The 144,179-nt window shown below is 28.2% G+C and overlaps 6 protein-coding genes across 13 annotated transcripts; 1 reads left to right on the top strand and 5 right to left on the bottom strand.

Moving 5' to 3' along the window:
- Nucleotides 1–597: 597 nt before the first annotated feature.
- On the bottom strand, nucleotides 598–5,238 carry LOC107453479 (uncharacterized). Its single transcript, XM_016070335.4, has 2 exons — nucleotides 4,791–5,238; nucleotides 598–1,177 (listed from the first exon to the last, which is right to left on the bottom strand). The coding sequence occupies exons 1-2, from the start codon at nucleotides 5,133–5,135 to the stop codon at nucleotides 740–742; spliced, it is 783 nt and encodes a 260-aa protein (XP_015925821.2). The 5' UTR covers nucleotides 5,136–5,238; the 3' UTR covers nucleotides 598–739.
- Nucleotides 5,239–17,979: 12,741 nt separating this feature from the next.
- LOC122270197 (uncharacterized) lies at nucleotides 17,980–29,292 on the bottom strand. Its single transcript, XM_043046708.2, has 2 exons — nucleotides 29,142–29,292; nucleotides 17,980–20,797 (listed from the first exon to the last, which is right to left on the bottom strand). Exons 1-2 carry the CDS (start codon nucleotides 29,143–29,145, stop codon nucleotides 18,537–18,539), a joined length of 2,265 nt encoding a protein of 754 aa, XP_042902642.1. The 5' UTR covers nucleotides 29,146–29,292; the 3' UTR covers nucleotides 17,980–18,536.
- A 5,122-nt stretch (nucleotides 29,293–34,414) lies between these two features.
- Nucleotides 34,415–36,575, bottom strand: LOC147813936 (uncharacterized). Its single transcript, XM_087159750.1, has 2 exons — nucleotides 36,419–36,575; nucleotides 34,415–35,377 (listed from the first exon to the last, which is right to left on the bottom strand). Exons 1-2 carry the CDS (start codon nucleotides 36,456–36,458, stop codon nucleotides 34,761–34,763), a joined length of 657 nt encoding a protein of 218 aa, XP_087015876.1. The 5' UTR covers nucleotides 36,459–36,575; the 3' UTR covers nucleotides 34,415–34,760.
- A 4,271-nt stretch (nucleotides 36,576–40,846) lies between these two features.
- LOC107453475 (uncharacterized) lies at nucleotides 40,847–47,040 on the bottom strand. Its single transcript, XM_016070327.3, has 2 exons — nucleotides 46,814–47,040; nucleotides 40,847–43,315 (listed from the first exon to the last, which is right to left on the bottom strand). Exons 1-2 carry the CDS (start codon nucleotides 46,815–46,817, stop codon nucleotides 41,064–41,066), a joined length of 2,256 nt encoding a protein of 751 aa, XP_015925813.1. The 5' UTR covers nucleotides 46,818–47,040; the 3' UTR covers nucleotides 40,847–41,063.
- Nucleotides 47,041–50,660: 3,620 nt separating this feature from the next.
- LOC107453476 (mitochondrial import inner membrane translocase subunit Tim29) lies at nucleotides 50,661–61,339 on the bottom strand. Its single transcript, XM_016070329.4, has 3 exons — nucleotides 60,813–61,339; nucleotides 57,193–57,294; nucleotides 50,661–51,072 (listed from the first exon to the last, which is right to left on the bottom strand). The coding sequence occupies exons 1-3, from the start codon at nucleotides 60,925–60,927 to the stop codon at nucleotides 50,687–50,689; spliced, it is 603 nt and encodes a 200-aa protein (XP_015925815.1). The 5' UTR covers nucleotides 60,928–61,339; the 3' UTR covers nucleotides 50,661–50,686.
- A 36-nt stretch (nucleotides 61,340–61,375) lies between these two features.
- On the top strand, nucleotides 61,376–142,588 carry LOC107453463 (single-stranded DNA-binding protein 3). 8 transcript variants are annotated; one of them, XM_016070304.4, is made up of 20 exons: nucleotides 61,412–62,000; nucleotides 64,047–64,119; nucleotides 68,523–68,584; nucleotides 69,963–70,047; nucleotides 71,818–71,859; nucleotides 73,356–73,439; nucleotides 75,103–75,198; nucleotides 76,041–76,127; nucleotides 120,118–120,195; nucleotides 123,486–123,546; nucleotides 126,895–126,924; nucleotides 128,515–128,591; nucleotides 130,727–130,797; nucleotides 131,970–132,012; nucleotides 133,799–133,837; nucleotides 135,582–135,645; nucleotides 138,879–138,940; nucleotides 139,773–139,857; nucleotides 141,281–141,390; nucleotides 142,536–142,588. In XM_016070304.4, exons 1-20 carry the CDS (start codon nucleotides 61,930–61,932, stop codon nucleotides 142,563–142,565), a joined length of 1,350 nt encoding a protein of 449 aa, XP_015925790.1. In that variant the 5' UTR covers nucleotides 61,412–61,929; the 3' UTR covers nucleotides 142,566–142,588. The 8 variants fall into 8 exon arrangements, with proteins under 8 accessions (XP_071038859.1, XP_015925790.1, XP_015925789.1 ...); XM_016070303.4 differs by having other exon boundaries at nucleotides 138,870–138,940; XM_071182757.2 differs by lacking the exon at nucleotides 76,041–76,127.
- The last annotated feature ends 1,591 nt before the right edge of the window (nucleotides 142,589–144,179 follow it).

Raw genomic sequence — 144,179 nt, 5'->3', positions numbered from 1 at the left:
TTTTTTGCAACCACGTCACACGAATAACTGCAACATATATGAAAAGCAATAGAGAAGAACGATTTTTGCTCATTTTTCACAAAACCCTAAGCGATTGGATCGCCATCTGTTGCATTTTGTGAAAAACTGATTTTGGAGAAAAACTAATATCTGAGAAATCAGTAACATAGTAAATTGGTTCTCCTCGAGACCTATTATACAATGCAGATGGGCTATGCTGTGTAAAAATGACTCCCGACTTCTTTCTCAAAATCTACTTTAATGGGCATAAACCATTTTTTCCCTTTCATTTGTTAAAAATTTGTTTAATATTGTGTTTAAGTATTGTATAAATAGAAAATCAAAACTGTTGGCAGTTACTGAGAGTGAACAAAATAAACAGTGCTATTATCAATTTTATAAATAAAATAGTATAAAATATTGCATTTCTTTAAAGCAATTATTTCAGAGTTCGAACTATTAGGTGGTATTCCTCACCTTTCTAACAGAAAAATGAGACCAAACATGGTAGAAATTAAAACATGCCTTAAGCGTTGTTTAGATGTTGATTTTTATATGCATTCATATACGATGTTGAGAATAAATACTCATATGTACCAAATGTGATTAACTAAGTGTGAGAAAAGTCATTGCACTTTATTTAACTTTAAAAGCTTATAACAAAGCTTTTTTTTTCTACACTCATGTGAAAGAAATACTTGAAGAATTGTTTGTTTCTTCCAAAAAGTTTGTTTTTGACTTACGATCTTAATCCCATGGTGGGATAAACCATAAAGTGCATAAGACTATTAAAAATGTCTTGATTTGTAAATGGAGGTAGCTGAAGAGCGTAACTAGGCACAACAAATATATATGCGTTAGGAGATATATCCAAATTGTATGGAACATAGTCATTTTCGGCTGACTGGTTACAATAAGCATTTTCTTTGTTTTCAACTTCATTCGGAAATCCTGATTTCGACTTCTCAGAATTATAAAATGCCGCATCAGCAGGTAGCCAGCCATTTTGAACGTAAGAATGATAAGGTGCCGAAACTTCTAAGAAATGGTTTGATGAAGAGTGTTTAGACTTTTCGTTGTCGTTCCTACTTAAATCTAGAGTCGAAATTTTGCAGTTCTTTGGCGTCGAATTTGCAAGTCCACAAAGAGTAGAATTATGTTTGTCTTCGAGTGGAACCTAAAAGATAAGAAATATTAGATCCGTACCTAAACCTCATCATAAATGTGTGTGCATAAAGCAAACGGGTTAAATTAAAATTATTTGCAAGCATACTTACAGATATCAGAGTATTTTGCTTAAGCAACAAAAATATTCTAATTCAATTATAGTTTGTTCACTAGGAGTTGGCCCTTGGTTCCACCTCCTCAGACGCAGAGCTCATTTCAGAGCGGGAGTAAGAGGAGAAACATCTCCGCTCTTGAAAATGAGACAACCCTTAATGCACGCCAAGCGCAAACAGTGGATTCTTTTACACTCTCTTACTTCGTTTTATCATCCTCATTATACCTTTCGTTACTCTAGCTAATTAAATATATTTTAAGTTTAAAAACTGTTTTCCCAGCAAAATGTCTCAAAAAGGATAAACTAATCACCATAGATGGCAACGTTACTTTTAAAAAGTAACGAGTAAAAGTACAAGTATTTTTAAAAAAAGTAACGAGTAAAAAGTAAAAAGTTCGTATTTTAAAAAGTAACGAGTAAAAAGTACAAGTAAGAGTACAAGTACTAAACAAAAAAAGTAACGATTTAAAAGTACATTTCTAGGAAATCGAAAATTCAAAGTAACCTAAAATTTTATTGAATAATATTCTTATGTTCTTTAATGTTTTTGCCAAAATTGTTGCTATTTATTTATTTATTTTTAATTTTGAAAGTTATGGACATTAATTTATTTTTAAATTCGGAAGAATATTATGATATAATTTTATAATATAATCGTATAATATAATTCTAAAATCAAATATAATTTTAATATCATCAAACTTTTTATGGATTTGCACGAAAAAGAAATTTTTTCGATTGATTTTAATTTTTAGTTTATTATTTTTATTTATTTAAATTACCATTGATTTAAAATTGTTTTACTCTATAGAAACGCGTTTTAAAAGCACAAACATAAACAAAGCAAACACGGGGTTTCAGATAGCTTTGTGATCTTCGAGCTAGTAAAAAATAATTGAAGGAGCAGTATAAGTTGAAACAGAACAGTCTTCAGTTTTATTTGTAACAATGGCTAATGCTGAAGTCATGCGAGAACATCCTTTTCCGAACATTTCTGCGTAACGGAATTTTAGTATCAGCGGCTAAATTAATACCTTCGAGTTTTCAAGAGTTAAAATAGTAATTATAATAGTTTTCAATAGCACAAATAGTTCTGAAGTTCTTAGAAATTTGACTGCGCGTTGTTTGACAAGGTCGGGCATAAATATAATTTTAGTAAGAAATGTACTAGGTAAAAATGTATTTAGCTAAAAATGTATTAAGACAAAAATGTATTATTAGTGAATTTAAAAAGAAAATTGAAATACTTAATAACAAAATCCAACATTTTTGATTTAAAATGTATTAAATTCAAAATTGATTAAAAAAAGATTTAAAACTTATATGCTTTCCGTTTCGACATTTGAGCTCATGTATGCCATAAATTCTTCTGTGGCTGGTAATTGGCATAATGTTTTCAGCTTTAGAAAATTTAAAATCCCTGGGTTTTTTTCTGTTACGTTATTATTTATAGCAGGGTGTTCAGCTTGGACAATTCTTTCCAATTTTTTTGTAGCCTCCTCCCTAGCTTTTTCTTCCAACCAATTAAATTTGATGCAAGGTACAATTAAAATGCAAGGTACAAGATGCAATTAAAAAAAACGTAAGCATTTTTTTAAGCTTACCGAGTGTTAGAAAAAAGTAACGATTTCATTCGACATTTCCGTTACAAATACTTGTACTTTTTCCCTAAAAAAGTAACGAAAGTACAAGTAAAAGTACTAAATTTAAAAAGTAACGAAGTACAAGTAAAAGTACGTACTTTTTACTTGTACCGGCGGTATAAGTAACGAAAGTAAAAGTACTGCCATATATGCTAATCACTCGAAAGAGAGAAATATCATCAAATTTATGAAATATTTAATGTTAAAAAAATACACATAAAGATTGCGAAATAAATATTTTTGTCATATGATCGCCAAATAGCAACCTTGTTCAGGATTGTTCCCATCCTTCTCCTAAAAATAGCGAATTAGTAGCGTCGGATACCACGTGATGAAGGCGGAGTCAAGTGCCAACTCCTGGTAAACAAACTATAATGTCAAAGTTGTTTTGACTTCAGACAAATTATTACATTTTAAAAATTAAGCAGACTATAGTTAGCGAGACTTTGTACTAAGGTAGTACTTAATTTGCATTGCACTAGAACTGCACAATGAGGTATTCGCGAGCGCAACACTCGAATATGCCATCAGGGCAGAATACAGGTTCCATATCTTGAATCTCCTTCCTTTCCCTCTTCTCCACGACTCCGTTGTATACAAATGAACTACAATGTACTTCATAATAAAGACTTCAAATGAGTATTTTTTATATATTCTTAAATTATCGCCAAGTTAACGATGTTTGAATGTCCTTTCAAATCTGAGTACACCATACACAGAGACTTTTTCAGAAAGAATTGGTTGCATTATTTGCTATATAAACTTGTATTAAAAATAGCACGTTCCCGTTATTTGTATCGCAATATTAAATTAGCAGTTTTACTTATGCGGAATACACAAACTTTGATGACAAATATATTCAGAACTAAAATTAAAAAAGTTAATTAAATTCGATATATATATATATATATATTTTAATAAAATTATTTTATGTTGGAAAATATTTATATACAATACAAAATTTTAATATGGATTTCGAGGCTATTATCAATTTTCCTTGTTAGCACATCAAAAAAGTACAGCTGCAATTAAATAACAATAGTTGAAAAAGAATTGAAGCGAAGAAAGTGAAAACGATTCCAGAAACTCGCCATTATTAAGATCGTTCGGCAAAAAGTGTTTTTTTTTTTTTTTTTTTCGAAGTATTATTTTCGAGAAAATAAGATATCAAGAAAAAATTTTCCAAGAAATAGTTCTTTGGTGATTGTTTGAAGGATAAAATTTCTCACAGTTGCTTTTGGAATGAAATTAATTCCGAATTTTGTAAAATTTTACAATGTTTCGTAAAAAATTATGTTGAGTTTTTTCTGTACTGTTCAGTTTATATTAGAAGACAATGGCCTCAAATGCAGAAAAAATAATAATAAATGAATAAATATGCAGACAATAACCTCCAAAACTAATGAAAACTACGTAAATTTTGAATAAAAAGAAAAGTCTTTGAACAAAATATTTGCCTTTCAATCAAAATACGAATTCTTGGTAACTACGTCAAAATCTTATTTTTGACCGATAGATGTTTAAAAAACGCATTACCGTTTGTTAAACACACTTTTAGATAAAACCAACTTAAGATTAGCTGAAAGCGCAAATTTTTATTTTATTATTATCCACTTAGAATGTTAAAAAAAATTTTATGGATTATAATTTCCAGTAACAAAATAAAAATTTTAAGAAGTAACGAATATTGAACTATCTTATCGGGAAATAATTGTTTCTTGATTTAGTCAATTTCTTATAAAAAGAATTGACCTTAAAACTATAAGAAATAGTAACTTTACCGCCAAAACATTAAACGTATATTTAAATCTTTGATTGATACAAAGTTACAATAACATACAATGGATGATTACTTAAAAACTTACTTTGCTCTTTGAAACGGTTGAAAAATTGTCTGGTTTTGCGTCATAGGGAGATCCAGGTTTTCTGTGAATTTTGTACAATAAATCTTTTCGATTCCTGATAAAGAAGGGTTGCTTAAACTCGTGTAGCTCTTCATTAAATCTATTGCATTTCTTAAAACCATATAAATTTAGCTGCCGAACAAAACTATTGATATTGTTAGTTTTGAAAGCAGCATTTTCTCCACTCAAAAATTCTTGTTTAAATATTTCATAGACTAAAAATATTGAATCGCCATTATTAGTCCATCCGATGGCTCCACTTTTACAGTTATTAACTATGCACCATAATTTTTCAGGAAACTTCATGTTTAACGAAATATTTTTGTCGTTTTGAGATGTTAAATGCAGATTCTAAAATAGAACGACTTCGAATTAGAACGTGCAAACGAAAAAGAACGTGAGAAAACGAACAAACGTTGCCATTCGAAATGGAAATTATTTATATAACGATTTTAAACTTTAAAAATATTAATGCAAATAACAATTACGTTCTAACCGCTAGCTTCTTATTTTTTTGAAATTTAATTTTATGCTTATTATAATTAATAGTATTTCATGACAATATATATTTAATCGCTTAGTGTCATTCAGACTTTTAATCAATGCATTTTAAATTTCATGTAGAAACATTTTTTTCTTCTAATTTAAGTCAGTATAATTTAAATTTAATTAGCATTCTGTGGTTATTACACATGTTTCTAAGATAGTATAATTACTACTTGCAATGTTTGAACGCAGAGAAATAAAAGTAATTGTAAGAAACTTACTATTTTTATCCATTAAAAGAAAAGTCTTTTTTTTTAAATTGAATTTATTTATAAAATCAATTAATCATTGAAATATTATGTTTAAAAATTTCTACTTAAGTTTTCTTGGCGCTAAAATTTGGTACTGTGAATCACTTATGTTTTTAAAAAAAAATTTATAACTTTATATACTGCAATATTTCCAGAATATTTCTCAGGAATTTGAAGTATTTAGCATTTGAATAATATTTATTTAAAATATATTTATCTTTTTCCTCTCTGTAACTATATTCCACATTAGTTCAGTAATAATAAATTTTTTTTGTGTTAGAGTCTTTTAATATACAGATTTATACGTTTTAAAAGTTGTTTAAAAAAGTCGTACTTTTAAAATTCGATTTCTTTGGAACTGTTGGACCAATTTTGCTCAAATTTCGTATTTTGCCGAGTAAAATTATGTTCCTTAAAATGGTACGAAAAATATACCTTACAATTCAAAATTTTTTCGACTAATATTAATTAAAATTATGGAAAATAACAAGTATTTAATATAAGTTTCTTTTTTCTCAATGGAGTTGTTTTTAGATAAACGAATTTTATAATTATGTACAAAAAAATTTCTAATTCTCCTTAAAAGTTTTCAAGGTATGGTGAAATGCATAAAAAGTAAAAATTAGCATTAAGGGTCTCAAACTATGGACAGCTCTAATGATCAAACTATTGGAGCCGAATTTCAAAGATTACGGCTACCCCCTATATTCTGAGGTCAGAAATCCGAATCAGTCAAAAAAAGTATATTTTTTAAAGAAAAAGTATATTTTTGTGTATGATTCCCTAACTTAATTTATCTTCTGCACTAATTAATTAGCATATTTGAAGTCACACACCCCCTCAAACCATTAAGTTTTGGAACATTATGATCCGGTCAATAGATCAAAAGTTATTCAGAGGTGTTCTTTTTGCGCACAGTATAAATTTTTATTCAAAGATTTATCAACTATTAAGCTTAAAATAAGAAATATATATGTATGTAACAGAGCAATAAAATGTCATTTGATTATATTTTTAAAATCTTAATGTTTTACTGTTAATAAATTTCAAAGAACTAACTGTTTTTAAAACTATGTCTTTCTCTTACCTCGTGCACTCAACGAACGTAAAGAGAAATCTAGTTTCCACGACAACGGTAGCGTTACACGTTTAACGCAATCTTGTTGGAAGTCGCATTAGAAGTTTCACTTCAAAAAGAAAGAAAAGACCATCGATAACTTTTTTATTTTTATTATCGATGTTTATCACTTGATGTGGCATTTTTCTTGCTAAACGAGTACCAATATTTAAACAAAGTAGAAAAATTTTGGAATTAAATGATCTATGGTTCCGTCAGGTATTGAGGTTATGTGAGTTGTCTGAGCTTTTCTAAAACTACTAATTTATTAAGAAGAAGAAAAAACCTATTTCATAATTTTTATTATCATTATTGACAGAAAAGGCGTCTGACAAAATATAAAAATGAGTACTAAGTAGAAAAGTGTTCATATTTTAAAAAGAGTAATTACCCAAGAAGTTATGATAATGCTTTTGTTTTAAATGAAACTTCCATTTTTAATTAATTTACATTTATGTAATAAAACATAAATTGCTATAGAAATCTTATCCTCTAATATCTTTTTCAAGGTAGAAACACGAATGGATCGTATTATATGTGTAGTCTTGAAACAAGTGGCTATTTTCCAAAGAACCGAACAAAAGATTCTACTGTATTCAGAATACCAGAACATCCATTTGGCTTTTCCTTTTCCTAGGCAATTGTCCCCTTTGATCTAGAATACATACATTAACAAAATTATAATTCTTCTGTAATTTTTCATCTTAGGCTTTTTGATCTTCGGGAATAATATCGATTACTAATATTTTTGAATTATGCACATCATTTATTGTGTGGTCTTTAAAAATTAGAATTATTTTTGAAAGTAGAATCAACATTGTAGGATGAGCATACTAAAAAATCGTTTAAAGATTTTCATGAAATATAAAAGAAAACAGTAAAATAATGCAATCAGCATTTTTAAATAGACGTTATAATACTGCATCTGTAGTTCTTTTTCTTTTTAAATGTATTAAATTAAACTTATTTTCAGTTAAATTGGCAAAACGAAGGATTTGAATTATTTTATGTTAATTATAACATTTATTTTATTCTATTTTACTTCCTTTCCCTCTATACCTAGGATAGCTGAGAAATTTGGCATGTTATCCTCATCAAGTACTACTGTCTACTCAGCAAATGGCAAAATTAACGGTTGCCCCCAGTCGGAGGACGACTATATATAACATATGGCGATTAAAAAATTGTCTGCAAGTTGCCACCCGAGCGCCACTTTTTTCGACGAAAATGAATCCTATGTGCATTTTATCATTATTATTGATAAATATAAAATCATTATGAATATTATGTAGTATTCTAAAATGTGTATTGTTTTACATATTTTGAGAAATTCTTCAAAAGAATGAGTTACATTTTTAGTGTCAAAAGATTTTTGATCGCTTAAAAGTTTCAATTTTCGAGAAAAGGGGGCACTTAATTTAAAAAGTGGTCGATGCTTAAAAATGCTACAAGTAGCCAATAGCAATATTTCTTAATTTTGCCTAATACTGTCCTAATTCCTCCCCCATCAAAGCCATTCTTATAAATTAGAATAGTCTGTAAGTCAATTTGGATCCATATCTCTTTCTTTCACCGTCTGGTGCCCATGATAAAGCAATAAACAATGTATGATGGGCGAGGCTTTTTAACAGTGTATATTTCAGTTAAGATGCTATTCTCATATTCACTTGATAGCCAAATCACTTGATAGCCATATTCACTTGATAGCCAAAAAAGAGGTTCATCCAATTCCACTCCTCTAAAGATAGATTTGGCTAATAAGATGACCCAGGTTCAAATTCCGGCGATTCCTGTTCAATTCATATACTCGCACTATGAATTATATACTATTCAAATACTTACAAAGTCGGCTCGCACCGACTGATGAAAAATATACCTACTGGTAGATGAATCATGGGTTATAATTTTCTTGCCAAATAGCAAATCGTGGGAGATTTTCGTGGTTTTACTGTTTATGTAACGTAAATGCCGGTTAGTTCGACTCAAAAACTCCGTTTACGCGAGTTTGCCCTAGTGCTTGATTGAGAAGTTCCTTGTCTTCTAGATTGAATTTAAAATTGAAAGAGTACATAGTTGAATTTAAGTATAGCCAAAATCTGACACGGGTTGACTGTTCAATGCTGATGGTAAAATAAACTAAAAAAACTCCCTTTAGGAATATCCCGATTCTGTGGGTTTGTGAAAAGTTATAGTTTTGATGCAGTTTGAGATATACAGCACAAAACCATAATATCGATTGACAATATGTACTTTAATATGTCACAAAATAATACTGATAAAGGAATATAATAAGATTTTAAATCTTCAAAAATAATATCAAAAATCACATAAACAATTACATAATATTACAACCTTTTATGGGGACTATTAAATTTCAAATGTTGACATTTCTGCTGAGAAAATTTTCAAACACAAAAATACATAATCAAATAAATAAATTATAAGCTCTTTATTTGGGGCAATTTTTTTAAAAGAAACTCACGTATCTTTTTCATTTCAAACAATTAGAATAAAATGGAAACCAGGTAACAAGTATTTTATTGAATATCCACTAAATGAAAATTATCATCGTTAATATCTAAATAATCTTTTACACTGTAAATAAAGTATTATTATTTTTTCGTACAGAATTTTTTTTTCGTTTTTTTTACAGAATATAAAGTATTACATTTTTGTTTTCATAAAAGAGCAGAAAAATTAGGTCGTTGAAAGTTAAAGTTAATAGATCTATAATAAATGAACAGTGAAAAAACTCTATTCATTTATTCGTTGCTAAATACTTAGTTACATATTTATCTGAAAGCACGAAGGGAAATTAAATGCTCTAACGTTCAACTTAACTCCAACATTTAAATAAAAAAAAAAAAATACAAATAGGAAAGTTAAAAAAAATTCGTCAAATGAAAAAACTGCAATAATGAATTATTTAAAAAATCTCTTTATCTTGAAATAAATAAAAAAATAAATAAACAAAAATAAATAAATAAACAAAATAAATAAATAAAAAATCAATATAGAGATGTCCAAGCTAAAAGCTGAACTATATCACTGAGTTAAATAAATAAATCAATTGTCGTTAGCATCATTCCTATTGAACGATTTATATTCATATCCTAGTAAAAACGTATTCCTATTGGTTTCTATCCGTAACTCATTGATGTTTGACGGATTGCCACTGGACATACAGAAGGGACATCAGCTTCTCTACTTTTCTTAGAATTTCTTCGGTTGCTCAGGATCATTAAATTCAAACAATTTTTCTTAACCAATTTAGTTTTATTTTCAGAACTAAATTTTGCATAAGCAATATCTGTATTAATATGTTACTACTAAAATTACAAATTTAATTTAAAACTATTATACTAACCATTTTTCCTATAGTTTGTCTATATAAAGAACTCCCCTTCCCACAAAGGCTAAGGTCATCTACTGCTATGGAAACAAAAATTGAGGAATTTCAAAGAAGTGAGATTCTGTCGAACCTGATTCGCTTTTTCTCGCTGAGCGAGCCTTAAATCACGCATGTCTTAAATATTGACTTAACACCCCTATTTGAAATAGTAAATCTTGTAATTATAGTCATCACCACTGCTCCAGACAAATGGCGAGGGGAGTTCCTTACATAGACAAATTATAAAGCATTTTGCTTATGTTACGAACTTCTGTTTATTGCCACTATGGCTGTTCCTCGAAGGCTCTATTGTCATGTTTAACGATTTCTATATAATAATTTTTGACCATTTAAATTTCTTGTCCCTTTTAAAGCTTAGAGCATGAGAATAAAAATACTTAAAATTTAAAGGTTTACTTCGAGTTTAAAACAGTCAAACAGTGTTTCTTTTTTATTTTCCATGAAATTCTCTCTCAATCAATAAAAATTGAGCTTACACCTGACTCCAAAAATAAAAAAATAAAATAAAATAATAAGTCCTACTCGGCAAAAAACTTAGTACCTTCTTCTTTATAAGTAATAATAATTTGCTCAGCCTTACGTTGCAAGTTTTGGAGGGAGTGGAAAATGGGAGAAAAATGTAAATATTTTCAATCTGAATCTTAATGTTCTATCACAAATATTTTATTCCATTGACTCATGTTTGTTCTCATTCATTTCTGCGAAAAGAAAAATACGTAAGAAACAACGCTTCACTTGCCTAAATAGCAATTTCAAACATGTAAATTGTACTAGTCAAACAGTTTGATAGTCATAAAACCATGAAATTTTCCAGACAGTAAGGTCGTTCCTGTCTGGATATTGGTTTAATTTATCGTAAAAATACACCAGAAATAATACCCTATTTGTCTATTTAGGAATATTTAAGTTTCGCCCTCGTCATTACCAAGACCAATTTTTACCATTTACTAAGAGGAAGGTACTTACAGTTGGCCAATGAGTAGAACTTCATTCTGGATGTCGGATTTTGGAAATTTTTTTAGCTGTTTTCATTATACTAACAGCATTTTGACTTAAAGCAAATATCTATCTGTTGTTATTAAAGTCGACACAACCCTTTTCTAAACATCAAAACATTTCTTTTAGTTAAAAATTCCTCTTTAAAAGTTCTTATGTCTTTCCCGTCAATATATCTTCAATATTGATATCTCTGCTAAAATTTCCTCCAGAATGATGAGAACTATATTTAATTGCGATTCTATTTAATATGTAAAAGAAAGCTCTTCTTTTATTTTCAGGAGTATATTCGTCACAAAAACTAATAAAATAGTCGATCTCTCTGTAAGTCTGTAATTTTTCAATTGTTGCACTTGAAAGAGGAAAGAACCATTCCAGTAAGCCTTTAAGATTTTTCCAGCTCCAATCTCCGGTATTCAGATGGACAAGAATTGTATCAATTCCTTTTTCAAAAAACAAATGTTTGTTTTTAATCCTGAAGACATCGTCCGGTGATTTTTCACTCCTATTAAAAAAATTCGTCGCGAATAATAAATGATCCCCTTCAACGAAACTAGCAATATTTCTGATATCAAAAGTCTCAAACACAATTGCTTCTTCAGAAAGAGAAGCATCATCAAGTATCATAGAGACAACTGTCTCTACTTTATCCCCATCAAACAATTTGCTGAAAGTGAATCTGATGCCTTTAGAACTGGAAAGAAAATGCCTTTTCAATTTTATTGGACTTCGATGCCAAAATTCTTGTAACAGATGAACTGTGGTTCTTCCAGCTTCAATTTCTCGAGAAATGTGTGACATTGTTTTAACATAAATATCCTCTGGTATATAGTCCCACATTACATTGATTGTTCGGAGAAAATATCGACGCCAAGGCCAGCCGAAAAATAAAGTATAGAGTATCATCTCAGAATGTTTACGAAAGATCTGACTTTGTTGATCCATTAACTTCGATAATAAAAAATACATAATATCTGAGAATGCATTGCATTTTAAGTCTTCAAACCTGTAATATCTATTGCACCTTTCTATCGCTTGATCCAGCCATTTCTCTTTGCTTTCATTCTTTTCTTGCTCTGTCAATTTATGCCAAAAATATTTGAAAGCAAATGTATTACCTATTAAAATGGATAACGAAACCATGTTTTGGTTGATACTATAGTTAGAAACATATATTTTACAAACATCATTACACTCTATCTTGTTAAGTAGAGATGGTAATTCGTTTTTAGAAAAGCAGTCCAATAGGCTATGATGTGATGATCATATTTTCGATAGACATAGTCCAATGTTTCTTTTTTGTTGGTAGATATTTTCTCCCACAATTTTGGAATATTTTCTTCCATACAATACTTGCAGGCCAATAGGTACAGATGCAGGAAATCTTTTTCTTTATCTTCGCTATTAATCAGTACATCTAGTGATTTAAATTTGTCAAAGATACCTTCAGCTGTCCAGTAGACCGAACCACCAGAGAAAAATATTTCATAAATATTGCAGTATTCCTTTTCTTCATTTTTGAAACATTTCAATAACTGCAAACCTATAGACCAAATAACGTTGAAGAGTTCTATCTTTAATGAACGTGGTAACTTCAGCCGACTAATTTCGGAACAGAACAACTTCAACTTCTTAACCACCTTTTCTTCTAGTTTTAGAAAGTTTCGTTCTAAGAGTCTTTTTCTGTTTTTTTCTCCTTTCATTATGCAAGAATCTTCCCATAGACTACGTGATATAGACAAGAGAGCTATAGTCTTTAGACACGGAGGCGATACAAAATCAACGAAACCGTCTCCTCTTTCAAACTCACAATTGCAAGATTCATATTTGGCACTGTCTGAGCCTGAAATATAAAATTTTAAGAATTACTAACGGTAGATAATTTTATTACAAATGTAAATGAAGAAAAAAAATCTACTAGTACAAGCTGTTTTGCGGAGAAATTGTTATTTAAATAAAAATGTTGCTGCTGTTGTTTCTAATGTCACTTGTCACACTAGCAAGCCGCTTGGTGAAACCGAACAAATTTAAGGCAGAGGATGCGTTTCTTGTTTTTCAGTGGCGCCATCTATGGCCAAGAATTCGTCTTCAGCCACAAATAAAAATGTAGGATATATGAATAATTATAATAATAAGAGAAATCAAAAATCGTGTAAAAAACAGCTAAAAACTACAAGTTCAAAGAAAAGTTGCGCAATGCAGCAGATATTAGATTAATATTGATTAATATATTTAATTTTTTTCATATTTTTCATTAATATCTTCTTTGTTTACAATTTGCTATAGGATATTTGAACTTTTTAGAGGGGGTTAGAGGTGGATGGTTTCTCTATCAGCACAGAAGGGTGGGGTTTCTTCCAGGCATGAAACTAGTGTCAGTGCTGCCCTACCTCGTAGCAAAGATAATCATCACCATTATCAAATAACAAATCATTATGGTGTAAAAAAAATTTAAACTTGATTCACACGTCCTAAATACACGTTCAAAATATATAAAACTTTATTTCAGAGCAATAAAAGACGACCTGAAAATGAAGCTTATATTTACTTAGAAAATAATGACTATTTAATGTTTTGAATTTCAAAATGAAGAACTGTTAAAGAAATGATCCAAAATTTGGGAATATTTTGCCCAGTCGTAATTTTGAATATTTCGTCAAATATGATTTTGCTTGTAACATCTTATGGAGATTAGGGTAGAAACTCGTGAAAGAGAACATTTTCGTTCGAATTTGATTTTCACCCGGCAAGCTTGAACTTGTTTTTAATCACACTTGTGAAGAAAAAAAAGTTACTAAAAAGATTAAATGTAATCGTACAAGTTATGTTGACTTACTCATCTTGATGCTTTCCCTCTCCAATATTTACCCTACCGGACTTTTAGAATAAAAATCTATTCAAGTTTTTTTTTCTGCTTTAAGTCGCAAGTAAACCAGTAGAACTTTTAATTAGCCTAGAAAATCTCTGTTTAATATATACTGAAACTTAAGTATCGTTTTCTCTTGATTACGAGCAATACGTATAAACTTAATCAATTAAGTGATGAATTTTAGATAAGAATTGTTAAGGAAATTGCAGTTTCACTATTCATATCAAACAAGAGCTAACGCATATACATTTAGTCATGCAAAACATTTTAAATTTCTGATTAAAAAGGAAAGAAGAAAAAAAACTTAGAAAGATTTTGAAAGGCTAAATTCTAAGATTCTATACTCAGTTGAAAGATAATTAAAACAAGTTTGTAGTTCTTTTCAAATTATTTGAATAATTACTCTAAAAATGTGAACTAAAAATTTATTAGAGTGAATTTTTTTTTCTTTCTCTTTACTTTAATCTAATAAAGAGGTTTATAGAGCAATTAACCATTTTAGTATTGTGTTTTCAGGTATAAGTTATATCATCTTAAAAATTTCGATGTACTTGTACTTTGTGATTTAGCTCAAATTATTATAACAGCTCATTAGAAAATAATTTCTTAATAATAATAGTAATCAGCCTGCACTGAAAAGAAATAGTTATTAAATGATTGTTAAAGACAGAGTAATAATTATTTTCATAGGTAATGTCTAAAAAGCAAATCCTTATGTTTATTACTTAATCATTACCCAAATTTTGAGTTTGTTCAATTAAATTTTTCTAAACTGAATGAAATAAATAATATAAAAAAGAGCAGTTTTTGGGACTACTTTTGTAACTTTTCTAATAGTAAGCACTAACTTGTGCGTTCGTCCATTGAACTTTAAAATACGTAATTTATAAATAAAAACTAATTTTCGTATAAGTCAATCAGATTCTCTACGCAAAATTATTAGTGTTATATTTTTAAATTATTTTATTTAAATATACGTTGAGACATTTTAAAAATTGGTTTAAATACAATATTAACAGTTTCTTTTATGACAATTGCTGAAACTCTTCAGGAAATTTATTGACCATATTAGTCTAAACTAATATTTCTTAAAACATGATTTTGTTACATTTTTCGGCTGAAACTCGCAAAAGAGAATATTTTCGTTCGAATTTGATTTTTGCCCGACAGAGTTGAACTTCAATCATTTTTTATCACACCTGTGTAGAAAAAGAAAGTTGCATGAAAGATTTAACATAATCGTACAAGTTATGTGACCTTCTCATATTGATACTATTTCACTTTCTTTTTCCAATATTTGCCCTTCAGTAATTTTAGAATAAAAATCTATCCAAATTTTCTTTCTACTTAAGTCGCAATAGAGTATTTAATTAGCCTGGACAATATCTGTAAAATATGTACTGAAATTTAAGTATTGTTTTTTCTTTAATGCGAGCAATACGTACGAACTTAATCGATGTGATAAATTTAAAGTGATAAATTTTGGTTAAGAATTTTTAAGAGAATTGTAGTTTCACTATTCATGCCAAACAAGATCTAACTCATATACACTTATTCATGCGAAATATTTTAAATTTCTGATTAAAAAGCGATGAAGAAACAAAACAAAAATATTTGAATGAATTCAAATTCAAAGATCCTATCCTAAATAAAAGGATAATTCTCATAAAATATTATAATTATATGTATACTTACGTTGAATGAGAATATCGTAATTATTCGTTGTAGCGAAAAATCTTTGTATTGGAGTTGTTTTGTCTTTATTTATATTTAATGAAGAGGGTATAGTTCATTAAAGAAAAATAAATTTATATTATTTTGGTTTTGTGCTTTCGGTAATATGTTATATTTATCTTAAAAATCAAGAATTTAGAAGAGAAAAATAATAATTAATTTTTAATTAAAACTTCGATGTGCTTTTACTTTGTGATTTTGCTGAAATTGTTATAACAGCTTATTAAATTGATTTCGCCATAAAGTAAAAATATAATGGTATTAAGTCTGTATCGAAAAGAAATAATTATTAAATTATTGTTAAGGACAGAGTATCAATTATTTTCATAGTAATATCTAAAAGGCAAATCCTTAATTTATTATTTTATTATCACCCAAATTTTGAGTTTGCTCAACTAAATTTTTCTAAACTGAATGAAATAAATAAGTAATGTCTACTTTCGTAATAGTAAGTACCAACTAGTGCATTCGTCCATTGAACTTTAAAGTGCAATATTTGTAAATAGAAACTGATTTTCATCAGATTATTATCGATCAGATTCTCCAGTAAAAATTATGAACGCTTTATTTTAAAATTATTTTATTTAAATATTTGTTAATATATTTTACCAATATGTTTAAACACAATATTTTTATTCTCTTATATGAAAAGTGCAAACAATTTCTAACAAAGTGAACCTAGTAAATTTGGCGAAGAGACGTCTGAGAAATCTACATATATGACAAATTTTTTTCATTAAAAAATAAATACTTTCAATGATAAAATAGTCAAAGAATTAGTTGTTAAAAGTTTATTAGACAAGCTTAACATTTTTACAGAATGAGTTATCTCTACAACCAGAGAATTCAAGCCAAAGGACCAATCGGGAAAATATTTTAACATCATTAATCTGTTCTAAAAGCACACAGCTTAATTATGATCTGGAAAGATCTTTTTAGTTAACTCTCTATCTTACCAAGTTCCATCGTTTGTGAATCATGTATGTAATATTCTATTTAAAATTGCAGTTTGTACTAGGATCGTTGTGATAATATATATCATATTTTGGAATTAAATTCAGAATTTTGAATGATAGGGCCAAGGTATAATTAATAGCAATTTTATAAAGTAATTAAGGAAATCCACACTCTGCTCGCTGCACTCTCCAACTCACGAAACTGCTTTCGCAGCTTTTTTTCTTCTTTTTTTCGGATTACTATCCAATCCGATTTTGCTTTGATCTCTCATTGGATACTGATGAATTTCAGTTGAACTTTGTATGAATGCTGATACTCTTTTTAAAATAAAGCTCTGAAAATATGAAACATATTCAGTGTGCTAAACCCTTGATTTGCCTTATAAAACCAATTACCCTGTACTTAAATTAGAATATTAGGTCCTAATTCAACTACTTTAAAAATAGTAACTTTTATAACAGTTAAATAAGTATCGATGGAGTCAGTAATGGTTTCACAACCACCCCCTCTAAAACGGAATAGAACGTTCATTTCTGTTTTAGAAACCAAAGAATAATGGTTAAAAAACAAACAAACAAAAATTTAAATTTAGGTAAGATATCAATAATTGATCAACGTCATTCGACATAATTACCATTAAAAGGGCTATTCGAAAAATTGACGGACACAAATTGTAAGTTTGAAGATACATAAATAAAATTTAACATCTGAAGCTTCACTTATGATAAATAGCATTGAAATTATTAATTTTTGATTTTTTTTTTCGTTTAAAAATATGGTATTTAACTATGTGCGAAAACAAAATTGAGATCGAGAAATTGCTTTATGTCACTCCAAAAAAGCTTGAAACATTTTGGATAAATTACTTTTTTTTATTTTTTTAATGTTTTTTTTTTCTAATGACGGCGTTGACCAAAATCTTCCTATCATAATGACCAAAAGCAAAAAATGCCCATAATTTACATTGTTAAGCATACTTTTTAAAAATATGAGATAATTATTATTGCCAAGGCTATTGTAATCGAAAAAATGTTTCATATTAATTAAAAATTAATATATTGCAAGTGCGCCTTTCAACTTTTACTGATTTTGTCGTTTATACATTGTTTTATTATCACAATTTTTTCCAAAGTTTAAAGAGAGGTATCGAAATTTACCGAATCACTGCATGAAAAGGCGGTACTGAAAAAAAATCAAAATATTATACAGAAAAATCGATATCATACAGCTACCAAAACTTTTAGTGGAATGTGTGAAACAAGAAAGTAAGGCTCTTCTAAAGATTTTAATTGTTTTAAATTATTTTACAAATATTTGAAGCTAAAGTGATATTCATTTTTTATGTAACATTTTCTAGAGATCCCATTGGACTATCCGTTTACTGTACAAAAAATGTATCTCTCATAACATTTTTTTATTTCCAATGCAGCAGGCGATACGGACATTATCCTAACGCCGAACAAAGATCAAAATAAAACAAAAATACAAATACAGAAGGCGATGAAATATACAAAATACAAAAACAAAACATCAAACACAAAAATTAATTCAAGAACTTAAATTGAACAAAAGTTCTATGGCCTCCCAGTATCGGGAGTAGATGCAGTTCTTTGTGAGAACTGAACAGTTGAGAAGATGTCCAGCATTCATCGTCGCACCACTGCGGCAGAGGGGGCAGGCAGGATTATCCACTATTTTAAGACGGAAAAGATGGTCGTATAAGCAATCGTGCTTGGTAGCAAGATCTCTCATAACATGCAGTGATACATAAAAGACACTATTAATGAAAGCATTCATATAATCTAGAATGCATTTTGCATCTCAACTAATAATACAACAAATCATAAATATCATCATCTTCACATGAAATAAAATTATTTCCATCGCTATCGTAGTTGTAAGAAGAATCACTGGTGTCCTCCCCATTAATATCCTTTCCCATCAATATACGATTTATAATCTTTGCATCAGTACTATCGAGAATTTCGCCTTCACCTCTTGAATTCGATTTCCACTCTAAACAGTCCAGTAAATAAATGAAGGCTTGTTGCCTTTCTGGAGCATAGCTGTCACAGAATCCAATGAATTTGCAAACTTCTAACGACTTGAGTTTATCAATAGTTTCAGTTGAGAGAGGATAGAACCATTTTAATCTGCTACGAAAGCTATCCAAGCCGAAATGCAATGTATGATGCCAGCGATATAAAAGCATTCCGATTCCCTTTTTAGAGAACAATAAATTATTTTTGTACCGATTGACCTCGTCCAGTGAGTTACAGCACCAGTTTAAGTAATGTGTTGCAAATGTCAAATTACCCCGTTTTAAGAAAGTAGGTACACTTTTCAAATACAATTTCTTGAACTGGGAAATTTCTTCAGAACAAGTTAAGCTATGATTTATAAATCTTTCAAATCTATCCCATCCAGTCTCGTAGTCATTGCTCATTTCGATCAACAGATTGAAACATCGAAGAAAGTTACCTTTTTGAACGAAAGTTTTTTTGAATGAAGTGATATCTTCCTCCGTCTCAAAACGCCATTTTAAAAATGTGTTTACGCATTCGTAATCATTTAATCGAATCAAAGAAATGTAAATTTTCATTGGATTAAGTATTTCTTTCTTATAATGTTTGATTTCATTTTCGGACGGAAAAATCCAATTTAACCATGCATCGACAATTGGAATATCATTGCTGATGATTAAAAAAGAAATTTCACGCTTATATTCCAATATACGCATCTTGATCATACGTGTGATATCATCATGCATTGGTAAAAGCTTTGTAATTAAAGTGTCCAGAAAAGTAACCTTACCGGATAAAATTACGTGACTGAAGTCATTATAATTTATTATATTCAGGGCAATGTCTCTTCTTTCTTCAGGTGGAATATTGCTTATTATCACATCGATTGTTTTAGTGTCATTTACTTCAAGTAAATTCCATAATAAGACTTCCATATCTAGGCTGAGTGAGTTTTTTAATCTTATTGGACTTAGATGCCAGATTTCCCTGACCAGATCGCCCGTGGTTCTACCATTTCTAATTACCACGGTAATGTCAGACATTATTCCAACATAAACATCTTTATTAAGATAATCAAACATCATCCTGATTGTGGGCAGGAAAAATCGTTGCCAAGGCCAACAGAAAAATAAAGTTTTTAATATTATCTCAGAATGAGTGTGAAAAATACAATACTTTTTCTGTTGATCATTCGTTTTAGATAACAAAAAGAACAAAATATCTGCAAATGGGTTGTATTGTTGATATACATTGCTGTTAACATTTGAAATATTATGTCTGAGTTCCTTTAATACCAAATTTATCCAGTACTCCATATTGATATTCTTTTCTTGCTCCGTTAATAACTTCCAGAAGTATTTGAGAGCAAATATGTTACCAACAAACACGGACATCGAAGTCATATTTTGATAAATACTCTGATTAGAATCATATACATCGTAGCCAAAACTCGTAATCTTATTTAAAAATCTTTGCAATTCGTTTTCAAGATAAGCAGTCCAATAATCTACTATATGATCCCTATATGCGCCGTAATAGGCATTATAAAACTTTTTCTTTTTCTCAGAACTCATATTCTGCCATAAATATGAAATATTTTCTTCTAAGCAGTACTTACAAGCTAACTCATACAAAGAACTGATGTCTTTAACTTGGTCTTCATTATTAATCACCTCTTTGAGAGATTTAACGGTATCGATAACTCCTTCCATTGTGTAATAAACAGATCCTCCAATTTTATGAATATCACGGAAATCACTGTACATTTCGGGTAAATAATAATTAGTTTCGCATAATTGTAGCCCTATAGGCTCAATAACATTGGATATTTTGATTTTTAGTAAATCTGGCAAGATGAGACTTTTTAGTTTGTTTAACACTCTTTCCTTTAATTCACTAAAACTATGAAGATTATTTAAAGTATCAAAATGCACATTTTCAGGATCTGACCACAATCTTACTGCTGTGCACACGATTGCTATACTCTCTAGTGAAGGCGGCTCCGTATAATCTACGAAGTTGTCATGTTCGGTGAATTCTTTTCCATCTTCTTGTTGCTTGCCTGCAATGTACAATATTTATATTTAGTTCTGGGATGCCACTTCTTTATCGTGATGAAGTACAAAAACAATAGCAAATTCAAGAACTGAATAAAAGGCGGATTGAGAGGATTCTCTCTTTTAATTTATTCAGTTTTTAGTATTTTAAAATGGTATTTGCGAAGCGGGACGAACAAAATTAGAACAAGAATATTGTTCAAAATTTTAAATTTACATCAGCTTCCCTTAATAATTGAGGGAGAAGAAATTTTCCTCTAAAAAACAAATCGGTAAAAAAAAATTATTTTAAAAAGTAAAATAGCACATTTACAAACCAATTGTTTCAGTGATTTTTTGTTACTGGATGATTTACTGATTAAACACAATCAAAACAGTAGAGATGCATTGTTCTTGGTGATATATTTGAAACAGATTTGGCTTTATAGATCCCAGTAAGTTTGACAAAGAGACGTCTAAAAAATTCTACAACTATACTCATTTTTTTTCATTAAAAAATAAATAATTTTCACTGATAAAAAATAAAAGGATCAAAGTTTTCATGTCAGGAAAAATGTACAGTCCGCAAAAAAAAAAACGAATCACCCTGAATAACTTTCGTTCTAATGATCGGATTTTCACGAACTAAGTGTCAATCTTAATGGTTCCTGGGGGTGACCTCAAATATGCTTATTAATTAGTGCTAACTATTAATTAAGTTACGAAATCAGACACAAAAACGTACTTTCTCTGAATAAACATGCATTTTTTTTTACATATTTGGATTTCTTATCTTCAAAATATAGGGGGTAGCCGCAATCTGGGAAATGTGGTCCCCATAGTTTGGTCAGGAGAGCGATTCAAAGTTCGTACCCCTTAATGTTAATTTCGCTTTTTGCGTTTTCAGTCATATTTTCAAAACTAATGAAGCAATTCAAAAAAAATTGCACCCACTCATAAAACTCATTTACCCAAAGATAATTTCATGCAAAAAATAATTTTTAATAATTATTTATTATCTTTTATTATTTAATTAAAGTGAGGATGAAAAAATATTGAATTATAAGGTATGAATTTTTTTATACCATATTAATCTACATATTTTTCAATTGAAAAATCTAAAGTTTCAACTGTTTTTATTTGTTAGAAGCTAAGAAAAATTAAAATTAATTATTTTTAAAAAATTAATTTGGCGAAAATTAAGAAATAACTAATTGGGGCGATTAATATTAAAATGTGATAAACTTGGGAGGAACTTGACTTCGCGCGCGTAGCGTAAAATTTCATTCATATTTTTTTCGCTAATACTCGTTTGCTAATCTTTTTATTTTTATTTCTTTCACACTATAAAATACGATGTTTCTTTTTTAGTCATTTAATAATTTATTTGCAATTTAGTAAAGAATTTTGAATCAAAAACACTTTATTCAACAAATGTCTAGTTTTAAAAAAGCGTGCTTCTGATAGAATACACCAGATTGTGCTTATTTAATGTGATTATTTTTTATTTTTTTTATTTTGTTTTTCAATAACTGATACAATTTCAATAATATACTTACGTATGCATAGATTTGGAATAATATATTTATCAATTTCTTGAATATATATTTTATAAATATTAATAAAAATACGTAGTCAACATTTTCAAACATCTCTCACAACATCGCAAATTTCTCAACATCTTATAGGGTAAACTAAACAATGAAGGAACACTTAAGCTTAGCTTGCCTTTAAAAAAAATTCATAAAAATTTCAAAATTTGTAATTTTAGCTAAATGATGGTGTCAACATATTTGTTATTAAATGCAAATTATGTAAAAAAAGTTAGATAACTTACATAATATTGTTTTAAGTTTTTGGTGATTTAAATAATAAGTAGTAAGATGACCAAGTGAAGGAACAGTTCTTACCAGTGAATAAACACTAAATTTTCCAGAGAATGAACACTTAATTTTGATAATGTTTGATGCTCGTTAGGAATCCATAGGCCACACAAATGTCTAAAAACAAGATTTTTCTTGGAATTACGACATATAACCATAGTTAATGTGGAAAATGTTACTTTTTTTTCAGTCATGGAATGGAAAGTAAAATATGTTTGAATACATAATTTTAAAAAAATGTTTTTAATTTTTTTCTCACAGTTTAATAGTCCGTTCTAAATTATGAATGTTTATCATTTTGTAATCTGATGATGTTTTTATTATTATTATAATTCGATCATTTTTTTGTTTAATCTTTTCCTCATATTTTTTTAAGCTTTTTTTTAAATCTTTTTAAGTATTTTTCTTCTCTTAGTCATGAGTAATTTATTTCTTTTTCTTTTGATTTAACCTTCCTCTTTTTTCCAAATTTTTGGCCAATGTAAATGTATCTTCGAAATTTCTTTTGATTTTCCAAGTCCATTTCCAGAATTTCCTCACTGGATAATAAATGAGAAAAAGGAGTTTCGAAGTTTGAGTAAAACCCATCGCTCATTGACTTATATCTAGTAGTTACTTATGAAACCAATCGTTTTTGCAACTAACAATGCCTCAAGAGGACTTATCTCAAAATCAGTTTTCAAGATACTTTCATTATTAATGTTAGTTGTCTCAGCTTCAGAGCCAAAATTTGATTATACAATTGCTCTTTTTGAAATAAATTCTTCAATATTGAGAAAAGCGCAGGCTATTGGATATTTGGGAGATTAAACTTTTCTGTCAATGTTCCTTTAAAAATTTGCAACATAACTTGTGAGATTTCCTTCTCAAGCTTCTGAAGAAATAGCGCATCGTTACTCTCGAAGCATGTGTTTTGTTGATAAGTTGTCTTGCTCATTAACTCTTGGTGTCTGTTTTGCATGCATTTGTTACAGTCAAGGTTTTCTACATCGAATGAAAAAATATCGCATTTCATAAAAGCATTTTAACTTTATCAGTTGATGCCTCAAATCTTATTTTAAAATGGATGTAAAATTTTCTAGACATATTGTTTTACAATTCTTTTGTTTTCAAGATCTAACGAGATTTCCAAGAATTACGTAGAAAACAAACCAGAAAATTTGTTTTGAGGAACAAAACTTGCTCAGTTTCAAATTGATATGAGATTTATACCTATCCAGAAGAAGCAAAATTAGGAATTTGATTGCATTTTTAATTAGCCATGGGTAGAAACATTTGCAATATATTTGTAAAATGTTGCTGCGGTCATCGTTTCATTTCATGAATAGCTTTTTCCAATGAAATATGTAGCAGGGACTGATTCTGTAATGTCTCTACGAATTCTTCTGTAAGGAAAAACTACCAATGGAGGTACTTTTTCTTTCCTAGGTACTTTAGAATATAAATCCTTATAATTTTTAAGGCCGCAGATTTTTCCCGTTTAAGGGCAGTATTCAACTCTTGTTTCATTCACATTGTAAATGCAATCACTTTATAAAAGGATGCCAGGGCTACTTCCCTCCTAAAGATTCTCTGAAGTTCTTAAAACCAGTATTTCGAATATTATTCTCTAAGGGAAGTTTTGCCTTTTGAAATTATCTACGCATTGCACTGAGTTATCGGTGGATGCCACCTTAAAAAAACTTCACCCATTTTTCACCTAGATAATTGTCTTTAAATGGATTTTTCCTACCAGTTCCCGTTAGGACATTAAAGACGGCAATAGGATAATAATTTAGCTAATTATTGGCACAAAATCCTGCAAAGATTCCATTCAAGCTTTTATTATTATATTTAGTTGTTATATTTAGTTAATGAACATAGTTTATTAAGGAGTCTAAGGTATGATGTAATAACTAATCACTACATTTATAAAGATAAATAATAAATTAATTATTAATAATATAATAAATTTAGCAATTAAATTTGCATATTTAAATAAAATAGTTATAGGAACTATCCATACAACATTTAACTGAATTTTAGGAGTCCTCTATGTCGCTGAACTACTAATTATCCAAGTAAAATCATATTTCACACATACTATTCATTCACTGGGAAATCTATTCTCAGTGAAGGAACATGCCTGTTCCTTCACTGGTTAAGTTGTTGTTTTTTTATTTTTAACATAATTTTGATTTATAATATGACAAAAGGTACAAGAAAATTAAAAATTTTCTTTCATTTTCATTAACTTGAAAAAATCCCAGTAAAGGAACACTTGTTTATACATTGGTTTTTCATCGTTCTGTAATCCAGTTAATAAACACCCCCTAATCTCAGTACTTGCTTATGTTATGATGCTTAAAATAAATAAAACGTAACTTCAATGACCATATTTTGAATTATTTTTTTCACAATGAAAAGAAAAAGCATTATTATATGCAATTAATTGTAGCTTAAACGGATAACAACAAACACTGACCTTATAATTTTGTCAAAGAAACAAGGCGTTGAACAGATACTAACAAATTCAAAACTTTTTCCAGAGAAGACTCAAAGACCATATAACTAAATGCATTGTTAAAGGACTTCCTATTGTTAGGTAGTAAGCTACTCTTACCAATCAATCTAAATTAAAACGTTTAAAATCTTATTTCTAAGAAATATCTATGAAATGCTCCTTCATTTGTTGGTTTACCCTATATCATCCTAATCTTAAAAGAAATTTCCGGAAGTGTATCGCAGAACTATTTTACCAACTATTTAATAAAATTTTAACATTTTAAAATTCTTATTCTTCTCCATTTTACGTTTATTATTTCTTCATTAATATACTAATAATTTTTTTAGAACTGTAATTTAGATTTTCTTTAATTTAGGTTTCCTTTTCAAATTATAGTCAAGTTTTTTTTAAAGAATTATTGTCTGCTAGCTAAGAATAAAACCTTGTTAAGAAATTAAAAACATTCAGCTGTTTAAAATTATTTAATGCAAAACAGCTGATTATTTACTTAGCATACTATTTTTTTTGAAAAAAGAATATAAATTATTGATTGTCTTTTCTTTTTGTTTCTTGTGACTTCAAATTAGATTATCTAAAATAGTGTTGATGTTTTATAAGTCACTACAAAGAGGATAAAGATACCGAACATAAAAAGCTGTGGAATACGTAGCCAATTTTTTTAGTGTCTTAAAATATCTCAGTATCTTAAATGTCGTCCTACTATCTTAGTTGTGAAATTAAATTTTTAATTATCTGACCACGTGTGATTCACTAATTATTTCATTATATCTTTTACTCAAGTAGATTTTTTTTCTGATAATATACTAAACTATTTAGTTTAATTTTTTACTTTAGCATGATTTCCAAGATATTATTGTAGTATAATTTGTTATCAGGAAAATGCCTTATTTTGTTAATCAGGAAATACTAAAAATTGAAATTTGTAAGGATTCCGAAGCTGTGCACACAATACACAATTTCCGACCTTATTTTAATAAAAAAAAAATTTAAAAAAAACGTGGCAAGTAGGCTAACATACTTTTTACAGAAACTGTGAAAACTAATTTTTCCTATATTTCGTCAAAAGAGGATAAGAATGATATTGCTCCAAGGGACCTACTCAATAATTTCGCTATTTCCAGAATGAAATCTGTTTGATCGAAACATATTATTCCTGGAAAATTACACGAGGGAAAAATTAACTTTTATTATTTATCTAAGCTTATTCCATTTATTTAATGATAGCGGTATTAAGGTTAAGGATATGCGTCGGAAGCTCCGTTTATTATTATACTATAAATGCATTAAATCATGTAGCTTGAATAATTTATTTTAAGTAAATTATTTAATAATTTTAAGCAAAGAAGGGTGTAAAAATAAACTCGATCGAAATACTCCGAAAGTATACCCTGAAATATATGTAGAATAAACTTTGGAATCGATATATAAAAAATACCTTTTCAAACAACTTCGAGTAGGACGGAAACGCTAACTTGTTTAAAAAAGTTGTCCTTGTTACTATTTAATTTCGATTCCTGGTACTAGGGGATATTCCATTTTCACATTCGACTTTTGAAATTTCAATTGTAAACGGAATTTTTTTATGACCTTAAACTGAAATGTTAAGGCTTGCAGCCAATGCAGCAAAAAAGATTTTTTTTTGCTGCATTAATTTTTTTTTCAAAGTAGTGAATTATTATTTTTTCAATCTAAGAACCTGTGCCTATAACATATGTAAAACTTATTTTAATATCGAGTGAAATAATTTAATATGTTGTGTAACTAAATTGGATAATCCCAAGAAACTGAATCGAAAATATAAAAACTTCATTGATTTAAAAAAATAATAGATGATAATAAAAATAGACATGTTTTGAGCGTCCAATAATAAAAGTCACAAGTTATCCAAGCCTGACAAGTCTTGAGAATGGGCGATTACATTTGAAAACTCGAAACATGTCGACTTTTATTTCCCTCTTCATATGTTTTGAAGCCAGTTGAGTTTTTATCGTCAATTATACTGTTTTACATTTGGGTCTTGATCATTATTTTAATAAGGATTTTACACTAGTTAAAGTAAACATATGCATTTTAATATTTTATCAGGATTCATATGGTCTTTAAAAATGTAAGAACATCAATATTGTAAAAGTTATATTTAACTTAAAAATTAACATTTTGACACCAGATATTTTGAGTTAATGAAATTAAATATTTTATCTCTTAAGCTTTTGTGCCCCCATTTCAGTACCTTAAGGATTTTACGAGCTCTGTTTAAAAAAGAGATCATCAGATATATATAAGAAAGCAAAAATAACCATAGTAGCAGTATTTGGTGGTAAATGTAGCTTATCGTAATTGAAGAATATGCTGTGCGACATTTTATGGTGAATTTGCGAACGTATAAGTTTCAGAATGTATCGAAACATGAGGATGCTATTTGCTAATCATCTTTATCCAAAGGAAACGATGTAACCTAAATATCTAGTAGAATGAAGCGATTTTTTAAGCAATGAATCCTACAATTTTCAACATATTATTTTAATATCTTATTCTTAAACATAACATATTTCAATCCTTTTAAAATGCCACTAAACATTCAGCAATTCCTTGAGTTATAGAAAAAAGAAATATCGTAAATTATAGAAAGCCTTGTGAATGTGCATTAGAATTATTATACAATCTACATTTTATTTTTCAAGCACTTTTTTTTTCTTCAAACTTTCTTGCCTAGAAGACTCGATTAAAACTGTAAAAATGATTATCCCTAAAATTTTGTATATAGCTATAATAAGTTATGCTCATTTTATTTTAGTATAAAATCCTCGAATAAATATAGTAAAAACAGTGTAATCTAAATAATATCAGATAAAAAGTTCATGTATTTAAATTCTAAAAACTATCATAAATAATTTATAAATCGATTCAAATTTACTTTTCAAAGGAGATTAAAATAATATTTTTTTTTGCTTTTTGGAAAGAAATCCCCTAAAAAAATTGTTTATGGCCTGGAAACTTCGAGATATTTCCTATTAACAATAAATTAAGCCCCTCTGAGCAATCACTGAACATTATTTCAATTTTTTTACAATCAGAGTTTGGTTGCGTAGCAACCTAGTAAAATTAAGCACTCCTCCTTTGAATTAGTCAATGGGTTATCTTAAAATATTTATTTGCGCAGGCGACTTTTTTTGGCGGTTTTCTGGACTATCGCCAAATATATAAACCTTTATTGCGGCCCAATTTACCACCCAATTTTTTTAAAATTTTGTCTACCCCCACTAATTCAAGGGTCTAGATTCCAAATATGTAAAAAAAATTATATGTTTATTCAGAGAAAGTACGTTTTTGTGTCTGATTTCGTAACTTAATTAATAGTTAGCGCTAATTAATTAACATATTTGAGGTCCCCCCCAGGAACCATTAAGATTGACACTTAGTTCGTGAAAATCCGATCATTAGAACGTAAGTTATTCAGGGTGATTCGTTTTTTTTTTTGCGGACTGTACAAAAATTCCATAATTGTACTTTTCCAATGATTATTATCTGTAACAAAAATAGTAATAATCTGAATAACTTACCAGCTATTACTATACTCAAATTAGTTGCTCAACAGTTGCCACTTTACATATTAATTATTTTTTTATTGATTAGCTATCTTTAAATGGATACGCTTCTGCCTTAAACCTGTCAACATTACAAACAATAGCCCTGATTTTTTACACAGCTTTCAAAGGCAAACAGTTAGTAACAGTTATTTACCATCCAAACTTTTGAGAGAATGGGTAAAGTGACTAGCTAACGGTATATTATGTCAATTAAAATTTTGTTATGATGAAAACTGTCATAAACCGGTTCTTCATAAATATACATTAAAATTAACACTATTTTTACCTCGATTGATAAATTTCTGAAAATATATCTATATCTGTCGAAAAAATACAACAATAAGGAGCACTAGCTGAGGAAATATAAAACAGTAATAATAATAAGACGACTTACTCATTGCAGAATTCGGAATATATCTTGTCCTTTTATAGATTCAAATTTGTATTTTGGTTTTCGTTGGAGCAATAGTCTTTTAACTTCGAATAGCATTAAATCATGGTAATAGTTTTTACAATAGATATTTAAACAATTGAACTGATTTTTCTGATTACGCATCTGATAAATAATAAATTTAAAGTTAAGCATAAGACAAGAGATTTCTGATAGCAGACATAAAGATAATTCTGGTGACCTTTAAATATGACCTCGTGGATGTTTTGAAACTCAAGTGCAAAGTGCTGGAAACAAAAGGTAGATAATTCTTTATTTAAAGAAAAATTAATTAGGAAAATTAAAAAACACATAAATCGCAAAAAAGAGGCTGTTTAGAGAAGAAAAAAAATTGTGATGCGGGATTTTACTAAAAAATTAATTTAAATCCTTTTTATATAAAAAAGTAGTGATAAAATTTAGCTAACTTTATCCTAGTTTGCATGAGAATGACAAGTGACAACCTAGTATAATTTCATGTCAATTGGCCCACTGGATTATTTCGCCCTCTCAGAAAGTAGGCAGTATCTCTATAAAAGATTTTGTATTCGCCAAAATAAAACATTTTGTTTAGGATGGCAGAATTGGATATCGCAACAGTTTGAAAAACTAAGCTTTAAGACATTTGCATATAAAATTTTCAATGTTATTTATTCCAGCATCATTCTAGTCATAATATTTTGGAATTTTTTTTTTTAAATTAGAAAAAAAAAGGAAAAAGAATAATGAAAAATAGAAAAATATTTGTATTTTTGTCCTTTCACTGTTATTGAGAAAAAGTCACTCAAAATTTTAAAAATTTATTTAACCTAACAAAATGAATTGTCAAGCGCTATTATCTCAGATTTTATAGTCTTGAAACATAACTAGCTATTTACTATCTTTGACAGACTAATTTTTTATTAGTACCATCTCCCTACACTTAATTGGACGTCGAATAAATCGCTTATATGAATAAAATTTAATGAAACCAAATCATTTTATATTAAACTAATATTGTTGTTGTAATTCATTTACGTCGCACTAAAGCTGCACAATGGGCTATTGGCGACGGTCTGGGAAACTTCCCTGAGGATGATCCGAAGACATGCCTTCACAATTTTGATCCTCTGCAGAGGGGGAAACTAATGCTGAATTTCCCCGTTTAAACGGTTATTTGTTGTTTCTAGTCCTTGTTTAATTGCTTAAAAAAGAGATACTGAAATGAAAAAAAAAAATGCATATATATTTTTTGTAAATTTTTAACCAGGTAGAATGGGAATTTCCGTTTTTCAGTTAAGAACAATATAGATTGTAGCTTCAATAGGGACTTCCCGTTCATTAGTTTTCCGAAACAGGTGTTAGGGGTATAGTTCAAGAATTAATAAAATCTTGCTGGCATATTTTAGAAAAAGATAATAACTAATATAAATAAAAACTAATTTTCGTATAAGTCAATCAGATTCTCCTCTCAAAATTATCAGTGTTATATTTTTAAATTATTTTATTTAAATATATGTTGACACATTTTAAAATTTGGTTTAAATACAATATTTACAGTTTCTTTTATGACAAGTGCTAAAACTTTTCAACAAAGTTATTGACCATATTAGTCTAAACTAATATTTCTTAAAATATAATTTTGTTACATTTTTCGGAAGTAGATGCTGAAACTCGCAAAAGAGAATATTTTCGTTCGAATTTGATTTTCGCCTGACAAGGTTGAATCGTTTTTTATCACACTTATGTAGAAAAAAAAGTTGCATGAAATATTAAACATAATCATACAAGTTATGTGATTTACTCATATTAATACTATGTCACTTTCTCTTTCCAATATTTGCCCTACAGAAATTTTAGAATAAAAATCTATCCAAATTTTCTTTCTACTTGAGTATGTAATTAGCCTGGAAAATTTCGGTAAAATATATACTGAAATTTAAGTATTATTTTTTCTTTAATTCAAGCAATACGTATGAACTTAATCGATGCGATAAATTTAGAGTGATAAATTTTGGTTAAGAATTTTTAAGAAAGTTGTAGTTTCGCTATTCATGCCAAACAAAATCTAACGCATATACACTTATTCTTATGAAACATTTTAAATTTCTGTTCGAAAAGCGATAAAGAAAAAAAACAAAAACCTTAGAATGAGTTTAAATTCAAAGATCCTATCCTCAATTAAAGAATAATTCTCATAAATTATAATTATAGGTATACTTACTTTTAATAAGAATGCCGTAATCATTCGTTGTCGCGAAAAATCTTTGTATTAGAATTGTTTTGTCTTTATTTATATTTAATGAAGAGGGTTCAATAAAGAAAAATAAATTTATACTATTTTGGTTTTGTGTTTTCGGTAATATGTTATATTACCTTAAAAATTAAGAATTTAGAAAAAAATAATAATAATAAATTTTTAATTAAAACTTTAATGTGCTTTTACTTTGTTATTTTGCTGAAATTGTTATAACAGCTTATTAAATTGATTTCGTCATAAAGTAAAATAATAATAGTATTAAGTCAGCATTGAAAAGAAATAACTATTAAATGATTGTTAAACAGGGCAGAGTATCAATTATTTTCATAGTAATATCGAAAAAGCAAATCCTTAATTTATTATCACCCAAATTTTGAGTTTGCGTAACTAAATTTTTCTAAACTGAATGAAATAAATAAGTAATGTCTACTTTCGTTTTAGTAAGTACAAACTGGTGCGTTCGTCCATTGCACTTTAAAGTATGTCATTTGTAAATAAAAACTAATTTTCATCAGATTATTATCGATCAGATTCTCCAGTCAAGATTATTAACGTTTTATTTTAAAATTATTTTATTTAAATATTTATTAGCATATTTTACCAATTTGTTTAATTACAATATTTTTATTCTCTTATATGAAAAGTGTAAAAAATTTCTAACCAAGTGGCCAAATTTACTAGATCTTCCCGAATCTAGTAAATTTGGCGAAGAGACGTCTGAGAAATCTATACTTATGCCAAATTTTTTTTCATTAAAAAATAAATACTTTCACTGATAAAATAATCAAAGAATTACTTGTTAAAAGTTTATTAGACAAGCCTACAATTTTTACAGAATGAGTTATCTCTATAATCAGAGAATTCAAGCCGAAGGCGCAATCGGGAAAATATTTTAACATCATTAATCTGTTCCAATAATACACAGCTTAGGAAAGATCTTTTCAGTTAACTCTGTATCTTACCAAGTTCCATCGTCTGTGAATCATGTATGTAATATTCTATTTAAAATTGTAGTTTGTACTAGGATCGTTGTGATAATATATATCATATTTTGGAATTAAATTCAGAACTTTGAATGATAGCGCCAAGGTATAATTAATAGCAATTTTATAAAATAACTAGGGAAGTCCACACCCTACTAGCTGCACTCTCAAACCCACGAAACTGCTTTCGCAGTCTTTTTTTTTTTCGGATCACTATCCAATCAGATTTCGCTTTGATCCCTCATTGGATAATGATGAATTTTAGTCAAATTTCGTATGAATGGTGGCACTCTTTTTAAAATGAAGCTCTAAAAATATTAAACATAAGGGCTCTCCAGCATGAATATGCTACACATTGTTTTATTATCAGAAAGTTTTCCAGAGAGGTATCGAAATTTACCGAATCACTGCATAAAAAGGTGGTACTGAAAAAAAAAATCTAAATATTATACGGAAAAATCAATATCATGCAGGTACCAAAATTTTTAGTGGAATGTGTGAAACAAGAAAATAAGTTTTTTCTTAAGATTTTAATTGTTTTAAATTATTTTACAAATATTTGAAGCTAAAGAGATATTTATTCTTTATGCACCATTTCCTAGACATCGCATTGAACAATCCGTTTACTGTACAAAAAATATATCTCTCATAACATGCAGTGGTATATAAAAGAGACTATTAATGAAAGCATTCATATAATCTTGAATGCATTTTGCATCTCAACTAAGAATACCACAAATCATAAATATCATCATCTTCACATGAAATAAAATTATTTTCATCACTATCGTAGTTGTAAGAAGAATCACTGGTGTCATCCCCATTAATATCCTTTCCTTTCAATATACGATTTATAATCTTTGCATCAGTATTATCGAGAATTTCGCCTTCACCTGCTGAATTCGATTTCCATTCTAAGCAGTCCAGTAAATAAATGAAGGCTCGTTGCCTTTGTGGAGCAGAGCTGTCACAGAATCCAATGAATTTGCAAACTTCTAACGACTTGAGTTTACCAATAGTTTCACTTGAGAGAGGATAGAACCATTTTAATCTGCTACGAAAGCTATCCAAGCCGAATTGGCATGTATGATGCCAGCTATATAAAAGCATTCCGATTCCCTTTTTAGAGAGCAATAAATCATTCTTGTACCGATTGACCTCGCACAGTGAGTTACAGCACCAGTTTAAGAAATGTGTTGCAAATTTCAAATTACCGAGTTTTAAGAAAGTGGGTACACTCTTCAAATACAATTTTTTGAACTGGGAAATTTCTTCAGAACAACTTAAGCTATGATTTATAAATCTTTCAAATCTATCCCATCCAGTCTCGTAGTCATTGCTCATTTCGATCAACAGGTTGAAACATCGAGGAAAGTTGCCTTTTTGAATAAAAGTTTTTTTGAAGGAAGTAATATCTTCTTCCGTCTCAAAGCGCTATTTTAAAAATGTGTTTACGCATTCGTAATCATTTAATCGAATCAAAGAAATGTAAATTTTCATTAGATTAAGTATTTCTTTCTTATAATGTTTGATTTCATTTTCGGATGGAAAAATCCAATTTAACCATGCATCGACAATTGGAATATCATTGCTGATGATTAAAAAAGAAATTACACGCTTATATTCTAATATAAGCATCTTGATCATACGTATGATATCATCATGCATTGGTAAAAGCTTTTTTATTAACGTGTCCAGAAAAGTAACTTTACCGGATAAAATTACGTGACTTAAGTCATTATAATTTATTATATTCAGGGCAATGTCTCTTCTTTCTTCAGGTGGAATATTGCTTATTATCACATCGATTGTTCTAGTGTCATTTACTTCAAGTAAATTCCATAATAAGCCTTCCATATTTAGGCTAAGTGAGTTTTTTAATCTTATTGGACTAAGATGCCAGATTTCTCTGATCAGATCGCCAGTGGTTCTGCCACCTTTTATTTCCTCGGTAATGTCGGATATTATTCCGAAATAAACATCTTCCTTAAGATAATCGAACATCAGTCCGATTGTGGGCAGGAAAAATCTTTGCCAAGGCCAACAAAAAAATAAAGTTTTTAATATTATCTCAGAATGAGTTTGAAAAATACAATACTTTTTCTGTTGATCATTCATTTTAGATAACAAAAAGAACAAAATATCTGCAAACGGGTTGTATTGTTGATATTTAATGACTGTAGCATTCAAAATTTTATCTCTGAGTTCCATTAATACCAAATTGATCCAGTACTCCATATTGATATTCTTTTCTTGCTCCGTTAATAACTTCCAGAAGTATTTGAGAGCAAATATGTTCCCAACACGCACGGACATCGAAGTCATATTTTGATAAATACTCCGATTAGAATCATATTCATATTAGACCAAACTCGTAATCTTATTAAAAAATCTGGGCAATTCGTTTTCAAGATAAGCAGTCCAATAGTCTACTATATGATCCCTATATGCGTTATAATAGGCATTATAAAACTTTTTCTTTTTCTCAGAACTCATATTCTGCCATAAATATGAAATATTTTCCTCTAAGCAGTACTTACAAGCTAACTCATACAAAGAACTGATGTCTTTTACTTGGTCTTCATTATTAATCACCTCTTTGAGAGATTTAACGTTATCGATAACTCCTTCCATTGTGTAATAAATAGATCCTCCAATTTTATGAATATCACGGAAATCACAATTCATTTCATCGAAATAATAATTAGTTTCGCATAATTGTAGCCCTACAGGCTCAATAACATTAGATATTTTGATTTTTAGTAAATCTGGCAAGATGTGTCTTTTTAATTTGTTTAACACTCTTTCTTTTAATTCACTAAAACTATAAAGATTATTTAAAGTATCAAAATGCACATTTTCAGGTTCTGACCACAATCTTACTGCTGTGCACACGAGTGCTATACTCTCTAGTGAAGGCGGCTCGGTATAGTCTACGAAGTTGTCATGTTCTTTTCCATCTCTTTCTTGTTGCTCGCCTGCAATGAACAATTTTTATATTTAGTTCTGAGATGCCATTTCTTTATCGTGATGAACTACAAAAACGATAGCAAATTCAAGAGCTGAGTAAAAGGCGGGTTGAGAGGATTCTCTTTTTATTTATTCAGTTTTTAGTATTTTAAAATGCTATTTGCGATAAAAATTTTAAAATTACATTAGCTTGCCTTAATAATTGAGGGAGAAGAAATTTTCCTCTAAAAAACATAGCGGTAAAAAAAAATTATTTTAAAAAATAAAATAACACATTCACAAACACATTGTTTGAGTGATTTTTTGTTACTGGATGATTTACTGCTTAAACACAATCAAAACAGTAGAGATGCATTGTTCTTGGTGATATATTTGAAACAGATTTGGCTTTATAGATCCCAGTAAGTTTGACAAAGAGACGTCTAAAAAATTCTACAACTATACTCATTTTTTTTCATTAAAAAATAAATAATTTTCACTGATAAAAAATAAAAGGATCAAAGGTTGCATGTCAGGAAAAATGTACAAAAATTCCATAATTGTACTTTTCCAATGATTATATTATCTGTAACAAAAATAGTAATAATCTGAATAACTTACCAGCTATTACTATACTCAAATTAGTTGCTCAACAGTTGCCACTTTACATATTAATTATTTTCTTATTGATTAGCTATCTTTAAATGGATACGCTTCTGCCTTTAACCTGTAAACATTACAACAATAGCCCTGATTTTTTACACAGCTTTCAAAGGCAAACAGTTAGTAACAGTTATTTAACATCCAAACTTTTGAGAGAATGGGTAAAGTGATAAGCTAACGGTATATTATGTCAATTAAAATTTTGTTTTTATGATAACTGTCATGAACCGGTTCTTCATAAAAATCTATACTAAAATATACATTAAAATGAAACACAATTTTTACCTCGGTTGATAAATTTCTGAAAATATATTGAGCTGATTTTCGAACCTGATGTCGAAAAAATACAACAATAAGAAGCACTAGCTGAGGAAATATTAAACAGTAATAATAATAAGACAACTTACTCATTGCAGAATTCGGAATATATCTTGTCCTTTTATACATTAAAATTTGTGTTTTCGTTTGAACATTAGTCTTTTAACTTCGAATAGCATTAAATCATGGTAATAGTTTTTACGATATATACTTAAACAATTGGACGGATTTTTCTGATTACACATCTGATAAATAATTAATTTAAATACAAGCGTAAGACAAGAGATTTCTGATAGCAGACATAAAGATAATTCTGGTGACTTTTAAATATGACCTAGCGGATGTTGTGAAGCTCAAGTGCAATGTGCTGGAAACAAAAAGGAGATAATTCTTTATTTACAGAAAAATTAATTGGGAAAATTAAAAAACACATAAATCGCAAAAAAGAGGCTGTTTAGAGAGGAACAAAAATTGTGATGCGGAATTTAACTATAAAATTAATTTAAATCCTTTTTATGTAAAAAAAATAATAATAAATTTTAGCTAACTTTATCCTAGTTTGCATGAGAATGACAAGTGACAACATAGTATAATTTTATGTCAATTGGCCCACTGGTTTATTTCGCCCTCTCAGAAAGTAGGCAGTATCTCTATAAAAGATTTTGTATTCACCAAAATAAAATATTTTGTTTAGGGCGGCAGAATTGGATATCGCAACATTTTGAAAAATTATGCTTTAAGACATTTGCATATAAAACTTTCAATGTTATTTATTCCAGCATCATTCTAGTCATAATATTTTGGAATTTTTTTTTAAATTTAAAAAAAAAGAAGAATAAAAATTAGAAAAATATTTGTATTTTTGTCCTTTCACTGTTATTGAGAAAAAGTCACTCAAAATTTTAAAAATTTATTTAACCTAACAAAATGAATTGTCAAGCGCTATTATCTCAGATTTTATAGTCTTGAAACATAACTAGCTATTTACTATCTTTGACAGACTAATTTTTAATTAGTAAAATCGCCCCACACTTAATTGGACGTCGAATAAATCGCTTATAAAAATAAAATTTTGTGAAACCAAATCATTTTATATGAAACTAATATTGTTGTTGTAATTCATTTACGTCGCACTAAAGCTGCACAATGGCGACGGGCTGGGACACATCCCTGAAGATGATCCGAAGACAGGCCATCACAATTTTGATCCTCTGCAGAGGGGGAAACTAATGCTGAATTTCCTCGTTTAAACGGTTATTTGTTGTTTCTAGTCCTCGCTTAATTGCATAAAAAAGAGATACTGACATGGAAAAAAAAATATACCTATATATTTTTAGTAAATTTTTAACCAGGTAGAATGGGAATTTCCGTTTTTCAGTAAAAAACAATATAGGTTGTAGCTTCAATAGGGACTTCCCGTTCATTAGTTTTCCGAAACAGGTGTTAGGGGTATAGTTCGAGGATTAATTTAATCTTGCTGGCATATTTTAGAAATAAATAATTACTAATATAAATAAAAACTAATTTTCATATAAGTCAATCAGATTCTCCACTCAAAATTATTAGTGTTATATTTTAAAATTATTTTATTTAAATATTTGTTAACAAATTTTAAAAATTTGTTTAAATACAATATTTATAGTTTCTTTTATGACAAGTGCTGAAACTTTTCAACAAAGTTATTGACCATATTAGTCTAAACTAATATTTCTTAAAATATGATTTTGTTACATTTTTTGGAAGTAGGGGCTGAAACTCGCAAAAGAGAATATTTTCGTTCGAATTTGATTTTTGACCGACAAGGTTGAATCGTTTTTTATCACACTTGTGCAGAAAAAAAAGTTGCATGAAAGATTAAACATAGCGGTACAAGTTATGACTTACTCATCTTGATACTATTTCACTTTCTCTTTCCAATACTTGCCCCACAGTAATTTTAGAATAAAAATCTATCCAAATTTTCTCTCTACTTGCGTCGCAATAAAGTATTTAATTAGCCTGGAAAATATCGGTAAAATATAAACTGAAATTTAAGTATTATTTTTTCTTAAATTCGAGCAATACGTATGAACTTAATCGATGTGATAAATTTTGGTTAAGAATTTTTAAGAAAGTTGTAATTTCACTATTCATGCCAAACAAGATCTAACACATATACACTTATTCATACGAAACATTTTAAATTTCTGATCAAAAAGCGATGAAGAAACAAAACAAAAACCTTAGAATGAATTTAAATTCAAAGATCCTATCCTCAATTAAAGAATAATTCTCATAAATTATAATTATAGGTATACTTACTTTTAATAAGAATGCCGTAATCATTCGTAGTAGCTGAAAATCTTTGCATTGGAATTGTTTTGTCTTTATTTAATGAAAAGGGTATTGTTCATTAAAGAAAAATAAATTTATATTATTTTGTTTTTGTGTTTTCGGTAATATGTTATATTATCGTAAAAATTAAAAAAAATATATTAAATGTTTAATTAAAACTTTAATGTGCTTTTACTTTGTGATTTTGCTGAAATTGTTATAACAGCCTATTAAATTTATTTCGTCATTAAGTAAAATAATAATAGTATTAAGTCTGCATTGAAAAGAAATAACTATTAAATGATTGTTAAGGGCAGAGTATCAATTATTTTCATAGTAATATCGAAAAAGCAAATCCTTAATTTATTATTTTATTATCACCCAAATTTTGAGTTTGCTTAACTAAATTTTTCGAAACTGAATGAAATAAATAAGTAATGTCTACTTTCGTAATAGTAAGTACAAGCTAGTGCGTTCGTCCATTGAACTTTTAAGTATGATGATATTTGTAAATAAAAACTAATTTTCAGCAGATTATTATCAATCAGATTCTCCAGTCAAAATTATTAACGTTTTATTTTAAAATTATTTTATTTATATATTTGTTAACATATTTTACCAATTTGTTTAATTACAATATTTTTATTCTCTTATATGAAAAGTGTAAAAAATTTCTAACCAAGTGGCCAAATTTACTAGATCTTCCCGGATCTAGTAAATTTGGCGAAGAGACGTCTGAGAAATCTATACTTATGCCAAATTTTTTTTCATTAAAAAATAAATACTTTCAATGATAAAATAATCAAAGAATTACTTGTTAAAAGTTTATTAGACAAGCTTAGAATTTTTACGGAATGAGTTATCTCTATAATCAGAGAATTCAAGCCGAAGGCGCAATCGGGAAAATATTTTAACATCATTAATCTGTTCCAATAATACACAGCTTAGGAAGGATCTTTTTAGTTAACTCTGTATCTTACCAAGTTCCATCGTCTGTGAATCATGTATGTAATATTCTATTTAAAATTGTAGTTTGTACTAGGATCGTTGTGATAATATATATCATATTTTGGAATTAAATTCAGAACTTTGAATGATAGCGGCAAGGTATAATTAATAGCAATTTTATTAAATAACTGAGGAAATCCACACCCTGCTCGCTGCACTCTCAAACCCTCAAAACTGCTTTCGCAGTTTTTTCTTTTCTTTTTCTGATCACTATCCAATCAGAGATCGCTCTGATCTCTCATTGGATACTGATGAATTTTATATGAGCGGTGGTACTCTTTTTAAAATGAAACTCTAAAAATATTATTGCAGCATGATATTAAATATAATCATGCTGTGAAACCCTTGATTTGCCTTAAGAAAGCAATTACTTCTGTACTTAAATTAGAATATTAGGTTCTAATCCTACTACTTTAAAAATAGTAACTTTTATAACAGTTAAATAAGTAGCAATGGCGTCAGTAATGGTTTCACAACCACTCCCTCTAGACTAGACAGAATAGAATGCTCATTTCTGTTTAAGAATCCAAAGAATAATGGTTAGAAAACAAACAAACAAAAAAAATTTTTTTGAATTTAGGTAAGATATCAATAATTGAGCAACGTCATTCGACATAATTACCATTAAAAGAGCTATTCGAAAAATTGACAGACACAATTGTAAGTTTGAAGATACAGAAATAAAATTTAAACATCTGAAGCTTCACTTAGTATAAATAACATTGAAATTATTTTTGACTTTTTTTGTTTGTTTGAAAATATAGTATCTAACTATGTGTGAAAACAAAATTGAGATCGAGAGACTGTTTTATTTCACTACGAAAAAGCTTGAAACATTTTGCATAAATTACTCTTTCTATTTCTTTAATGGCCAAAAGCAAAAAATACTCATTCTTTACAATGTTAAGCATACTATTTAAAATTTTGAGACAATAATTGTGGCCAAGGATATTGTACTCGAAAAAATGTTCAATGTTAATTAAAACATTGCAAGCGCGCCTTTCAACTTTTACTGATTTTGTCGTTTATACATTGCTTTAGTATCACAATTTTTTCCAAAGTTTAAAGAAAGGTATCAAAATTTACCGAATCACTGCATAAAAAGGTGGTACTGTAAAAAAAATCAAAATATTATACAGAAAAATCGATATCATGTAGGTACCAAAAATTTTAGTGGAATGTGTGAAACAAGAAAGTAAGGCTTTTCTAAAGATTTTAATTGTTTTAAATTATTTTACAAATATTTGAATCTAAAGTGATATTTATTTTTTATGTAACATTTCCTAGAGATTCCATAGGACTATCCATTTACTGTACAAAAAAAGTATCTCTCAGGGATATATAAAAGACATTATTAATGAAAGCATTCATATAATCTTTCGCATTTTGCATCTCAACTAAGAATACAACAAATCATAAAAAATCATCATCTTCACATAAAATAAAATTATTTTCATCACTATCGTAGTTGTAAGAAGAATCACTGGTGTCATCCCCATTAATATCCTTTCCTTTCAATATACGATTTATAATCTTTGCATCAGTATTATCGAGAATTTCGCCTTCACCTGTTGAATTCGATTTCCACTCTAAACAGTCCAGTAAATAAATGAAGGCTTGTTGCCTTTCTGGAGCATAGCTGTCACAGAATCCAATGAATTTGCGAACTTCTAACGACTTGAGTTTATCAATAGTTTCAGTTGAGAGAGGATAGAACCATTTTAATCTGCTACGAAAGCTATCCAAGCCGAAATACAATGTATGATGCCAGCGATATAAAAGCATTCCGATTCCTTTTTTAGAGAACAATAAATCATTTTTGTACCGATTGACCTCGTCCAGTGAGTTACAACACCATTTTAAGTAATGTGTTGCAAATTTCAAATTACCGCGTTTTAAGAAAGTTGGTACACTTTTCAAATACAATTTCTTGAACTGGGAAATTTCTTCGGAACAAGTTAAGCTATGATATATAAATCTTTCAAATCTATTCCATCCAGTCTCGTAGTCATTGCTCATTTCGATCAACAGGTTGAAACATCGAGGAAAGTTGCCTTTTTGAATAAAAGCTTTTTTGAATGAAGTGATATCTTCTTCCGTCTCAAAACACCATTTTAAAAATGTGTTTACGTATTCGTAATTATTTAATCGAATCAAAGAAACGTAAATTTTCATTAGATTAAGTATTTCCTTCTTATAGTGTTTGATTTCATTTTCGGACGGAAAAATCCAAGTTAACCATGCATCGACAATTGGAATACCATTGCTGATGATTAAAAAAGAAATTTCACGCTTATATTCCAATGTACGCATCTTGATCATACGTGTGATATCATCATCCATTGGTAAAAGCTTTTTTATTAACGTGTCCAGAAAAGTAACTTTACCAGATAAAATTACGTGACTAAAGTCATTATAATTTATTATATTCAGGGCAATGTCTCTTCTTTCTTCAGGTGGAATATTGCTTATTATCGCATCGATTGTTCTAGTGTCATTTACTTCAAGTAAATTCCATAATAAGCCTTCCATATCTAGGCTGAGTGAGTTTTTTAATCTTATTGGACTTAGGCGCCAGATTTCCCTGACCAGATCGCCCGTGGTTCTGCCATTTTTTATTTCCTCGGTAATGTCAGACATTATTCCAACATAAACATCTTCCTTAAGATAATCAATCATCAGCCTGATTGTGGGCAGGAAAAATCGTTGCCAAGGCCAACAGAAAAATAAAGTTTTTAATATTATCTCAGAATGAGTTTGAAAAATGCAATACTTTTTCTTTTGATCATTCGTTTTAGATAACAAAAAGAACAAAATATCTGCAAATGGGTTGTATTGTTGATATACATTGTTGATAACATTCAAAATATTATGTCTGAGTTCCTTTAATACCAAATTTATCCAGTACTCCATATTGATATTTTTCTCTTGCTCTGTTAATAACTTCCAGAAGTATTTGAGAGAAAATATGTTACCAACAAACACGGACATCGAAGTCATATTTTGATAAATGCTCTGATTAGAATCATATACATCGTAGCCAAAACTCGTAATCTTATAAAAAAAACTGGGCAATTCGTTTTCAAGATAAGCAGTCCAATAGTCTACTATATGATCCCTATATGCGTCGTAATAGGCATTATAGAACTTTTTCTTTTTCTCATAACTCATATTCTGCCATAAATATGAAATATTTTCTTCTAAGCAGTACTTACAAGCTAACTCATACAAAGAACTGATGTCTTTTACTTGGTCTTCATTATTAATCACCTCTTTGAGCGATTTAAGGTTATCGATAACTCCTTCCATTGTGTAACAAATAGATCCTCCAATTTTATGAATATCTCGGAAATCACAATTCATTTCAGCTAAATAATAATTAGTTTCGCATAATTGTAGCCCTATAGGCTCAATAATATTAGATATTTTGATTTTTAGTAAATCTGGCAAGATGAGTCTTTTTAGTTTGTTTAACACTCTTTCTTTTAATTCTCTGAAACTATAAAAATTATTTAAAGTATCAAAATGCACAGTTTCAGGTTCTGACGACCACAATCTCACTGCTGTGCACACGACTGCTATACTCTCTAGCGAAGGCGGCTCCGTATAGTCTACGAAGTTGTCATGTTCGGTGGATTCTTTTCCATCTCTTTCTTGTTGCTTGCCTGCAATGTACAATTTTTATATTTAGTTTTGGCATGATATTTCTTAATCGTGATGACGTACAATAACAATAGTAACTGAATAAAAGGCGGATTGAGAGTATTCTTTTTATTTATTCATTTTTTAGTACTTTAAAATGCTATTGCGAAGCGGGACGAACAAAATTAGATTTAATAAAATAACACATTTACAAACCAATTGTCTCAGTGACTTTTTGTTACTGGATGATTTACTGTTTAAACACAATTAAAACAGTAAAGATGCATTGGTTCTTGTATTGGTAATATATTTAAAACAGATTTGACTTTATAGAACCCAGTAAGTTTGACAAGGAGACGTCTAAAAAAATCTACAACTATAGTAAATTTTTTTCATTAAAAAATAAATCATTTTTACTGATAAAAAAATCAAAGAATCATAAAATTATAATTGTAAAAAAATTTTTACAGAACGATTTATGCCTATAACTGCGAGTTAAAGCCATTAACGAAATATTCCAACAAACTAACATCATTAATCTGCTCTTAAGGTACACAGCTGATTTATAATCAGGAAAGATCTTAGTAATTCACACGATATCACTCCACATTCCATTGTTTGTGAGTCGTGGAAGTAACTTTGTATTTAAAAATTATAGTTTGAAGAATTTTGAAAGATAAACCAAAAGTATGAAAAATGTCAGTTATTAATATAAGAGAATTAATAAACTTCACCCCTACACACTACCCTCACCAACCACAAAACTGCTTTCGCTGTTTCTTTCGAATCGCTTTGAATTTTTTTTTTTTTTTTTTTAATTAAGCTCTAAAAACATTAAACATATACATCCTGTTTGATTTATTTACGTTTCGCTACTATTTCGTTCCATTGAGCCTTAAAAAACCTATTACCTCAGTACTTATACACATATATGGCAGTACTTTTACTTTCGTTATTTGTACCGCCGGTACAAGTAAAAAGTACGTACTTTTACTTGTACTTCGTCACTTTTTAAATTTAGTACTTTTACTTGTACTTTCGTTACTTTTTTAGGGAAAAAGTACAAGTATTTGTAACGGAAATGTCGAATGAAATCGTTACTTTTTTCCAAAACTCGGTAAGCTTTCTAAAAATAAAAATTATTTTAAAAAATGCTTATGTTTTTTTTAATTTATAAAATTAATGTGCAATATATATGCATTCACAGCTAACTTCGTGTTTAAATACCTTGACCTTTTAAAATTGTCATTCCTGAAAGGGAAAAGACGGCTCTTTTGAAGAAGAGCTTCATAGTAACATTATTAAAACAACAGTTTGTAAACCTTTAAACAAAGCTGTTTTAGATGGCGTGAGCGAAAGGTTTTGCCATGTGAAATCGCAGGAAGATTTATTGTTTGCTGCAGGTCTGGTACCTTGAATCAAATTTAATTGGTTGGAAGAAAAAGCTAGGGAGGAGGCTCCAAAAAAATTGGAAAGAATTGTCCAAGCTGAACACCCTGCTATAACTAATAACTTAACAGAAGAAAGAAAAAACCAGAGATTTTAAATTTTCTAAAGCTGAAAACATCATGCCAATCACCAGCGACTGAAGAATTTATGGCATACATGAGCTCAAATGACGAAACCGAAAGCTTATCAATTTTGAATCGATATCCAATCGTAAAAAAATTATATGTGAAATGTAATACTGCAGTACCTTCTAGTGCTCCTGTGGAGCGCTTATTCAGCGTGGCTAAGCACGTTCTGAGAAATTCTCGCATCAAACTCAGTGACACCACTTTCGAAATGCAATTATTTTGCAAAATGAATAAAAATATTAATTAGAAAGTTATATTCATTCATTTTAGAGTTTTATGCATTTATTTAATACATTTTAAATAAAAAATGTTGGATTTTGTTAGTACGTTTTTCATTTTTCTTTTTGAACTCACTAATAATACATTTTTGTCTTAATACAGTTTTTTACTGAATACATTTTTACCTTGTACATTTTTTATTAAAATTACGTTTATGCCCGACCTTGTCAAACAACGCCCAGTCTAATCTCTAAGAACTTCAGAACTATTTGTGCTATTTAAAACTATTATCTGAAACGACGTGTTTGCTTTGTTTATGTTTGTGCTTTTAAAACGCGTTTCTATAGAGTAAAACAATTTTAAGTCAATGGTAATTTAAATAAATAAAAATAATAAACTAAAAATTAAAATCAATAGATAAAATTTCTTTTTCGTGCAAATCCATAAAGAAGTTTGATATTAAAATTATATTTGATTTTAAAATTATATTATACGATTATATTATAAAATTATATTATAATATTCTTCCGAATTAAAAATAAATTAATGTCCATAACTTTCAAAATTAAAAATAATTAAATAAATAACAATTTTGCAAAAACATTAAAGAACATAAGAATATTATTCAATAAAATTTTAGGTTACTTTGAATTTTCGATTTCCTAGAAATGTACTTTTAAATCGTTACTTTTTTTGTTTAGTACTTGTACTTTTTACTCGTTACTTTTTAAAATAAGAACTTTTTACTCGCTACTTTTTTTAAAAATACTTGTACTTTTACTCGTTACTTTTTAAAAGAATAAAAAAAAATTGGGGCAAAACTCGAGTCAAGATCTTCTACTTTGCCCCCTGAATGTATTTTTCCCTTTAAACACAGGGAACGTACCATCCTTTGGGGGGGGGCGGTTTACATTATGTCTATGGGTACTGGTCTTCTTCCCCACCTATGTATATTCTTTGCAGTGACATTTAAATAGAGGTGGCCAAAGTAATTCAATTTTTTCTATAGATCAACGGTTGCAACTGCAGAACTATAAAAAATTGCTTGGAAATAAATAGGTATAAAAATTCTACATTCATATCTCTCCAATGTTTATTATTTGTAATAAAAATAGCAAACATATGAATAACTAATTTACCAGCTATTCAGATTTTTGCTCATGAAAAACATTGCCCACTTTAAAAAAAAAAAAAAAAAAAACATGGAAATTAAAGAAAAAAATATTTCAAAATAATCATACTTCCCCAATGATTATAATCTGTAATAAAAATAGTAATAATCTGAACAACTTACCAGCTATTACTATTTACTAACAAAACAAATTTACTAAGGTACTCAAATTACTTGCTCAACAGTTGTCACTTAACAAATTATTCATTTTCACATTGATAAAGAATTTAAAAATGGAAACACTTCGACCTTAAACGTGTCAACATTACAAACAATAGCCCTGATTTTTTACAGAGTTTTTAAAGGCAAATGAGTGACAGTTATTTACCATCCAAACTTTTAGGCTGGTAAAGTAACTAGCTAACGGTTCTCTATAAAAAAAATATATACACTAAAATATACATTCAAATAAAAATGAAACACAATTTTTAGCTCGATTGATAAATTTCTGAAAATATATTGAGCTGATTTTTGAGCCTGACGTCGAAAATATACAACAATAAGAAACATTAGCTGGTGAAATATAAAATAGTAATAATAATAAAACGACTTACTCATTGCAGAACTTGGGAAACACCTTATTCTTTTTACATTAAAACTTGTATTTTCGTTTTCTTTTGAGCAATTATCTTTTAACTTCGAATAGCATTAAATTACGGTAAAAAAATTTTCAAAACATATATTTAAACAATTGAAGTAATTTTTCTGATTACACATCTGATAAATAATTAATTTAAATACAAGCGTAAGACAAGACATTTCTGATAGCAGAGATAAAGATAATTCTGGTGACCTTCAAATATGACCTCACGAATGTTGTGAAACTTAAGTGCAAAGTGCTCGAAACAAAAACTAGATAATTCTTTATTTACAGAAAAATTAATTGGGAAAACTAAAAAAACACATAAATCGCGGCTGTTTAGAGAGAACAGAATTGTGATGCTGTATTTCACTAAAAAATTAATTTAAACCTTTTTTATATAAAAAAAATAATAAATTTTATCTAAGCTGAGAAATTTACCCTAACTTGTATGAGAATGACAAGTGACAACATAGTATAATTTCATGTCAATTGGCCCACTGGTTTATTTCGCCTTCCCAGAAAGTCGGCAGTATCTCTATAAAAGATTTTGTATTCATAAAAATAAAAGATTTTGTTTAGGACGGCAGAATTGGATATCGCAACAGTTTGGAAAATTTGGCTCTAAGACATTTGCATATAAAACTTTAAATATTGTTTATTCCAGCATCATTCTAGAACATCTGACAGTCATAATATTTTAGAATTTTTTTTTAAATTAAACAAAAAAAGAATAATAAAAATTAGAAAAATATTTGTATTTTTGTTCTTTCACTGTTATTTAGAAAAAGTCACTCAAAATTATAAAAAATTATTTAACCTAACAAAATGAGTTGTTAAGCCTTATTATCTCTGATTTTGTAGTCTTGAAACATAACTAGCTATTTACTATCTTTGACAGACTAACTTTTAATTAGTACAATCGTCCCACACTTACTTGGACGTCGAATAATCGAATAAATCGCTTATACAATAAAATTTAATGAAACCAAATAATTTAATATGAAACTAATGTTGAATTTCCGCGTTTAAACGGTTATTTGATGTTTCTAGTCCTCGCTTAATTGCATAAAAAGATACTGAAATAGAAGGGGGGAAAATACATTTTTTCAGGAAATTTTTAACCAGCTAGAATAGAAATTTCCGTTTTTCAGTTAAGAAAAATATAGCTTCAATAAGGACTTTTCGTTTGTTAGTTGTCCGAAACAGGTGTTAGGGTTATAGTTCAAGAATTAATCTAATCTTGCTGGCAACCATACATCAGAGTAAACGAAGGGACTTTTGCCCCTCTTTGACTCACACATCATTTAGAATGTCAGAAGTGTGTCAAACCTTCTTGTCTCGTCCTTGTGTTCTATTTGCTTTAATAAGAAAAAGTTACAAACTTCTGCTTACACATTAGTGTGTCTTTCTCTGAAATTGAATAATCATTGTTTACTCCAGCGAATAATTCTGAGTTGGTTCCATAGTGAGCGTGAAAATGAATGATTTGAGTTTATCTCAAAAAAATAGAAGTCTTGCAAGCAATAAATATCAAAAAATCTCAAACTGAAATAGCTAATCAAATTGGAATTTCTTAAGTCCAATTTTGATAAATTGACAAATTAAGCAAGTATCATAACAATCTTCAATTACAAATTTTTTCAGAGAAGAATAAAGTATTATAGCACATGTATTATTTGTTACCATTGATTTATTTTTATATAATTTAAAATGACATTTATATTTTAGGATAGCTTTACAGCTTTAATTATAATTGTTTATTGATCTTAAAATTGAGTTTATTTAATCGTAACATTATACTATGCATTAGATATCAGTAAAAAGTAAAATTTCATAAAAATTTAGCATTTAAGATTGAATAATGCACTCTGGATATAATCGCATAACCTACTTAATTAAATAGAGTTGGCTATAACCAATGGTATTTAAGCAGGATTGACAGCATTATAATATACCTTGATGATTATCATTACCAAGCGTAATTTCTCAGGACTCATGCCACAGTTTCAGACAATTTTCTAAAGATATTATTTATATCAAATCAAATCTAAATTAAAGTTATCTACAGATGCCAAAGATAGGGCGAGAGACTAAGATATATTCTCTCTTATTTTATATTTTAATATGATCATGTGGTATACAGAGCTTAATTTGAAGCAATGGAACATTACAAAAAAAAAAGTTTGTGGGTTGAAATCTTAATTTTCTCTTCTACAGCATTGTATAAATGAATTATTTCATAAATAAGAAAACAGTTTTAAATTATTACATATACTAAAATAATAGAAGTATCATAAAAGCCTTCTTTTTAAATATCAAAATGAAACGTTATCTTCAATGTGACTCAGAATACATTTATAATTTCAAAGCAACAGAGTAAAATGGAATAGCATTAAAAGTAAATTATTAAATTATAGCAAACTATTTATAAATTTTTAATAAATGCGTGTAGTTTATAGATTTCAGAAAATACTTACACATTAATTTTGACAGATATATTTAATCATGCATTTTACAAATGTATTTATACAGACTTATTTATCATTCGTATTATCACCTAAAAAATATCCCTCGTGTATATTCTGTAATGATTTCATTTCATTAAATTATAAATTTAAAAAAAAAAACATAAATTGGGAGTTTCAATCTTCACGCTGATCATGGATAAAATATCTGCCCATTTTCAATTGATTGTAATGATGAAATATCAGACTTGCCATTTACAGGATTTTTACAGGATTAGTTTTCATCAGCCTTCTTTCTTTTCTACCAATCATTACATTTAATATTTCCTTTTATGTTGGATAAGGCTAAAAATATATTTTTATTTTGTATTATTGAATAACATAATTTTTTAGATTTAAATTTTTTAAAGATAAGATTAGGTATTTTTTTAATGATAAGATAGATAAGATTAGGTATAATTTTTTAATGATAAGATAAATTTGAAGACAAAAAAAAGTAAAGTTGGTTGATAACTAATAAATATTATATTTATTAAAGTATGTCATATACATTGTTTATGCACTTTTGCCAACTGTGAAAGAGGAAACTGTGGTAACAGTATGAGTTTATTAACTCGTTACTGTAAAAAGAAATTAATGTACTAACATTATTATTTTATAAAAATTAATTAAAAAATTTTTTCGCAAATTATATTAACCTTTCCTTGGTTGACAATTATACCAAATGTCACTATGGCAAAGATGTTTTAGATCAATGATTTCAGTAACATTTTTTTTTAAAAATTTGTTAAAGATAAAAAAGGGGCGGAAACAAGATATTTTGATATATTTTTAAAATTTCTAAGAAATAAAAATAAAACTTTTTAAATTTGGTTACTTTTCTGCATTTATAATTAACTTACATTATTTCTTAATATTGAAAAGAAGTAGGCAGAGAAGGGTAATAATGATATGAATTTAGAATTTCCTTTTTTTTGTACAGAATATTTTTTGATTAACTATATTACTAATATTATAGCTCTTTTTTATTTGCACTTTATATAATGTTTAACTAAACAATATTATGCAGAACAGGTATTACAAAAAGAAATCTACTTTAACCTTTCTACACCTAGGAAGGCTGAAATATGCATATTTCCTAAATTACGCTTCCTTAAAAATTTCCGATTTGCACCAACACCAGAAGATGAGCTAGCTAAATCTATTTGAAACAGACAATGTAAGTTAGAAGATGAGTATTAAAAACTTTTAAACTTCAGAAACAAAAAAAAAAAATAATAATAATTAAACATGCATGAAAACACTGACATTATTTGAAAATTTAACAGTATTCTTTGATTTATTGCACAAGAGAAAGCTTAAAACAAATTTATTACAAACTAAGTTTGTTCATTCCATTCCTCAGGATTTACATCAAAATCTCTCATTTTTAACTTCAGATTTATCCAAAAGCCGAATAGTCCCACGTCAACTATTCTTTGATAGAATGTAAAATATTTTGGTTGCAAATATTTGCATTGTGCAGGATAAATGTTACATTCATTGTTATAATCTGCTTCCCAAATTAAACTAAAGAATAACAAGTCCACTTTTCGTAGAAGACCTTGATTTTGACATCGAGTTAAATATGTTAAATGGTTCTCCGCTGCTGGATTTCGAATAGGATCACCCACCATTGAAAGTTCAGTAATGCACTGAAGTTGGCGATCATAGAATGATTGCTCATCAGGATTCATTTTCATAGCAGCAAGTAGGAGTCCCAATCCTAAACATACATGAAAAAAATATTAGTTAAACAAATATAGTAATGTTTATTAGTATTAACAAATATAGCATTTTTTAATTTAAAGCTGATCTATATAAAGAATGGCTACATGGTTTAAATTATATAGGCAAATATACACACACACATATATATATTTGAAATAACGACAATACAGTTAAACTTTAAAAACATCTGTTAACATAATACTTCAGTTTACCTAAGTGAATTCCAATATTTTTTTCAAGCATTTTTTTCCTTTTATTATTTTAATAATATGCTATCATAAATCTGCTTAGTAAGGCCTTCAATATAAAAATAAAAAGAACACTCCTGTTGAACTGCATGATTATATAACTGAGCATTTTGTGGAAGTAACAAATAAAAGTTTTTGATTTTGCTAAAAAAATATGGAAATGTTGTACAACTTATGTTGTTTCTACGCATGTAATTTAGTTTGATCCGACTACAACCTACACTTTTACTAAATAAAAAAAAAACTTAATTTAATCTTGGCAAAAAAATATGATATTATAGTGCAACTGGAATTGAGTTTTGGAAATACTTAAAAGTATATGCACAATTATTTTTTAAAAAAAATTGATTTTCAATATTTATTGATGGAAATATACTCATGTCCATAAATTAAGGATAATTCAGAATCACATGGAAATTAAACTTAAAAGTAAAAATTTCACTTGTAGAATTATCACACATATCTTCAAGAATAGTATCATGCGATGCCAATGGTATATCACAATAACAAGATTGAAAGGTACATAAAGAATGGTGGCAAAGAAGTAAATTTGTTGACAAGCATTCTGTAAGCTGCTCAATGCCATAACTGAATAGTTATGACGCAAATGATGCATGCGGATGATTTTTTGCTTGGTAGAATTATAAAACATCGAGAATAGGGGAACACATCCTGCGGCCCGCGAAAGCTTCTGAGCACAAAGTTTTTTTTCTTCTTGAAAAACAAAAAACTGAAAAATTTTAAATTACCTTTTTGAACGATCACTTTTTGATGTGGTCAATTTGCACAGATTCTGTTGTGGTTTTAAGAAATTCGATATTTTTAATAGGATGTGTGCGAATTTTAAATTTGAGTAATCACTTTTCGACTTGCTTTATTTCTGCTCATCCAAGTAACAGTTCCATGTTGTTTTTGAAATTTTGATACATTTATAGTATTACGACTAGTGATTTATAAATCAAGAGTGAGTATGCAAATCTTATTAAACCCTATAAATGTTCTTAAATTTAAATATGCATGTAATTTTTTTTTGCACTTTATTATGTGAATGCAACAGTTTCTTTTTTTTTTTTTTTGTTAGAATTTATATCCCACTCCCAATATTTATATATATATATATATATATATATATATATATATATATATATATATATATATTAATTGATAATAAATCAATAATTGATAAAAAGGGGAAAAAAATTTAGAATAAGTATCGGTTTTTTCGTTTCTGAATGAATTCTAATACTTAAAAGTATTTAATTTTCAACACTACTTATTTTTTTTGATAAAAAATTTAGTGCTTAGAACATTATTGTTTACATAAAAATTATCATATTTGCCGCCAACATGACTTCGTAAGGCCCTTCGTTAGTCAACCTGCATTGCAATAAGTCCATCACTCAAAAAGGTTGTGCACCCCTAGTCTAGAATATGGATGTCTCCAAGGAACTTGGAATTGCCCAAATCATTATCTTTAAGCTTCAGCAATGATGTCAAGACGATGGAAATGTCAGTAGACGTTACAGTACAGGTTGCCCCTGAGTCACAATGCCGAAGGAGGACAGGTATTTGGCAGTAACTGCAAAAAGAAGCAACATCTGACAAGTTTTACCAGCTATCTGCATAGACGGATACCGCAGATTCAAGGTAATCCATGTACAGATGTTTGAAAAATATCGGTCTATGTGCTTGCAAGCCTGTCGTCTGTTAGATGTGTTTTGTTCGCAGCAACTTACTGTCGACAACGATTGGCCTGGATTAGAGAACATGCAATGTGAACATCGTCACAGTGGGCTTGTGTGATGTTTTCTGTCGAGTCTAGGCTTGTATGGATTGTATTTTATGGCAAGAGAGACATACAATGTATTATATATCATATCAACCATGTAATATTAAGTTTTTGTAAAGGAGGTATTTCATATAATAGCTCCAAGGAGCACGGATCATAGTTTTTATAAATGGTATCACACCATCTTATTTGTTTTGTATTTTTTGCTTAATAAATGGGCTTTATGAATAAGACAAGTTTGTTTTGTTTCTGAACCTTTATTTGCTACAGCTGGCATTATCCTTCATTAATGGACATGAGTGTAGATTGAAAAACCTTTAATCCTTATTATTAACTTTGAATAAGTCCTACTGAATTAAATCCTACTGTACTTTCTAAATCATTAAAAAAAATTTTTTTTTCCTGCTTTAAATTTGACGATGGAAATTTATTTAATTAGGTGAATAAAGCCATGAAAAATATTTTTTTTAAAAATAAAAACTCAAAATAAAAAGAAAATTAGATGATTTAAGTCAATTATAATCACCACTAAATATTTACAAACCATAAGTTTAACGACAAGGTACACTCTAAATATATAAAACTTGATTAAGAGAAAGAATTACAAAATTAAGTTTATAAAGAATTAAAATTAATATATGTGAAAACATTAACAAAATAACTATAAATCTATGTTCATGCTCTTCAAATATACAATATTTATGCTATCTGTGTTCACTTTAAACAAAATACATTTATATGGTCATATCACAGAATTTCTTTACATTGTGAACATTTTCATTGAATTTTTCTGTCCTCGGCTTGCAGACACGAATCATATCTTTTGTTCTTGATTGTTTTGGATGCATTTGAAACATTTGCTCTTCTTTTACATGCACTATGTAAACTTTTCAGTTAAGTCGTAACTCTTTGACATAGAAATTTTATTAAACCTATTTTTACTACTTTTTCCATTATTTTATATTATAATTTAGATCAAAATAAGTGAAAAATATCATATTTAGTATTTTAATAATTTATAAATACGAAATACAACATGAAAAAACCACTTTTTCTGTGTTAATGGTAAAATCTTCCAAACAATAATTTTTCAAATTTGCACTTATTTAGATCTAAGAGAAACAATTACTTATCACTGAAATTACATTAATTTACAAAAGCAATTATTGATAAATTTTTGAATATGAATGAAAAAGAATTTGTTTCAAACTACTTTTTTTGGATTTAATATGTTTACAATTAAAAAATACCAAAATTAAGTTTTGCTTGTAATTAAAGCATCAGAATAAAATATATATAAAAGGTACACAAGTGTCCCATCTGTATCAAAAGCTTAATCTCTGAGCGCATTGTTCAATACTCAATATTTTTATTAGCTGTAATATACTAAGTTCTTCAAAAACAGATGCTTGCTTCCAGATCAGACAGGTGGATTAACAGAGAAAAGTCCAATGATAATTACATCTATTACAAAAACATTCAGGGTAAAAAATCATTGGTTATTCTGACAGCTAAATATTTCATTAAAAGTGTTATTTCAAATCTTGCGTAGAAAGAAATATTAATACTCTCATATGCTGGAAATCAATATTTCATTTATATATTCCATTGGAAAAAATATTTACACAAACAGGCATGCGGGGTGTGCCATACCTCAGTTTTATCAAAATATTGTTAAACCCTTTTCTAAAATGCATCTTCAAATGAAAACTTATTCTAAAGTACAACAGTAAGTAGAAAATCTAAAACTAAAAGCAATAGAAAATTTTGATTTAACAAATTTGAAATATAATTTTTTTTTTTAAACAGGGATAAGATATACTTAGCACACATTTTGTGGGTTAATTAGTATTAATGTAATACACTAACAGTTTTACCAAATCTTTTCAAATGATGATATTTCAAGATGCAATTGAAAAATAATTTGAATTGGAACAACTTATACTTTTCAACTCAACTCTACAGAACTATATCTACATCCACACCAATATGCTAATGGTGAAATGTATTATAAAACAATTTATGCATAAGTGTGTATAGATATTTAGAGATCTCTCATTATTGCAGTTTCTAAAGGGAAAACATTTGCCGATTCTCACTAAATACTAACCAAAGATCATGTAATCAACACCAACCAAAGGCGCACAAAGAAAGTTTTGAAGCGAAAGTAACTCATTTGACCAGTTTAAATTGATTGAAAGTAACTATTTTTTGTCTGTTTAGATGGGTGGAGAGTGCTCCTCTCTAAATAAAAATTTTCAAATATGATTGTTGTTTATAGAATAAAAGTATAATAATTAGAAATATCATATAACAATCAAAGGATAACAACTGTAGTAATACAGTGCAAATGCAATGCAATCTTATCATAAAAATACTTAGCGTTCCTTTTTCGGTAGATTAGCCACACAAGCTATAAAATACTATATGGTCTGGAAAGAAGTTTCGGGAAAATTAAGAAAGATATAGATGTTAAAGAATTTCTTACTAGAAAATAATTAATACACTTTCATAAATAAAGATTGTTATCTTTATTTATGAAAGTGTATTAACAAATAATATGTTTATTATTTGTTTTACGTAGTATCACTTACTCTGAAAAAAGCAAATAAATTAAAAAAAATTAAATGTTTTAATAATTTTAAAGATTGCTAGCCTTTACTTAATAATAAATTATGTAATTTCTTATCCCACTTGACCAATAGCAACCCATCTGCTTACAATCAATAAAAAACCTTGCCAGGACATGAGAGCAGCTAGCACTTCAAAAATTTTACTCTCTGAGTACAGTTGCCTTAATAAGCCTGGTAAGTGTTCCTCGGTCGAATACGCAAAATATATCAAGAAATCCTCATAAGGCCCGCCAATATCCAAGAGGTGGTGAGTTCCATTCCATTCATTATGTACAGCTACAACACCGCTTTTTGGATTCTCACAAAACACAGACCCATACCTGCCAACTTTTACGCATTTGGTGTAAAATTTCATTTCTATGTTTAAAATGGTAGTAAAATGTATGCTATTTATATATTATTAATTTTGTGACCTGACATTATTTATTTAGGTAAAATGTCAGCAATTTAAAACTAATTAAATTGACATATAAAAAAAAATATACAACTATATTTTAAACTTACTTTAATAAATATACAACAAGCATAAAAAGAATTTTAGCTTGATTAAAATTTGTGTTGAGTTTGTGATGCCATAATCAAGGAATGCACAGTATCTTTCTTTTTCGAATGAATTTCAACATTTTCAATATTTTTACATACACTTAAGAGGATAAAATAAAGAAACAAAAACACATCATTGCTTGATTTATTTTAATTATGCTAATTTTAATGGTCAAGGAATATTTATTTAAACTATCAATGTAATTAGAAATCAATGCCAGTTTTTCATTATTATTATTTCCACTTTGACAGTTTCTCTGCGTTTTATGTGACAAATGCATAATCATGCTCAGGCAGAAATAATTACTGAAGTAAAAGTAAAACATATTTTAGAAAAGAAGGTAATTATTGATATGATTCTAGTACTAATTCTGCTAAAAAGCTGCTAATGAGCCAAATTATGAGCTTCTAAGCATCAATTGTAAATTCTGTTATGTAAATGTATGTATATGTATGTTCTGTCATGTATTGGCATAAGATTTTGAAAATATAGTTGAAAGAAATTATTCAAAATACAACAAGCTTAAATTACACTATAACAATAATTGTAACAGGCTAATAGTCATGCTTCATGAAAAGTAATTTACCACAGCATGTGATTGAGAGTAACACAGCATTTTTATTATAAACGAAAGTGTAATGTACCTAAAAATACACATTGATCAGACAAATAAAAGTAATCACATACTAAAACAACGAGAAACAAATCCAACATATTTCACGAAATGCCGAAAAATAAAAATGAAATAAAATAAAAAATGATTGACTTCAAAAAAAATTTATGAACTTAAAAAACAATGACAAAATAACTGTTGCCTAGCCTGAAAATTAAAAATTCTTTTTCAAAACAATTTAAATTAATAAACTCATATAAAAATCTGTTTTGAAATCTTAATAATTACCTGAAGTAATTATAAATGCTTTTCTAGGCTTTGCACTTGATTCTTGGACTGTATCCATTGCAACTGACTTGTAGTCTAAAAACAGACCTTGCCAAAAAAGATCTAAAAAGCAACAATAAATAAAAATTAATAAATAAGTATTTATTTAAATAATAACTAGCAAGAAAGTCAATACATAAAATAATGAATTATAGTACAAATTCTTCCATAGTAGATGATTGCCCAATTAAATAAAATAAGTTTGCCAATATTTTAGTAAATCAGGTTGCAACAAACCATCATTAAATCAAACCAGATTAAAATCAGGTTGTCATTAAAAAAATACATAGTTTCTAACAGAAAACCATACAAGAGTTGTTCAAATTTTAATACCTTTAAGTGCTCAAAACAGCATTAAGCCTGATTTTATAAAAAATCTAAACAAATATTTTATAGCAAAATATTAGAATAATGCAGGGATGCACAACCTTTAGCCAGTGGGACAAAAAAACTGACCTTCAAAGTTTATGACTTGGCACCTAAACTGTTAATTATTTAAAAAAAAAAAATTTTTAAATGAAAAAAATATAAAATTTCAAAAAAAGTTTTTTTTTTTGTTGAAAAAAATGGAGCTTTATTAATTGAAAAACTGTATTTATTAGAACTGTTCTAGTGCAAACCTAAACCATTTCATTTTCAAGTTTTATTTAGAGCCACGAGTTCAATGTACGCAGTTAAATGTTATTTCTTACTAATTTATGATAAATAATGTGTAAATACACATTATTATGATTACGATTTTGCAAGCATATGCGTGTTACTTAGAATTAAGATCTAAATGCATTTTACATCTTTACGATAATAGTTTTACCTTACTTAAATGGGTGATTAATTACTTAAAATAATCTTGTGACCTGCTATAAAAAAAGGATGTGCATTCATGGATTAATGTGTGTGCTCATTGCTTTCTAAAGTCACTGCAAGTGACTCACATGCTGAATACGATCCGAAAGCACTTCTTTTGTGGCTCAAAAAGTTTTCCTGTTAATCTTATGTTTTTTTTATAGTATGTTTTAATATTATGTTTTATTTTTTCCTTTATAGTATGTTTTAATATTATGTTTTATTTTTTCCTTATTAAATTCTTGAATGATGTTATAATTTTGTTAGTTTGGGGGGAAAATCATTGTTTTGATTATCTCTATTATTGTTTTTCTTTTATCTTATAATTTTGTTAGTTTGGGGGGAAAATCATTGCTTTTATTATCTCTATTATTGTTTTTTTTTATCTTTCGGCCTACAGGAAACTTAATTGATTATAACCCACAGCATAGTTAAAGCTGTACAAACTGGTTCCATCAATCACTGTTCCTGCCCCGTCCAGTTTTGGGCGTTTAGGAAATTTTATTGAACTCTAAAATCATTACAAATAATTCGGCAAGAGGCCAACAAAAGAAATTATACAACGTTTCTAAGTATGATCATATAACAAATGAATGAAAACTGCAATAAAAAATACCGATATAATATGAAAAAAAAATTGCAGCATGCTTTAAACACTATTTTAAAAGAGTTAACATAAAATTTGTCAAGAATACGTGTGTATATATATATATTCATTTAATAGCAACGGGTTATGAATAACTAATCACCAGGGATATTGTGATGGGAGGGAGGTCACAGTAATCGCTCATAAATTCTGACAGTTTGAATATTTGGAAAGTTTTGTTTGATACTCTGCAATTTAAATTTAGTCTATTGCTTAGTTTTCGGAAAGTATTATAAATGAAACTAGAAATTATTTGTGATTCAATCAAGGATAAAATAATTTAAATTTAAAAAAAAAAAAAAAAAAAAAAACAATTCTTTTATAGATTTGCATGAAAAAGTAATAAAAAAATTACACGTATAACTTATAAAAAGCAAGTTTATATTATTCTCTTCTAATTTTCCAGGTAAGTCATTGGTTTTCAAATAACAATAATAACACAAAACAAATTAGTAACTTTTCATCTGCTTTCTTTAAAAATTTTATACAAAATTCTTGCAACACATTTTTAGATTAACTTTAAATAAAATGAAAATAATACCAGGAGAATTAGCCGAGACTATATAAACTCAGTTTTTAAAAGTTACACGCAATATTTAATGTATTACTTTTTATTTTTTCATGCATACTCATCAAAAGCTGTCATTCTATGAAAAAAATTTTAAGTTATTTCACTTTATACTTTTTAAGTCTAAAAATTCAATAAGTCTTTGAAAAAAATTGAACTCTACTTTTTTCCCCACAAGTATGTTTCAAAAGTGCAACTATTAAATAAAATAATCACAATTTCAGATAATTTTAGAAATGCTAATTCGGTAATGTAGCACTGATCCACATGCTATTCATTATGAAGACTGAACTTGGAAAAAATAAATAAGCATTAAAGAACATGCAATAAAATTTTAAACAAATCATTTACAGTTTTATTTATAACAGTAGCTAATGTTAATTTAATTGTGAAAAAAAAAATTTCGAAGATTTTTTTGGAACAGAATAAATAAAATTTTTGAGACCGGTGGTTAAAATTGCTCCTGACAGTAAATGTTTAAATTTCAAAACCGCGAACGGTTCTAGGGTTGTAAGTGATTCAAAATAATGTTCTACAACAAGAACAAACAAAATACTGAGTAATCACAATCGAAAAAATAAATAAAATTAAAGCTATTATCAGTAAATTTTAAACTTTGGTCCATTAACACGGGTTCATCCAGGTCAAATTTATTACCATTTAGCGGTACCTTCGCAAATTCAAATTCAGGAAAAACGGTAGTTTCACAAAAAACTTTTTCTTAAAAAATGTTTATTGTATCCCGTAAAAAATGATAAATCCATATTTTTGTGTTGATTTTTTAATATAATTTGAACAAATTATGCCTAAATTTTAAAACATTCATTCATATCCAATGACATGTTTCTCACAAAAATATATTAGAATTTTGTCATTAAATTAAGAATTACTCTCCAAGAAGAGTAAGCTTACTGCACATCTGATAATCACACAATCCCTTATAACTGGAAGTTATTGAATAACAGTTTTATTTTTAAATCATTACCAGTACAAGAAAAAAATGTGGATTAATTTTGGAAAATGTCCTTTCCAGTACTTGCACCAAAATAATCAAGTTTTGGTGACATACAGACTATGGCCCACGAGAAACTATAAGAAAAAAAATTTCCCAAATGAGAACCAACTCAAAGCGTATAACTCGTATCCACCCAGCAAACATATTTTTCTAAAACTTTTTGCAAGTTTAAAATTTCTTTGGCGACCGGGCGGATGTAGCTAGTGTGAACAGGTACCAACACAGAAATTTCCCCTGAATTTTTTTTTACAAGAAAGTTATATAAGGCTTCTTTAGAGTTTTTAACAATTAATTATTTTGAAAAAAAAACTTGATGAAGGAATAATTTTTCAGCATTAATGAGTAACTTCCATGTTTAGTAAATACGGTAAAAGTATTTGCCACATTAATAAACACAGAAGAAGATAAACTCTTTTATTGTTTGAGAAAATTTAGTAAATTCCAAAAAGGTGCTCATTAGTGGAAAGGAGCGAAATAAGGAGAGTTGAAAATATAGATATTTTTCTTACTCCATTTCTCTACACGTCCACCCTTCCATTTCTCAGGTAGCTGAAAACGTTGTTTAAATGAGGATAATTGTTTTGTAAATTTTTCTCGCAAATTTGATACATTTTTTATTAACATATTGAAATTATTCAGATTTTACTGATAAAAATAAAGAAACATATTTATATTCAGTATCCTTTTACAGCATCCTGCACTGTAAGATTTTAGCTCTTTTATTTTTTTAATTTTGACAGTGTTAAAACTAATATATTTAGATAACAATTAATATATAACAATTTATTTTACAATTAGACGACAATTATTACGACAATAATTACAATTATTATACGACAGTTTTTATCATCCAAGGTTTTTATTTATTTTCGATTCAAAGTATTTTCTTCGTTCGTATTCACTCAACTTGGTTTTCAGTTGTAACAGTTGAGTTTTTTTTCGTGGCATTTTAAAATGTGAAGTATATGAATTTCGGTTTGTAACGTTTTTTCCGTTTAAGAAAAATCGATTATTCAAAAGTAAAGGTCGTCAAGTCAAAAAAAAGTTACAGTTAAACAATTATTGTAAACATGCCTTACCAAGAATAGCAATTTATTTAAATAAGCTCATAAAACAGTTGATTTAAGTTGTTTTAGTATATACGATTATTTTGAATTTAAATTTTTTGCATCTGAAACATTAAAAGTTTTAATTAATTAATGAAATGTTTTCTTGTTTGTCCCCTTTTAAAAATTTTAAATGGCAACAATGCATTCCGTCGAAAGACGCCATTCTCCAATCGAAACATTGTGGAAAAATTGTGTTATCGTCGTTACATGATGTAATTGTTTTTGTAAATATTTGTGAAACCGGCATATATGACGGGCAAAAAATATAATTTGTGATATTGTGACTGTTCAAAAACTTTGGAATACTGAATAATAGCTATTGTCTTTCAAAAGAAGTACTAGCACTTCATCAGTTGTTTTCGATGAATGAATGACAGTTTAAAGTACATAATAAGCTTAACTGCATAATTAGTGTAGCAAAATACGACAAAATTCTATGTAGACTTAATATACCAATTGATGTGTCTATGTCGATTATTATTCTGGTGTATTAAATGTCTTAAATACAACGTGATAAATGAATAACAACAGCATGTACGCTAAGGGTAAAGGATCAACAGTTCCGTCGGATGCTCAAGCGAGAGAAAAGTAGGTTGATCCAATACTGTGTAGGATATCTTTATGATAGATATCTTAAAATATCTATCATATAAGTTGATATTAGATGTAATTTAGTTTTTCTCATTACTATGCATCATTATTGATTTTTTTTTAATTAACTAGTGATAGGTGTAAGAGATGCTTTCATTGTGTTTGTATTTTCAGCTTTTTAAATTGTTCGTTTAAAAATTTAAGTGAGCTTATTTATAATTAATTTATTGCACTAGTACTTTTTAAATTGTCAACTGTATTTATTTAAAGTATTGTTATGTTGCTGTTCACTCATTGTTAGCATTTTTCATTCTTTGAAAGTCTGTCGCTTATTGTATTTGTTTTATTCCATAATTGTATTTTATCGTATTTAAATAAGAATTTTTTCATCCCTGTTCTGCATCACAAGAGACTGCTGTCAAATTCTGTTTGTATGAATTACCTGTCAAAAAATTAGTAATAAGTCAGTGATAGTGCATTTTATTGCCAAATTTTTAACTATATGTTTATATTATTTTCAATATAGACAATTGAAAATACTATCAATGTAATTATTAACTTCATGAATATGTAAATATGTTTAATTTTGAGAGTTTTTTTTTTTTTTTTTTTTTTTTTTTTCAAATCAAATTTCATTTATTTTTGCTCACAATTGTGTGGAATTATTCAGAATAAAATTATTTGGTTTTTATGTCTTTAAAATACGATAAATAAATTGTACATATGTAGGATATGTGTTGTGTAAAATACAATATGATAATGGGAGATATTAATTTTTATTTTCTATTAGCAATTAATGTTTCTCATATTATTTTAAAAAATGTTATTAAGAATGTTAATTGCCTTAAATTTACGAAAACAAAAATTATAATAAACAAGAAAATTGTTCAAGCCACAGCAAACTTGCAACCTTGCCCATAACAATATCAGCTGTTAAAGTACATAATCAAAAGAAGCAATTAAGCTGTAAGCTGAATTTTAAGTTCTGTGATGCTGAATCACTAAATAGATTTCTCAAACCTTTAGCTAATTGTTAATCCACCTTAATGAATATGCTACTGTGGTGAGAGCCTTTCATTCTAGTCAACTGAATACAAATGTGACATAATGTAAAAAGTACTTTAATTTTAGGCAAAATTTTAAACAAAAGTAGTGACTGTCTTTTTTTTTTTTTTTTTCTTGTTCAGACAAAAGCTAATTATGAAAACCTCAGAAACTCCATTAAATCTTTTGTTCTTATATTTTCACCTGCGATTGAAGTATTCTGTAGTAGTATGTGGTACAAACAGGTTAATGAAGCATATATTTGTCTAATCATGCAAACATAAGTTACTACCAAAATGGAATTTCTTTTTGGAATCTTAATGTACGCTGCACATATTTAAGCTCTAGAATTGTAGATTTCCAACTTAAGGAGACTCAATCTTAGAAAATTAAAGTGGAAAAAAATTAGTTGAAGCAATCATCTTAACATGTTTCAAAACCAGAATGTAATTTTTCAATATTTTTCTTACTAAATTTTTTTAAAGCATTTTTTCCTCTCATTGTTCACGTTATCTCTTTATGTAATTCTATGCAAAGTTGAAATATGCTACGAAATTTGCATTGCTATGCCCATTACAGTATTTTCCATTCCAAAGGGCCCACGCTACGCGATTGCCACCTTGCAAAATACTATAAAATCGTAAATTTGGTGAATAAGATTGTTTTTTGGCGAATTATTTTTTTCTCAGAAAAGAAAAAATTTTAAGATTTTCATTTGGCGAAATCTTTTGAAAATTTGTAAATACTTTTGATATTTGGCTAATAATTTTAAATCTTTAGCACAGGCCCAGCATTCGGATTCGGTCACATGTTGGCAAAACAAAAAAACCTACTTAATTGTGTAGATTAGAATGATTTGTGACATTCGAAGATTACTTTGGTATTTAAGTTAGGTCGTTATATTTTTTTGAAAGTTAGGAAATATATATACTAAGTAATATAAATAAAGTAAGTGACTAATCAATGTATTAAGTTTTAATTTTATTATTATTATTATAGATTGGCTCTTTATGTTTATGAATATCTGTTGCATGTTGGAGCTCAAAAAGCAGCACAAACGTTTCTGTCAGAGGTATGGTTATAAATTGTTATAATATTTTTTGAAAATTTTTTCTTCATTTTCAACACAAATATAGAAAATTACAGCTATACAAATGCATTTTTGTTTTTGTTAAAATATTTAATGAAATATCTCCATTTTAAAGTATGCATTATTCAAAAGAAAATGTTAATAATGTAAAAGGATAGCGTAAGTATTGTTGCCTTTTTTATAATATTACATTTTTTTTCTTACATATATTAATGGATGTATCCATTAAATCATGTCTTACTCCAATTATGGTTTATTATTATTCTATTTTAGAAATTTTCTAAATTCTCTAAGTATAAAATGAATTAATTTATGAAATAAGTAAGTTAAAATTGATTTATTTACTTCAAAAATTATAAAACAATAATGGTTAAAAAATCTTATAAATATATTTTTTCTCTGTGGAAAAACTACTTTTTTTTCATTTAATAAATAGCTTTTTAGAATAAAAGAGTTTCTGCGATAAGAAAACAGCTTATATATTAATAATGTTATGAATATTCAAGGAAATGAAACCTTTTTATGCATTCCAAATGAATTTTTTTTTAAAAAGTAGATTAGGCTCTTAACGATCCAGTTAATTTTTGTGTTTATAGTGATTTTTAAATAATTATTTAATTTTGTATGTACGACCAAGTACAGTAAGCATCTGCTTTATCATACACAGATTATCCACAGTCTTGATTTTCTAAAAAGTTATGCAAGTTTAAATTAATAATTTAAATTGAAATTTTTAAAATCTAATTATTCTGGTTTTATTAAATTTTCTTCCTCACTATTTATTATAATAATGCAATGTACTTAATAACAAGGTGAATCTAAACTGATTTTTAAAACTATAAAGGAGATGTAAAGAGAACTTCTCTTTTGTCCCTTTTTGTAAAAATAAGCTGCCATACCTTAGTAACACTGCCCTTTTATGTATATTCCTTTAAAAAAAAATTTATTTACTGTTAAAATGATAAATTCACACTGTTAAAATTATCCGTGTTAATAGGCTTAATTCTGATAACTATTACAAATATATACTTTCTTAAAACCTTTAGTGAAAGATTTAGTTTGTTAGGATTATTCTCCAGCATTATCCTCACATTTCTCTTTTTTTTGTGTTTTTAAATTTTAAAATTATTTTTTTAATAAATCCCTTATTTTTTTCAATGTACCTTTAAATGGTTGTTTTCTTATAATTTTCATTATAAATTATAAAAAAAAGCTTTGAAGTAAGTTGTTTATCAATTAATCATTCTTTTAGTTTACTTTTTAAAAAAAAAATTGTACAGTGATTGTCTTTTGCATGCCTTAGATTTTGTATAAACTGTAAATTTTTTTCTTATTTTGATAGTGAAGAAGAATTTTTGACATGCACACATAAAATAGTATAAGAGGATATTTTTAAAAATTATTGAGGATCAAATTCAGTTCTTACATAACATAAATTTTATAAAATCAAAACTCAGAGTTCTGTGAGGATGCACACTGTCATTTTTTATTTTTAGGGAGAACTCTGCCTTCTCAATTTGTAATAAACATCAATAGCGTGAAAAACTTATATTGTTTATTTATTTATTGCATGAAAATCCTAAAAATTGATGCAGCACCTGGAAAAAAATACAACTACAAAAACGATGTAATTTTCCAATATTTGCAACTTTTTAAACTCTAGTACAATGTTGCAAAGGTTTCCAGATTTTTTTTAAAAGTGTTGTATGAACAACTGGCATTGTAAACTGCAACTTCATCAGTGGTTGTTATTTTTTATATTCAATATTTCTTTGTTGAATATCTCTTAAACTTTATTTACTTTTTCTTCGATGTAGTACTGTGGGCTTATATAATGTGTTATATCTATGTTTTAATATATACTTATAATAATTTATAATATATATATATAACCATGAAGACCAGTACATTGGCCCTAGTTGGGCTCAAAATTGGTCCCATAAGAACATGCACCGAGGGGCCTATGTCTAGATTTTTCAATATTGGTCCTAGAATAACTTTCAATATTGATACAAGATTCATTTCAATCTGGGACCAATATTGAAAAATCTAGACATCCCAATGTTTTCCCAACATTATAAATCCATAAAGGACCTATATAGAAAATGATATTGGTCCGTTATTGATTGTCATTCTAGGACCAATTTTGAAAGATCTAGACATCTCAATATTGGCTTGTAGATTGTTGTTTGAGACACGTGCGTTCAGATCACGCTTATGTGGGACTAGACTAAAGGACCCGTAATATCTGATCTAGACTGAGTATCAAAAGCAAGTGTGGGTCACTGTCACAAATTACAAGTCAATTGTTCACTATGTTCATTTATCTAAGTATGTGTGTTTCTATTGAGATACACATGTTCAGATCATGTATGAAAGTCACCTATATAGAGTGTTCGTTGAAAAAAGCCTGCCTTTGTGGGACGGCTAAATTTCCGACAATGTCAAACTTCAACTTCAAGGAGGTAGTCAAGGTAGAGCCAAGTTAACATACCTTATATACTAGGAAACTGGAATTTAAAAGTTGTAGTGGTAGTTACGCTACAGACTCTATTATGTAAGCCTACAAGAGTCTTATATAGAAATTAATATTGGTCCTATGTTCGAAACCATTCGAGGACCAATATTTAAAAATTTAGACACCCCAATAGTGGCCCTATATTGTAAGCCTATAAAGGTCCTACATAAAAAATAAATATTTGGCCAGAATATAAAGCCATTCTAGGACCTATTACGAAACTTACACAACTCAACCTCAGTCCGATATCGAAAGCCATTCTAAGACCATTTTCTAAAAATATATAAGACCATTATAGACTTGCAATTAAGGACCAGTTTTGTATTTACATCTATTAAACCTGGAAGGACTTAAAATATTTTTAAATATCCATTTCTAGTTCCTTAATAAGTGATTTACAATACGAACGAATCTACCTATAACAGATTTTTTTTTTTTGCTCATAAGACATTTTTGTTTATTTCACTTTAGTCCAAGTACAATATTCATTTTTTAAAAAGAAATATTTTTTCCTTGTCTATTAAACTTCTGATAGTTCATATAAAATTTTGGTAGAAGTATATAGGATTTAAAGAAAATTTCTGTTTGGGGTTATTTATTATGATATAAAAGAAACCACTGCATAAATGCTTCGTCTTAAAACTCTCTGCTGATCCAAATATCTTAAAACTTAATTAATAGAGCAATTACACACATATATTATAAAAAAGGAAAAATTGCTTTTACTCAATATACGGCTTTAAGGGGCAATACAGTGCGACTCGGCGTAGAATTCTTGATATTGCAGGATGTTACAAAATAGATTGAGAAAAGCATTTATTATTTACTTTTTAGATTTTATTTAACTGCAATAAAATATCGGGTTAACCGACATAGGCTGAATAACGACTATAAAATATCGGGTGAACTTAGCAAATCTGTATATGGCTGATATTGTCGAAATAAGAGCATTAAAATATAGGATCAATTTGGCAATTCTATATAGGGTAAACTTGGGCTGAATGGTGGCTATAAGATATCGGGTGAACTTGATAAATCTGCATAGGCACGATATTGGGTAAATGAGGGAAATAAAATATCGGGTGAATTTGACAATTTTACATAGGGTAAACATCGGCTGAATAGTGGCTATAAAATATCGGGTGAATCGAACATTTCTATATTTGTCTAATATTGGCCCTTTAAAACCTTGTTGAGCTAAGATTAGTGAATATTGGCCTAATGAGTTCCCAAGTTATTTTGCTGATAGGCTGTAGTTTAACACCACACAAATGTAATATCTTTTGTCACAGCCACTGTGGCTTTTTGATATTAAAGTTCTTAATTAGAAAGCTGTGTTTCTCCCATAAGTTGTGACCCTCTTTGATACTATGAGTAATATTCAATGTGAATATCATTTTCTGCACTTCTATATTTGTGTCTGATACCTTGCACCAGAAAGGTATGGTCATAGTTGCAACATTCCCATTGAAAGAGATATCAAAAATAAAATTGACTTACATTGAGAAATGAAAGTCCATGTAGTGTAAAGAAGAATTAATGTGACACTATTATTAGTTAGAAATTGATTTACTTATTTTAAACATATTCAAAACTCAGATACATAGGTTAAAACTCTAATTTGTGTTTATAATTAAATTTTTAGAAATGTAAGATAACATCCTTTGTTTTGATGTAGTTCTTAAGTTATAATTTATGTATTCGCTGTTCCTCAAAACTGTAATAAATACAATTACTTTTCTTTTATTAAATCAATTATCATAAACATGACTTATTATTTCATCAAAATGGAAAGGAAAAAAAAATTCTTGTTAAATGCATAAACTTTTTATTAAAATATTATATTTTCAATATTTTTGTTTTATAGATAAGATGGGAGAAAAATATAACTCTGGGTGAGCCTCCAGGCTTTTTGCACTCGTGGTGGTGGTAAGTGAAAAAAAATTTAATTCTTGGTTTTCATTTTTCTTATTCTTTGTTGTAAATTTAAGTAGCTGGCTAGTTGACCAGTGAAGGACCTAAAAAAAACTAGTTTTGAATTTTTCTTTGTCTCAAATGTTTTTGTAAAATTCTGAAGTTTTTACAAAAATAGATTACAGTAAAATTTGGATTTATATTATTAATGCTATAATGGATTTTTGTTGGTTTAGTAGTTAAGAAAATAACAATTTGTTTTTTTTCTCTGTCATTTTATACTTTTATTTCTAATGTACTTTTAACTTAAGTGACTTTAATTTTAAAAAAGAAATTTTAACATCTAAATATTCTAGTTTCACTTTTTATTTATTTATTTTTATTTTTTCAGTTGTATAGTTATATTTCCATGTTCTTAAAAATGTCAACTTTTATTTTTACTACTATTTTTTTTTCTTTCAGCCATTGTTTGCTAAGGTTTTTATTTCTTAATTTTCAAATTTGATTTTTCTCATTTTTCTACTTAATGGTTTCAATCTTAAAACTGTTTTTGTCATTTTACTTTTTGCATTTTTTAAGTTATAAATTCCTTCAAGCATCTTTGAATGTACTTTTCGTAAATTAGTTTTAAATTTGTTTTGAAGTTATTTGGTTAAGTTTTGTTCAAATCTACCTTCTTTTAATAGTCATTAGATTTATTTTATTAGAAATATTATACCTTAAATCTACTGAAACAAACTCTGTTATGTTGACCATATACATTATTTTTTTTTTAAATTATGAACTTAAAATAAAATAACAAGAAATATGAGAAACTAGCAAATTGTCAATCGTTTTCTCTAATATAACTGTGATCATTGACTTTACTTTTGCTTTTATGTTCAGAAGACGGTAATATGCGTGGTTAAAAATATTTTATTTAATTTGTTAATCTTATATCTGACTGAATTTTAAATTGTATTCTATTATGTATCATATCTTGTATTAAAATTTCTTTCTTCCTTTTTTCTCTACATTTTGGGTTGATTATAATTTAATTTTATACCATCTGAGTTTTGTAAAACAATTTATTTTTGTCTATTTTAATACTTGTTGCTGCTCTAAAAAAAAAAAAAAAAAATTATACTTTGTTTTCTTAACTTTTGTATCTATGTTTTGGAGACAGTAATATGCATGTTTGAATTTTATGAGTATGATTTAAAAGTTTTATTTATCATGCATCAGGTCTTAATTTAATTTGTTTGCCCTTCTCATTTTGGGTTGACTGTAATTGATTTTTATACCATCAATATTTGTTACTGCCTTTAAAAATGAAATCTAAGTTCTTTAAAATAAAATATGTTTTCCTACTCTCAATGTTTTTGTAATAACATGATTTCTGTTTACACTTTAGTGTTTTTTGGGATCTCTATTGTGCTGCACCTGAAAGAAGAGAAACGTGTGAACATTCTAGTGAAGCTAAAGCTTTTCATGACTATGTAAGTTTTATTTCTGAAACAATAAGAAGTCATTAATATTTTGCTAGCAGATAGTTATTTAAACTTCTGATCATTAAGTTTTGAAACGATATTTTATGATTTATTGATTGCTACTTATTACTTTTCTTTGAATAGCATAGAACTTTTTTTACTATATAATTTTCTTAAAAAATATAACAAAAACTGTGACTAATGCTCAGACTGCCTTCCACTTTTCAGTTTCACTATAATTTGTGTTATATTAGGTAGTTAGTACAGAGAAATGGTAGCTAGTACCCATTAACAGTCCACTTACTAGTACTTAAATCTCTGTTATTGCTTTTTAAATTACATTAAATATATTGCATTTCTTAAATAAATGTATTTTTAAACAGGTAAAGGAATGTCCTGGGATTTTTTTTTTTTTTTTCATGTGATATATAAAATTTTATTAATATTCCATTTTATATTTATCAATTCTCATGAACTCCTACTGGGGTTTCCTTATATTTAATTGTATAAAATGTTCAATTACTAAATTTAATCTAAATTGTATAATTTATTTTGAAATATTTTTAATAGATCCTTTTTTGTAAAATGTTGGGAAGCTCTTTCTGATCAAGCACAAAAACTTTTTCTACATTAAAATATGTTCACAACTTCTTTATATATTTTATCTAATCTGGTGATTTTGATCTAAGCCTGTGGTCATAAAACTTTTTAAATCTGCATATTTTATATTGTGCCCAATATGGTGTGTAGCAATTTCTTGAAATATATAATTAATGTCTTTATTGCAAAACTCAGAGATGTTTGTGTTTCGTGTTTTTCTTATCATTCTTCTGGGTCTGAAAGCAAGGAGCTGGGCATGTGAATTTCTCAGAATCAAAACCATTGGTACGTGCGAATCCAAATCCGCATTAACGTGAAGTTCACATACATGTGATTCTGTAGCAAATTGGTGAAAATCCACCACTTTGGTTTTATTGATTTTTGGCAGTTTGGATCTCCACAGTAATCCACTTTTATCGTGATTCATATTCAAGCCTCAACATCGATTTTTGTACTTATACTTAATTTAAACGCTATTCATTATGATACGTATTCACACAATCTAAAAATCATGCATCACAATTTCTATTCATTTAATTTAAAAATCCAATATGGTGATTTGTATTTTTGCATTTTTAGAATCCAATATCGTGATTCATATTTACGCTATTTTAAAAACCAATGTCGCAATACTTGTAAGAACTTAGTTTTTTCTTAAATTAGTTCTTTAAAAATGTGATATTCTTTATTGGTAGGCAATTTAATTATAAGTCTTCAAAATATGTTTAATATGAAATATGTATATAAGTTGCTATCTTGATATCAAGTTTCGGCACATAATATTTTTTGATTTTTTCACTTTGTGTCACAATCACCCCTGCTTAATACTGTAGCTGATTAAAATTTAGAAATATATCAGCTAAGATTAGCTATAAATGAGTAATCAATGCAGGCAATGCATTTACTAATGTTTTGAATATTTAATGGCCAAAAAAAAATTATAAAAATAAGCATTTGTTTTTAAATTCAGTTTGCTTTATCTAATTTTTAATAAGTCTAAAAAAAATTGATTCATAACAAAAATACGTTATTTTATTCTCATAAAGTATATTAAAAAAGTCTATGGATTTTATTTTTCTTAGCGAAAGTTTTTAGTTAAATTTTATCTTAAAGCATTAAACTTATTTCTTTAAAGAAGTAACTTAGTCATGCTTCTGATCAAACCTTTATTTTTTACAGGGCTTTGTAAATTCAGGTTATGCTGTAAATGGAATTGCACATGTAAGTATTTATTGTTATCAATCTGACTCGTTGTTGCAAAGGATAAGGAATCTTTTTTTTATTTGCCAGCCATAACATATTTAGTTAAAGTCCTGCAATTTAACAATATCTAAATTTTTCTGTGGTATCATTTTTCATTTAAAGAAGCATCAAAAATTGATACTTCTCAAATTTGATGGTATTCGGTGTCTATTAATTAAATTAAGACCTAGGTATTATTTAACCATAGAACTTTTTTTATCATCATCCAGGAATGAAACTTTCTGTTATTTGTCTGATATCTGATTTTTACCTCTCCCTTTCCTTTGTTTAAACTGACTTTAAATTAAAGAATAAAAATTCCTTGAAATTAAGTTTATTTATTAAAGATCGTTTTAATTTCTATGAAAAGCAGAACCAACACTTAATACCTTGCAATCAGTAGCAGTTGACTGTTTTGGTATCATATTATCATCTATGAATTTGTGCCAGCTGGAATGTCAGAATAAAAATTTTTTTCATTTGCTAAGTTTTAAAATGTTTTGAATTCGTAAATACCAGAGTAAAAAATATGAATTTTCATTGTGCCTTTTCCTAATATTAAACAAAATTAAAACTCAATTTAAACATTGGATATCATGCCTTTTTTCCAACAATATGTATGATTTTGCATAGTAGATTTGATCTGGTGTCGTATTGCTAGTAAACAAAACTAGGGACTTGAAGACACTATAGAATGATGTGGAAAGTCAGTGACCACGTTTGTTGTTTATATGTTAGCGTTAAATGTTAGGCACATTTTCTTATAAAAGTTAAAATACATAATTACCATTGCTTGTTGCAAAAGTTCTGTTGTCATGCTTAAAAAATCACAATCACATATTTTTTTTTTTTAATTATGAGATATATTCATAAAATATTTAATGAATTACAGATTATAAAACTTTAAAAAAATTTATATTTTTTATTTAAGTAACAGCGCTTTTAGATTATTAAATTTTTAAAGTACTTTGCATATCTGTTAATAGATAGTGACATCTATTGAAGTTTTTTGTTTGTTTTTCCCCCGCAAAGGGTATTTTTTTGTAGCCATCTACGAAGCATTCAAGTTTCACCATCATACGTTTTTAATGAGTATTTAACAGTTTTAGCATAACTAATTAGAGCTATAAAAAATTTTAATCAACATTTTATGTTCAAAAAATTTAAATGCCCAAAGAGTTGAAATTCTGGTATTATTAGCGAACAAAATTGTAATAAAGTTCATTCAATAATCATCCTTAAGTTTTTTTAATGATATAAATGATTTCCTATATATTATATGTACTAATTATTGTTTTGATTGTTTGAAATAAATATTATTATTTCTCAAATTACTTGTTTAAATTTTATTTTTTAAATTGTAACAAATTTCTAGAATTTTCTAATGTGACTTAGAATGTTTGTATCCTGTTGGTTAACCTCCTTGCGATCAAGAAAATTATCAATGAATTATGAAAACTTTTTGTTCCTTTCAGAACCCAACAGCCCCCAGCCCTTTGGGGCAAATGCCACCAAATGATGGAATGCCTGGAGGCCCAATGCCACCTGGTTTTTTCCCTGTAAGTATGCTTGTTTATTGCAATCCTTTATTTGTTTTTGAGTTCTAATTATAGCAAAAATCAATATAATATATTGATTTTCTCTATAATCTATATAAAGAAATCTGAGAAGAATTTAATTTAAATATATAAAAAGAATTGAAATTACGTATTTATGTTATTCTAATTTTTCCAATTTCTCTATTTTATTATCATTATTATTATTAAAAACTTGTGTTGTGGTTATCATTTTGCTTTTTTAGTTTATTCAATTAAAATTTTATATCAATGCAATTTATTATTTTATTCATATTTAGAAGGGAAAAGTAACTTTTTGTTTATTTTTAGTTTCTGACCCATATTTTAGTTCAGTGTAGTCACAATAACATTGCATGTTGTGACAGTATATTAGAACTGTTTAAGTATTGCAATATAAATCAATCGAAACATTTTCTATTTGTTTCTTCTCAAGGTTTTGTTTTGGTTTGACATAAGTACAACAATAGAATGATTTAAAATTACTAAAAGTAACTTTTTGTTTATTTTTAGTTTCTGACCCATATTTTAGTTCAGTGTAGTCACAATAACATTGCATGTTGTGACAGTATATTAGAACTGTTTAAGTATTGCAATATAAATCAATCGAAACATTTTCTATTTGTTTCTTCTCAAGGTTTTGTTTTGGTTTGACATAAGTACAACAATAGAATGATTTAAAATTACGCTTTTTGCCAAAATAAGCTTTGAATAATTAATGCTTTTTGTCATAACCAAACAAGAACAATTAACTTTTTACCTTGTTTAACATGTTCAATACTATGTCAGTTATTGGTGGCTGACACTACATTTTTCGTTCAGGCTGCATTAGTCATTTGTAACTGATAGTGAAAATATGATGAAAATTTATTTGTATTTGACTTTTTATTTATTTATTTTTTTTTCAATCTGTTAGCAAATGCAGTGCTTATGCCACACTACTGATGCTTCTTAACAGCGTGTGTGGCCTGATGGGGATTTTCTAACAAATACGTATGGCGCTCAACGTGTTAATTATTTACTAAGTAGTTGCAATTTCATAAGCTAAGCAAACTACAATATATAAATTTGTTTATTGTATGTTCCAATGCTCTAGAAAGTTTTTAAAAATATTTCATGTAAATAATAAATAGCTAGGTGCGTATTTTTGTGTTTTTAAATATTTGTATCTAAAAAAAATTTTTAAAGCATTTTATGATTAATCTGTTCTAGAATAATGACTTGTTAACGATAGATTAAATTATTTACTATACCATAGTAAACATTTACTATACCATAGTAAACATGTATATGTAGAATTTTTCTTTATATTTTCTCAGCCTTAACATACAATAGGAATAGACATGGAGTGGATTACTGCATTGCATGGATTACTGCATAAAATAAATCTGAACTAAATTTTAAACCTTGAAAAGAAAATTTTTGTTACTCCCTATGAATTCAGATTCAAATAAAAATATTCAAGAGCTATATACTCAAATTTAAATATTAAAAACTCTGTTATGTAATTCATCCTATAATAAAAATTTTTAGCCTTCCTCTTATCACGTGAACATAAGCTGGCTTTTGTATGGCATAATATGGACACTGCAATGCATGTAATTTAAATTTTCCAGTAATGTTTATACAGTCTTAATTTATCTTTTAGAACTCTCATATGCGGCCCTCACCGCCTCAACAACCTGCTTCTCAACCGTCCCCTCATCCTCAGCCTCCACCACATTCTCAGATGATGCAGAATCAGGTATGTATCAATTTTTAAATAATTTTTTTAAGGAAAATATTTGATTGTGTAGGGAATTGAATAAATTGTTTAAATTTTGTAGTGATTGACAAACATATAATTAACTTTACTAGTCGTAATTCTAATAATTTTTTTTTTTAAATTTATTTCCATTTATACATTTGCGTAAATTTTTTTCTTTATTTTTTAAGGTAAGTGTTATTTATTTAGAGTAGAATTTTTTTCTGTTCAGACTATCCTCCAAGTTGGGTGATGTGCTTAAAAGAAAAAAACGATTTTGCGTTTTGTTATAGCTTCTATAAATAACAAAAACACATCATTTATAATAATATGAATTTATTCTGTCAAATAATACTAAGTACATTATACAAAGTACAAATTTGTATTGACACATACATTTTCATCTATACTTACTTCAAGAAAGGAATTGGGTGTAAAATTTAAGATGCAACCTAAAAAATAAAAACAAAAATTATTTTTAATATGTTTAGTTGATATAAGTATTACTCAATCAATAAAGTTGATCCAAACAAAAAAGATTTATACAAAGTTTTTTTATGAAGATTTTGTTAGAAGATTGGTTTAAGCTGTTTGACATTTGTTTTAATGTAACGAAATGTCTTTAAATGCTTGATGATTCTTCTGAAAATATGTGTAATCATTGGTAAAAGTTCACTCAGTTAAAAAACAAATAATAATTGAAAAAAAAAAACATTTAAAAATGCTTCAAATATTTTCTATGATTACACACATGTCCAGATGTATTATTTCTTTGTTTGAGTGCGTATGTATTTCTCATGACTTGAGTAAAATTGTTAAATAAATGGCATAATGCACATCAGGGGGTGCGAATGCTGTCTTGTAAGAACTGTGCCTGCGGAGATCCTGGTTGTGTGAGCAGCTCTGCAGTAGGATGTAACTCAGTGAAGGTAAGATTATGTCGAATGCAAAATCCTCAGTGCAAAAGCTTGGAGTTGTGTATTAATCATGCCTTAAATAATACTTATTTTTGCAGTGTTTAAAAGTAATCGAATGATTAATTGTTAGCATGATTTGTTTGATGTTAAAAATTATTTGCTTTAGTTTAGATTGTGCTTATTGACATATTTATGTAGGCTTACTATAAACAATTTTGTTAAACCTAAGTGCTGTGATTTAACAAAGCTTATGCATATTGCATTCAATTATCCCCATTTGAATATCTACTTTTTTTTATCCAGGTGCAGTTGTTTATTTATTTTTTTTTTTTTTCATAATGCATGCTTTTTCTTCTAAAATAATTATCAGCGATTGTGTAAAGCGTTTATGTACTTTTATTTGATTAATAATATTAAAAGCTTGCACTTTTGAAAGTTATTAATGCTAGCGAAATAAATTTAGGAGTGAGAAAAATTCTCTAAAATACTTTGGTAATCCTAGTCAATATACTCCTATTTGAAAAGTTTCTGTGTCCTTTACCAATATATCCAAAAGGATTCCCCAAAAATGAGAAAAGATCTTTTGCTGTATTAATAGAGAACAAATATTGTGTGCAACGAATTTAAAAGGAAGAAAAACGAAATTATTCAAGTAGTTTTATTTAAATTTATTTTATACGGTTTGACTAATTAAATGTTGCCAAATCTTTAAAAAAAAGTTTCAGTTACGAAATTTTTTGAATTGTGTATGTGTGCATAAACTCAGCCAATACTTATATGCATAATTTATTAGGCATTCATTTATGCTTAACCTGCTTCCTAAAAAATAAAAGATCTTCTGAAATATATTAAAACTTAGCTTTTTTTCTCTTGGGAATTATTTATTAACTTCAAGAAGTTTTTTCTTATCTCAAAGTCAATTAAGATTCATTTGTTTGTCCACTAATTTTAGAATATTGCAGTAACTATTTATTAATTTTTATTGGCTAGTGTAATATCAAATTAAAATGTATTTTTTAAAAAGAATCTGAAAAGTGGCAAACAGAAAAAAAGTTCTATACAAGCTTGCTCTTGTTCTTAATGCTCAAAGAACTAAAAATGTGACAATTCTGCATTATTTTCATAGATAAGATTTCATAAATAATTTATTAAAAAATTAGTGTTCCAATAATATAATTAAAAAATTGATTATACTATGAAAATGAAGTTCTTTACTTGCTTGTTTAAGTGTAGACAGAAATTTTAAAGTAAAAGTAGTCCTCTAATAATAAAATAGTCAACATTCATGGCCATTATTTATTTTGGTATCAAATTACAAAAAAAAATTTTTTTTGAACCTATAATTTTATGCTTATTCTATACAAAACTTCGTAAATTCTTATTATGACAAAATAAATTTTTTTTATTTTTTATTGCACAACTTATTATATTCTGCTGCACAAAACATGCAATGTGGTTATAGAGCAGTAGCATGTAGATCTGGAATATTTTTGTTGAAAGGATTACATGTAAAAAAAAAAAAAAACTAAACAAATTGTGTTATTTAAATTATAAAGCTCTGTAAAGTTAACTTTACTATAGATATTTACCCAGCCTAATATATATATTTTTGAATCCATTCTGAAATCTCATCGTATTTAAAGTTAAATATTAATAGAGGAATGATGAATTTTAATTAAGTAAGGAATATAAGTTGTGTATTGTTCATATTTCAATCAATTAAAGAAAGTAAATGAAATCCTGCAAATCATCAGTGAGATGCACACTTTTTTGTAAGCTGTGATCTATTTTTATGTATGAAAAATGACTGAAATTAACTCTTTGTTGTTCAAACTTTTCAAAAATCTTAAAGTTCTAAGGAATGAAGAAAATAGAAATTTAAAAAATTATAAATAAATTATAAATAGTTTCAATCAAGTTGGAGAATGAAAAATTTAATTCATATGACATAATTATAACTTCCTGGAGGGGAAGAAAAAAAACGTGTAGTGAATTAAGTTATTCAAACATGTTATGAAATAAAATGAAAAGTAGTAGTGTAGTTTTACTAAAATTTTATGAGGTGTTAATTTTACACTTCCTATATATTTTAAAAATAATTTACGAGTGAACTTTCTTAATTTTATTGTAAAGAATATACTTCACAGTTATATATTTTTTAAATATAAAATAAAAATGTGAAACCATTCCCAGCGTAACTTCAAATTGTTTCTAACGTCATTCATATTTCAAAATGTGTCAAATTCAGTGATTATATCAGTTAGAAGCACAATATTTCATAATTTTAATAATGAAACACTCTTGTAAGATTTTATGACTTTCTGAAAAATGTACATGCATTATGCAAATTAACCAGAACTTTTAATAGCTTACTAATATTATTTATAGAGCTTTAATCAATTATTTTTGATCTCATTTAGCATGTTTACTAGACATAATAATTAATTGTTGGTTTCTAAGCCTCCATAATATTTCTGCATAGTTTTTGAATGAAAATATTTTTTTTAAAAATAAATTGTAATAAATTCTTGTAATTTATTTAGAATATTTGTAATTTCCTTTTTGTCAGTGTCTAGGTTTTGTTAAAGAGTAATTAAATAATAATAAGTAGATTAGGAAAGTTTTTGATGACTAACTAAATTTAAAGGATCAGGTTCCAACAAAATCCAATAAAGGTATGTGATTAAATAAAGGTCTAAATTTTTTTTTACTGGAAGATAGTACAAAATTAATTAACAACAAATTTTTAAGGGACAGCATATCGTGACCTAAAAAAATATAAACACGTGATTTATGAAATTATGACAAGCATATAGTTAATTTAAAATCTAAATATAAAGTTCTCAGATTTGTAGTTTTTTGTAAAGTGTTCTACTAAGTCTTAAAAATCAGTTGGTGTTTTATTTTTAGCTCAGCTTATGAAAGTATTATTTAACATGTTACCTTCATATACTTTAACGATTACTGCATGCTCTGTTGGCACTTACACATTCTGTATGTAGGATTTTGTGTTTTTTTTTAAGAAAAACATTTTTATTTTGAACGAGACGGATAAATCTTTTGATGTGGAATCTCCTATATTTTGTAGATTACTGCATTCGCAATCGCTGGGTCATTTACTTGCGCAATATTAAGACATTTTTCATTGGTGCCGTAAATCAAAACAAACAAATGAAAAGAACCCTAACTTAGTGAACTTAGTGAAAACAATGTCACTTGAGTGAAGTTATTTTTTATTTACAAAAATATTCAGAACTGCCGTACAAGAAAAACAAGTAGACATTCTGGGTATCAAATACTACTTTTTTGGCCTCTGAAATTAACTGTGTTCCAAGAAGAGAATTCTAATATTTGCCATGAAAATTTGGGTCACCATATAAGTAAACAATAAATATTGTTGCTTTGTAATGTTTTATTGACTTTTTTTTGCTGATAGATAAATTATACATTAAAACCTTTTGGGTGTGTGTATCATATTAAAATTTGGGATAATTTAGTCATATAACACAAGAAATAAAAATTGTAGTTCCCATTTATGAAATAAATACATGTATGTTCTGAGAAAAAAATTATGAAACAAAACAGCAAGGAATATCTCTTTTGTCAAAAATAATTTTGTTAACTCATCTAAATTAATTTCTGGGGTGATAGAATCATGCAAATCTGACCTGATATTATTTCTCAAAAATTATAATTGAAAATTATCTGAGCAAAAATTTTGTTACATGCCATAAATATACAAAATATGGATTTTACTCTAAGTCAAAGATAAAGATGGGTAACTGGATGCAAAATACGACCTTAAAGTTAGTTTACTTACATAATAATCTTTTGGAAACTATAATAATTCACTTAAAATTCATAAAAAGTATGATTATTGAGTGAGAACACATGTAACTCAGATTTGAGCGTTATCTAATATTGAAATAGTTAATCGTTACATCATGTCATGAACAGTATTTCTCACATCCGAGTTTGTAATTTATTTGTAATTTTGCACCTTAATAAGACTTGCATATTCAACAACAATACAACATTCAACAGCAATACAACATTCAAAAGTGACTGTTGAATACTACAAATTGCTTTCATATAGCTTTGGAGAAGAAAACAATAAAATGATTTCTAAGTCACATTAGAAAAGGTTCCCTTAAATTCCAATGCCAATAAAATTTATTTGACGAATTACACTCAATTGCTTTCAAATGATTAAAATTTTTTGAAATGGAACTGGAAACAGTCAGAATTAGTTTAGATTAGCCAGATTCAGCTGCATAAATTTATCCATTGAAAGAATATCAAAGAGAATCATAAACAATAATTTCTGCATTGACATTGTAATTAACACAGAATTTTAGGGAGGGAGTTGTAGTTTAAACACTTATCTTTAATGCTGTTTGGAGTTTTAAATGGTCTTTATACAAGATAGGTAAGTAAATTTTTATAGTTTATCGTTTTAAATGTTTATATATATATATATATGAGTTCTCTTACTAATAATTTTAATAGGTATGCTACTTCGTAGTGATTAATTATTTTATTGCTGATCGAGCCTTACTCAATATATTCATATATTTGTGCTGGTTTAGTTATTGTTTAACATCATTTTTTTTAATATATATTTTATTTATGTTTTGCCACTCTTATGAAACAGAATTATTGAAGCTGTTTTTGATCATATATTTATTTGATCTTAAAATCATACTATTTATATATTTTTGGGTATTTTTAAACTTATTTATTAGATGTTCAAAAGAATAGAACTTATTATAAATTTCAATAGAATTATAAATTTCAAAATAAAAAAAATGATTCTGCCTTTTTAACATTTAAATTAATTTGTCTGAATTAACTGTTATAGCACAAATTCAGAACAAGTTTTTAGCGTTCTCATTAAACATTGTGATAAAATATCTCTATGCAAGTATAATCTTAGACTTATATCAAGCGTAAGAGTAATTCAAAGACTTATATGCAATGTGTTTCTAATGTCAAATAAAGAATTATGTTAAATGTTTATATTGTTATTTTTAAAGCTTTTTTTAAAAATAACACCATTATTATTCTCCAATTCCTATTTCTCCTGCATTTGGAATTAGTTATAATTATTTTGTCCTTCTGTATGTGTTTATTTCTTTTGCACAATTAATTTTTGTCTTAGTTAGGGGGGATGTAGATTTTTCTTAAGATATAGGCATGGAGTTAAACTGGTTTTTTTCTTTCTGTGTAGATTCTTTCTCAGTTCACATCTCAGATGATTAAATGATTTTACTGTTTGCCTATTTGTTTTGAAATTTCAAAAAATGCTATGAAACTGAAGATATGATTAAAAAAAATATTTTTTTTTTTTTCAAGTATATCTTGTTAGCTAACTAAACTTTAAACTGAAATTTCTTAACTCCTAACATCTGTTCATATCCTGTGCAAAGGTTTCAGGGGTATGTATTGTACATTAGTGCAATAGATAGAGGTACTCTCGTATGTCAGAATACGTTATACATCAGAAATTTGAGAAAATAAAACATAAAAAGGAGGGTACTTGTGACTAATAAATATTAAATACTGTACTACTAGTGAAACATTAAAAGAAAAAATATTTTACATTGTTTTTTTTTTTCTGGTTATGATACATTTGCCCTGAACAGACATGTGCTAGACATGTGTCAAAATGTATATTCAAATGTTATTGTAAAATCTTTTACAAAGGTGCAGAATTTTGAATTCTTTAAATGGGTATGAAGTTGTTTCTATGTGTGATTCAGTAGACGAAAATGTATCAAGCTAATGGTACTGCTAACATATTGCATCTGACACAGATGGTGATCTAGAAAACTAATTAGTAGCTAAATTGTATTTTTTAAAAGTTTTTTTGTTATATTTTTTAAATAGTCTTTAATAAATTATAACTTTTTTTCTGAACGTAATTTAAAGTATTTTTTCAGGAAAAAAAAACTGAATAAGTAAAGAAAATATGAGAGAAAATCCAAAATTAATTGTATATAATATATTAAAAGTAGTTTTCGGAAAGGATAAATTGATTCACAGTTGTTCTCATGCATTAATATTTCACAATCAACAAATATTCGTTGAATTGGATGAACTTCTCTTCCTGGCACTAATTTCTAATTATCATTTTATTATGCATGCAACACCTTTCTTGTAGTGTTACATTTTATGTGTGAGTCTTATTTTCCTAAAAACACTCCTGTTCATTCATTTTGTATACTCACTAATTAGTTCGATTCAGCCTTGAATGAACGTGAAAAGATAAACTAAATGTAATAAAATGTGAACTATAAACTATATGTCTTTAAAAAAAAAAAACTTTAACAATTCATTACAAGACATTACATCCCTCTCATTGAAGTTAAAAATTCCTAATTAAATTGCACATGCTTCTCTCACAGTTATTTTGTTTTTATTAGATAATGTAAGAAGAACAAAATTTTTAATAGTCATTCATTAGGTCAAATCATTAAGTTAAGTGTGCAAATCATTGGATTTTACACCTGACACTTCAGCTTAAATTGGACAAAGTTTCAATTTAAAACATATTGCAAAGTTACAGCAAATTTGCAAGATAGTTGAATTCAACATTGTTTAATTTTTCTATATGTGCATTGGCTGATTTTTAAGTTGCTATTTACAGCTGTACATTTTTTTTTTATATATATAATCCTACATTGCTTTAATCCCCATTTTTAGATTGTTAAAAAAAGATTTATTTTCCTCTTTCCATTTTCTCACTCTCAGAAGAATTAACATCTGAACTAAAAATAAAGTTTTCGTTGATCTTTGAAGTGAATAATTTATGTAATTGAGGGGGGGACAATGATTTTTGTACATTATCTGATTAATTCACAAAATTTTTTTGTCTAAACCTCCACTTGTGGAACATGTAAAATATTATATTGATACAGTCTCTATATTGAGTACAGATTGTTTTTCAAGGTTCTAATGTATTAATGAAAAGTTTTATAATTTTCTATATTACGCTGTTTCTCCATTATTCCATTAATTTAAAAATCCCTAAATCTTGTTAGTAAAAGCCATGTTTGGCAGCAGCAACCGAAAAATAAAAAGTTGTTCAGGGTCGATGCTGTGACTGAGAAGATGTTGCTGTGCAAAATATTAAATACATTTTACCTCATGCTTGCTCTAAATCAAAAATTTTGTGAATTATATACCATATCTGCTCTTCGGTTTTAAGTTAGTATACTTTTTACTCAACATTGAAAACGAAAGCTTCTAATAATTAAAAAAAATTTATGAGAACGAGGACAGTGATTACAATTTATTGAAATAATTTCATGCAGTACTAATTTGTGAGTAAAAATGGCTAGTTAACATTGGTGATCTCCAAACTATAGCTGGCAATCCTGATCAACCAGGTAAAATTTATAACGGGAGTAAATTATACAAATGATAATCAGAAAAAGAACGCAATATATAGTACACTTAATCAAATGGGTCATTTTAATTGTAATTAGTTAATTTCTTCTGAAAAAATCGTGCAATATGTAACATACTCTTACTGGCTAGAAGTTAGGGTGCATTTTTATACTAAAGTATGCTGATGTGAATAGGATATTAAAATGTCCAGAAGCTGGGGAAATTATTAAAAAAAAAAAAAAAAATTTTAACTTTTTTTTATGGGTGTAAAGAAATTATCTTTCCTTTAACGTCTATGTTGGCTAGGTATTAATTAATATTTGAGACTCGCTGGAAGAGGTAATGTGGCCCTTGAGGCAAAAATTTTAAAAACCTCTAAGTTACACATTTTAAAAATGTAAAATTACAATCCTAGTTCTTCATTTTTATGCATTATTTCGACCGACTATAGTTAAGTTCACAGATTTAACGAGCGAATTACCCTAGTTCAGTCCACTCTTGTTCATTAAGGAAACTGACTATACATGTACTAAATGAAAGTTTTAATCGAGTATTTATGCTGATTAAGCTATAAAATAAATACTGCCATTAAAAATATTTTTAAATTTCAGGATATAAATTTTATTTAATGGTCCAAAAAACACTGAAGATCTTCAGTTTTGACCTTTTAAATTATTTATAAAAATTCTTCCACTTCTATTTTAATTTCAATTTAGCAAAATAGAAGCACAAATTAAAGATTCTGCCTGTAAAAAGCTATATAGTAGCCTCTACTTAGCTGCACTGTAAAGGAGAATCATCTCAAATATATTTCTCCATTAGTGTTTTATGAGGCAAAGATGGTGATTTGTTATTGGCTTTTTTGTTACCGTCATTTAATGAAACCATCAGCTACCATGGACCCAGATGTATTTGATGGGCGTAGAAGCCCTCTAAAAAAGCCCGTAAAATAGAAGCCACAGCGGAAAGTGTGGAAAGAACAAAACAATTTCCTTTTTACCGTGACGTCGTTTGACGGATGAAAGGCCATTAAAAGGCGAAAGGTACATGTAGCAGCGATGAAAGCAAAATTTTTTAACACTTTTAAGATATGTCGCTGACTCCACTTCCCCGCGATGTCTGTTTTAGTGTGCTCTACTTTTTAAAATTGTCCGGTATGTACGAAATATATTTAAGGGGCTTTTTTTCTTTTTAATCGTAAATATTTAAATTGTGATGTCGGATATCGTATCGACTGGATCAGATGTGCTTTTAAAGATCGGGAATCGGTTACTTAGAATAAAGTTAAAAACAATGAAAGTATTAATGAAGCAAATGTAGTATGAAATTATCTTAGGTGCTTTTAAACAGTCCTTGCATATTAAAGCTTACATTTTTTTTTAAACGTTTTTTTAAAGTTCTTTTAATTATAGTTTACAGAAATGAAAGGCACAAATACGCAGATATCTCAAAGTTATTCATTTTAGAAAAAAGGAAGAAAGCGAAATACATAAACAATGTCTTTAATTATGCATTCATTAAAAATACAAAATTTTACCCTTAAAATGATCCGACCTAAACCACAAATTACTCTAAACAACCTAATTGTTTGTGTTTAAACTACCGCATACTGATAATTTTATTTCTTTTAGAATAAACTAAATATTTTTAATAATGAATTAAAATTGGTGGCAGTACATTCAGTTATTTATTTACGTCCTCAAGTCAAATTAGCGTGTTTAGAGACTATTTGAATTTTCGCAAAATCTGTTTATCAAACAAACAGTATTACTGGGCAAAAATAAAATTATAAAATCTTATGAACAACCCATGTTGAGGTGATTATTTTACATCTTCATGTCACCATCTTGACATGTTTTCCAATAACAGCTGTCAATAAGGATTTCTGAAAACGACATATCAAATAAAGGCTCGTTTATAGCTATCAATATCGATTAATTCTAACTTGTTTGCAATTAATGATTAGTAGTAATAACTAGTTTTAAATTGACCGTAATAATAATAAAAAAAGCATTTACATTTTGAGATGAATTAAAGAAAATAGTTGTAAAACCAGAATTAGCACCAACAAAAGTAAGCCTGAACTAAATCATTATTAAATGATAAGACTTCATTAAAAAATTATTTTATCTATCTATAAAGGTTCTATTCAAACAAAATAGTAGTTATACTTCTAACGAATTATAAGAGTGCAATTTTTTTATTTACTAAAAAAAAATTTTTTTGTTTTATTTATACATTGAAATGTAATCTAGAACCTAGTTAAAAGTTGTTAATATTTTTATAGTCTTTAAAAAGTTTAAAAAATACTTAAATTTCAATATTAGGTCTTTCAGTTAAAATGTATTTCAATGAATTAAATTGGACAAAAATATTTAGGCATCTTGGCAATGGGGGGGCGCCTTTATCCTCCACAGCGCTAAAATTAAAACAAAACACAAATTCCTTAATCTTATTTATTTTACTTTAGAATAATAATTGCACTCAATATCAATGCACTCACTGATACAAAAATAGCGAACATGGAATATTCCTGGAAGACGATGCAAGAGTTAATAATTAAGGAAATATAATACAATTCGGGCTTGAATCCTTAGCTGACTTGCATTCTATCATGGTAGTCCTGATACTTAAATTAACCATGCTCTATTCCACAAAAGAAAAATGTCCCAATGGAAGCGAAACTGTTTTTAAAAAAAAGTTATAAGCCGACTTAAGTTCATCTCTTTTGAAAAGGAACTCAAGTGTTTCCATGCAAAATAATTCAGAATGTTTTTTTTTTCCCTTAATTATGCATCTTGCATTCCTAATTCTATTGCTGATAAACTACATGCGACAGTCCGTGATCTTTCTTTTGTACTGCAGCAATAAAATTGAAACTAAAAGTCTTGTTTCACTGCATACTGAAATTTCATTCTAGTGACACGACATTGCTACTCTCTATTTTATGCATTTTTTTTCTTCCCCTAATCAACGTTCATTAACTTAGACAGTATTCGGGATGCTTAAATATACTCTTCCACGAACGTTTCCTTCATAATCCCAGTTCTTTTCGAAAACGAAAAGGTTTTCACCAGGGAAAGTATATTCGGGAAAACAAGCGTGACGTTTCCGGCGCATAGCTATGACAATAATTACTCTTAAACTTCATTTACATACATTTGCCGTGCATTTCCCCCCATAACGACGTGCACATAATAATTCTCTGAGCAGCACTGAAATAAAGGGGAGTGAAGAAAAAATGCGGGCTTAATGCTGCCTGCTTGCGGTAGTAGTCATAATGAATACAACCATAATGAGTAATTTAAGTTAATGGGCACGTAACTTGGAGCATTTTATTTAGAATTTTTTTCTTTTTCTTTCGCACTTCCTTTCTGCTTCTCTTCATTTAATACGTTTTAACTGAGACCATGTCATTTAAGTCAAAGTGGCGAAATATTTTTGCCAGCCACGTCTCGTTTGTTGGGCTTAACGTAAAGTTTAAACATCTGGTATACCATATGCATATCTGCCAGCACAACTGGATTCCCACAAAAAGATCCTTATTGATATTAAATCTTTGCACAATTTATTGCTTGCTTGAATATTTAAATAGGTATTACTAATACATAATGAAGCTAGTCTCATTTATGGTAATCAGTTTAAAGTTTTTTTTTTTTTAATTTAAAAAATCTTACAACTATCAATCATAGATTACTTGTCTATCGCTATTCAAAATAATGAGCTAATATAATAAAATAACATTTAAAGTTCATTTAATGTCAATCATAAAGAAAAAATATTACAAACCATTATTAGTGTATTTAAGTTTTAGTAGTGTATTTTGATTTTTTTTTTCTTATCCATGTTGGCAGCTATACATATGATTTAAAACGATTTAAAGTAAGGATCATATATCACCTTTTTAGTTTCAAACTTCTTCAACATTTGTCGAAAACATATTATAATACATACTAACTCAATTGAATGATATAACAGCACTAAAAAAATTGATTATTTGGTCGTTTCCTGAGTCGTTTCCTGAATGAAATTTAGAAATATTCGAAAAGTTTTTGAATGTTCGGATGCACTTAATTATAGCTCATGAAAAATTATTTTCAAAAAATCGCTAGTTTCATTGAACGTTTTTTTTTTTTTTTTTTTTTTTAAATTGGAAAGCACCAGTTTTTAACACGCATTTTCTCGTTTAAACTTCTTTCTCCCCTGAACTTCTAATGTTACATTGCAGTGCACTTCCATTATTATTTTCAGATCAATATATGTTTTACCATTCAATCATTCCAGCATTTTATAAAATTCTAGAATGTCTGAAATTAACCGGCAAAATATGAAATTTTGCCTAGGCATTCTTTCGAAAATATTACGTCAATACGCCTTTCTATTTTTTCCGAAAAAAATCCTCGTGAAAACTACAAAAATATACTTGGTATTAAAATTATGAAATAAACGGTATAACTACTCAAAGAAGTTATTAAGACTACCGTTAGTAAATGTCTTAAAAAATATAGATATTGTTGCATTTAGTATCCAACATTATAGTTTGTATAAACTATTTATATTAAACTATAGTTTAAAGCATTTGGGGTGATGTAAAAATAAAGACAATAGTTTTTATACGTGCATTATATTTTTATCGTGAAAAAATAGTTTTTTCAATCACTGAAATTTCTTCACCCTTTTATACTTTCGTAAAACTAAGATAGCTATTATAGTTTTATTCTCATTAAACTAATAAAGACCCTTTTCAGTTTGCGTTAAAATCCTTGAGTGTTCCCTACCGCTTCTTATTGGTATTTTGAGTTTTTTCCCCCCTCCGGTTAAAATAAAAATAAATAAACTTTAAAGAAATATCTTAAACTCGATGTTGAAGGGACAGCATAATGAACAAGAAAATACTCTCATTCACAGCCAGGAAGAAAACGCATCAAATGCATGCACTTATATTCTTTGCCGCATCAGATAATGTAATCAATTTTTCCAAATAAAACAACTTCTTTTTTTTTCTTCCCATGGAAGAAAAATGCCATGAGGGAGAAACACGCGTCTCTTGTTGCCACATGGTGAAATCTCGAAAAAAAAATGTTTTTCTTTTTCGTATAGATAAAACGAAACAAAAAATTTTCGACAGCATGGAGGCGGGAATAAAATTCAATTTCTTCAGATTTGAAAGGTTCCATTTATGTCATGACAAATGCTCTTTTCATTTCTTTTACACATTTTTTTTCTCTCCCGATTCGCCCCGTTCTCCCCCCCTATTTTTTATTATTTTTGCACCTTACATAGTTGTCTCCTATCCGCCATTTGTTCTTGAAACTTCCTACTCACGCATTATTTTTCACAATCGTCCTTACCCAGAGACGTCCAGAATTTGGAACTGTCACCAACCGGAATAAAGAACTGAACCTTTGACAGGTTGCTGAAACCCTTTGTTATAATAAAGATTTTGTAAAGGAATGGGGCTCGACTATTGCTCTGTTTCATTTTTCAATCCACAAATTCTCTATGAACACTTTTGTTTAGTTTGTTTATTTACTTATATAAAAAACTGCATCTATTGGTTAGCCGTTTGATTAAACAATATTACAGTTTAATCACACTGCTGATTAGTGCGCACTAATTGTTGTAAATCGCGCTAACCAGTGCGATTTACTATTTAGCCAAACGATTTTTTAGATGAAAAGATTTTTTAAAAAAATAATAATAAAACAATTGAAAGTATCGATAGAAAATTTGAACGACATCAATCGATTAGTTTCTGAGAAATCGATTTTCAAAAATACGACTTTGATTAAAATCTTTTTTTTTTTTTTTTTCTTTTATGGAACTATTTGACTGATTTCGCTCACATTTGGCATTTTACCATACAAAATTACATGTAAAAATTCTATACCTTGCAATTCGAAACTTCTTTTTTTTAATAAATTTTTTTTTCTTCTTTTACATGGAATTTTCTTTTGATTAACGAATTTTATTAGTGAGTTCAAAAAAATTTTCAATTTGTTTTAAAAGTTGTCGAGAAAAATAGCGAAATATGCAAAAATTAACATTAATGGGTTCAAACTTTCGATCGCTGACTAAACTATTAGGGCCATATTTTCCAGATTGTAAATGTCCCCTTTATTTTGAGGGTCGGATATCCTAATCCCTCGAAAAAAGGTATTCAGAGAAAGTACGTTTTTGTGCCCGATTTCGAAACTTAAAATATTGTCTTCATTAACATATTTTAGGTCTCTCCCTCGTTCCACGAGTCCTAGAACATAAAGATCCTATCCGTAGATCAAAAGTTATTCAAAGTTGTCAACAAAAAAAATTCTCGTTCATAAAAAATGCATGGTCTAGGAATAAGAATTAAAACTTTAAATATACCAAAGTTTGATTTACAGTTAAAAATGTATATCAACGAATTTTTTTATTCAGGTGAAATTTAAACCAATAAAACCAACTTAAACATTAAAAGCAGGAGTGGTCATATCTTTGCGCATTGAACAACTAATTTTAATTAGTACAAGGTATGTATTGAGACTTATGAGTCGTGATTTAAAAACACTTAATATAAAAAATGAATCCATCCTAAAATAAAAATAACATTTCGTGACTTAAGATTTCCTAATTCTTTCGATTTTCATAATTAATAATAATTATTCATCCAATTCACAGTTTTAATCTTAAGTGCTCTGATTATATACACTTGTTTTTTTTTTCTTTCAAATGTTTATTTGGAACTTTTTTAGCAAAAAAAATTACTTTTATTTATATCTTTACTTGCATTGTAATTAAAAGTAATTTAATCATCGTTTGCACTTCCATTTTTCTTAAAATGAGAAAAAAAATATGCATATATGAATTATTATTCTCTGTTTAACAAAAGAATTCTATTTTTTTATTTGTATTTTGACCCTGCTGAGAAAAAATAACTTAAGCCTTTAAAAGAATTTTCATGCAATACATGAACATAGCGATGACTTTTTTCATTTATTTTCAACCAACTTATCAGTTAATTAATACGTTGCAATATTCTACATAATAATGCAGATTAATTTAAAATAATAGCTCAGTATCGCGTGTTTTTATCGCTTACCTCAATAAAGAAATTAATTTTTTCTGAGCTATTTGTAATGTTCATTTGGTTTTCACTAGAGTGTAGTGCATTTTTACCCACGATTAAATGTATTATTCAAGTTCAATTAGTTTGAACAATACCTACATTCAAAATATGCGTATTATTATTATTGTGTGCGTGAAATTCTCACGTCTAAATTTTAGCCCTTGATTCGATAAATTATTTAAAAACATTTATTAAAGAAATAAAATTGAATTGCTTTGCTATGTTTTATTCATCTCTTAAAGCTCATTTAATGAGCTAAAAGTATTAGGCAGTATTTCAGTGCCCAATACTTAAACGTATTTATATAGAAACAAGCAAGCATTTTGTTATTTTAATATACTTTTTTTGTGAAAGGAAGCTAATGATTTGAACTAAATTTGATATTTTAAACACAATAAATTTTTTTATTTTTTATAAAGTGATACATATATATCTAAAACTTTGTTTCCAAATTTTATTTTCTTTGGTTTCATCATTATTTTTAACCCTTTGCGGAACTAACTTTTCAAAAAGCCTATTGTCATCGTATGCATATTCACATTGAAACGATTTGCTTAATCTTAGCATTTCACCTAACTCGAATCGTAAGAGGTAAAAACTATTGCAATTTTAGAGTTTTGTGTAATTGTCAAAAAAAGAAAGAAAAAAAATTGGACAATTTTTATCCCACCACCCATTAAAAGTTTAAACTTTGCTAAGATCAGCAAAATTTTTTATGGAAGCTTTGAAAAATTTTCAAAACATTTAGAATTTGAATTTGAGAACCGAGTTTCATAAAGTACATTTTAATTATATATACGAAACAAAAAACAATATATAATAGTAATTAATGGCTTCATAAATAGAAAATTGGCACATAAAAATCTCCATAAGTTGGAAAAAAATAGAATCTCATTCCAAGACAACTTTACCAAACTGGGTCATATTCGATTTTAATTTTTATATTTATTTGAAAGTTATTATAGGAAGTCAGATTGTCATTGGTGATTTGCAAAGTATGCATTATATAAATATCCATAAAGAAAAAATAGTGCTTGCTAAAATATTACGTCATAAAATATAAAAAGTATTCAGCATCATAATTGTTGCTTTAACGTCAAATGATCGCAATCATAGCAGCTCATATCATATGAAAACTTATATTACTTTGTAGTGTGCAAGCTACTAAACTGATACCGTTACCCGAAAAAGAAGTTTTTTTTTTCTTTGGAGGGAGGATCTTTATGAATAAATGACGTGTTAAGTTTTATGGTTATTGCTAGTGGCCTCCTCGTATACCGTTTATATTAGCTTTGAAATCTTTTCCTTGCATCGCTTCCTTTTATTCCGTGTGGTTATATGTTGAAAGAAGAGGCAGGGGATGGGGGAGATCCAAGTTACTATCTCTCTTCAATATAAATAGAGAAAAGAAAGCATGAGCCGTGGAGTGTGGATGACAGGAAGAATGGGATGCCTTAAGTTTGATGCCTTATCGTGATGTTATTTCACGAAATCATTGCCCCCTGCTGCTTTTTTGAGAACAGAATATACTGCTCGAATCATGGATCGTAAAAACATGTGTAGAAGAAAAACTTTAACATAAATAGCAAAATAATGTATTAGCCAACATTTTTTTTAAAAAACTGACTTTAGAATGAAAGTTCTGAGATATTTCGCGGTTTTGTATTTTTTTCTGTTCAGAAATATTATATAAGATCTTTGTTTTATGTATTAAAATTTAGATAATTCTGCTCAGCGAATGAATACAAATATTCACATCAAACAATGTAATTCAAATTAGAAGCTGGGTGTTTTATAAATGAGAATATATTTCAGCAAAGATCAAAGTAAAAAAAAAAGACTGATTTTAAAAATTGTCCCAAAAATAAAAGTTTAAAAAAATAATAATAATAATAAAGAAGATCTAAAAAAATTCTTAATTTCTCATACGCACAAAATTTAAAAACTATTTTTTTACAAAACCTATTTTTCTACGATGATTCAAAATTTATTTTGTTTGTATTCTTAAAAATTAATTTCCATGCACATGAAAATAAAAATTATTGATAAAAAACACTACAATTTCTTCAGCCGCCAATGTTTGCCAATTTTGTCTCATTACAATGATTAATAAATTAAAATGAGAACATAAATATCAATTTTAAACTGTTGCTGTAGAAATATTAAGACATTTTATAAACAACAAATTATTAACTGCAAATAGAAGCTGATTTAATAATTAATATGAAAATGCCGATATTCTCAGATTTAAATTGAGGTTGATGATAAAAATTCGTAGCATAATTCTGAAAATGGCGCAAAACGTCATTATGAATAAAAGCCACAATTTTGTGAAAATGATAAGTGTTTTAAATCTAATTTTTTTGTTATACAAAAAGCAATTTCAACGCTGCATTACCTGCGCTCGTAAAAAATGTACAGAAATTTCATTGATTTTGGTACTTTTCATCTAGGTGAGAAAAAAATCTCGCCAAATTCTTGATTTTTAAAAATAGGGTGATGACTTTTAAAATATGTAAGTTATTTGTCCGTTCTGAAGCCCAGGTTATTCTTTACGACAAGATGATATATTTAGTTCTAATTAAGGCTTTTTTTTTCTTTGGCAAAGTGCTTTGAAAAATGCCGTTGAGTAATATTTTAAAAGGTTATTCAAATGATGCAATTGCAATGACTTAGAAAGCATGATGATGGTTTATTTGAATGACAGTCATGCTATTGCTGTCTTATTGAAAAAATGTTTTTAATGTTATCGTTGGATGAATCTAATGATATGGGAATCGGAAAGATGGACTTAGAATACCGATAAGATAATTTCATGTCTCATTATATTTGGCGACTGTGTGTCCGCGCCAATATTTAGATCTACTTAGGAGTACGAGATTACAGAGCATTATGCATTCGCAGCCACGTCTTACTTCAAATAACGTGCTGTCATCCATTAGGTCAATTGTGTGTTAATGAGATGGCCCTCTTATCATGGTTTTATTGCAAAAGAAGTCACTTATATCACACTCATGCGTTACCTCTCATTCCTAATGGCATTTGCTTAATTGACCGAGATTTTAATCGAGTATTGTAAACATCACTAAATTAAAATAATCATTGCTCCATAATTCATCATTTTTCAGTGACACTGGTGTGCTGATAGTTGTCACTGTCGTAGACTGGCTGTACCACGTTTTCTGAAGTTCGAAGGTGGCATTTTAAAACAGATAATTTATTTTTACTGTACTGAATTACCACTTAAATGGTAATTCTGTTCTTAGAATAGACTACTGAATTTGGCCTGTTTCTCTAGGATTTAGACAAAAAATTCTTCTGGTTTTCGTACCTTTTCATAAATTCCCTAAAACTGCAAAGGTATCAATTAAAAAAATCCGAATAAAAGTAAATTTTTTTTGTAACCTATCTTGCTTGAAAATTAAAATAAGTAATACAACTAAATAAAAAAGACGGTCTCATTTATAGTGATAATTTTTAATGTTTATTTTTTTCTTCCATATTTCCTTTTTTTTCTTCCCAATTCTGAACTATATTTTTTATTAAATTTTTTAATCTTTTAATTTTTTATAGAAATTCAGTAAGAATAAGCTACAGTTACCTAAACTAAATTGTATATTTCTTATAGTTTAAAATTACAAATAGGTTTAGGTTAATGTTATATTTTAAAATTCGTATTCAAGTTCACGACCATCACTAACATCCAATTAATATGAAGTATAATGTAGTTTTAACATTTTATTTACCTTTATTTGAGTATAGAAAGTCTATGAAATTCTCGCAAAATATTTTGTAAAATCAGCTGGATTTTTCCCCCCTCCAAAATATGTAGAAATATAAACACGTAGTTTCTCCCCCGCCCCCCTCAAACGTGTTGCTTTATGTTGAGAACGTTCTAAGCGTAACCAAAGAAATCAATAAATAATTATTCATTAATGTCATCAAATTATATTAATATTCAAATATTATATGGTGCATTAAGTATATAATATATTTATTTTTTTAAAAATTGGAATTAACTTTTCAGATATGATTAAAAAAATTTTTTTATCTACAAAACATTGTTGGTTAAGCAAATAATTATTGCTTTCTGTGATTAAAATTAGATCTTCCATTGCACGTTTTTTTTTTTTTTTAAATCGTGTTTTAAGCGTCTTCTTCAAAGGATGAATAACGGATTTTTTTCGAAGATAATACAAAATAAATATCATGGGATTACTATCTTTCGCTTGAATTATTTTTAAAATATTTAAAAAATAATTGTTTAGATTTTTAAATATCGTTAATTTCTTCGCTTTTATTTATTTATTTTTTGAATGAAATGTGAGGATAGTTCATAAAAAAAATAGGAATAAAATTTTATTTTATTTCTTTGTTTAAAAAATTATAATTTAAAAATTTATAGCATTATTTTAATTTTATTTAGAGCAACAAAAAGTTTTAAAAAAGAAATCATTTTTGTGATATTTATTTAAAACTAAAACACTATTCTCGAGAAGGATAAGATATTAAATTACTTGAAGTAATTGCATGTTTTGAAAAAATTAAAGTGAAACATTTGTTTGTCCATTTTAAAGCTTACTTTCAAATTTATTTATTTTTCATTTACAATATTTGGTAATTTTACTAAAAACTGCTACTAAAAGCTATTTGTAAAAAAGAAAAACAATTTCTTTACTCTTTTTTTTTTTTTTTTCATTTTAATTACATAGTCCCTAATGTATTAATTAAATGATAGCAGTTCTCTTTATTTAGAAATAATCCGGATTTCAAATTAAATGTTTTCTTTCTTTTCTTTTTCTTTTTTTTTGTAAGGGAAAAAAAGATGGCCGAAACATAACATAAAAATTCCCTGCTTCAAATCATGGAACGATCACTCTTCAAATATTCGTTTATCAATATCAAAACACCCCTGGGTTCTTTTCACATAACTGGCATACCCTTGTAGAACGAAAATGACAGCATTTTGTGAAAACACTTCCAGAACGTGAATTGCACAATATCTCTTTCCACTTTCATTCTATTATGCACTGTCTACACTACGATAACATCGTTCTGTAAAGGCAAATAGAAAAGAGGCAGAGGCTTAATTGGCAACTCATCATAATGCCGCGGCCATAACGAGATCTTTTTTCCTGCCACAAAGGGGGATAGGATGCAACAATGTAGTATATTGTTGTGTACGGAGCCCAGCGTGTGTGTATGTGTACATAATCATGTCGGACGCGATATGTTTCGAGACGAAATGAGAGAATGGGGGAGGGGGGAAAGAGATCCCATTGTTTTTCGAGAACTTGTCTCCTGTTATGACGAGAAAAAGGCATCGTTTGATGATAAACGAGCTCCTGAAGCAAAGAGACCCAGACATGGAATTGCGTGAGGAAATATTGAGTTAGAGAAAGACAGTAAAACACGGTTATATAATATATTGTTTTTCGGAGAAGTGGAAAATATGAAAGAAAAGCTTATTGTGTGCATTTGATTATAGGTGTTTTCGGAATACGTACAAAAAAATCTCGTTTGAAAAGGCGTGAAAACTCATTCGATTGTAAATCCGATAATTTTGCAAAAACTAGCAATGTCTTATTTTAAATAGCTGTTTTGAAAATTCCTAAATATATTCCCTCCAACCCGAAAAAAGATACAATCTTAAAAGTATTATTAAATTTTAAAATATTATATTATACATCGGAACAACACTGTATGTCGAAATAACTTTATTACTTAAGAGGGAAATAAATGAAAAATGTATCGATTTTATACACTATGGGGTATTTATCGACTAACATGATATAAATGTTATCCAATTCTAATAGCATAGCTAAAAGAAAGTTTAGAAATGTTAATAATTTACCTGGCTGATTGACTTCAAGAATATTTACTAACAATTTTCCATTGCATACTATTTATACTGTTTTCAAATATATTTAATATTTCTATATTGTTCAGAATTACGACAGTTTATTCATTTCTTTTAAAATGGTATTTTTAAAAGTTTAAGATACTTAGAATTATCGATAAACAAATTCCGCGAACTTAAATTGATCAAAATACGCTTCAAATTTAGTCCAATTTAATGTAAGTGCCATATTATGTTTAAAAAAAAAAAACATGAAAATAATTTTTAGTAAGTAAGCTTTTAAGTCAAAATGGAAATTTGTACTATAAAAAAAAACCAGATAAATTGACATACTTACGTTTGCCTTTTTCCTGAATAAATATGTAATTCTAGGTAGAAAATGTCGTTGCTATCGATTTTGCAATGTTTTTATGAAGGAATGTAACCCTACGATGACAAAATTGCACATTTATGTCTCTCATATCCCCTAACTAATGGAAACTCACAATTTTCTAACCTCGTTTTTATCTTATAACTAATTTCGCGTGTCTGAATTATGGTTTCCATTCTATATCGCATTACTCTTATCTTTAAAAGAGGAGCAAAGAAAAATAAATAAAATTGAGTTTCTGAAAATTCTAACCCTAGTGTTTTTTCAGATATATCCGACCATCTCGTTTCACGTCCATTACCGTTTCCCCCATCAAACTTCAGTTACTTTTTTTTTCCTTCTCTAGCACATCACTTTCGCTCTTTCTGCAGGTAGTGGTTTTTATGGAGTTCATGTCTGTCGCTGATTGGTTCCAAGGCAATGGAAGTCAATAAAAATATGATATGGAAGCAAGAAAAGTAAGGGAGAGTCTCGGTCTTGTGTTTAGTAGTTGGTATTCTGTCCGTCCATCTGGCTCTTCCCGCTTTTTTTTTTTTTTTTTATACCAAAATATTTGGTTTGAAAAGTTTCTCCGGAGTTGCTTGTAGAAGGGCCCATTCTTACGTTACGTGAGATGGTTCTCGATTGATTCATAGATATCTTTTGATTGTAAGCACAGTTCAGAGAAATACAAGTGTTAGCTTTGTAACGAATTCTTCGGGTCTTGCTAAGAAAGGGAATTTGTGAAATATAAGGGAAAAGAATAAAAACTTGCTGTTATCATGTTAGCTACCTATAGCAATTATTTGAACCGAGCTGGTTTGATTACTTGATAAACAACACTAATACAACTAAGCTAATAAAAAGAAGTATTAAATCAGAAATTAGATTTGTTTTGAAGAGGCCAATTTATTAAGGCATTACTCAAACATTTACTTGTTTTAAAAAAGCGATAAGAGCTTTAAAAATGGCATGCAGTAAAAAAGTCCTAAAAAAATATCAACATAAACGCATAAATATCATGTTCTGACTAAAATGTTCTATTTGAAGATAATACTATTAGCTACCACTGTCGTTGTAAGTTCGTTTTTGTAGAAAATAAGTCAAGCGTAGCAGCAAAGTACTTGAGGAATGGTAGAATAGCTTTTCGATGTTCTTCTTTTAAATTCTTTGACTAACATTACCTTAGTTACTCTATATTTTCAAAGTAGCTCATATATGAATGCATGCGCCCATCTATATTTCAAATTTGGATGCTGAAATTGTGGTCGAAAGCTAGAAACATAAATAAGACAACGAAAGCTTTTGGCCTTATCTGGAGAATTAAACTTGTAACTGGCAATTGCTGAATATCTTAGACTGACATTCATAGACCAAGAAAGCAACTGCATACTAAGTGGTCTAATGAAATTCTATAAAGTTTTGACATCACACTAGAGCTGCACTAATAGACCAATGGCGATTTATGAAATTAAAAAAGGGAAAAAAAAAAGCTGGAGTAAATGCTTGAGCAATCACTTGATCAATATTTTTGAAATGGTTTAAAAAATTATTCGGATGACAAATAGTTATGAACCAATTTATTTATTTACTTTTTTTTGCATGTTATTAAATATGTAGTATCTTATATGTTTTCATGGAAGATTTCGAAGACTTAATTGCATTTTAATGGTAAAATATATGCATAGTGCATTAATAAATATTTCACTATTTAAAAAAAAAATCTTTTTACTCTATTTTTAGGATCTTGTATCTGGACATTTAAAAATTAATAAAACAAGTTATTCTTAAAAAAAACTAAATAAATTTGTTAGCTATTTTAAATATGCCTAACTAATTTTCAATCAAGAACATTTTCTAAAACGTAAATTTTTCAAAAAATGCGTAGTCGTGTTGCATCCCTTTTTAGATTCATAAGCTGTTCATCAATTTAAAAATATTTCAATAAAATTTATGTTAAATCATACTCGAGTGTTTACCTAAGCTCAGAAATTTAATATATATTCCGCAGAATCATTTTTTAAAATGTTAGAAAGATTTATCTTGTTGGTAGGGGAGGGGAACGGCTTCCTTTCGTTGTTGCAAATGTAATTTATAGTATCTTAAAAATCATGATGCCCGGGGAATAAAAATTGATTTAGGCGGAAAGGATGGCGTGTATTAAACATTTAACCGATTAGTACCTTTCCGCGTGAACGGGGGGCGAGAGATCGTATCAAAAATTCCATTCGCGCCATCTCGTCAGACCATTAAAGAAGCCCATTTCGCGGTTCGTCTTTCGTAGGACGTGCTGAGCGGAGGGTCTCGCAGCGTTATTAAATTTTTTCAAAAAGATTCTCCGTCATCTGGCTCTAGGGATACTTGAGAAATGGACCTGGCTCCATCTAATGACTTCGACGAAAAGTTTTCCAGGAAAACTGATTCGCTGATATGGCATGCCTCTTGCACATACACTCTGGGATATTTTCTCAGCTTTATGTCCGGACCTTATGCTCTCTCTCTCTTCCATCTCTTCGCCTGGATGGGCTGTTTGAAGGAATGCATTCCAAATTATGCCCTAGAGTTTTAGGACGATTTCTGAGAGAGAGTTCATGCTGACTTCATCTGTTTATTTTGCCCTGTTATATCTTCCATTCCTTTTTCATTTAAACTGGGAGTATTCCGTTTTCTTAGCCTACTACTCTATGTAATTATTTCTCTTTAAAAAAAAAAAGGTACTTGAGCATATATTGTTTAAATTAATAGCTCGGAGGAATTAAATTTGATGAAAAAGTTGGTTTTATTATAAAGGAAGCAGATAGATGTACTCAATGATTTTATGGTGAATTTGAATAAATTGGCTTAAGAAATTATAGATTATATTATAGATAATTATAGGAAATGATGATAGGCCAAGTTTTGACGAATGAACTTAGAGCTTTCTTCCACTGATAACTGTAACTGAGTTCTACGAAATTTAATAGCATAGCAAAATAAATCGATGTTACATAGTTTACAAAGTACTAACTAACCTAAAGTAAGACCTTTTATCAAAATATCTCAATTTTGTTCTTAAAAAAATTGTCACTTTAGAATGCAATTCTTTCAACGAGCTCTATCAATTCTTATGTTAGTTTTTGTAGCCATCGAAGTTAAATATTCAAATATGGTCCTCAAACAAGAAGAGATTTTTTATGGGAATACATTGTGTCTTTTTTTTTGGGGGGGGGGTCTAAAAAGTAGACAACTTAAGAAATTAAATTAAAAAATTAACTCCATTATTTTTTAATCGTACTTGAGTTAAATAGTCTGTAATTCCCTGAAGAAGGTAGCTTTTCAAATGAAGCGTCCTTTCCTATATATCAATCTAAATCTTTTTAATAGAAAATCGTTTACTTAACCGCATTTTCACAGAAGTAATTGTTATACAAGTCATACAATAGATTAGATTTTTAACACACTATTGTTCACGCCAAATAGATATTTTAGAATCTTTCCTCTTTAAGCCCCAGAATTTTTACTCGGCAATTAATCGCCTTATATACATAAAAACAGTGATACGATTGTGTATTTGAATGTATATTTATATCAATGAAAATAAATTAATAATAATGAAAACATAAAATGCTTTTAAAAAATGTTGTTTCAATAAATGCTGTTGAGAATTCTAACTCCCTGCATTAAACGGTCCCCTTTAAATTATGGTGGTTATATTAGCTCATTTAGCAGATGTTATGTTTCGCAACTGCCAAATCGAGCATTATGTACCAAAAGCAATTTATTTTTTTGATTCGCCATCTCACAAAGTAGATCTGCGGTATTATTTGGTCCCCTCATCTGTTTGAACGAGCAAACGAAGATCCGTAGTAGCAGTAAGGATTCCCTAATGGAGCATAAATGTTCGGAGGTCATGTATTCCGTTTGTTTTGTATTCGATTATACTCTCGTTTAGACAAAGTTACTACGCGAATAAACATTCTAACCGGAAACGTTTCAGCGTAATGTTTGCCCATCGATTTTTGGAGAAGTGTCTGATGTGTGGTTTCCCCCCCCCCTTTGTTAGAATCGTTTTTGTGGTACTGAGCCTTTCGACGATTATCAAATATTTGTGTCCTGTCTTCGAGGATCGTTTGTCCTAGTAATAATTATCGAGATAAATGAGAAATTAACTAGTATTAATCTTTTGCCCAGTTTAACTATTGCCTACAATGTTTTTGCTCCAGAAACATTACTTTCTATGGAAGCTGTTAATTTTATTTTATAAACGTCTTTGAACAGCTGATCAAACTTCTGAGTTTACGACTAATAATGTTCAACCCCGTGGCCTTGTGATTTTGAACTCAATCCAGAAGACTCCTAGATCAAGTTTTGAGATAAATTCGCCTTCGTGGGAGACTTTTTGATGGAATTAACCCGCATTTGCATTACATGGTGAGGAAATCCTCCTAAGGTTAGTCTAACAGCAAGGAGACTATCATATTATCTGTCTACCATTGAGGATATTTTACGTCCACGCTGTGGTCGTTGCAAGTCAGGTACGGAATTCATTTTAACAAGCGATTCGTTGGGATTCGGACCCGGGTAGACGAGCGATGTATGAACTCTGAAACTTTTTGAAATTTTTTGTATCTATTGGTAAAAAAAATAACTACTAAGGGAATTGTGTTTAATATCGTCAATCGATTGTCTGAATGTTCTAAAACTTAAAGCGTAAATAATTCTTTTTCTTTATACACTTAATATCTAGTCATAATTTTTAAAATTAGAATAATATCCTTGAAAAAAGCTACATGAACTAAGGTCTCTGTTAAGAATGGAAAAGTTTACTTTTTTGGAACAGTATTGATATCTTCAACATTTTCAGCAAAAGTGCATACATATTTTTTAATTGATACACAGAGATAATTTTTTTATGTATAATACTTTGAGAATTAATTACTTTTAATTAAAATTAAAAAGTGTCTAGAGTAATTTAAACACACATATATTTGTTAATGCTTAATTAAAAGACTATATACTAGATTCAAAATTGCCGTGGCTGATGCCAAAATTAAAACAAAGCGTATCTAAAATAACTGGATTTAAAATTTTGCGAAATACACATATTAATTTTACTCGAACATTAGTGTTAAATACATTTTTAATAGAATTTAAAATGAGACATGAGCAACTGAAAAGAGCAGAAAAGAAAATCCTAATTAAGAATCCATGGTTTGATTAAACAAATAGTACATATGTAGTTATTGCTTAGCTAGTCTTTATTTGATGTATGTGCTAAATTAAGAAGAAAACTTCAAACTTTTTACAATATCACATATTAAAAAAAATCATTTTAGTGCTAATGTGTATAACATTAGCACTAAAACTAATAATACACCTAATGTGTATAATGTGTAAAGAATATTTTTCTTTTACACACCTTTTAATAGTTATTAGTTTGGAAGTTTTTTTTTTTTTTAACGTGCTTTTTTATTTTCTTGAACGGTAAAATGACATTTAAGCAAGTTCAAAACTAGAAAAAAAATGCAAAACGCGGGGATCTTTAAATATTTATTTTGCTACAAATAAAAATCTAACTTAATGAAATAGTTGAAATTATTTGAAGGTAATGAACCAATTACTAATTGAACAGAACGGGAAAGAAATATGCAAAAATTATTAATTATTTTCATTTAGTTCACACTGTATATAAACTATGTTTTTATTTGCCAGGAATATTAAATATTTTCTATATTTCCCCGGAGATTCTCAAATAAATTAAAGTACATTACACAAAGAAAGAATTTAATCCAGAAAATTCTCTATTTGAAGTCATTTTGAAGTGTAAATACTTCATAACAGCATTCTTGTTCCTACATTTATTAACTATAATAAATTACAGTGAGAGAAAATTGTGTTTTGGCTTAGCTGTATTCTGCGATTAAGTATCAAAGTAAAATATTTTGTTTTTTCAGTAATTGTGTGTTTAGTAGATGTGATATCCTTTTCAGATTTAGCATGAAAATAAAATGAAATTTATAAGTTTGAGTTGATTTTGATTCCATAAGAAATATATTTAAAAAATTGACTCTTTCGGTGAGTTTCAAGAAAAAAATTCCATTTTCTTACCATTGGTTGGCTCAAACAATACCAGTTATACTGGGTAAACAATTTGCTGGTTAAAACTTTCTAAAGCCATACTTTAATAAGCATGCTAACGATTGAATTGATTTTCAATTTTAAAATAACGGTAATGATCAATCCCGTAATTATGTATTAATTGCCACCTGCCTACATTTCTATGTATTAACTGTAGACCTATCTACTTTTTAACAGGTTCTAACGGATTATGACAATACCTAAATTTGTACGGCAAAATATGAAATTATTAATATTTCAGACTCGTTGCATCATATTTATAGGCAATACTGGTGATGATATATCTTTCCTTTAATAGTATAACTTTAAAATATTTGTATAAAAAGAAATTTCTCGTAAGTTTTAGTGATAACGCCTACCGATAGGTGCCACATGCAGACAGTTATAGGATTATTTAGTAGTTGCATTTCAAAGCTTTTAACATACATATTCTTCTTCACTCTGAATTGGAGGATAAGGCTTCTATTCTAGCTCTCCATCTCACTCTATTTGTGTCAATATATTTTGCATTTCTTCATGTCTTTCCAACTGTTATCAATGCACTTACATTCGTCCTGCGCCAAGTATTTTTTTAGGTTTTTCTCTTCTTCTATTGCCCTGAGAGTTCCAATCAAAAACATGTTTTTCCTTAAATTTTTCTGGTTTACGCAGAACATGACCATTCTATTAACGCTTTTTTAGTATTTCTGCGTTGCAAATTTTATGGAGCCACTCGATGCGTTTCGAAGCTATTAATCTACTGATTATAAAAAATTTAAGCATAATTCGAAATTCACTTGATAAGTTACTTTACTTCATTCAATATCTCTAAAACAGGCAGTGGTATGTAAAAGCCAGCAATTATACAATAACTGCAGTTCATTGCATTTGCCATAACTTATAATTGGAAACTCTTAGTCTTTCATCATTAAAAGGGAATCTTGATCTAGTAAATTAGAAGTAAACGCCATCTTTTTGAAAACTCGTCTCCTGGAAAAGCTTGTCACTATGACTTGAGTATTATTATCAGTTTATATTTTATAACATAACCAAGACGGAATCGGAGCTAAAGCTTAAAAATTTCTCATATGTCTCGTTTTATGTGCATTTCAGCTCTTGTGCTAAAGGAGAAATATATATATATTTTTTTTCCTTGCAAGAAATAAAACTTGAAGCGCGTATTCTGCTGGAGCTGTCCTGTAGACGTCCGATATACTTTATTAAAAAAGAGCGTGGCAAGAAAGAGGAAGAAGCGATAGATGTGGGGGCTGTGCAGAGGTGGCCGGGCGGAAATATGTTGGGAGTTTTTTGAAGAAAAAGTCATTTCGGATTTATATTTTTTCCCTCTCACACTGACAGGCCAAGGAAAAGAAGAAGAAGAGGAAAAAATGTTAAGTCTAAGGAATAGCGTTTCCGATGTACCGTAAGATACGAGCCATGACAGTGCTGGGCTCTGACCGTCCGAACATGAGTAATACCGTGTGACATGCCTGATTGAACCTAGTGCGCTGCTTGGCATTTGCCTTGGGGAGAAAAAAGAAGCTATTTTCTTTTTCGGATAGACGTGGACCTTAAGAGAAATGGCAACTTATTTACTTTTTTTTTTTAGGTTCTTGGGACCTCTCACGATTGAAGTCCCTTTCCCATTTCTTATAGCCACTGTCACCGTAGTGTCTCCAGGCCACTTGTTACATCTAGTGTTCTTTTCGACCGGGTAACGGTTCTTTCTTTCTAAAAGAAATTCTTCGCTGGGAAAACTTTCTTTGACAGTATAAATATATATATATTTTTAAATAAAACGTATTTGAACTGCTATTTATTGAAATATGAAAGGTTTGTGTTTCAAAATAAATTGCTTCGCGTTCAATGTCAGTACATAAAAAATTAGCGTATTAAAATATATTTTGCGGATATTTTGTTTTAGAAATTTCGAAACGTATTTGCAGATTACGAAGTTATAATTCTTATTCAAAAACGCTTGTATAAATTTATTTAGGGAAGCAGCCTGTCGTAATCTAATACATTCCTCCACTCAAGATTTAAGACATAAGTATATACAAGAGTATAAAATCGACTTAAGCTCTATCTGTAAATGAACATAGCATCCAAAATTGATGTTATGGAAAAGATTTATTCAGCATAGCGAGATGTAATGATACTTTTAATGTGTTTTACGGTTTGCTTTAATGAACGAACCTCATTTATACCTTATATTTTCTCTATTGGACGAAATCTTTATACAACGTATATGTTTTGTAATTATGTCGCTGCCATTAAAAACCGAATTTAAAAGTTATTACTACATTTTATTTATATAGAGCCCTTCAAATATTACATGAGCCCTTAAAGGGAGGAATTTGGCTTAAAATTTGCTTATTTTTCTGACAAGCATATGTTGAACATTGAAATCGCCTTATTTTCGTTTTTTTTTTTTTAATGCAAAAAAGAATTGCAATTGGATAAAATTCTTCCTGGAGTTTCAGGGGTCAAGAGTTTTGACCAAAATAGGATAATACAAAAGATTCCTAAAAGTATTCTACTCAAAATTTTATAAAATGAATGAAAGCTTGAATTTTGTTACGTGCCAAGTTACATCTTTCATTTGAAAATATTTCTAAAATTAGATTGCTACTATAAAGTCAAAGTTAAAACGAAAAACACGGTGCTATTGCAACTTTCTTACGTTTGGCGTGGAGGTTTTTTTTATTTGCTTATTTTTGCTGACGAGGGGTTCCAAAATTGCCAAAAATATGCTTAGGTAATATTTGAACCTCTTATATTGATTTTATTTTTCCAAAAAAGGAAAAGGGTGTTATGAAAAAAAAAGTTTGGAAAACTAAAAAGCATGGCTTATGCGTGCATGGCACGCATAACTAATATTTTGAAATGAGTTTATTAAATTTAACATTATAAAGTTAGTTTATAAATCTAACCAACAGGGCTCTCATTATTTAGATTTCTAGTATTTAAACAAATCTATATTTTAGTTTTTAAAAAAAACACTAATTATTCCCAGTATCTTCAAGTTCTTGTCGTCGTCGTGAACTTATGTTTTATAAATATTCAGATTATATTTAATGAAATTAAAGCTTTCATTAATCATATGTCGAATAATAGTAACTGTAAGCAGTAAAATATATTTTCTTTTGAAAGTATCTGATTTTAAAACTTTCTTTTATAAACATTTCCAACTTCTTATGCCCGTTGTGAACTTTTGTTTTGAAAAAATTCAGAATGCATTTAACAAAATTAAGGTTTTTTTTTTTTTTAATTATACTTCGAATAACAGTAACTGCCTACAGTTTTCTTTTAAAAGTATCTTTTATTTCTTATGGCAGTCGTAAACTTCTCTTTTGAAAAATCTCAGACTGTAAATGAAATTTTTATTAGTTATATGTTGAACAATAAGTAACTGTTAACAGTATATTTTCTTTTAGAAAACCTTAAAATAATATAACCTTTTGTTTTGATTTAAAAAAATAATTTTGAACCAAAATTTTTAATTGTAAAAAAGGGATGAAATATAGGATCTCGTTATTTCTACATATGCTTAAGAGTTCATAATAATAAACATCTATCTTCTAAAAGTGTGGCATGAGTAAAGGAAAACCAGTTAGATATAAATTTCTCTTCTGTCGCAAGAATGCGGAACGAGAAACATCGCCGGATGGACACATTTAGATTAATGAGGATCGTGCATTTAGACAGCTTGTTTGCCTTAATGCTTTTCCAAGTGAATTAACACGGCTGAGTCTGTATTCACAGCATGTAGCAACGCTGCCTCAAATGTAAAGTGCATCGACATCGGTATCATTTCTAATTGGCTCCCTTTCGGTAACTTCAATGTCACATGAAAGGCCTCCCTAATAAGAGGTGTCCCAAAGACTCGTTTCCAGGACGTAGCATATAAATGCTGCAGCCAACCATAGGAGCTGAAAACCCTTCTCTTACATATATTGCGCGACCATTATAATTGTCCTACCTTCATCAACTTAATTTTTATATTTAATGGTTAATAATAGAAATAACTTGAGAATAAGATAAGAAAAGACGAAGTCAGTCTGAATATTTTCTGTGATCTACTTCACGGTACTTAGTGAAATATGTTTAATGATAGTTAATATAAAATTTGACAATGCAATAAGACAATAGTTGAATATGAAAAGTTTTATGCATTAATTTTTTTTTTTTCTATAGCACTTAATACATCTTGATGTACTGTTTACAAATGCGCGAGCAGCAGATGCGTAGCTAGGGTTTACAGCAACCGGGGACTAATTTTGCGCCCGTTACAAAATGGTGTAGGAATTAAAAGGGTGCTTTTCGTTTTAAGTTCTAGATAAAGGGAAAACTATTACACTTGATTTTTAAAAAGGAAAAAAAAATGTAACTTGACACACTGTTGTTTAAATAACTTCATAGATTTTCATTATTTTAAAAAAATTTTTTTCAGCATTTGAAACTTCATGGCTTACTATAGGTTTGTTGGAGCTAACTTTTTCTGTACTAAAGAGAATCGGCGACAAAAAGCTTCTCCCATAGAATGGCGTCTTCGTATCCTTATGTACCTCTAGCACGTGCAGTTGACAACCATTTTTTAATAAAATTGATTAACAAGAAGCGTAATTCCCCATGGTAATTTCTTGACCTTATAGTCAAAGAATGACTGTATATTCTTAAATAAGGCTTGAGTTTGCATTTATTCCACTGTTAACTTTTTACAGTGCATAAACTTATGACTCCATATGGAATACAGGGGTTTTAATTTATTTATTTTTTTTATGTTTTAGGCCTCCATATCCATCAGTGAAGTAAAATCAAAATGCTATTAAAACTTAATGAAATGTATAATGTTAGGCTTAAAAAAACTGCGGATTGAGCCCCAGTTTTTCCCAATCACAGCTGAGCGCCCTTAGTGAATAATATTTTAAGCAATATTTGGGTCACTGCTTAAAAAATGTTACTGCCTGTCCAAATTTTATCGAAATTTAAAAAACAAAACTATGGAAAGAAATTGGAAAATCTGAAAATGAATTTTTTTTTTTTTCACCACAGCTTGCATATAGTTTTCGTTTTTAAACTTTTATAATAAACATCTTGTTCGTAATATATACAAATTTTTTTATATTAAGAAGGTAACAATTGAATACTTGTCAGATTAATTTATTTCGTAATCGGAGGATCTTACATAGCAATTTAAATTACGAAATAATTTATTTGAAACAAAGTAAAATTTCATAAGTCTACTGGCAAAGAAATTATTCTGCTGCTATTATTAATATTTATATAAACATTTCGCTAAAAAATTATTCTGTTTTTATAAAATGCATGACCAAAAACTGTTTTTAGAAATAAATGCAATTGCGTTGACACGCCTAAATGAAAAAGGAATTTTCTCTTTGAAAATAAAATTGTCGAAACAGTAATTGAATTGACAGGTGTGCTATTGTTCTGGAATGAGACACACCCCGTTTTTGCATTTTTCAACTTGTTTCAGGTATAAATATTTAAAATTGTCCTATGATACACATTGCTCGTGAGTTAAACCAAACATTTCAGATCTTTTTGAAAACCTTAAAACTATTTTTCTTGTGGAGAGAGAGATATTCGCTATCCTATCTCTTGTATCATAATTCAAAACTTCAGTGCGTCATGACGCATCATATGAAGCCCCAATTTATCTGACATGTCATTCTGAAAGCGAAAATTTCATCCCATTTAAAATATTCTGCGAAATATTATCCTTCTGGCCATGGCGGGTAAAATTTTAAAATCAATATGAGTGAACGAAGCTAACAAGTGACGATTAATCCCGAGTTTCACTAGAAGGCTGGCTTTTGTGACATCTCTGAAAATCTACTTTATAACTCCGGCCTTGGACAGTCGGAACGCAATCCATTTTTCATTTCAGCCTTAAACAGCACCTGCATTTTATTTATTTATTTTTCCGACCTGCTGGGTTCTTTTTACGAAATAGAATTTTTATTAAGACTGCTGCTAGCTATGATTATTTTTTATTTTTTTCAAAAAAAATGTATTTATATACCAATGCTTTCATAATTTATCTCTTTTAGTAAGCGAAAAGCTGTTTTTTCGTATGATTTATTGCCCTGGTTTTCATCAGCGTTTACTGGTTTTATACTGAATTCTTCTTCTCGTGTACGAATTTTTTTGTATTAGAAACAACTTAAATTTGAAAATAAAAAAAAAAGAAAGAAAATCGTGATTCGTTAGTTATTATAATTTTTTTTTTCCGTTTGAAGCAAACAAAAGTATAAATATTAGGTTTGAGCTATTTTTTTTTTTTTTTTTTAACTTTGATATAAATTTTATCTGATACAATTATTTTAATTAGTTTAAAAAAATTATTTCGAGTTCCCAACTTATTAATTTTAGTCCAAAGCACTTCAAAAATATTAAATCAGACTTAGTAAACTTAAATTAGAGAAACTTTTAATTCTATTTCTGTTTAATAACGAATCCCTTGTGTATATTATTATTTAAATATAGATGAAATCCAAAATAAATTGATATTGGGAGAGAGGGAAAAGAAAGAAATTCGTAGTTTAATGATTGAAAACAAATATAATTATGATAAGATCCAGATTTTCCCTTTTACTTTAAACATTCGCTGTACTTAGTTTAAGTGTAGCTAAAAATAAAAACTGATCATTTTTATCCTTCTATTTCAGTGGGGGATGGTCAGTAAATAATGCATGTTATAAAATAAAAAAATTCTAATATTAAAGATTTGTTTTGAAATTGTAGTTTTTCTGTTATTTTACATATGAATGAAATTATAATTTTAGAAGCATTTACTATCTATACTATTTTAGAAATACTGGGATATTCAAACCAGTTTTAAACGCCAAGTTAATAAATGCCAAGTTGTTCGTATGATACTGAAAAGAAGGAAAACTAATATATTAAGAATATTAATAATAGTGGTAAAATTATAATCTTGTGCAGATAGAAAAATGAATTTAACAATGGAATAAAAAAATAGAAAATAATTTTAAAAAATTTTTGACTAGGAAAAAAAAAAACAATTAATACTTGAAACTAAGTTTCAAGGAAGTGGGCTTAGCACTTAGTACAGCAGTCTTGAAAAAGTTTGACTTCCGTCTACGCTACGTGAAACTTACTTCCTTTAAAAAAATAATCATGTTTAACAACTTTTCTTCCTTTCCATTCCGCGCTTAATAAATGGTTAGATAAATTACACTTAATTTTTGTTGCTGATTCTATAATTTATATTTTCAATAAGCATTTTTATGCATTTTAATTAAAAATGTATAAAAGATATTATTAATTTAGTTTGAATTTAATATAATTTTATGATTGACGAATTTTAAATACGCAATAAAAAAATCAGCTGGTTTCTGTATCTGAATCAATAATAATAAACAATTTACTTTTAATTTTTCTATATAAAAATAGGTGTTTTCTTTCATTGAAAAAAATTGCTCTCTGAATGTTTTTTTTTTCTGCAATGCCATATGCCATGCTAATAATTTTTTATGACATCGATTTTATTATTAATGTCTTTTTATTTAAATCTTAAAATGTTTTATTTGATTTTATAGTTATCAATAACTCGCATAAACTATAATTACTAGCATGTAATTCTTATAAATTAAAATACGCAAGTTTCTGGACAATACACTGTTACACTTGGCACTATGGACATTAGTTAGTAGTGGCAGTAAAAAAAAAAAAAATTTAAAAAATTGGTTAGTAGTGGCACTTACAAAAAAAAATTAAACTTATTGTTCAAATAAATAACTAATGATTCCGTAACAATCACTACTACCAGGGTCAAAAAATTGGAAGGTCATATCTTTAAAACATGATATAATAGAATACATAATTTGGCATTATTCTCGCCAATTCTTCAAAAAAACGCCCATTCCTTCAATTCTTTACTTTTCCATTCAGAATTAACGTCAATGGTTGATCGAAAAAAATAAAATCCATGCACAAAAAATACAAAATGGGGTTTTCTCGTGCAAAAAATTAATATTCACTTTCATTTTACACCTTTTAACGATGAAATGAAAACTATTGTTTAAAAAATACATAACTTCCTTGCCAGTGTAAAACTTAAACTCTCCCATTTTCACTTTTGTATATAATTTCAGAGTGGCTACATAAGGGGGACAGTTAGGTAATTTTATCAACCTGGAATAATTGGGAAAAAGCTCTTACAATTTTTTCCATTTAGAAAAAAATAATACCAAGTTCTATAAAAAATATTCTAGTAATAATATAAGTATATATTTACCATAAATTTTTTAACATCATTATTTATTATATTTTTAAATTTATATAAAAATGTTATTAAAATTTTCGAACTCATTTTAAAGCAAACAGATAAATGCTATGAGAGAGAAGGGCCGGCAGTGTATTTAAAAAATGTTGCACTATCAAAAATATTTCATCATAAAAATATCTATGATAATCGACTACATAACATAAGTTATAAATCAAGGATTTTTTTTTAATTATTATTATTTGTGGCTACTCTTAATTCACATTTATTCCAAATTGCTAATCCAAATTTTAAAAAAACATCAAAACTAATTAAAAGCATAACAGAAATGTTAATTTTTTAGAAGAAAAAAAAACATACGGACTTACCTGAGTTGAGAATTCCAACATCGCTCGAACCACACCGGAAACCAAGTAATCCGTTAGTATTCGGTTTATCCACGAAAGGCACTGACAATGATCTCCAGTCACGTGCGTTAATTTTTTTTCTAACACTCACGAAACAGTACTTCGGAAACAAACACAATCGAACATTTCTTTCTCTCAGTTGTCCCCACTGCCAACTCAAAAGGAAATTAGCTTTTTAATGCTTACTTTTATGCTGCTTTTTTTTATATAGATGTTATGGCCATATACTTCGGTTGAAACAGCTGCTTATATGCATGGATTTCAGCCAAATTGCATTTATTGCTCAAGAATATTTGAATTGACGTCAATTCAAAAAGCCAATCAGATGGTGCGCAAACATCCGTAAGACTTAATACCTAAACAGAGAATTATTCTATATAATGGGCGTCTTTTTTCGCTTAAAAAAATGTCTAAGTTTAAAGAAAAATCTCACCAAGTGCATCGAAACTGGTATTTTTGCACTAATTTATCTAAATAAGCTGCAAATTAAATATTTCCAGATTTGTTCTAGAACTTCCGTTTCCGCATCAAATTGCTTCAAACTTATTCCAATTCATCTTGGTTGTATTCCTTCATAAGCATTTTTTCGGAAAAAATCTGTCTCTTAAAAAATCTCATTAGTTTTCTAAAAATAATATATTTCCGTTGCAAATTTATAAATTTTTACATTTAGTTTTAATTTTTATAATTCTTAAATTATTTATTTTATATTTAAAGAAAAGCTATTTATATCTAACTAAGATTCCACGTTAAGTTTGTTAACTTATTACTCCAAACGATTCTAAAAGTATATAACTGTCGCTTCAAAAACCAATGAAAATCGTTGCTTCAGTTCACTAAAACACTTAATGCCCAATCACGTCAACGTAAAAGTTGAAAGCTTTTCCGAAATTTTAACTTTCTCTCCAGAAATTCCAACTTTCGCTCCTACAATCGTCTTCTCTAACAGGTTGCAATTTCGCTCTTGATCTGCGGAATATCCAGTTAATCCATCCTACTTTTCCAAGAGATAAGTCCTTTTAAATTTAATATATCTTGATAATGTTATAATCTCCTTATCTGATAACAAATCCACTCGATTTCTTGGATATCGCGATTTCTCTTCGATAATTTAATGTTAAATTTTTAATTCATTTAAAAAAACCTATTGCTTGAAATTAGTTGGAGATTTTAAATCGTTATTTACTACCATTGAACGAAAACCGTTCTGGTTTAAATCCATGAGACAAAAATAGTTGCTATGATAAGATGAATCCTCTTATCTCGCGGATTGCAACTACAAGGATCGAAGTCCAAGTAGAATCTGTCAACAACTTGAGGGAGAAAACGTCCAAAATTTCTGCGGTGGCCAGATAGAGATGGCGCTAGTGTCGGAGTGCTCAGGAATAATAACAGTGTATTCTCTTCGGCGTGTGACAGTGAAATGCGAAACCAGGGATAAAGAAAAAATATTTTTATACTTTTCTCTGGTGTTTGTTATGCGCGCGTGTAAGCGCCGTGAAAAATGAAGAGAAACCTTTATTTTTCCCCTCTTTCACTTTGTGCATTTTTTCTAGTTGATTTATAGTTCGCATTTCGTGTGTCCGTGAGCCGCATAAATACATCGATGATCTATTTTTATGTAGGTTTTTATTTTTACCTTTTTTTCCCCTTTCCTGACAGACTCTGAAGTATGTGATGAGCTATAACTTCAAATGAAAAATAACATTTTTTATGAGTGCGCCGGAGTTGGGTGCCTGGAAAATAAAAATGAAAATCCGTTTTCATGAAAGTATTCTTAAAAATGAGACGGGGTAAACTTGCGTAACTTTTTTTTTTATCACTATTACGACGTTCATTTTTAATACCGCTTTATTTTCGCCCCTTTTCCGTTTTACGTAATTCAAATTTTTATTTACGTTAACATACTTTGTTTATATTTTTTTTTTTTTTAAATTTAAACACCTTTTAGTTTGTGACTTTGTTTCTAAAAGAATTGCTCATTTTTTAAAAACAGTAAAATATAGTTGTTTCGATGTATTTCTGGGGTATTAGTCTAATAAACGTTCAGGAAATTCATTTTAAATGTTCGTTTAGATCTCAAATAACTTGTATACGACTACAAAGTACATAAAAACAACTTAATACATAAAAGATATAGACAGTGATGTAGAAATTTTGCTGAGAAATAAGAAATGTGATAAAGGAAAAAATTATAGGTCTAAATATTATATTGATTTTTTTTATTCACTTTCATCAAAATTAACGCAAAAGAAAAGGCTATTTTTAAAAAAATAACTTTATTTATTCTGTATTTTTTTAATTTAGAAACAATTAGAATCTTTTCATGTAAGAGCTCGATTAAAATTAGGGATCAGAGTTGAAGAAAAGTGCTTAACTCCTCATTAGTTATAAAAAGTCAAAAGAAAAAAAATATTTGAACTTGCGAAAATTGTTTTGAAAAGTATTAAATATTACGGATTATTATAAAAATTTTATCACAAAATTAATTTATTAAATTAATTACAAAATTTGCTGTGTTATAAATAAAAAGCCATATTAAATAAAATGCCTTTAATTTTAATTGTGCATGGGAAAAAATAGAATTTTATAATTTGGAACTTAGTAATGATATTATTTATTAGAATTCGATGAAAGTTTTAATGGAACATAAATCAAGGTCAGACTATCAGAAAAAGGAAATATATCAATAACCGACTCCTTAGCTCGGATTTAAAACAATTAGACGAAACTCGCTACGGTAAAATTGGCCGATTTCAAAAAGAGCGGTAACGTTTTTTTTAATGAGCTCGGTTTTAGTTTGCTTCTTTCCTCCAAAAAATCATTAGACAATCTTTTTTAAAGCTATGTTTTATACTGCTTTAATGATCTTTACTCAATTTCAAGGAATAAGATCTCTCTGTTTATTTGTTGAGACAAAAGCAAGCTGTGTTTATTGTGCAGCATAAAGCTTCCATTTAATAATTCCAATCACTGGAGAATAGGCTGTTCTTTGCGCATTTTATTTGATACACCATCATACCACGAAGCACTGTTCCATATCTCATTCCATCCATTAATTGACAGAGTGGTTTCGTCATCCTTTACTGCTAGGTTTTAAAATTCGGAAATAAGGAGGCTGTTATTGTACCAGGTTGTCTCATTCCATTAATGGACACTTTGGGGTGTTCGGGGGGGGGATGGGGGAGAGATTGCGAATAATTACGGGCCTCGAGAATTTGTTTCTGAAAGCGGAAAGGCATCTCGAATTTCCCACCTCCTGAGATTAATGATGTTTTCCCTCATCGCCAAGAGATGTAAAGTGCTGTCAGGGTTATTTTCCCTAAACGCCAGGAAGGAAAGGGCTGAGAGTTGTTATTTAATTATATGAGGTGTGTATTTAGCTTTCAAAAGTTCTGCCGCAGCAGGACAAGTGCGCTATGATTTTTGCGCACCACTGGAGGTGGTGTTGCAAAAGTTGTGCGTCGTTTTACATTTCTGGCGCTTTTCTTGGCTGCGATCATGGGTAATTTATTCTGACCCAAAGGGATTTTTTTTTCTTTTATAAATATTGAAAATGTTATAGAACGACCTAATACGTGAGTTGAGTAATTAACTTGATAAATGGTGCTGAGATGTAGATTATGTGAATATTTTGTTAATCTATCGTTTTATAATGTATACGTTTTGCATTTTTAAATTAAAAACGCTGTACTAGTTTTATGGCTTTGAAAAGTAATTTTAGCGGTGTTGAGTTATTTTTCTTTTATTTTATTGAAATCTCTCCTTAACTGCATGTTGACGAACAATATTTTAATGTTTATTTATTTTTGGTACTTAAAACCCATCCATTTCAGTGATCGTTATTAACCTTTTAAGATGACTATAAATCAAGTTCCTTCTTAAAAAAAATGAACAAAATATTGTACTGGCTGGAAATATGTTTATTATATTATGGAGTTAGAAGATGTATTCTAGTACCCGCTTTCTTCAAAGAAATTGTGGGGCTGTTTATTAACTAATGCTGCAAATTACGCATTTTACACTAATATATCAAGCTTTAGACAATACAATGTGTTATTCTCGTTGTAAATTTCAAATAAAACATTCCGATTATTTACTTACGTAAGTGTTTTTATCTCAAGAATAGGACATCCTTTAATTCCTTCCTAATAGAGAAGGTAACTTTAAACACAAAGCGAAAAAAGTCGCATGTATGCTCACTCTATTTTTTTAATCTAATGTAAAAAATATTATTTTTCGGAAAATATGGTAATTATAATATTTAAACTTTAAAAAAAAAGTTTAATAAATTAAAAATAATATAATTTTGATCGAATGTAGAAACGAGAAACGTATGATACATCACTTGCTAGTAGGCGCAATTAGGACATTTTTCGATTTACTTCTGACAGAAATAAAATGTTCCATTCAATCCACTTAATAAAGTGTAGTAACTAAATTTTTTACTTATTCATTATTTTCTTCATTTTTTTTTCTTCTGTTTCTTACTATGTAAAAAAATATAATTATGGTGTCGCAGTTTACCATTGTTCTCAATGCATTTTTATTGGCTGGAAAATCACGTGGTAGGGTCCAGTTTTCCAACATTGGTTTTCATATTGGTTTGGTTGTCATCAGCATAGAATTGATGTAAGTCATAAAGTTATCGTTTTCTTATAAATATTTTGTTTCCCTAATTGGGTATAATATAGCCTACGTCACAGGTTGTGTTGTTCCTACTAAATTTAACCCATGAACGGCATTTTCTGCGAGCCTAACTTCAAGCCACAAATAAACAAACGAAGTGTTCGATCGTTTAAATAGCTGCTCGCCAGATTTTATTGCATTATAAAGAAAAGTTATTGAAACTAAATACAACTAAATAAACTACAACAACTAAAACAAATAACAACAACTACTAATAACAATAACTAAATAAACAACAACTAAATTCCATTCGTTTAGCATTGCGTCATATGTTGTTCCTACTAAATCGAAGTAGTTGTGTTTTTTTCATATTATACCCAATTTAAAGGTTAAAATTACCTGTACTGTTATTATTACGTTTTCGATTTTATTTGGTTTCTAGATTAAGAGTTTATGAAGACTGTTTATATCAGTGTCTGATCTTATTAATCATTTTACAATTATTTTTTGGTTCAAATTACATTTTAATTTACTATTATGAATTACGGTTAGAGATTCGTTAAATGATTTAGAACTTAACTTTCAGCTTTTCATGCACAGAGTGATAAATGCAAAAATTGTATTTCGAATACATCCGTCCGTTTGTTATAACAATATACTTGTTTTTTGTTTTGTTTTTTCAAAAAATGATTACTTAGAAAAATAATTTATGTTCACTTAATGGTATCATAAGGGAAATATTTAGACGTGGAGGCCCAAGTATTCTTTTTGAAACATATATTTTTAGTTGAATAATTTCAAATGTTTTATGCCAAAAAAACAGCAATTATTGCTAAGTAATCATCGGGGTTGGTGACAGGGGATTTAGCCCCCTACTGTTTATATAAATAAAGAAAATTGCTTGTGAGTGTTTGCCCAACTCGTAAGCTAAGTACGATGCTACTTTTGATAATAAATTTATCTAAGAAATTGCTAAAAATTGTCTTTCAGCAGTCAAAATGAGATTGTAGCGTGTATCTTAAAGTTTAGACCTCCAGTTGCTACTGGAGCACTCTGGCTAGTCTGATTAGGAAATAGTCAACTTTTTTGACTAAGGATTAAGTTCCTTTAGCAATGGGTTATACTTGTCAGGAGACAAGGTTAGTTCAAGAAACGATTAAAACTTGGTAATATCGTTAGACACGGGCCTTTTAATTCAGATTTTCTTGTTAGTTGGATTGCTATGGAAATTTTGATTGGCGATAAATTTTGTTTGTAGTTGTCAAGAAATGAGAATTGCTTTGTCATCTAGCACACAGCTCCAGCTGAAGTTTAAGCATAGTAGTTTGTTGGAAAATCGTTTAAGTTTAAATTAGCTATTATAAATTTTGCTTGTAGAGATCAGGAAACGATTGAAACTTACATTATCATTAGGAACTAAGCTCCAGTTGTCAGAAAGTATCGAAATTTCAAATGCAGGATTCCGCCTTCACAGAATAAAAGCTAGTTAATCGTTAATAAAAACGAATTTTTTTTTTAAATTTTGGATCCTCTTTTATCGGCAAAAATGTGCAAATCACAGACCACTTAAATAACCCGCGATATACCCCTCTTGTTTTTCGCTTTAACTTTTATTGCAGTAATCTAATTTTAGGATTAAATTGAAATAAGACATGCGACTTCTGCACGAAATAAAATTTAGGTTTTCATTCATTCTATAAAATTTTTATTAGAATATTCTTAAGGAATATTTTGTGTTTGAACACTTTGATGTAACAATTTTCTAACTCTCTTTCCCAAAATTGAAAATGAGGCGTTTTTAATGTCTTGCGTAGACATCGCTAATACATCTCCTCACCCTTATCAGCAAAAATAAGCAAATAACAGACCCTTCTCCCCGTTATGTGCTTATGTAATATTTAAACAGCCCCTTAGACAAGTGCATTCTGTATTAATCAAAAGTTTTTAATTGTCATTAAATTAAAAATTAAAACTATTTTTTAAAAAAAGTACTCCTAAATAAATATTTTCTTTGCGCTTAATGTTTTAGAATAATAAATACGAATTTCTGTTTTTCTACTCTATCGTTTCCTTAGTAACAAGTTAAAAATTAGTATTCAAATAAGAAGACACAGTGATGGGAATATATTTTTCCATTTCCTACCTTGTTATTTGTTTAATCTTGTTTCTGGCCTTTATCACGCTCGACTATTTTTTAAGTTACTTTGTAAAGCTCGAAATAAAAGTGGCTACTTTTCTAGCTGTTAGAAGTAAAATAGCACACACTTCAGTCATTACAACGTGATCTGTATTTCAAACCACGCTCGTAAAAATCTGAAAGGCGGTGAATTAAGCTTGTAATAACAGAAACACCGTTAAATTGAAAAATTGAATTTCTATAAAATTTTAAACGCGTAGTCTGAATTACACTAATGGTGTTCAAAAGTTAAGCATAATTTTCCACGTTTACGAATTGTGCACAACGATTGGACTTGTGTTTAGAAATGTATATTTTAAATAAAAGCGAGTATCTAGCTGTTGCGAAAGCCGTTACTTAAAAGTTCGAAAAATAATAATTTAAAAAAAACTGAAGTTAATGGGTCATAAAATTGGAGGCATATTTTAATTATTAAAATATTTTCCGGTTTGAATTTTATTAATGTTTGTTTTTGTTTTGCTTTTCAAGCAATAGCATCGCAATGAATTGCGTGATTATGAGAACGAGAATTACTGCGAAATAAAATTTTCATCTGTTTCTCCTCTATTTCTAAAGTTTAGAAAAAGCGAGTTTTGACAAACCTAGAGTAATAATGTACTGTAAAGAAATTTTTGAAACATATGAAAAGGAAAATAAACTATGAGAGGATATCTTTGGATTACGCAATGGAGAAGTTCTCTTCCAATAATTTGTTTATATTTTTAAATTTTTTATTCAGTAGTTGAAACTTCATGGCTTATTCTAGGTGTGCCTTAACTCACTTTTTCTGTATTTTCAATTAGTATTGGTGGTGAAAGAGAATTTGCTACAAAAAGTTTCCCCCATGGTATAGCGCCTTCTTAAAAATTGTCCTCTTTGTTCACCAATTATAAAATCGTATTAAAAAACATTTGACAATTGAGTGCCAGTGTCGTAACTAGAGCGAGAGGGGGAAGGACATCTGACCCCTGGGGGCCAGTCTCTGAGAGGCACCAAATTAAGAATAATTTTTTAATAAAATGCCTTTTTCTTCTAAGTATCTCCAAGTTTCATTTGCTAATTGTGGGGCCTTATAATTTCTTCCAACTCTTATTCGTTATACTTAAAAATTGAACTGAATGCCTATTAGTATTGTAATTTGTTTTGCTTGTAGGTTTTTATTATCATTTTTTTTTTTTAACTACATTAGCATAGCACATAGCTTCCAATTCTACTGGTTTACAAGTAGACTACTGATTTTGCCAGTTGCTCCTGGTCTACTGGTTTAATAAAAATTCTCCTGGTTTTTGTTCATTTTAAAAAACTACATAAAATTGATTGAAGCCAATAAATTCTTTATATTTAAATTCAGTATTCCTATGTGTGTTATTTCATTCAATACTTTGACAGGAGTGTAAATAATTTTTTTTTCTTCCCAATTTTAATCCAGCGTGTGAAATAAAAACATATTGTGTGCAAATAAAGGTGATATTTTGAGCAAAAAGCAGAGAGAACAAATCAAAATTTTCAATAAGATCTGAAATATAATAATATTCTTACTGTTACGACTGAAATTGAACACTGGTATAAAGTCATCTGATGTTTTATTTTCTGATTCTCTATTAGGATGCTTTGCAATTAGGTTTAAATTTATCTAATTTTTTTTTATTTGTTATTTAATTAGTTATGAATGTAAAACTTTATCATTGTTCTTTTTTTTTCTCTTATTATTTTTAGAGCTTTATGGGTGGTCCTAGGTATCCTGGTGGACCTAGAGGACCGGGAGTAAGAATGCCCCAACAAGTAGAATTCAATGTAAGTACCTATCACGTTCTTTTACTATCTTTATTAACAACATATGTAGATAATGTTTAGAACAAGAGACGTACTCTGCCTATTTCAAATTAGTGAATAAGTCTTGCATATTTACAAATTTGTTTATTAATTAATTAATTAATTTACTTTATTATTTAAATGTTGCGAAAATAAAATTTAAGCTTTAAAAGTGGCACTACTTTCTCAAATTTACAAATTATAAGGATGAGAAAAGTAAATATAACACATCTAAAATAACATGAAAAAATCAAAGAATTAACTTTGTTGTACCAATATTAAGTGGCAATGATAATACTATTAGTTTTAAGTATAATTTTGTGTTCAAACAAAAAATTTCAAGGGAAAATAAAATACTGATATAGTATCCGAAATACTTCATACTATAAATCTACTACACTCTTTAAAGTGCTAATTTTAGATAAAGTAATATAATAATTCGAATATTTTGCAATTTAAATTTGATGAGAACGTCAATTTCACTAAGATTATACAATCAATACACTTAATGAAATTATTTTTTTCGTTTCATTCTCGAAATGAGAATCATCATTGGTTTAATAGTCAAAAATATAAATAAAGAAGTTATTTATTTTTAGCTTTAAAAATTTAATTTGATGTTCTTTAAAAAATAAAATAAAAATGGCGAAATATATATTCTGGCGTAATTTTTTTTTAAAAGTAATTACTGATCATTTTTTAAGGCAAAATGAAACTACATAGCATCCAAATGAGTCCAATCGTGGTGCGGCGGAGTACGTCGTATATTAGGGAGGGAGAAAAAATACTTTAAAAATGTGAGCAAATTACAGTTAACTCAATTTAGTGGGAAATAAAGTGATCTATAAAGCCTTGGTATTAAGGGTTTTAGAACGGTGTAAGCTATAAGTATGCGGTAAAGAAATGTTGGGGTGGGAGGTTTGTCCTTTTAATAAAAATACGAATGACAGTAGCAATAACTGCTTCTGAAAGGGGAAAATTAGGCTGCAGCATTTCTGAACAGAGTGGCAACTACAAGGACCCTTTTTGACTTCTGGTGCGTGGGAAAAAAATAATAATAAAAAAGAGAAAGAATATGTCATTGATAAAATATATATGTATTTTGCTTTTTTTAAAAAAAATATGTATGTAAGTAAATAAAAAAGAGAATTTATGTAAGATCGATATTTCGGAAAATGGGAAACTATTCTCACCCGAGAAAATAAAGTGATATTTTATTTAAAAGATATTAAATGAGAAATCCTTTTAGTGTTTTTATTTATATTTTTCATTTACTTGTATTTATATATATTTTTAGTGCAATTAAATATTTTAACTTCAAGATTTTCAAAATCTTTGTTTAGGAAAGTTAATCTGATCTACACTAGTACTCGCAAAAAACACTCTACGGTGTTAAAAAGAAAAAGTTTTCCTCGGAGAATATTGCGTTATCAAGTGTCGAGAGAAAATATGGTATTGGAAAAAAAATAAAGATTTTTATTAAACTTTTCTCAGTTGCCTTATAACGTAAGGAAATATAATAAAAATTTCCCCCTAACACCAGAAAGTGTTCCCCTGTCAGTAGCTATTATGTATCAATTATTGTCGAACTTTTACTCCTTTATATATATAGTATTCATATACTTAAATTAATGCTTTTTATTTTGATCAGTGATTAAAAGCTAATACAACTCAAAAATAAATCTGCGTCGATTTAGAATGAGAAACAACAGGCCAAATAAACACATTTTTCGAGAAATTAAATGAATCTAAGAAAGGTCACATTGGTTTCGTCTTTTTATTAATGTCCCATTTTAAGTTATAAAGCGAAAACTAATGGTTAAAAAATTATTTAAATCCAAATCATTCTTTTAAGTTGAATAATTAGATATATGAATAACATCAATTATGCAAGGGAAGCTTTTCATTATTGTAATTTATGCTATAAAAACCATTAACTAAGGCTATTTTCTACATCATGACACGATGCAGACTTCAGCATGCATTAAACATCTGTTAATCTTCGCGCATCCCAACCCTTTTTTTTTTTTTTAAACCAGTTATGGTTTCTCGTTTTCTTTATTATAATCATAATTTATGTTGGGCAGCTGCAAAAAATCTTAATATAAAGTTTGAGCATTAAAGCTAAGGAAGAGGGATTTCACCCTTTCTCTGCCTTTAACTTTTTACAAACTTGTTTAAATCTAAACCATCTGTATAAGTTTTAATTTGTAAGACCAGTAAAATAAGAATCTGCAGTTTCGTGTCAGTACTATTTATTATTCGTTTAATTTATGTTTATTTCAATTTATAAACAAAGACAAGACAAGCCCGCGTGACAATGGGGCATACAGAGTATTATTATTTTAGTTACTTTTCTGAAAGTAGTATTAAACTTTTTTTTTTTCGCTTTTTAGTTTTTCTTTCTTTATTTGAATGGAACAGTTGACGAATTATATTAGAATTTAAATATAATGTGATCTTTTTTTCAACCTTTAAAAATCTAAACCGTCTGTAAAAGTTTTAATTTGAAAATCCACCAAGTAAGCATCTGCCGTTTTTTGTCACTGCTATTTACTGTTTTTTTCCAACTAGGTTTACTTAATAGTTAACGAAGGCAAAGCTATCGTAAGGATGTTGCCAACGAGGCAATATTATTTTTATCCCTCAAAATATAAAACTTTTTTAAATAAAATATAACTTTTATTTGCTTGGAACATTTAACAAATTATATTCCTTATTGGAACTTAATGTGAATATTTCGCTTCCAAACTCACACATTCTCAGTAACCAACTTTTTCTGCGCTATAAAAACCCCAAGATAGCGTAAATTTCAGTGATGTGACTTGAATTCAATCTTACGGAACCACTAACCCTCGTTAACAGGTGCATATTGATCCCGGGCAGTTTTAAATGGGGCTCAAAATTAGCCCTAAGATTTCTAATTTATAAACATCCTATGTTTAATTCAGCCGACAAAAAGTTCAGATTGTTGCCTGTAAAATAAGCAGACTTTTTCGGCAGTAATAACTAATTATTAATTAATAAAAATAATTAGTATTGTCAACTGGGGTTTGTAAATAGGCAAATTACCAAACAGATATAATAAGGTTTAGTAGTGATTAAAAACATTAGAGAAAGTCATTTTCTATGCACTCAGAGAAATGCCGATCTCTGTAGTGTACAGCACAGCAGGATAAGAATTCAATGAAAACAAATTCGATAACTTTGAAATACATGGGGGGGGGGAATTATTTTTTCTTTCGTATATGTTTTCTTTTTCTGTTCTTCAGGCACCAGGAAGTGTTCCTGGACAACCTATGATGCCTAGTGGTATGGATCCCTCCAGGCAAGGTAGAGTAATTTTTTTATTAATTTTCAGCTTATTAAATTATCTCTTAGATTTCTTTAAAAAAGAAACTAACCATTAATTATTTCGATTTATGAACTTTGAATGACAAAATGTAAGCATTTTAAATAAAAATTTCAGTTTATAAATTCATAGAAATTGAAATGAGAAGTTGAAAAAATATGGAGTGAAAACACAAATTTTTGTTTGGACCGAAGAAGCAAAAATGTTTAAAGAAAAATTTATTTTGTAAAATTTTGGTATGGAAGGGTTAAAAAAATAGTCGCCAAAACAGCAGTAAACACGTTATTCCAAACATTTGTCACCAAGCTACCCTTTGCTATAACCATCTCAAATCCCGTATTCTAATCAGTGGTCTTCTCAGTTCCAGGAAAAAGATATTACGCTAGTATCTCCACGATGCTGCTAGCCATTTTAATTTTCGCTTTCTTACAGATAGTAATATTCGGGCTTCCGCTTCGGCACGTTTCTCTATCTCCGTTGGGGGTAGAATCCATAAAGAGGAAAGATTCATCTACTTGATGGCATTGCCACTGCTGCTGCAGTGACCCAATGTGAAGCTGTTTTCATGAAAAGATAGAGAGAAAACTCCCCTTAGTCGGAAACTATCAAATGGCGAAATGCTTTCCGTAACGGGTTATTACACCCCGAACGTAGAAATGAAACCATTATCTCAAATGTCTTCCAAGAGGTTTCGGTTTTGCTGTTTAGTCCCCTCCCTTTCCACCCACTCTTATGCGCACTTCGGCATACAAGTTTTTACTTGTGGAGATTGCCTGAGTGAGTTTATAGCGTGTGTGGATCTAGTTTCGTTTTCACCATCATCAAAGAAAAAACATTGGATTTTAATTATTGTTTCAGTAATTGATCAAATTTTTTTCGCGCTATGATTTCGATGCAAGAAGTTTCGTTTAACTTTTTTTTTTACTTTTTTAGTTTGTTATAGTTACTAAGTGTATTAGTATAAAAAAAATAAGTGAGGAACTGTTGCGGGCAATATAACAATGATAAGCCACATTTTTCCTACGCTAACTTTCATAGATCAAACTGCTCGTTAAAATATATATCCAGACAAGTACGTTCACGTTTACGGAAGTCCAACTGAATAAAAATAGGATGCACAATAACATCTTGTTGCCTACATGAGAAATGTGTTTTTCTACATCAAAGTAACCATTTGAATAATTGTTTTTCTAGGTTATGACTGCGCAGATTTATATGATTATCTCAAATGACATTCTATAGAACAACTTCTTTCAATTAACGCACTGCGCGTTCGACGAGGTTAAAAAAATTTTTTAAAGAGGAACGTAAAAAAAAAAAAATTAAAATAAAGAACTAGCTATCCCCCCCTCCAACAGGAATTTTTTTGGGATGCAGTAAAAACATCGCAAATAATGTAAAATATATCGATTAAAAAATACTTCTTGTTTATTGTTCTATTCAAAGTGAAGACGAATTGATCAAATCAGATTTTTAAATAATATTACTGATGTTCCTATTGCGATCTTGAATTGTAAATAAATTAAAACAAGCTACTGTATAGTAGCTTTTTTATTTATTTTTCGATCTGATCGCGTGTGGTATTTACTATTTTTTACTAGCATTTAGTTTACATGTTTAAATACTTTGATATTTATCTTATCATGTACCCTTTTGTTTGCTAATATTACTTTTTTTTGACAATCCCCCTATATTGTATAACACCAAGATTGCTGTAAATGTAATATTTTAAATTATTTTAATTTGTTGATTTTTTTTAAATATAGTTTTCATGAAACAACTGATAAATTCTTTAATCACTGACAGGAACTTTGATTAGGAGTTAAAATATATTGCTTAGAAGGAAAAAAAAATTCAATAACAATGAGTAAATTCTAAACTTGAGTAAAAATTAAATAAAAGAATTTTATATACCTGAAGCAAATTAATAATTCTCTGTAAAGTATTTGCAATACATTTTACATCCCCTGTGAAAAGAAAAGGGGAATTTTCCCTGCTAACCTGTTCAGCCATATTTAAGCATTTCATGGTAGTACAACTTATTGCCCCTTATTTGTATAAGTAGAGAGGGGGAAACTTAAAAAAAAGATTTAAAAAAAAAAGAAGAAGAAATCAAATCACAGTAGAGAAATGACGTGCACCATAAATTTTTCCATTATCTTTTTTTTTTTTTTTTTTTTCGTTTATTTATTTTTGAGTAATTTGTTAATTACTTTGTCAAACTTTCAATTTTAATATTATTACTTGTTTATTTCTTAACAAACTGGCAATGAATGTATAGAATAAAGTATAACTCTGACTGGATCTAAGGATCACATCTCTTCTAAGATTTTTTTTTAAATTTATTTATTGATAGTATAACTTACAAACAAACAAAAATCAGAATATATACTGTTTTTTTTTTTTTTTTTTTTCCTTCCCCTTTTGCCTTGCTTATTTGTATTGTTGTTTTGTTTACATTTAATGTTTCTTCTAACTTTTAATACCTATCTAAAATAACAAGGAATCTTACTGATGCTTTCACTAACTTATAAGCTAATTTTGTGTTTACTAACTTCTAGAACTAATATATATATATATACATAGCTGCCAATTCTACTGGATTTTATTAGTTTCCCCTGGTCTTCTGGTTTCATAAAAGATCTCCTGGTTTTTGAAAATATTTAAACAAAAATCCTAATTGAAATAAAAATTTTACACAATTCATTGCTTGCTTGAATATTTAAATAAATATTACTAATACACAATGAAGCAAGCCTTAATTATAGTAAGCAGTTAAAAGCTTTTCTTTCTTCCTTTTTTCTTCTTCTGAAATTTTCAGATTACTTCAATTCAGAACTCCCTTTTTAAATTACTTAAAACTCAATCAGGAATAAATTACTTGCCCATTAATCTTCAAAATTATGGGTTAACATAATGATAAAAAAGCATTAATACAAGTTTATTTAATGTCAATCAAAAATGAAAATATTACAGATCATTTATAGTTATTATTAAAATAAAGCTTTTCGATTTTGTTGAAAATGAAGATCCCTAAAATTCCCTATTTGTAAAATATTTAGTATATTATGCAACAGTTATGAAATTTATTATTTCTTTAAGTCTAATAAATTTTTTCTTATCCATGTTAGCAGCTATGTATATATATGTTTAAAAAAAAAACCATTATTAATCTTCCATTTATAACTTATTTATTCTAATTTTCTTGTCAATAACTATCATTGAATTTTCAAATAATTCACTTGTACTAACTAATGAACACCTTTCCTTTTTGTCTAGTGCATGCTTGTTGCTGTATCTAACATAACATTTACATGTTTTAATTTTAGGTGAAAGTGGGGAGTTCGTATCATGGCAAGGTAAGGATAATGTGATGTTGTAATTTTTAAAGCTGCACTAATAGTCATGGTCAAAATGAGATTAAAATTCTTTTCCTTGCCAAGCAATTTAATTTAAAATCACAAAAATCAATTTAATGTTTAAAATAAATTAATGTTTTTGTTGATGTTTATATCTCTAAAACTGAAAATTGAGAATTCGAAAAGGTGGAGTGAAATTTTTCCTGCTGTTACTGCAGTCTTCTATGAATTGTAATTGGCTGTAATGTTTTTTTTTTTTTTTTTTTTTTTTTTAAGTCAAATTATAATATTTTTTTTTCTTAAAATTTCCTCATTTGGGTATTTTTAATTTGAGCTAATTATTAATGATAAAAATATTTATTGTGGATTGATAATTAATTTGTGTTGTTGATTTATAAATCCATTATTAATTAGATAATTTTGAACATTTTTTGCTGAATTTTCTCCAAATTGTGACTGCATAATTGTTGAACAATTGCTTGAAAATTACATTCATTGCCAATTTTATAACAAGCTTTATTTACTGTTTGCTGCAATAACTCAAATTGGTGAGATCCAAAAGTGACAATTAATTAAAAAATTATTTTTAAGGTGTTTCTTACAACATAAATTTTAAATGCTTTTTCTGAGATGCATAATTTAAAGTAATTTAATTAACAAATAGCCAGAACAACTGAAGCATAATTTTCAGGATTGCTTGAAATTGATTATTACTTCAATTAAATATGCATAGTTTCTTCTCGACTGAAACTAATATGGAAAATATATGCTGTGCTGCAATTAAAATTACAGTGGTGCTTCTTTGTGGAGGGGGGGGGATTAAACTGCCCTTTTGTCACTTGAGTTTTCATGTTCATGTGTTTCGATCCTAAAGATCGAATCAAAAACTTTTTTCTATTTATTGTTAAAGTTTAAAAGAGATTGAAGATTTCTATATTTGAAGGAGAAAAAATCCTTTTTTAAGTTAAAAGTTACTTTTACTTATGCAAAAACTAAATTTTTTTTGCATTTTTTTTACTAAAAATTTTTCTAGTTGAAGTTCTGTTAAAAATATTAAGTACATAGAAACAAAATGTCATCTGCTCCAATTATTTCTAAGCTAAATTATTGTCGGAAATTTAAAACATTTTATTTCATTTTATTTTACAAAAGCGAATTTTTAATGTATATATATTTTAAAATTACTAAATAATGCTCTTAATTAATGTATGCATTAAAAAGCATTTACCACACAAAAAAACATGGATTTACTTTGGTGTCAGGATAAAAACAAGTGAATCCAACTGTTGTGCATTTTAACAAATATTTTTTATAACATCACAAGAAATATTTTTGAAATATTTATCTTCATTTTTTTTATTAAACAAATATGTAATACAAAAATAATATTGTAATTTTCAAAAATCTGTTTAAGTAATACATGCCACTTAAATATTTATTTTACTTAACTTAGGCATTTATTAAACTAGTTCAGTGGAATTATGACTAGCATTTTTCTAAATCATTCATTATCTTAACCTTCTTTATTTAAATCATTTGATAAAATTTTCTAGAAAACAATATACAAATAATAAATCTTTTTTTATTCAGGTCCATCTGGAATGAATCCTATGAACCCACGTATGAATCCTCCTAGGGGTCAACCAATGGGCCCTATGAATCCTGGTGTAAGTATTGTTTGTTATTTTGTCCTTCAAGAGAAAAAGTATCAATATCAGGATGTATTGATGTGATCTTGACACTTTTAATGCAGCCAAATTTACTGCTTCATACACTAAATATTTTGAGCCAGATCTGTCATTATGAAGATCTGGGGTTCGATATCCAGTGACAGACCTGCCAACTCTCCTGCTTTTAGCAGGAGTCTCCTGCTTTTGCCTCAAATCTTCGCCCTCAGGCCTTCAGGGTTTTTTCTCCTGCTTTTTTCTATTTAGTGCACGATAGAGGAGAAAAAAAAACAATTTGCAATTTCCTTCCCAACTTGTGCTTCAGAACATTCTGGGCATTTATTTAGAAAATTTTTCCCCGATAGCAACATCGCTAAAAATTATGGTGTGCACGAACCAAAACAACAACAACAACCAATGAATTGGCAAAATCGGAGAGGAAATATATTTTGGATACCATTAGGCAAAATGTTTTTTCACTTTCTATAGATGGCAGTTTTTTTTTTTTTTTTTAAATAATGCTAAATCAGCAACATCTGCAGTTTTAAAACAGTAGCAGTTTAAAAAAAAAGAAAAAAGAGATGCATTTATAAAGTATTGTATTCATTATTGAAATATTTTATTAATTTTGAACCTCTTCCTAAATTTTAAAAAATCAAAACATGTGCTTTAATATAATTCTATAGAACCTTATATTTTATAGTAAGAACACATATCTTTATTAGTCAGTGTCAGAATCTTATTGTGGTCTATTTTATGTAATGTAAATACAGTGGAACCTGTGAAAGTGACCACCTGGGTAAAGTAAAGGCCTGAGTAAGGTGACCATTTTCTACAAGTTTTATTTCAAGGGTCCTTTTTAAAGAGCCTTCGTAAAGTGACCACCTCTATATAGTGACCATTTGACTTGGTCCCGAGGGTGGTCAATTTAGACAGGTTCCACTGTAATATATTTTGAAATAAATTTCTTGTAGGAAATGTGAAGCAGGTTTAATTTTCAATATTGCGCAATGTCGTGATACAGAGTCTCCTGCTTTTTTATTTTCTAAGGTTGGCAGGTCTGCAGTGATGATTTGATGTCTACCCATATGCAGATCAATGGACATCAGCTTGTCTGGAAATCAAAGCAGTCAATGTAAAATGTTGACCATTCATACTGCCATGCTATTGGTGTCGAAATTGTGGACTTGTAAACTCCAAAAAACCCAGTTGGCTTACAACTGGCTGTTGCAAGATCGTTTAATTTCAATTATTTAATTGTCCAATAAAATCTCTAAGCTATTTGAATGTAATATCCTAATTTAGGTTTCTTTTTTTCCTTCTAAAAAATCACATCAAAATAAATATTCAACATTTTAGCGCTAGCAAAAATCACTGCTCTTAAGATGTGATTGCTGCAAATAATTCAGGAAAATTAAAACCTCTATTCAACTATTTATTGTTGTTACTACTTAATAAACTTAAAAGATCTTGAATTTCTTTTAAATAAAGAGTATATCATTACCTCACACATCAATAATGATGAATCTTTTTCTTATAGTATATTTCTTACTTTACCAACTTGCCAAGCAATTTCCTACCAAAAAGGATGAAATTTAGACGCACACACCTGTCAAAATAAAACTAGTTAACTAAAAAACTTAATGTAAATTTTTATGTTTTTGCACACAGTCGAATATTTTATCTTAAAAACAGTCGAAATATTTTATCCTAATTTTCTCTATGTGCTGATAAAATCCATTTGCTAGCACGAATGTTCTTGTATTATGTGTAGTGTCAAATCCAAAGTATCAGAATATTTCTGCCAGGGGCACCTAGTTTAATAATAAATTGTCTTGTCTACAGTTCAATGAAAAGTGATCATCCACTTATGTTCTTTTTCTACTTTTGAGATATATATTTGATTTAACTTCACATATTTCAATTTTTAAATTGTGTAGATCAGCATGCACGTTGATTTATTCATCTCCCCTCTTTTCTCTTGTTGTTGCATTAGAACTTCTTTTAAAAGGATCATTCTTTTAGTTTTTAAAATGTAATATAATTAAACAGACAATTGTAATACATTTGCGCATAAATAGGATTATTTTAAAATAATTTATTTGGTGTATAAAATTATTTATTTGCTTTTCTAGAATTATGGCGGTATGAGGCCTCCTAGTGGTGCCATGGGTCCCACTGGACCACAGATGTCACCTATGTCCATGTGAGTTACAAATATCTAATGTTTTGATTGATCTAAGTGCATTTATTTCTTCTTATTGGTATTTTGATCTTGATAGTTATTAAGGCAGCTTGGCCACTTTCTTTGTAAACAGTAAAAAAAATTTAAAAAAATCTGGAATTCTTATGATATTAGCTATATACGGATCTAACACAACCTTACTGCAAACAGTATTTTAATTTATTAAGCATTGCATCCTGTTTTAAAGAATTATAATAATAATCTTATTGCAAACTGTCTTAAAACTTGCCTGGTGGGATTATCATTTGTTTTTCTTTTCATCAATGCTATTTTAAAAAATACTTAATGGTTTGCTATTTAAAAAAATAAAAAATTTAGATTATAAGCCTTTTTGAAAATTAACTCATATCTAGAGTTTCTTTTAAAATTTGTAACCAATTTATTATATAGAGATTTTTTGTTTAGCATCATGAAATGTGAATATGAAAAAATGAGTAATTTTTAGTGGTAAAAGTTTACTCAAAATTTTAAGAAAATTTCTTAGTTTTTATTTATAAATTCTTAATAAACACAGATATACATATTTATGAATACTGTATATACAATTATATAAATAAATCCCCTGTTTTTGATTCTGAGATAGCAAATTTCTGGTATTTTGGGTGTATACACCGATTGCTGAAACCGAAAATAAAATTTCTTTTAAAAAAATTTAAGTCTGCAAAATTTTTTTTAGTTAAAAGTATTTCATATTGTTCTCTTTGGATATGAGACATTTGTTCTCAAAAAGGGGTAAACTGATACAAGCTTGTTTATATCTATCTCTATTTTAATATTACATCGGTATTTGTCGATCAACAAATGGCCGACTTTATTGTTATGAGAGATTGTATATGTTGACTCCCTGATTTACGTATAATTATGGGGGTTTGAAAAGGTGACTTATACACAGAGATGCGGTATTTTAAACCTTGAAAGTCGTCGGAGCTTTTCATATTTTAATTTGAAAATCTCAGGGAGCTGTCTCTAGAGTCCTGAATAGTTAAGACTATACACTTTTGTAATATAGTTAAGACTATACACTTTTGTAATATAGTTAAGACTATACACTTTTGTAATATAGTTAAGACTATACACTTTTGTAAACGTTTATAAAAAGCTATATTGATATTAATTATTTCATTTATTTATAGGCCTGGTCCTGGAGGTAGACCTTGGAATCCAAATACATCTTCTGTAAGCATATATGATTTTAGTATCAAATATATATATAAAGAATTAGTATCTATCATTTTCATTATATGTTCTATTTTTGGAAATGTGGATTTCTGTTGCAACATTTTCTCTTTGAAACCTGTTATAACTATTTTTATCGTCTTAGAAAAAACAATTCCTGTCTTCATTATTCATTTGATTTAATATGATAAATCTTAATTACAATTTTATAAATGTGATAGTGTGTACCTGAGGGACCATCCACTAATTGCATCAAGTAATTTAGATTTTTTACTATAGTCTGATTTTCCTGATAAAATTTTAAATTTTCTTTGACTACTTTAAAAAGAACGAAAGAAACACAATGAATTTTACAAGCAAGATTTTTAAGAAAGTAGTCACTTATTTAGCATTTAGAAAATAGATAAAGAAATCTTATTTGATTTAAAAATGTTTGAAATTAACAATTTCAATTCAACTTGTCCAGCCCTGATTTAATAAAAATATGTATGGATAACTTTCAATAATAAAAAGGAAAAGAAATTATTGATGGGCGATTTTATAATGCTTGAAAAGTACTTATTTTTTGTCAAAATTTTTCTAGACACATTGTTTAAAAAATAATGCATCTTAATACATTATTCTATTTAATTACTCTATCAGGAAACTGGTTACAAGTATAATGATTTTATAACCACTTAATTATTTTATTACTAAAAACGTTCAGAATTTTACATTCTTTAGAAATCTCCAGATTGTATATATTTTACTAAAATAGTTATTAACTAAATTTTAATTAATAGTCATAATTTAAAAACTAACTTTTCTCTAAATTTATACACAAAAAAAAAAGAATTTCTTTGGTTTTTAGTGTGGAATTAATCCCTTTTTTTTGCCCGAATAAAATCCTTATTAAGATAACTTATTAAATCTAGTGTTTATATATACAGGGTATCCGCGCACCTGGAAAGTCATGAAAAATCATGGAAAGTCATGAATTTTGGTATTGAACAAAATTTGTCATGAAATGTCATGATTTTTACTATTTTTTTAAAAAAATCATGGAAAGTCATGGATTTAGGTCTCCGAAAAACCTAATTTTTAAAATGGAATCTCCCTCCCCCCAATTTCATCCTGTTCCAAATATCTGAATTTCTAACAAAATCACCACTCAATCATATTTTATTTGAATATGAAATGATTTTATCACGTTCTTTAAAAATTATGGTGTTCTTTCAGAAAATTAAAGAAAAAATATCATTTCTAGAGGGAACTATCCTTTAAACTCTCTTCTGTGATTTAAGAATTTTTATTTTTTTTTTTAATTTTATCAATTTAAAATTCTAGTTGAAGCAAACCAGTTATTGGCGAATTTTTTTAATTCCGAAATGAACAGAAAAATCAGGAGTATTTCTTTCCTTTCTGATGAACAAGAAAAGTATGTTTAGAATATAATTCTGCAGAAATTTTTTTTTTTTTTTTGCTTTTGTATTTTTTTAGCTATTTTATTGTTTCAACTCTTTCCTTACTCTGTTTTTTAAGTTTAAAATCTATAAATATGAAGAGTATACTAGTTTTGGTTATGCCTATTTCGAATAATGTTATTATAATGCTTTTTTTAATTTATTGTTGCGTTTTTGTTGGAGAAAATAGCAACTTCATTAAGTCATGAAAAATTCTTGGAATTAGTCATGGAAAATCATGAAAAGTCATGAATTTGAAAATCTAAAATGTAGCAGATACCCTGTATATAACATTGAGATTCTTATGTACCTACTTAAAAAGCATATTTCCTTTGATTTTTCAGATGAACTATTCTTCATCCTCACCTGGAAGTCACTATGGGGTGAGTACAATCTGCAAAGCTTTAATAGATGTGTTGATATTAATTAAGCTGCAGTGATTAAACTATTTATACTTTTATGCTGATGGACTAAAAATACTTTATGTGAGCCATTATTCATGCATTGATTTAGCTGAAATATTCTATTTTAAATAGCTAAATCAGTGTTTATTATAGGAATTAAATCTATCTTTTTTCTTCAATTATATAAGTATCAAGCTACTGAAGCAAATTTTTTAAAAAATTTCCCTATTAAGCTTACTTTTCCTATTGAATAAGGAAAACCGCTTTGATTTAACCAATACATGCCTTGTTTTCACTGTGACAGAAGTGTGTTTTGATTCTCCTAAAAAATATTTTGTCCTATTTTTAGCTTTTTGTGCTGGTTTTTCTAATTTTTGTGTTTGTTTAGAAAATCTCATTACCTCAGATTTGGATTTTTGATGATCCTATCTCTTATTATTTGAATCAATTGTGTTACTAGAAATCCCAAAATTTAATAACACCAATTTTGGGATTGTCTACTAATTATATACAGTTTCAGGCAATTAATCTTACTCACAGGATTCATTGTTTTAGCCTCCTTGGGAATTGAATCATTCTATGAAAAGAAATTGTTATTAACAATTTTACATTATCAAATTTTTATGATTAAATGGTGAATTGAAGGTTTACCTACTAAAATTACGTTTGTGCATAAATGTTAAGCGACATATTCATTTGAGTTTTTGTTTCAAGAATTCTATTACAAATTTTAATTATGTATTGATATGAGGGAATATTAACTTATTGTTACTGGTAAATTTTTTAATGCAACAGTACTATAAAATTATTCGATGTATTGATTTGAAATTTTAATGAGTTGTTCAGTATTGATAAAATTATTCTAGAAACTGTTAAAACTTTCTATTCTAAACCAAGTAATTCTGAAATTAAAAATAGGCTAAATAAAATGGTTTTATTCTGTTGCAGTAAAATAATGTTTTTTAGTAATCGGTTAGCCTTTTTAAGAGTAGGATGGTACATGCATACTGTTCACAAAGCAAAAAAAAAGTCCTGATTTTTTTAAAAAAAATATTGTCTTTTTTTTTCTTCTTTTTCCTTCTTCAGCCCATTACAAAGCCTGTTGTTTAGTTGATTGCTCTTAACCCCTTAACGATCGGTTAATTTTCCAGAAAACTGTCATAAAAGTGCCTATTTTTTTATTAGTGCTATTTGATTAGCGCTGACTTCTAGTTTAAAATAAACTATCTAAAACTAAAATTACCTTAAATATCCTGGTAATGCCATCTGGTGTGTAAAATGAGAAATAAAATGTTTTCCTGGCAAAGGATATGAATTAGTTTTATTTTTATTGGCTTGTTACTACTGAACACTCCAGCCCGAAAATATCACGGGAGCAGGAAATAGAAGGCGAAACCTCACCCCGTCATTTTAACGGGAGCTAGAAGGAAGGGGATGTGACTTTGATATCTTTTCTGTGCTATTCACTGGATCTCTCAGATTCAGTTAAAGCAGGGGTCAGTGCAAACATAGTTAAAGCAAATATTGAGTATGTTGTTACTTGCTGGTCACTTGCAAAGCCTCACGGTTCATAGGTTGAAAAATGCTGAAAATGTGTTGCAAAAATTCATCAAAAATATTATGTATTATATTTCTGAAGTAGTGAGCTAAAAAATTATAGAGAAAAATTTGTTTTTAACTATTTTCTACTTCTAAATCTAAAGGTCTGTATTTGATCTTTCAGGGTCCACCAGTATCAAGTTCAGGTGGGCAAGGTCCTGGAACTCCCATCATGCCAAGCCCACAAGGTACTGTATAGTTGTTATCATTGTTATTTTTATGTTACCAGGGTTTGTGCTTGCCTTAAAAGTAATTAATAGTACTTAATTTTCTGACTCAAATTTTAAGCTTGTTCAAGGTAAGGTGCTTAAAAGTCCATACTTTTCCTTCAAAAGAAAAACTGAGAAAGGAATTTTATCTTTTAATGCACTTGTCTCGTTTTAAATTGGCATCTATTTTCTTCTTGGACATTTCCACCTGGCTTTTCAAATTAGATTATTTTTAATTAGTATGATGTTATTAAAGCATGCAAATTTCAGGTTTGAAAAGTGACTATTTGTTGATGATTGTTTGAAAACCTGCTTTAAACCTTTTAAACGCATTTGATTCTGAATCCATTTCTTTTTAATGTGTTAGTTTCAGAAGGAGGCCATCATAATTTCACACCGTAAGGCGGTAGTTTTTTCTACCCTAAATGTCGACATTTTTAATATGATATAATTATGACACGTAAGTCTCAAATTTAAGTAAGTCCATGTCATTTTCCTATAGATTTTTTATCCATTTCAATATAATTAATAGTTCTTTTTGGAGTTTATTTTGCATAGTTTTTGTGGGTCTTTACACGTTGATTTTCAATTTGAGTAATTTTTTTGTTGCACCTGATTCTATTGTTTCTAGATTGTTCTAATGGTCATTTTCTCCTGGTTTTTCAAATTCTAAAAATTTGAATTAGTATGATGTCGTTACAACATGTGAATTTCAGATTTAAGTAACAATTATTTTATTTATTTACAAATCACTTTTTGAACTCTTATATTCCGCACCATTTTTTTAACCTTAGCTCTTCTTTTTTTCCTCAATTTGTTTCTTTTTAATCCGTTTAATTCAGATTCCATTGAAATTTCCCACCTTTTGATGATAATAACTCCCATATTTTTAATACAATGTTATTACAACACTCAAATTTGAATTATCACTTTTTCATAGATTCTTGCCTAAATTTATGCTGTTTTTCCTATTTCTTTTTCATTTATTTCAACACACCATAGTTTGATATTGATTTCCAAATATGAATATTTTTAATACGATGTTATTACAACATGTGAATGTTTAATTTCAGCTATGGTTATATATAGACAACTCATTTAAAAAATTCTCTTTTGTCATGCCAGCATGAATTTTTTTTTTTTTTTATCTCACCCTTTTGACGAAGATGTTTTTTAAGCATTATAACAGCATAGATTTCGAATTTTAGATATCACTATTTTTCCACCTTACTTCACAATAAGGATTTTGTAAATCCGCTACATTTTCAATGATATCCATACTTTTTTTTTTTTTCCTTCAAATTTCAATGCCTGAATTTATCTGAAGTATTTATTTTTTCAATAGAAAATTGAATTAAATAAAAATTGATTTTTTATTAATAAAAAGTAACAGAACCTTGGTTATTATGGAATTCAAATTTAAGAATATGAAAGAACCATGCAATTTTTTGTGAAATACAATTCCATTTTTTGCTGATTTGGGTAGGGTACTTAAGTGCTTAATTTTTATTCATAGAAATCAGCACAAACCCTGTTCAGTTTTAGAAATTAACTGCATGATATTTATAATTGTTAAAAAATTTGCTTTACATTTTGTTATTTTCCTGAGTTTCTAAGTTTTATTTTCTGTCATTTAGCTTTAAATTTTCTTCTTTTTTTAAAATAGTTATGCTGATTTTAACATTATGTTATATTTTGTTAAATTTTTTGAGTATCAAAACAAAATTGTTCATTTCTCTAAAGCTGAAGATGTTTAAGCTTGATAATGATTCCCATAGATCTAATGATTTGACTTACTCATTTAAAGATGCAATTTTAATGATTTATGCTAACTTGCAAGTAATTAGGGTTATAATAATCTTAATTGACAAATCAGTGGAAAATGTACTTTCAGTGAATAAACAAGCAGACTTAAAAATAAAAACCTGACATGAAAAAATATTCTTTCTTTTTTTTTACAAATTTGCTTTTTATTTTCAAACAAGAGTAAGAGAGATCAACAATCTGAGAAATATGATCTAGATAGTTAAATAAAGAGAGCAATCAAAAATTTGAACCCTTTAATGCTGCTTTTCCTTTTTCTGTTTTTAGTATTAAACAATTTAATTTTAAATGATAAAATGCAAAATTTATTTAAAATTAACTCTTTTAACATATTATTTTAATTTTGACATTTTTAATTTTATGCAGAATGTTAAAACTTTTTTTTAAAAAATTTATAGCTCAAAATCATCTTTGGGTAAATGAATTCAACTATTCATTAATTAATTCAATTAGTTTCCTTTTCTGCATTTGGTGCAGAGATTTTCCCAGTCGCTGGGAGAGGTTATGATGGTCTCTCTTAAAGGTTTTCTTCAAGACAAAGTCTTTGGAAAAAGTTCTGTGCCTTCAGTAAATAGAGATGGTCTTTCCTTGAGGTTTCAATTATTATGAGGTATTATTATTATTCCTCTTGATCCTGAAAAAAAATTTTGGTTTTCCGGTTTTCTGATTTCAGGATAACGGGTTCTGTACTGTATATCCTTATATCTTTTTTCCTCTAGTCTACGAAATTATCAAAGATGATAAAGCTTCTACATATTTGATTCTCTCTCTTATTCATTGTTCATTTACTCCTCCCTGACTGCATGACTCTTGATTTGCATTTGCAGTTTTAAAATAATTCAATTTATAGTAAATTTGTATTTTTACATTAAGTTTTCTAAAGAAAAAAAATTTTCATAAAAATTTAAGATTTGCCTTTAGCTAGCACTTTTGATATTTGGTTAATTAACTGGCTAGCAATTTGAAGGTCTTAGTTTTTCTTAAATTCTGTATTTCATCCTATCTATATTACTTTATATTTAATATCTACCTGAATCGATTCGACTTTGCATAAAAAAATATTAGCATTTCTCGAGAGCGTTTTAAAGGAAATTAAAAATACACTCTTAAGGTTTTCTATTCAGTTTTTAATGCCCTTCATCTTACAGGCAAAAAGTGTTTAGTAGTGTTATTCATCCTGCTATAATTTTCTTTTATCTCTTGTTTAAATTTTAGTTTGTTTATTTCTTATTTGTATTAGTTTGTTTATTTTGGTTTTGAATGATTTTATTTTAGTTGTGTTTTGCTTATTTTCCAATTATTTCTTGCCTGAGTTAATACTCGTTTGGGGAAGAAATAATTGTTGTTTATAAATAAGGATTGATTGCTATCTACTTTAGATTCCTCAGGATCGGGTCCAGATGGAATGTATACTATGATGAAACCAGTACCAGGAGGTAACATGCCTGGGGTAAGTTGTCTTAATTATTTTTAAGTTAATGATGTGGCATTTGTTGGTAAAAAAAATATCAAATCATTCATATTTATATGCTTTCTATTATGTAATTATATAACCCAAAACTGTGAAGCTATAAATCAGGGAATTTCATAAAAATCCATGATATATATATATATATATATATATATATATATATATATATATATATATATATATATATATATATATATATACAGTCAAACCCCGCTATAGTGAACCTTCAAGGGGCCGAAATTTCTGTTCTTAATAGCCGGGAATATGTAGCAAAGAAATGTATAATCAAATATTGATACGAGTGTGTAAAAAATAAAATGTTTTAAAAACGGAACCAGCCAAAAAAAACTTTTTCTCTAATAAATAAATGGTGGTTACGTTAATTATAAACATATATATATGTGTGGTTTTTTTTTTTTTTTTTTTGTTATCATTGTACAATTTGTTGTTTCATACTGTTTCTGATTTGTTCATTTTTATTTTGTGGACAATAAGCTTGTTAACTCCAAATAACAGTCACCTCTTAACTCACATATTTTTTCACAATCTAACAAGAGGCTGTAGTTCATTTGGTGCACATATGTATCATTTTAAAAATTATTGTAGCAATAAACCTTAGTGATAGCGTGACGACTTAGCAATTTGTTTATACTAATTTAACTATACCATTTGTTAAACATAAATAATTTTATTCTCTGAATTTTTTTTCTAAGAATATAGTTAGTGCAAATTAAAACATGTACCATTGTTGTTAATTTTAAAAATCAAGTAACTCCAAAATAAGTATTGTGTTTGATCTTTTTGTTTGTAGTTCCCAATGGGACCAGGACCTGATGGCCCTATGGGACCCATGGGTCCTGATATGGGACCGCCAGTACTTAATGGAATATCATCGGGTAAGAAAATGCAAAATTATTCTTACATTACACTTTCATCACTGTATAAAAAATGTTTTATAGATTCTTAAGATTTGTTATTGCCATGTTAGGCTGTTTACAATGCTAACCAATATAAGTTGTTGATTTTAGGCACAATGATGATCTCTCTATTAGAATTTATTATATAACTAGAATTGAACAGCCAGCCCAATTTTGGGTTTACATTTATAAACTTTCAACTTATAATTTAAAACCAGACCAAAAATGACTAGAAGACTCCTTAATCAAGCAATGGGGCAAACTCTCTTTTGTCAAAAACTTTTTCATGAAATTAACCCACATTTGTGTTACATGGAAAGGAAAACCTCCCACAATTAGCCTGGCAGTAAGAGTAACCTATAATTCATCTACCACAAAGTATATTTTACATTATTACAGTGGTTGGTGAGATGTAGAAGCAGTATTTGAGTCGACAAGCCGATGCTGGTACTCAAACCTTAGAGCCTTTGTTGCTCTTTCTGTAAAAATGATAGAGTAATATTCCCGAAGTTCGTATATCATAGGTATTATCAAGGAAATTGGGGATAAAGATAATGATCTCAAGGAAAATAGTACTTGATGGCGTTTTTTATTCCTATTGATTTTTTCACCCAATATATAAAGCAATAAAATTTTGTGGTCAATAATTTTGAATAGGTAATTTAAGATTATAAAAAAGTAAAGCAATCCTATGTCTGTTTCTACAATTTCAAGACTAATATATGACATGATAGTAGTAATGTGGTCTACATTACACTATAACCAGTTTTACTTCCCTGACAATTCTATTTAACTTAAATTGAGTGAACTACAAGTCACTACCAGGAATAGAAACCTGGTTCTTCGTAATGACAGTTCTATGCCTTTCGAGAGAGATTAAAAATAAAGTTGGTGCATAAGTGCTTCAGCCATTATTTCATCCATCTCTCTTTAATTTGCCTGTTTTTCGAGTTTTTTTTTCTTTTCTTTCTTTTAAAATTCTCTTGTCATTTATTAGACTTAATTTGGGTAAGGCTGACAAACTCTCTTAACTTAATTTACACAAAATCAGTTAAACAACCTTTAAAGCAATGCTTAATTTGGTGACCACCTTGCATTTTATATGTTACAAAAGATACTGCCAAGTAAGTAAATATCCAACCTTAATTTATTTGTGTAAAGTAAAAAGAGAATTAAAGATATACTTAGAATTTCTGTCACCCGTCTACACTACATTTCTTTGATTGTTGAGTTCAGTAGAGCGAAGGAAGTTTTTTAAGACATTCCACCTGATTGTACATCTTATCTAGATATATACATCTGGAAGGGGAAAAAATGTTTTCTTAGATTTAGTTGAATAAAGATAGCATAAAATTCAATGTCTATTGTAACATATATTTTTAAGATATTCATTGATTTTAAGGTGATGGAATGGAAGGAATGAAAAATTCTCCTGCCACCGGGCCAGGTACACCACGTGAAGATGGACCTCAAATGGGCGATTATGGCATTCCAAGTTATGGACAAGACAATGTAATGCATTTTTTTTTTTTTTTTTTTTTTTTTACTCTTTATAGCAATAACAATGAGCTTAATTAAATTGTGTTGAAACTTCTCATTTAATTATTGAAATTATTTTGTTTTAAACTTAGGTTATTTTTTAAATAAGATTACAAAGGATTTATTCTCAATTTGCATGAAATTTATTTTTATGAATTATTCTCAATGGTCAAATCTTAACTTAATGTCACCTTTTACTTTTCAAATTGGCTTAATTTTTCTTTAAAACTAATTACTATCTAGTATAGAAACTGGACTAAAATTGATATTTTTTAACTACTAATTTTGTATGATGGAGAAAAATTATTTAATAGAGTGAACAAAAATAATTGCAGTTAAAATAAATTTAAGACACCTATAGTTATGTGTTTGAAAGACTTCAATCTGCTATTAATTCAAAAAAAAGAGCATTAATTCAAAAAATTAGTGCTCTTTTTTTTTTTTTAGTTTGATTTTATTCTTATGTGAATGTATTTGATTTGTATTTTGAAAGAGAAATATTATCAATGTTACATTATGTGTAGGATGTTAGAGAAGTAATAAATTTTGCATTTATGAGCCTAATTGTTATAATCAAATGCATTAAAATAAAAAAGAAGTTTTATCATTTTCAATAATTAAAGTAAATTAATTTTTTAATATCCTTTGTGCATTGTCTTCTGGGGACGAAGTACAAAGAATCAACTGTTTAGAAATACAGTTAGAAGCAACAGTTTTTCAGTTTAAATATTTCTTAAATGCTTTTTTTTCCTTTTTGTAAAGTTTGCAAAACATAACATTCTTGTAAAAAATTACCACCTCTAAATATTAAATAATATTATTGTTTTCTTACATCAAATGATATTCTCCCACTAAATTTTAATTTTTCGCTTATTTATTAATCCTCATACTGAAACATATTTATTCGTACAAAGAAAGTGCCTGTATCTATGTTTGCCATCAGTAAAAAATGACTTTTTTTCCCCATCCTAATTTACAACTCCTACTCTCTAGTTTCTGAATAAGATTTTACTCAGATATTTTAAAACTTTATTTTTATAATAAATACTTTTATTAATAAATACTTTTTGATTGTTTTATTTAAACTATACTAACATGCAATTTTTTTCCCAATCTAGTATCAGCTTGACCCAAGTCGTAGCACCTAATAAGAGAATCTGCAGGAGAAAAAGGAATCGGAAAAAAATTTAGAGCTTATATACACCAACTCACATCTCACGTTCAGGCAATAATCTACTTTGTAAGATGCATTGCACCGTTGTTATTGCATCGTGTTCTGTGACCTACTGCAAACTCTTGTACACGGCCTGCATTCTACAAATTTTTTTTTCTAGTTTTGGGTGCTCAAGAAATATATGAATGTGCTATCCTCAAGAGTGGTGCCAGAACGCTCAACTCTCGTCAAAATGTTAATCATTCCACTTTTACCCGTTGAAAGTCCGGTGCGGATTATTTTGTGTTGCCGATCCATTTTGTCCGACTCAGTTTTGAGATGGTTAGGAAAGGGAATGATTAATTAATTTTCTTTTTAAACAAAATGAAGCAAAGGCTTTAAAAAATCATATTTATAAACAAACAAAAACAAGTCATTCTTCTCTTTGAAATGATAATCAGACTATTTTTCTCTGCTTGTGCAAATCTATCGTGAGTAAAGGACAAAAGGACTACTATGCCTTTTGTGAATGTACTATCATGACAAGAGAGAAAAATTCAATGCATACACAAGGACTCTCTTCTGCATCTCCTGCAACTTCTCTTCTCTGCTATGTTTTAGCAAAGTATCTTAAGGCAAATGGACATTCATGTGAAAATAAAAGAAACGCCCTAGATTCACATATGTGTACAGAAAAATGTTAGCAACTATCTATAGGTTTTTCCCCCTTTCACCTCAAATACCAAACATTGGTGTCCCTTTTTTCTCATTGCATTTCTTGCTATTTTCCTCTGTTGCTCGTCTTTTGAAATTCAAAAGAGGGAGGGAGCACAATTCAGGGTCACATATTTAAACTATTCAGTAAGGTGCATCTCATTGAGCATTTCTTAGTTTTTCTCTCTGGATTAAAAAAAAAATTAAAAAAAGCCAAAACATTTCTTTTATTTGCTTCATTTGCTGTACATATGATTTTTATCACCGAGCTAAAGACAGTTTATGTGTGATGAAATATTATGAAAAGAAGAATCCTTGTAAATGATTTTTTTTTTTAATTTGTGTATTCTGAGAGAGTCTGTGTGAATGATATTTGCAGCTCTAAATTTTAATTTTTTTTATGGTTAAAATATATTTTTATTCTTAATAGAATGCACTTTGAGAGCTAATGAAAATATTCTTACGTATGAAATTATTATTATTTATATGATCAACTAAATAGAGTTAAATTAATACTAGTTACATTTTACTTGCTTAACATGTTCCTTATCTTCAAGTGTGGATAAAATTTATTAATCTTATCAAAAGATTATTTGATATAGTATCACTTGGTTGACTTCGTAACTTACACACCAAGTGACCACAGAAGAGATTTTAAAAAAAAAAAATCAAAGAATTTCATTAATCTGGAAATTTTAAAGAACTGAATTAAAATGTGTAAAAGTCTGATTTTTTTTTTTTCTTTCAAAATAATTACTCTTTTAAATATGGATAAGAGGTAACTAGAAAATTAAAAATAAAATGCATGCCCCCGGTGCAAAGATCAGGGAAATATGATAAAACCAGTTTAGAAGGGTCAAATAATTTTTTTTTTCCCTGATTTTTTGTACTCATC

Source organism: Parasteatoda tepidariorum, chromosome 3 (assembly GCF_982258835.1).
Source record: "Parasteatoda tepidariorum strain Cologne lab strain chromosome 3, Ptep-v5.0, whole genome shotgun sequence".
Taxonomy (NCBI): domain Eukaryota; kingdom Metazoa; phylum Arthropoda; class Arachnida; order Araneae; family Theridiidae; genus Parasteatoda; species Parasteatoda tepidariorum.
The sequence above is the reverse complement of the archived record's forward strand: the minus strand, read 5'-3'. Positions and strand labels throughout refer to the sequence as shown.

Coding starts and splice junctions, on each gene's coding strand:
- LOC107453479 (XM_016070335.4), bottom strand. CDS start 5,135: ATGAAGTTTCCTGAAAAATTATGGTGCATAGTTAATAACTGTAAAAGT. Junction 1,178..4,790: donor CAACCGTTTCAAAGAGCAAA/GTAAGTTTTTAA, acceptor CTTATCTTTTAG/GTTCCACTCGAAGACAAACA.
- LOC147813936 (XM_087159750.1), bottom strand. CDS start 36,458: ATGTATAAAAGGACAAGATATATTCCGAATTCTGCAATGA. Junction 35,378..36,418: donor TATTCCGAATTCTGCAATGA/GTAAGTTGTCTT, acceptor TGTTCATTGCAG/GCGAGCAACAAGAAAGAGAT.
- LOC107453476 (XM_016070329.4), bottom strand. CDS start 60,927: ATGTTAATAAAAAATGTATCAAATTTGCGAGAAAAATTTACAAAACAA. Junction 57,295..60,812: donor TGGACGTGTAGAGAAATGGA/GTAAGAAAAATA, acceptor GTTGCTTTTTAG/ATCTTTTTTGGCAAGGTCTG. Junction 51,073..57,192: donor AGCATTTATAATTACTTCAG/GTAATTATTAAG, acceptor ATGTATGTTTAG/GATTGGGACTCCTACTTGCT.
- LOC107453463 (XM_016070303.4), top strand. CDS start 61,930: ATGAATAACAACAGCATGTACGCTAAGGGTAAAGGATCAACAGTTCCG. Junction 68,585..69,962: donor TTTTTGCACTCGTGGTGGTG/GTAAGTGAAAAA, acceptor TTTACACTTTAG/TGTTTTTTGGGATCTCTATT. Junction 75,199..76,040: donor CTCAGATGATGCAGAATCAG/GTATGTATCAAT, acceptor AATGCACATCAG/GGGGTGCGAATGCTGTCTTG.